Source organism: Chenopodium album, chromosome 3 (assembly GCF_948465745.1).
Source record: "Chenopodium album chromosome 3, dcCheAlbu1.1, whole genome shotgun sequence".
Classification (NCBI taxonomy): Eukaryota; Viridiplantae; Streptophyta; class Magnoliopsida; order Caryophyllales; family Amaranthaceae; genus Chenopodium; species Chenopodium album.
In genome coordinates this window covers 82,482,239-82,623,153 of record NC_137836.1, presented here as the reverse complement: position 1 = coordinate 82,623,153, position 140,915 = coordinate 82,482,239, and the positions used below count along the sequence as shown (strand labels likewise).

General features: G+C 35.0%; 16 protein-coding genes, 2 long non-coding RNA genes, 2 other non-coding genes and 1 pseudogene across 26 annotated transcripts; 11 read left to right on the top strand and 10 right to left on the bottom strand.

Moving 5' to 3' along the window:
- Positions 1 to 578: 578 nt before the first annotated feature.
- On the top strand, positions 579 to 3,684 carry LOC145620065 (uncharacterized). The gene is made up of 3 exons (XM_081674719.1): positions 579 to 1,422; positions 1,602 to 1,769; positions 1,882 to 3,684. Exons 1-3 carry the CDS (start codon positions 868 to 870, stop codon positions 3,601 to 3,603), a joined length of 2,445 nt encoding a protein of 814 aa, XP_081530845.1. The 5' UTR covers positions 579 to 867; the 3' UTR covers positions 3,604 to 3,684.
- A 321-nt stretch (positions 3,685 to 4,005) lies between these two features.
- On the bottom strand, positions 4,006 to 4,077 carry TRNAH-GUG (transfer RNA histidin (anticodon GUG)). Its single transcript has one exon. It is a non-coding gene; the product is annotated as a tRNA-His (tRNA).
- A 1,460-nt stretch (positions 4,078 to 5,537) lies between these two features.
- LOC145624539 (UDP-glucuronic acid decarboxylase 5) lies at positions 5,538 to 11,474 on the top strand. Of its 2 annotated transcripts, none has more exons than XM_081677590.1 (13): positions 5,538 to 5,737; positions 6,366 to 6,482; positions 7,028 to 7,114; positions 7,321 to 7,408; positions 7,940 to 8,031; positions 9,088 to 9,152; positions 9,244 to 9,332; positions 9,442 to 9,519; positions 9,603 to 9,696; positions 10,037 to 10,103; positions 10,200 to 10,263; positions 10,350 to 10,390; positions 11,076 to 11,474. In XM_081677590.1, the coding sequence occupies exons 2-13, from the start codon at positions 6,402 to 6,404 to the stop codon at positions 11,256 to 11,258; spliced, it is 1,029 nt and encodes a 342-aa protein (XP_081533716.1). In that variant the 5' UTR covers positions 5,538 to 5,737; positions 6,366 to 6,401; the 3' UTR covers positions 11,259 to 11,474. The 2 variants fall into 2 exon arrangements, with proteins under 2 accessions (XP_081533716.1, XP_081533717.1); XM_081677591.1 differs by lacking the exon at positions 5,538 to 5,737 and adding an exon at positions 6,099 to 6,188.
- Positions 11,475 to 12,081: 607 nt separating this feature from the next.
- On the bottom strand, positions 12,082 to 12,677 carry LOC145620056 (histone H4). The gene has a single exon (XM_081674711.1). The coding sequence runs from the start codon at positions 12,599 to 12,601 to the stop codon at positions 12,290 to 12,292; it is 312 nt and encodes a 103-aa protein (XP_081530837.1). The 5' UTR covers positions 12,602 to 12,677; the 3' UTR covers positions 12,082 to 12,289.
- Positions 12,678 to 22,496: 9,819 nt separating this feature from the next.
- LOC145624538 (ACT domain-containing protein ACR9-like) lies at positions 22,497 to 29,745 on the top strand. Its single transcript, XM_081677589.1, has 6 exons — positions 22,497 to 22,938; positions 23,806 to 24,021; positions 24,117 to 24,222; positions 25,360 to 25,711; positions 28,746 to 29,030; positions 29,141 to 29,745. Exons 1-6 carry the CDS (start codon positions 22,785 to 22,787, stop codon positions 29,285 to 29,287), a joined length of 1,260 nt encoding a protein of 419 aa, XP_081533715.1. The 5' UTR covers positions 22,497 to 22,784; the 3' UTR covers positions 29,288 to 29,745.
- A 1,508-nt stretch (positions 29,746 to 31,253) lies between these two features.
- On the top strand, positions 31,254 to 45,495 carry LOC145620039 (uncharacterized). Of its 2 annotated transcripts, none has more exons than XM_081674704.1 (11): positions 31,254 to 31,944; positions 32,290 to 32,374; positions 33,743 to 33,939; positions 42,606 to 42,688; positions 42,868 to 42,913; positions 43,030 to 43,074; positions 43,206 to 43,260; positions 43,340 to 43,440; positions 43,527 to 43,590; positions 43,704 to 43,837; positions 45,150 to 45,495. In XM_081674704.1, the coding sequence occupies exons 1-11, from the start codon at positions 31,867 to 31,869 to the stop codon at positions 45,333 to 45,335; spliced, it is 1,074 nt and encodes a 357-aa protein (XP_081530830.1). In that variant the 5' UTR covers positions 31,254 to 31,866; the 3' UTR covers positions 45,336 to 45,495. The 2 variants fall into 2 exon arrangements, with proteins under 2 accessions (XP_081530830.1, XP_081530823.1); XM_081674697.1 differs by having other exon boundaries at positions 31,255 to 31,944; positions 43,018 to 43,074.
- Positions 45,496 to 57,947: 12,452 nt separating this feature from the next.
- Positions 57,948 to 61,936, bottom strand: LOC145624537 (THO complex subunit 4B-like). 2 transcript variants are annotated; one of them, XM_081677587.1, is made up of 5 exons: positions 61,580 to 61,936; positions 61,303 to 61,431; positions 60,419 to 60,487; positions 60,151 to 60,332; positions 57,948 to 58,481 (listed from the first exon to the last, which is right to left on the bottom strand). In XM_081677587.1, exons 1-5 carry the CDS (start codon positions 61,781 to 61,783, stop codon positions 58,307 to 58,309), a joined length of 759 nt encoding a protein of 252 aa, XP_081533713.1. In that variant the 5' UTR covers positions 61,784 to 61,936; the 3' UTR covers positions 57,948 to 58,306. The 2 variants fall into 2 exon arrangements, with proteins under 2 accessions (XP_081533713.1, XP_081533712.1); XM_081677586.1 differs by having other exon boundaries at positions 61,303 to 61,452; positions 61,580 to 61,932.
- Positions 61,937 to 62,049: 113 nt separating this feature from the next.
- On the top strand, positions 62,050 to 62,123 carry TRNAV-AAC (transfer RNA valine (anticodon AAC)). The gene has a single exon. It is a non-coding gene; the product is annotated as a tRNA-Val (tRNA).
- Positions 62,124 to 62,772: 649 nt separating this feature from the next.
- On the bottom strand, positions 62,773 to 66,758 carry LOC145620035 (uncharacterized). Its single transcript, XR_014108180.1, has 4 exons — positions 65,944 to 66,758; positions 64,258 to 64,391; positions 63,900 to 64,115; positions 62,773 to 63,211 (listed from the first exon to the last, which is right to left on the bottom strand). It is a non-coding gene; the product is annotated as an uncharacterized LOC145620035 (long non-coding RNA).
- Positions 66,759 to 67,291: 533 nt separating this feature from the next.
- On the bottom strand, positions 67,292 to 69,224 carry LOC145624536 (uncharacterized). The gene is made up of 4 exons (XM_081677585.1): positions 68,833 to 69,224; positions 68,590 to 68,733; positions 67,968 to 68,173; positions 67,292 to 67,746 (listed from the first exon to the last, which is right to left on the bottom strand). Exons 1-4 carry the CDS (start codon positions 69,072 to 69,074, stop codon positions 67,583 to 67,585), a joined length of 756 nt encoding a protein of 251 aa, XP_081533711.1. The 5' UTR covers positions 69,075 to 69,224; the 3' UTR covers positions 67,292 to 67,582.
- A 3,096-nt stretch (positions 69,225 to 72,320) lies between these two features.
- On the bottom strand, positions 72,321 to 73,025 carry LOC145624535 (histone H2B). The gene has a single exon (XM_081677584.1). The coding sequence runs from the start codon at positions 72,937 to 72,939 to the stop codon at positions 72,493 to 72,495; it is 447 nt and encodes a 148-aa protein (XP_081533710.1). The 5' UTR covers positions 72,940 to 73,025; the 3' UTR covers positions 72,321 to 72,492.
- Positions 73,026 to 76,758: 3,733 nt separating this feature from the next.
- Positions 76,759 to 79,590, bottom strand: LOC145624533 (actin-depolymerizing factor 2-like). The gene is made up of 3 exons (XM_081677583.1): positions 79,351 to 79,590; positions 77,206 to 77,471; positions 76,759 to 77,123 (listed from the first exon to the last, which is right to left on the bottom strand). Exons 1-3 carry the CDS (start codon positions 79,351 to 79,353, stop codon positions 76,973 to 76,975), a joined length of 420 nt encoding a protein of 139 aa, XP_081533709.1. The 5' UTR covers positions 79,354 to 79,590; the 3' UTR covers positions 76,759 to 76,972.
- A 3,703-nt stretch (positions 79,591 to 83,293) lies between these two features.
- On the top strand, positions 83,294 to 84,386 carry LOC145620025 (glycine-rich RNA-binding protein 2, mitochondrial-like). The gene is made up of 4 exons (XM_081674686.1): positions 83,294 to 83,432; positions 83,660 to 83,728; positions 83,834 to 83,940; positions 84,020 to 84,386. Exons 1-4 carry the CDS (start codon positions 83,339 to 83,341, stop codon positions 84,065 to 84,067), a joined length of 318 nt encoding a protein of 105 aa, XP_081530812.1. The 5' UTR covers positions 83,294 to 83,338; the 3' UTR covers positions 84,068 to 84,386.
- Positions 84,387 to 87,738: 3,352 nt separating this feature from the next.
- Positions 87,739 to 88,627, top strand: LOC145620015 (histone H2A-like). The gene is made up of 2 exons (XM_081674678.1): positions 87,739 to 88,028; positions 88,158 to 88,627. Exons 1-2 carry the CDS (start codon positions 87,813 to 87,815, stop codon positions 88,398 to 88,400), a joined length of 459 nt encoding a protein of 152 aa, XP_081530804.1. The 5' UTR covers positions 87,739 to 87,812; the 3' UTR covers positions 88,401 to 88,627.
- A 790-nt stretch (positions 88,628 to 89,417) lies between these two features.
- Positions 89,418 to 97,908, bottom strand: LOC145620006 (uncharacterized). Of its 2 annotated transcripts, XR_014108178.1 has the most exons (5): positions 97,773 to 97,908; positions 97,224 to 97,292; positions 93,929 to 94,026; positions 93,506 to 93,593; positions 89,418 to 89,943 (listed from the first exon to the last, which is right to left on the bottom strand). It is a non-coding gene; the product is annotated as an uncharacterized LOC145620006 (long non-coding RNA). The 2 variants fall into 2 exon arrangements; XR_014108177.1 differs by lacking the exon at positions 93,929 to 94,026.
- Positions 97,909 to 98,204: 296 nt separating this feature from the next.
- On the bottom strand, positions 98,205 to 102,373 carry LOC145624532 (putative histone H2B.1). Its single transcript, XM_081677582.1, has 2 exons — positions 101,853 to 102,373; positions 98,205 to 98,861 (listed from the first exon to the last, which is right to left on the bottom strand). The coding sequence occupies exons 1-2, from the start codon at positions 102,289 to 102,291 to the stop codon at positions 98,428 to 98,430; spliced, it is 873 nt and encodes a 290-aa protein (XP_081533708.1). The 5' UTR covers positions 102,292 to 102,373; the 3' UTR covers positions 98,205 to 98,427.
- A 9,359-nt stretch (positions 102,374 to 111,732) lies between these two features.
- LOC145625524 (uncharacterized) lies at positions 111,733 to 112,548 on the bottom strand. The gene has a single exon (XM_081678543.1). The coding sequence runs from the start codon at positions 112,546 to 112,548 to the stop codon at positions 111,733 to 111,735; it is 816 nt and encodes a 271-aa protein (XP_081534669.1).
- Positions 112,549 to 114,158: 1,610 nt separating this feature from the next.
- On the top strand, positions 114,159 to 116,150 carry LOC145624531 (small ribosomal subunit protein uS8z/uS8w-like). Its single transcript, XM_081677581.1, has 4 exons — positions 114,159 to 114,316; positions 115,220 to 115,370; positions 115,502 to 115,662; positions 115,866 to 116,150. The coding sequence occupies exons 2-4, from the start codon at positions 115,238 to 115,240 to the stop codon at positions 115,962 to 115,964; spliced, it is 393 nt and encodes a 130-aa protein (XP_081533707.1). The 5' UTR covers positions 114,159 to 114,316; positions 115,220 to 115,237; the 3' UTR covers positions 115,965 to 116,150.
- A 6,758-nt stretch (positions 116,151 to 122,908) lies between these two features.
- On the top strand, positions 122,909 to 125,940 carry LOC145624530 (U11/U12 small nuclear ribonucleoprotein 31 kDa protein pseudogene; annotated as a pseudogene). The gene is made up of 3 exons (XR_014110442.1): positions 122,909 to 123,155; positions 123,350 to 123,470; positions 125,052 to 125,940. The product of XR_014110442.1 is annotated as a U11/U12 small nuclear ribonucleoprotein 31 kDa protein pseudogene (transcript).
- Positions 125,941 to 131,525: 5,585 nt separating this feature from the next.
- LOC145624529 (ras-related protein RAB1BV) lies at positions 131,526 to 135,052 on the top strand. Its single transcript, XM_081677580.1, has 9 exons — positions 131,526 to 131,738; positions 131,933 to 132,055; positions 133,037 to 133,109; positions 133,212 to 133,312; positions 133,821 to 133,886; positions 134,107 to 134,204; positions 134,333 to 134,395; positions 134,486 to 134,578; positions 134,664 to 135,052. Exons 2-9 carry the CDS (start codon positions 131,983 to 131,985, stop codon positions 134,742 to 134,744), a joined length of 648 nt encoding a protein of 215 aa, XP_081533706.1. The 5' UTR covers positions 131,526 to 131,738; positions 131,933 to 131,982; the 3' UTR covers positions 134,745 to 135,052.
- Positions 135,053 to 135,917: 865 nt separating this feature from the next.
- On the top strand, positions 135,918 to 138,685 carry LOC145619988 (pentatricopeptide repeat-containing protein At5g66520-like). 2 transcript variants are annotated; one of them, XM_081674661.1, is made up of 2 exons: positions 135,918 to 137,890; positions 138,028 to 138,685. In XM_081674661.1, exons 1-2 carry the CDS (start codon positions 136,023 to 136,025, stop codon positions 138,128 to 138,130), a joined length of 1,971 nt encoding a protein of 656 aa, XP_081530787.1. In that variant the 5' UTR covers positions 135,918 to 136,022; the 3' UTR covers positions 138,131 to 138,685. The 2 variants fall into 2 exon arrangements, with proteins under 2 accessions (XP_081530787.1, XP_081530793.1); XM_081674667.1 differs by having other exon boundaries at positions 135,918 to 138,684.
- The last annotated feature ends 2,230 nt before the right edge of the window (positions 138,686 to 140,915 follow it).

The window sequence follows — 140,915 nt, the reverse complement described above, 5'->3', positions numbered from 1 at the left end:
TTCAAGATCATCTAATAATATATGTTCATGTAGAATTAACCGGTTGCACTCGTATTTCCTAAGGTAGTATATTTAGTCCAACTACTGTATTGTCTATATATATCGTGCAAAAGTTTGAGTAAAAGATGTTCCAAAAGCTAGATTCTAAGGCACTTTTAAAAATCAAATGTCGAATAAGTAGACAACTTCTTTGATTTGAAGCACATAATCACATAATAGGACTAGCATAAATGGTACCAGAAAATTCCATTGATACAACATGGTGAATTATTCATGTAAATATATCAACTTTTAAGATGATGCATTAATATTATTGGAGAGTAGAGGATCCAATTCTACCGTCAATTTCAAAGGATTGGATAAAAATAAAATTAAAGAAAAATAGTAGTACAAGTATTTTATACGTGATTCGACTTATCTATCCAAGTTGATGCTAAATTAAACAGAACCTTCAGTTAGCAAATGGAAACACAATACAGCATTTTCCAAAAAAAAGCAATACTAATTATATTTTTAATTCTTTATTTATAATGGATTTTCTTTTCTTTTCTTTTCTACATATAAAAAAAAATAATAAAAAAAAGTTGTAACTGGTCTGTTGCAACAAGGTGGGTCCCACAAAAGAAATGTCACTATAGATTGTTTACCACTAAAACAACTAACATGTTATATATTCCTACAAATACCCCCTCTGTAATTCATTCCTCTCAAGCTAAGTTCATTCCAAGGCCAAAGCCTCCTCTCTTCATTTAATTTGTTTCTCTAGCTAGATCACTTTATTTGAATAATCTTCAACCAATAACAAAATCGTTTATACTTTGTGATCTAGCTAATTTAATCAAGAGCAAGATTAATTAACATCGATTGATGCTAGCTATGTTTAGCACCGTGCAATCTAAGAGAGCATGCGAGTTTTGGAAATCAGGCCTAGTCGCGGCCTCAAGAACAGCCTTGGCTTGCATTATAGTAGGGTGCTTAACCCTCTATGGCCCTGCCTCTTTCAAGAGGGAAGTAACATTCCCTGCATTTTCATATGTCGCGATGATTCTTATTATAACCAATGCTACCCTAGGAGACACAATCCGAGGTCTTTGGCTTGCATTTTATGCTACTCTTCAAACTGTTTGCCCTGCTATTTTGTGCCTCTGGCTCATAGGAGGACCTTCTAGCCTTACCGAGGCATCTACCTCTTTGGTCGTTGCTATTGCTGCTTTCTTTATCGCGTTGCCTCAATCAACCCATGTCGTAGCCAAGAGGATTGCTTTGGGCCAACTTATCATCATCTATGTTGTTGGTTACATCAATGCTCATCAATTTGATGCTGTCATGCATCCTGTCCATGTTGCTGCTAGCACCGCCGTTGGTGCTGTCGCTTGTTTCTTAGCTCTATTGCTTCCTTACCCTCACCTTGCTACCTCCCAGGTAAATTTTACTCATTCATGATTAAGTCTTACTTATTTTACAGATGAAATTCGTGATACTTGTTGCTAATTAATTATACTAACAATAGTAGTAGCAATTTATTAATCCTTTTTTCCTAGTAATATTATTGTGCATATATGGTAAATATATTAAGAAAAGTGTTTATGTATGTAATACAGGTGACCAAAAATAGCAAATTATTTGTAGAGAACGCGACAGATAGGCTAAAGCTGTTTGTCAAGGCATTTTGTGCTCAAGATGATGTAACTTCTCAAGCATTAATCTCTCAAACAAGGTGTTTAGCTGGTAAAGCCAAGAAATTTATCCAGTGCATTAAATCCAAACAGGTAACATAACCTTTTCATACTATGAAATTATCAAATGAGTAAAAAAAGTTATAAAATGATCAACAACACTAATATTTTTTTTATTTTTTTCATTATATTTTTGTTTGAGCAGGAAAGCATGCAGTGGGAGAGATTTCCCTTGAAATTTATCAGACCTTATTGTACGAACCCAGGGGACCGGTTCCAGGAACTAGAGACGCCACTAAGAGGGATGGATATCGCGCTAAGTAACACAAAAGTACCTATTTCGATTGTTGATGAACAATTGAAAGACGGTATGGACTTAATAGAAGGTGAAATAAGCCAAAATTTACACCAACTTAAGAGCCATACACCTAGTGAAACAATAACTGTCCCAGAATCCACTGAAGGACAAGTCATGGGCTTCCTTCAAAAACTCGAAACACCGCCATCAAACGAGAAAGACTTACCCTCTTATTTCTTCTTCTTCTGTATGAAACTCTTACACTCTCAGTCAAGGGCCATGACCATTCCTCCAAACCAACAAAAAACTGACCAAAACACCCCTCAAAAAAAGAACCAACAACAACACCTAAACAAAAACAATGAAAACCAAAATGGGTTTTCTTTGAAAAGTATTTGGGCCAACAACTGGCCCACTGCTAAAGAAAGGCTTACCATAGCAATAAATTGCTCACTATCGTTGGGCTTTGCCGTGTTATTTGGGCTTTATTACAGTAAGCCCAATGGATATTGGTCTGGGCTTCCTGTAGCTGTGAGTTTTGCAGCAGCTAGAGAAGCCACATTTAAAGTTGCCAATGTTAAGTTCCAAGGGACAGTCATTGGCAATGTATATGGAGTATTAGGTTGTTTTATTTTCGAAAGATTTGTACAAATTAGGTTCATATCACTTCTTCCTTGGTTTATTTTCACCAGCTTTCTTCAACAGAGCAAAATGTATGGGCAAGCAGGTGCTGTTTCTGCAGTTATAGGTGCAATTCTGATTTTGGGCCGAAGAAATTTCGGCCCACCATCTGATTTTGCTATAGCTAGAATAGTGGAAACCTTTATTGGTTTGTCCTGTTCTATTGTTATTGATTTGTTGTTACACCCTACTAGAGGAGCCACCCTAGCCAAAGTTCAACTTACCAAGACTCTAGGGACACTCGAGGATTCGATCTCTTCTATTGATCTCGTTACTTCTTCCAAGGTCGAGTTACTTGAGAAGGCGAAAAGCATCAAAGCTCAAGTTAATGAGCTAGATAAATATGTTGGTGAGGCTGAGGCAGAGCCCAATTTTTGGTATTTGCCATTCCATACTTCTTGTTATAGGAAATTGATGGGTCCTTTCGCGAAAATGGGTGATCTCTTGATATTCACAGCTCATGCTATTGGGTTCCTAGAAGAGCATATCCAAAGCATTGAATTGGAGAGGATGAACGATGATCTAAGGCATGTAGTAAAAATGGTAGCTACTTCGATGAAATCCTTCCAAGAAGTTGCTTCTATCAAGTCATTGATAGTTCTTGAAAATGACCTTGCCAAAAGTGGTAAAACATGTGATCTTGAGGTGGGAAAATCGGCCAACTTTCCATTAATGAACTTGGGTGAGAAAGATATGGAGAAATTCATAAGCTCGTACCTTGATCATTCCAAGGAAGTATTCGAGGAAATCGAGTTCCCTGAGGGAGATGAAGAGATCAAGAGTCAAACTATCATGAGTTTAAGTGCACTTGGATTTTGCTTAAGCTGTTTGATGAGGGAAACAAAAGAGGTTGAGAAAGGAATTAAGGAACTTGTTCAGTGGGAAAATCCTACTAGTCAAATAAATCTACATGAGATGTCATGTAAAATTCATGCATTATACGATTGATATGAATTTACTAAATTTAAAAAAACTTTATCTTGTCTTTGCAAAATAATGAAGTTTTGTTATAAATGTACGTAAAGTACATTAAACTGTATCTTCTAACAATAGAGTATATTCTCTATCAATTTCCTTTAATTTCATAGAAAGTGGTAGCTAGAAAACCATTGCATTGTTGGATCATAACACCATATATTTTGGTGTAAAATCTTGACAATGTTTTGCTAGCTCAAATAATAACATACAGTTTTGATTTTTTTTTTTTTCAATGGTCATACAGTTTTGATTATTGTGTCTTATTATTTTGTAATTTTTTTTTTTTTTTTGAGGGATTAAGGAAAAAATATATGGACTAACTTAAAGGTTTAAGGAGGAAAGATAAATTTATAATTCCAAAAAAAAAAAAAATGTGGCTGCTGGGATTCGAGCCCAGGTCTCCACGGCCACAACGTGGAATTCTAACCACTAAACTACAGCCACTTTAGTGTTAGTCTTGTAATTGTTATCTTACTTATCTTTCAACTTTTTGGTTATTATTATTGTCCACTCCAATATAATATTTCCCTTTTCCATTTAAATATAATCATCAATCTATGTGCAACATGAAACTTTGTTTCTAATTTTCAAATTTGAAAAGGCAACATGACAAATTTGATGATAGTATGAGTATTTTTTTTTTCCAGATATATATAATGCATGGACATACGAAGAAAAAAAATTATACGTACTAAACTCAAAGATTTAAGAAGGAAAGATAAATTAAATTTTAACAATCAAAGTTATAATCGTGATCTAAGTAAACAATACTTGACAAACAATAGAGGGATAATGTATAATTTAAATAACACAACTCATGATTGTGGTACGGTAAAACATAAAAGGTATTTCATGTCATAGGAAACTTTGATTTTAGGAGGTTAAATAATAATTTTTTACAAGAAAAAGCTACAAATATACAGCTTAATGTAGTATGTGTTGGATACTTTGAAAATAGATCTATAAGAAATGAAAAGTACAGTCACCAAACTAACATAAGTGCTTAACAAGTAATTTTCCAATAATGCTTTAGTTATCAGCTTAATTAGGTTGTATGGGAAGAATTCACATCTACTCTAACAACTTTTATGAGCATGCTAGACAAAGACGGCCTAATAAATCATGCACGAGGACCTCATGCTTTTCCTATCCTACTTTGATAGTTTTACCACATGAAAAAGATCGATCATACAAACATAGAACAGAATTTGACTACATAATAGGGATAAATTAAGCTTTGTTATTATCATAAGATTCATGACTTTTTATCTTTTGATAAGTTTAGATAAATTCAAATGAGATGAGATATGGACTAACAATTTCAATGAAACATAAAAGATATCTACACAGTTTTTTAAATATTTGCTCCATTTTTCTTGGGTACGTATGTCAATGTTAATCTTTGATCAATTACATCTTTAATTATTAATAAGTATAAATTATAACAATTAAAAATTAAAAATCTATTCATTGAGATGATTCCAATAAATACCCACAAAATATATATTTTTTCTTATATAATATATATTTTTTCTTATATATAAATCACAAACATTAGTCGACAATTGAATAGTGCGAAATATAGAAATGAAGTCAGTATTTAAAAACAAAGAGTGTAATAATTAACTAGTTTATGTATAATACTTTTTTTTACGAAACTACTCTATATAATACTAAAATCCGTTAAAATTAGAGTCGGTACTCCATAATTAATTAGATAAGTATAAATTAGTTGAAGAAAATACGATTTTGTAAATAGATTTATCTATTTCGAATCTTTTTGCCAAAATATTTGGCAATTTTCTAAGATAGGATAAACTCACTTTTTTTTAATCCCAGAAATATTTTTTAAAAATAAATACAGTAAATCTGTTTTTCCTAATTTTCCAATAGGAATCTGAAAGAAGCCAGACTCACATCAAAACGGATCAGTCAAGAGTCAAGACTCAACAGTTTTGGTATCGCATTGTTTTAGGATTCCTTAAGCATATTTCCTCACGTTTTCATATCTTCCATCACAATTCCTTATAATTTATGTCAATTTCTCATCTTTTCTCTCAATAATTTCTCCCCTTTTTCCTGAATTTCACACTGCCAAAATCTGGTAAGAAACCTCTGAATTTTAATCTTAAAAAATGGATCTTTATTTAATAATTATAATTATTATTATGATGAACAAGTAGTTGTCACTCTAAGTTAGGCGTAATTTCAATGTCTTCTAATTGTTAGCATAACAATCATAATCATGATTTTGATTGGTGTTCCCGACATTTTCTTGAATTTGAAGCTAACTATGAAAAAAGCCCTCAATTTTAAATCTTTTTTGCTTGTTCAATTTTGGGATTTTAATTTAAATTAATCAAATTGCGTAAAAATCGCGCTTTCTCTCTCCTCTGGCATGTGAGTTTGGCGACGTTTGGTAAGGGAAGTTTCTGAATTGTGGATCATACTATTTATTTTTGTTTATCACACTATATATACTCCATTCTTTGATCTTCTTTTTTTCATCAATCGCAAATTACAAGTTAGGGTTTCGTTCTTGCTTTCAGTCCAAAGTACTTTTCTTGCTCCCCCTCTTTAATGTTTTTTTATTTTTATTAGAAATTCCCGATTTCCCCCTTTTATAATTTCTATTTTTTTATTTATAAATGTATAAATTTTGCTTAGGTGGTTTTTTCTGGACCCCATTAAATTAATTGTCATCATAAATTTTCTGTTCTTTTGTGTTGTAGGTCTTCATTAAATTGATTGAGTGGGAGATCTGAGAAATGGCATCCAACGGAGAGAAGCAATCAGGAACCAAGCCACCTCCACCCCCTTCTCCATTGAGAAATTCTAAATTTTTTCAGGTAATTTTTATTGATTTTATAGAGATTTTTTATTTATTTTTAATACTTGGTTGATATTTGCAATTTGAGTTAAATGTTATGATTGGTATCTTTGATTTGGATGAAAAAAGAGTGGATCTTGTAGTGGGTTGATCTCCAATTTGTTAAACAGGATGTGGGTAGTATTGCAACAATGTTGTCCACTAGGGAAAATATTGGCTGTACTTTGATGTGCTATGTTGATTGTATCCATTAGGAGAGGGGTAATGTGAATGGTTTGTTATGTTTTTGTTTTTACTGATTGATGATCAATCAATTATTGTTGTGATTGTAAGTCGGTAGTGCTCTCGCTTCGTCATTGTATAGTATGATGATGACTGATGAGCTTGATTTTTGTTGTGCAATGCTGATGATGAAGCAATGTACCATACTTTGTAGAGTTTCAATTTGATCATGAATGAGGGACTGTGATGGTTGTTGAGCTGTGGTAGAAGAGAGGGTATTGGCTTATTTTTTTTCTTCGCATTTTTACTAAATGCTTTACCTTTTTTGTCTTGTGATGGCAGTCAAACATGAGAATTTTGATCACTGGAGGAGCAGGATTTATTGGCTCCCATCTGGTGGATAGATTGATGGAAAATGAAAAGAATGAGGTGAGCATGTTTTCCCAACTTGCTTCTTTTCTATCAACTAATGATCAATGAAGAGAAAAGATACGGCAATCTTAGTGCGCAATGCATGTTTCCTCTTTTCCTTGCTCTTGTTCTTGTTCCTTTGAGGGAATTGGAGGTGGGCAGACAGGAAAGTGCTCATCTTGTCTCACACGTTTAATATAATTTGATTTTTGATATTTTAACAGGTGATTGTTGTTGATAACTACTTTACTGGTTCAAAGGACAACCTTAGGAAATGGATTGGACACCCGAGGTTTGAGCTGATCCGTCATGGTACTAATCCTGTTTATCTATTTTTGATCGTCACTTATGTTGTATAATTAACTTTAATTTGCCTTAAATCTAAGAACCTTATGTTGTATGGATAATTCGGAGAGTAATTCTGTGTTTGATTGTTTTAAGATAGAGCAGTAGGGCTTTTTTTTTTTCAGCTGGTTGACATTGTGGAAATTTAGCAAAGTTGCTCCTTTACTCTTTCATTTTCATAAACATAGTGCAGCCCTCTAATCGTGTTGGCTGCCTTCTGTGTCTGATGTTTCTCTTTCTGCGGTGTTTAATATGCCTCCGGAAATTATTTAGCATTTAAAATAATCTTCTTATGTTACTTTTATTTTAATAATAAGTCAGCAAGCCGAATGAAAATAGCGTATATATCGACATTTTTACATCTTCACTTCACTCGGAGAGTTCATTATTGTACTGCATCTTGCGCATGTTCAGTTGGAACTTGAAGTGTTGTAATATTTTCGCTAGTTATGTTTTTTTAAGTTTCATAATTGTTTTTTTTTTTTTTTTGGCCTGCAGATGTTACAGAGCCATTACTAATTGAGGTTGATCAGATATATCACCTTGCATGCCCTGCATCGCCGATATTTTACAAGCACAACCCTGTTAAAGTAAGTACAGGTTTAATCTAATTTTCTGATTTGTAGTTGGACCTCTTAAATGTGCAATTAGCTTGAACTTCTGCTTCCACTATTTGAGAAGCATATGTTTTAATCATGTTGATTTTTGTGTCCAATTTGGACTTAATATTCTGGAAGTTCACTGTGCTGTCTATAAAATGCATGTGTGCTGATTTATCGTCAGAAATGCATCGGCATCTGAATGTGTCTGATCTATCCTCAGAATAGTCAGAAATGCCTCCGCCTTGTTGAATTCATTTTATCACCCACACTAATGAAATGGTATTTTAGGGCAGACTTGTTACAAATTTTTTTCCACCCATACTTATGACGTGTTAGTGTAGGATGGACTTGTTACAATTTTAACATTCTTAAGTCACAATATCATTAGTTTCCCTCAAACCTCAAAACGCAGCCTTCTCTGAACTCTGAGGCTTGTGTGGTGTTCTGTGCTCACTTGGGACATAACAGCTTATTGTACTATATTTTGAAGATGGTCTAAACTCTAAATATTTTCAATTTCCTGCCAAGCCCAATTTCAGTCCCCTCTGAACCAAGACTTTTTCTCGTTGCACTGTGCTGCTCATGGATATTGGTAGGTGGCAGACTGGCAGCTACACATGATATGACCTATTAAACCATTTCATAAAGAATTATAGCTTTTTCTTTCAGTACTCAATTGTCAATAAGCTCAGTGAGTTTTACGAGCCAGAATGCTTACAGCAAGACGGTTACTCTAGCTCACGGTCTCACACGTATTAAAGTTCCTGTATTAGGGCAGTTAATTGACAATTTATGATCACATGTAAGCAAAGGGTAGCTTAGTAAGACTTGTGGAGTATGATACAGTACATTCTAACTATGTTATGTGAATTCTGAAGATTGCTTGTGACGCTCGATACTAAACAGCTTAAAATTGCTGATGTTTAAAAAAAACTAATGCTTTGATGGCCACAATAAGATTTTATTGTGTGAATTAGTGAGGTTTTTTCTCCCTTTCATTTGGCATTATACAGTTATTAAATCTGAACATTTTATATCTGACAGACAATCAAGACAAATGTGATGGGTACTTTGAACATGCTAGGACTTGCCAAGCGTGTTGGAGCCAGGTTTGTGGGGTTTATTTTTCTACATCATTGTGGGTATATGTAACATGCAATAAATTTTACCATCTCTCTTTTGCTTCTGTACTCTCTGCAGGATTTTGCTTACTTCAACATCAGAGGTATATGGTGATCCCCTTGTCCATCCTCAACCTGAAACTTATTGGGGAAATGTTAACCCAATTGGTATGCACTTACAGTGTTTAAATATTTGCTGAAATATTCTTTGGGTGCAGGACATTTTAACAATATAATCTGTTTGAGAACTAAATTTGTTTATTATTTTGTCCAACAGGAGTTAGGAGCTGTTATGACGAGGGAAAACGTGTAGCTGAAACCTTGATGTTTGATTATCACAGGCAACACGGGATTGGTATGCTTGTTTCCTTTCTTGAGTTAACTCTACTTAGAAAGATCTAGATTTTGAGCTGTTTTTTCCATTGCATTGTGAAACAGAAATTCGTGTAGCCCGAATTTTCAATACTTATGGGCCTCGGATGAACATCGACGATGGCCGTGTTGTCAGCAACTTCATTGCTCAAGCACTTAGGTAAGCTAATATCCTGTTATTGGTTGACAGTCTTACACCTTTCTAGAAGTTCGACAACTTTTGATGTAATTCTTATGTTGAAGTCTCGTAGATTCTGAAAAGGGCCTGAATTTAACTTTAAGCCCGTGTTTAGAAATCTGATTGGTCATCTAAGTATTTAGGATATATCTGAGTTGAAACTTGAGGGGAGAAGGAAAATAATAATGTTTTAATTAGATGTTGAATTGCTAGTTGTGTGTGATTCTCTTTTCATGTTACTGCATCATCTATTGGATGTCACTTATGAGATCAAATTGGCCAGTTTTTTTATGCTTTAGTACCGTTATATTTCCTTGTGCAGGGATGAGCCACTGACAGTTCAGGCTCCTGGAACTCAGACTCGTAGTTTCTGTTTCGTGTCTGACATGGTGCGTGATTGTTTTTTGTGTTTGAGTATTATATGTATTTATATTTTTGTAGAGCAACAAGTAATTGTTTCTTGAACACAATCAATTGTACTACAGGTTGATGGTCTGATCAGACTGATGGAAGGAGAGCACACTGGGCCAATCAACATTGGCAACCCTGGTAATGATGCTCTACTATATTTTCTTTGTTTTTGTTTGGCTCTCTAAAAAAAAAAATTCATTGCTAACTCCTTTGCTGGTATTTAGGTGAATTCACCATGCTTGAACTTGCTGAGACTGTGAAAGAGGTACGTTGAAAAATTATGTTGTTGCTCTTACCTACGCCCTTGAGTGTATTGCACTTCAAGTGAATCCTCATATAAGCATTCAATCTTGCCAAAGAACAATTTCTCATATAAGCGTTAAATCTTGCAAAAGAACAATTATGTTACTCCGTATACATCAACCTTAATCTAGATGAGTGTCATTTGCGGTGGCTGGGCCCATAATTGCAATTTCATTGATTGATTATTCTTAACATTTCTGCTTACAGATCAACCTAAATTGATTAAGCTTGTCACTCACTTGTTGAAGCATTCAATGCAAATATTGTATTTCACTTTATACTCCATACTCTCTAGCTTATGAGCGTGGGAAAATAAGAAAATTGCAACCTGTTTGTATTTGCGTGCTGTTAGTGTATTAGATAATGGACCTCCAGTACTGTTAGTGTATTTCACTTTAACTCCATACTCTCTAGCTTATGAGTGTTTCTAAAGAAGGGGTTTTATGTCTGGCTGGCAATATTGTTCGAGCTTTATATGGTGTGTTGATTGTACAAGTTTTGAAAGAATGTTGATGTCCTTCAGTGTTCATCTTGTGTGTTGAGTATACAATTGAGTTTCTGAATATGCATGTGGTCCTTTGCCTGCTCAGCTTCGTTTTTTGTCGATGGATGGAATATTTATGTCGTGTTCTGGCTATATTTTGCAGCTGATCAATCCAGATGTGAAGATAATCTCAGTGGAGAACACCCCTGATGACCCAAGACAGAGGAAGCCAGATATCACATCAGCCAAGGAATTGCTTGGTTGGGAGCCAAAGGTGAAATTAAGGGAAGGACTCCCGCTTATGGAAGAAGACTTCCGCCTGAGGCTCGGAGTTCCCAAGAAATGAATAAGGCAACTTTGAGTCTTATAAGAGGGGTGAAAAGGGGCGGAATCTGTAAAAGAAAAGTTCGCGAAGTGAGCGTTTTTGTGAGTGTTTTTCAAAAGTAGAGGATTGCTTTGTTCTTACCATTTTGCTTTATCCTTTGTGTCAAAAATAATTTAAGGGGACTGTTCCCCTATTTTTTCATTTTCGATATCAATATATGAAGTTTTTCATACCAAATTTTCATTGACATTATTGATAACTTTCGTTCATTGTTGTCGTCCGTTTCAACTTTCTGGTAATTGAGATTTACAATTTTGCTAACGATTTTCAGTAGCTCCAATAACTTGTTATCACAATCCGTAAAAAAAAATTATGAACCTATAATGTCATGGCATTAATCTGCTTTTATCTGTCAACTTAAAACCCAGAACCTTATCCAACAATCAACATAAGAAATTCAGCAATCTGCACTAACGTATTCTTTCGACACATATGCACCTAATTTGAGACACTCAATTTTATTGTATATTTGTGATAAGCAAATCAAACAATCACAAATGATAAACCCTAATTCACATTATTTATCCCAAATCATCACATAAAAATCAAGAACTGTGTAAATATAGCTCAAATTAAAATTTCAAGAATAGATGTTAAACTCTAACAATCAATCTGCCCTAAAAATTGACGTCCAATTGATCGATAACAGTGTCCATATACAGTAGCCATTAGGTCATCGCAACACCAATAATTATTAAAGTTCGCAGAAAAATTCAAAAAACGTAAAAAATTAGTGCGAAATTAAGAATGAAAAACAACAAATTTAATGGCTGAATACAAATAATAGATTGAACGAGATATTCATTTCATTAAATCATAACCAACAATTACAAGCATAACACCACCACTACATACCTAATAATAGCCATCAAAACACAAATGATCTACAAATTCTAAACCCTAATTTCACCAAACCCAGAAACTACTTCTTATCAACCACATTTCCCCCAATTCATCACCCCCAAACCCTAGAACCCCAAATTAGACTCAACCTAACCACCGAAACCATAAAGAGTCCTTCCTTGCCTCTTGAGAGCATACACAACATCCATGGCAGTCACCGTCTTCCTCCTCGCATGCTCAGTGTAAGTCACAGCATCACGAATCACATTCTCCAAGAAGATCTTGAGGACGCCACGTGTCTCTTCATAGATCAGACCGCTGATACGCTTAACACCGCCTCTTCGAGCAAGACGACGAATAGCAGGCTTAGTGATACCTTGGATGTTATCACGAAGAACTTTCCTGTGACGCTTTGCTCCTCCCTTTCCCAAACCCTTGCCTCCCTTTCCTCTTCCTGACATTTTTGGTTCTAGAGAGAGAAAGTTGAATAACTGGAAATTGTGGTTTTAGAGAGAGAATGTGAAAATGAAAATGTGTGGATGTTGATGTGGGTTAAAAAGGGTATTTATAACTGCCGGGTTTTTGGGTGGTGAGATGATTTGGTGTTGAGGATTGGTTTAAATCGAACGGTTGTAGGAGGTTATCCGTGTGAGTTGGTGAGGGTTGTTTTGGGTCGTTGATTGGATTTAATCTACGGTCAGGAGTGTGTGAGGTGGAGTTGTGCGGATTGCGATGTGGAAGTTGTGTTTTTTTAAGTTTTGAAGTGGCGGGGTTGTGGGAAAACACAGGGGGAGACGAAATTTTTGAATTGTTTTTGAAATATTTCAAGTTTTTCCAAAAACAAAATTTGGGAAAAGCTTTGAACATTCTATACTTCTATTTCAAGGTGTAATATGCATTTTTGGGCGTTTTATTTCACAAATCTTCAAGGTGTAACTTGTAAACTTGTTGTAAGTTGTAATGGTTAATTAGCTAATATTGGTCAAATAATTAAATAATTATGAAGATGTTTAAATTTGATTATTTGACTGGTATTATTTGATTAAACTTTTAAATTACCATAAGTTAATTGGGGTAAGCTGTAAGCTAGCTCAAAACTTCAAATAGCTTATTCCACCGGATAAACTCGTTTTCGATAAGTTATTTGAAGGAGTTTATTCGTTAATTTATTGGAGTATTTTTTTAAGGTCGTGTTTAGGGAAAAGCTGGAAGCTAATAGCCGTGTCTGATTATATTAGCTGATTTTAACTAACTGCTTATATTAACTTATTTGACTAACTTAGTTTATTAGCTGATTGCTTAAAGCTAATTGATTATGTGAAATGACCAATAAGCTTATTGTGGGGTAGGTGGTTTATAAAGGATTTTAAATTAAATGGGGGTATAATTGTCATTTCACCATAAAAATAAAATAAACTAACTGAAAGAGTTTATTAGGGCTGTCAAACGTGTCGTATCATGTCGGGTTTGTGTTCGCGTCGATGTTAAACGGGTTGAAAAACCCTTGACCCAAACCTAACCCGTTTATATAGTTGGGTCGAGACAAACGCGACACAAAATTAAATGGGTTAGGTTTGGGTTGAAATTTTCAATTCAAAACCGACACGCATAACCCGATTTTTCGACACGCTTAATCTATTAATTAAGTAGCAAAAAAATATATATTATTAATTAAGGTGTAACTTGTAAACTTGTTGTAAGTTGTAATGGTTAATTAGCTGATATTGGTCAAATAATCAAATAATTATGAAGATGTTTAAATTAGATTATTTGACCAGTATTATTTGATTAAACTTTCAAATTACAATAAATTAATTGGAGTAAGCTAGCTCAAAACTTCAAATAGCTTATTCCACCGTATAATCTCGTTCTCAATAAGTTATTTGAAGGAGCTTATTTATTAGCTTATTAGAGTTTTTTTTTTTTAAGGTTGTGTTTGGGGAAAAGTTGAAAGCTAATAGTCGAATCTGATTGTGTTAGCTGATTGCATTGGCTGATTTGACTAACTTATTTGATTAGCTTACTGCTTAAAGCTAATTGATTATGTGAAATGACCCATGAGCTAATTGTGGCTTTAATTTGTTGGGTAGGTGGTTCATATAGGATTTAAATGAACTGGAGATACAAGTGTCATTTCACCATAAGAATTAAATAAACCAATTAAAAGAGTTTAATATGGCTGACAAACTCGACATGCTTAATCTATTAATTAAATAGCAAAATAATAATAATTTAAGTATTCAAAACTTGTAATTTTGTAATCCTAAAAAAAAAAAAAATTTAAAAAGCTTGTAATTTTGTAAATACCTTGACACCATTTATACATTTTGGTAACTTTTTGATGGTTAATTTAGCTGCAAAATAATAATTTGGAAAAATTTTAAATTACCACCCTAAAATGTATCCATTTTCTGTATAACCACCCGTTTAATTTTTTATTTTATTTTACCACCCCTTAAATTAAAAAACTGCTCAGATTACCATCCATTTTAAAATTCCGGTGGATTTTTCTTATGTGGGCCCCACCTAATGACTCTTAGTGGTGACAGGAAGAAGATGATCAGTAGTAGTGGCAATTCAGACAACAAGCTCTTGGTTTTTTTAGTTGTTTTCTTTTGGTTTAAGGTTGTCTTGTACTCAATAAATTGGTTTAAGGTTGTCTTGTACTCAATAAACTGGTTTAAGTGGGAGGTGGAGTGATGACGTGGCTGATTGTAATGCTTAGACATAGCCGTTACTAGCCATTGGGTGGGTCCTCATAACCGAAATCCATCGGAATTTTGAAATGGGTGGTAATCTGAGTAGTTTTTTAATTTAAGGGGTGGTAAAATAAAAAATAAAAAAATTAAACGGATGGTTATTTTGAAAATGGATACATTTTTGGGTGGTAATATAAAAAATTTCCTAATAATTTTCATCTTTTGTAAATTAAAATTTAATTTAGCGGTTAATTTGAGATAATTCTTATGTATGGTTGTATTTAGGGATGGCAACGGGTCGGACTCGGAGCGGATTATGCTAAATCCGACTCCGACCCGACAGGAAGTCGGAGGTTAAATCCGACATCCGACTCTGACTCCGACATCCGACTCCGACTCCGACTTCAATATCCGACCTCCGACTCCGACTCCGAGTTTTTTTTTTTTCATTATTCAATATACTTTGAGATGTTGGGCTATTTGGGCCTTTACAACCCACACCCAATGCCACCATGACCCACACAAAAATCCACTATCTAGTGGAGTCGGAGTCGGATAATCCGTTAAAGTCGGACATTTGTCGGAGTCGGATTTTTTTCTCGGATTTTTTGTAGGATCCGAATCCGACCCTCACCCTCGGGGCGGAGTAGGGTCGGATCCGGACTAGATTGCCATCCCTAGTTGTATTGTTAAAATCACTAGCTTTAAATCCTTGTGGTATCTTTTTGCTAAAACTACTACATTTAAACCGTTGTGGTATCTCATCAAACTCCTTGAATTAGCTTATTCAAGAAGTTAATGTTGGTCAAATAAGCTACTTTTGCTCTAATAAGCTAGTTACCAAACACAACCTAAGTAAAATGACAATTAACTAATTTGACCTTGGACTAGTCAAATGACAATTTTGTAACTGATTTGAGCTTATTTATTAGCTACTCTGATTAGTAGTTTATTGGACTTGTGTACATTTTAATGCTCTTGAAAACCGAGAAAATATGAGTTTCTCACCTTGATGTACCAAGTGGTTGTTTTGTGTTTTATGCGTAGATGAACAAGCACGGTTAATAAAGATACCTTGGCTTCAATTATTTGGGATTAATCATGCCCTTTATTTATCCATTTGTTCTTAAGGTTTTCGTTTATTTTAGTGACGAAACAGTATAAAGGGTGATGATCACTACTACAAAAAAACCATATGGAGTCGCATGTAAATGACCTAACGAGTCGTCTCAAAGACAACTCCACAATCATCAACACAATAGCTACCGACTACTTGATCTCTAGTTCTTTGTTTGGAAGGTTGATGTACTTGCCATTATGTCAAAGTTACTTTTTATATTTATACGAGATTGTAACTATTTTAAATAAATTATAACAATTAACCTATAGTGTCATGTCTTACACATTAGGCGACTAATTATGTATTGGTCATATGATAAAGCACCTAACAAGTTAGTCTTTTAGAGTCACTTGTATATAAGGTGCTATTTATAAATCTATGGAGTCGCCTCATACAGTCATACTTATTAGGTGACTTGTTAAGCTGGGGTTATAATTAACAAAGCACCTAAAGAAGTACAGAGTCACCTAATATACACGAGGTTGTTTGACAGGTTTACAAGTTGCGTGCATATATGCATGTGACTTTATAACCCGACTTATTTGGTGGCTTAAATTGGATTTTCAAAGTCACCTATATATAGAGTGCGACTCATTAATCTACCGAGTCGCCTTAAATTAGGTGACTTGTATACGTAGTATTTCATATTTTCATGTGTTGGTACTTGGTATCATGCCATACCCGTATTCGTACCCATACCCATACCATATTCCCAAACACAAAACCCAAATAATTTGTGTCTAAACGAACCCAATTCACAAAATGGGCTCAGCCATATCCTAATAAACTCTAAACTCTACAAACATCATATATTAGCACCACTTAACCAAAACCAGAGTAAGCGAAGGCGACTTTGAGACTCTGAGATAGAAAGAGTAAATCGACGAAGAGAGAGAAACAGAAAAGAGATGGCAATTTGGAGGAAGTTCGATCCATGGCCAGTTTTCTTCAAGAGAGAATGGAATCGTAACTGGCCTTTTCTAGTCGGTTTCGCCGTCACCGGTACCATCATCACCAAATTATCTCTTGGTCTTACTGGTATTCCCATTTTCTTATCTCGTTCTTCCCTAATTCGCCAATTTTACTGTATTGATGATCGATTTTGATTTTATTATCATCTTATTGATTTTGATTTGTTGTTTTTGCAGAGGAGCAAGCGAAGAACTCGCCATTTGTTCAGAGGCACAAAAAGTAGGCAATCGTCAAACCCTAGATCTATAATTTATGCATTATTGGTTTAATTTAATTTAATTTGTTGTTTTGTTTGATTAGGGTTAGGTTTAATGTTTGATTGTGTTTTAGCTGAGATATTTACTGGATTTGATTTCTTGCTGATACTATAGTTTTTAATTTATGTCGGATTGAGCAGATTGTTTTTCGATAAAATGTTGTTCATTTGGATTATGAATACTGTCATTTTGGATTTGCATAATAGTTATCGCTAGAATGTTATGATTACTGGTTATTGCCGTGTTGAATTAAGGTGACTTTATTTTATTTTTTATTTTTATTTTGTTGAAATCTGTTGTCTATATTTTGTTCATTACACATAGTAATTAGGTTATAACGAGTTTAATTGCTTGCAGCTAGAATGGGTTGGTTTGGGATTCAACACCGTTTTTGGCTACATCAACATTTTAGAGGAGGGGGGGGGGGGGGGGGGGGGGTTGGTCAGAGAGAGCCTAAGGAAGCAGTGTTTCATGTTAATTTAAATTGCACGGCTTATGTTGTCATGGATAGTTTTTAATTCTCAATTAGCATTTGATGTATTACTTGTTTACCGAGGGAATTAATTGCAGCTGAGAAATTACTGACAAGGGGAGAGTCTGAGAGAACCCTAGGCAGCAGCCTTTTGCGTCATTTCTATTCCATGGTTTATATCGTAATGGATAGGAGATTCACTCATCCCCTCCACCACCTGCACTTGACGTATACTTGTTTATTGCTGCACAGAAACTATTGGCTGCCTCTTTTTATGGTTGCCCGAGGACAAACCATCATCTCCTCCATGTCATTGATAATTTTGGGTCATTTTGTTTTGTCTCATACTAGAAAGGAGATAAATTTGGTGGTAGGGAAGAGGGGGCTAAGGTTGCAGTTTCATGACCTTTTGTGTGTCAGTAAAGTTATTGGTGGTGTGATTTTAACTTTTAAATGTTTAGTTGATGGGTTTACGAGTTATAGGTGTAATGCTATCTTCTTAATTTCTTATTACAAACAGTAAAATATCAAGTAAAAGTGAAGGGTGAAGGTGGTGTATATCTCTGATTTTCAAAAAATTACATTTTAGAGGTGTACTGCTATCTTCTTATTATACAGAGTCAAACGTCAAGTAAGAGTGAACCCTGGGTGTCCATGTAACTTTGAAGCTGGTCATTTGTGATTAGACTTTTTTTTTTTTAGCAGTGTCCAGTAAGCCATTAAGAAAGTCTTCTGTGCTATGTATCCTTAGTTTTAAAAAGCGCACCTAGGCGCACTTGAGGCGCGAGGCAAAGCGAGGCGGGCTGCAAAGCGCCTCACTGTGTAAAAGCGTGGCGAAGTCAAGGAGGCGCGCGCCTCAGCGCTTTAGCCTTGGCGTGAGGCGCTGTGAGGCGACGCCTTGTAGATGTAAGGCTTTTAAATGCACGTGCAACTACAATTTATTAAAAAAAAACAAAACCCAGGCTTTATTTAAAGAAATAGAAGAGAGAGAAAACAAATCTATTTGAAAAGTAAAACCCTAGCTTCCAGAAACCAGGCAATTCACGTTGGGTCTCAACCAATTCTCGCCGGAAACCTGCCAAATCTCGCCGAAACTTGCTGATTCTCGCCGGAAACCTGCCGATTCTCGCAGGAAACGACCCAAGCAGTGGTGGATCTCGCCGAAAACCAGGTGCGCCTCGTATCCAAGAGGCGCGCGCCTAGGCTCTGGGGACCCTTTGCGCCTCGGTGCGCCTCTCGCTTTTTAAAACCAAGTATGTATCAAACAGTTAATTAATTAATCACCTATAGACAGATCATGTGGAACAAAAATCAACTTACAAAGAGGATTTTGTCAGTAAATTTTTTTTCTCACCTCCAATACTGGCTGCTTAATATACTTTGGAGTAAGGGTGTACATTATTTTGACATTTGAGGAGAGCATACTAAGAGGGAAATTCTATTTATGAACTTTAGTTCCTTAGATCGTCTTTTTTCCCTAGGTTTTTAGCATTGTCTGATTGTCTCGTATTCCTCACCTTTTGTATCATTTATTACGACCACCAATATTGGCAACTTAATATAATTTAGCGTAATTGTGCACATTTTTATGACATTGGAGGGAGGAGCATGCTCAACGTTAAGTGGGAAAAACAAAATTTGAACTTTAGTTCCATTTTCTTCTATCTGAACCCTCACCTTTTGTATAATGATGATCTAAATAAAAAGGGTTGATTAAACTGCGAAGACTTCATATCTTTTTCTTGAAGTAGTAGATGGTCATTGTTTGCGTAGTTTGAGGTCAATTAGAAGACGATAACATTGTGTACCTCCATCTCACTTGACACCATCAAGATGAGAGTCTCTTTAGAGGCATTGGGGTTATGTCGTGGACGTTTTTTTCTCTGTTATATTGGGGTGGCTTGTATCATGCATGTCTCTCTATCTTATATACTTGTGCAGTTCTCATCACTTTGATGTTTTTTCCTTTCCTTTTTATTTCTGAAACAAAATTGTCAATTGGACTATGTTTGATTGCTTCTTGTATTTTTCAGGCACTAGATATGGCTGATGTATTGTTGTGCTTCGTTGGAAGCCTTTTTCTGGCTGGTGAATAACAAAAGCGCTGATGCTTAAGATTTTCTTCTGAACTTTTATTGAAGATTATGTTGCTGGATGTTTTTTTGTTGATAATGAAACCATGAGGAAATTTTTTTCATGAATTTTAGAAGCCCTTTAATTATGATATATACAGGTTTTTTTAGTCAAGTTAATTGACACTTTAAGTGGTGCATTGATGGTCATTGACCTGATTATCTGTATGTTGGGGTTGTGTAATGCTTTTGTTTAAATGCCTTACATTTATGAGAGTTAATAATGCATTATGAAGCTGATGTAATTGTTCAGCCGAACACTTGTATCAAAGAGTAGGGTGCTGTTTGCTTTCCAGGCTTCCTTATGGTCCTGACACTTACAGCTTTGCTAATGCCCACATTAGACCTGGTTTAGGTACTTAGACTGACCCTGCCAACTCTTAGATTCGGACTAACAAGCAACTTGCGGCATTTGAGCTTCGCCTTTTGTTACTTTAGGCCTTCAAACTGTCCTTCATTGGCTCATTGTCTCCTTTGCTAGTCGCCTGACCATCATTAAATAACCCCTAGAACTTCAGCACTCTCGGTTAAAAGACTTGTAACCCTCGGGCCTCTACTCTGGAAAAATAGGCAAGATAATTTGCTGTTTATGGTTAATCGAGTTTTAGGTATAGCCATTACTTAGTTAACCAGCTGAAAAGATTTTAAGTCCTCAGGTTATGTTAGGATCATGCTTTCCTTGGTACAGAATGGTGTTTCTATGTTATTTCAAGGTTGAGTACAATCTATTGGCAAACTGTTTTCTTTCAAGATGGAGTATGACCTGTTGGCAAAATGTTATTGGGGGTATCAGTTTGTGTGATCAACTATGTATGGCAAACAGTTGGGCCGCCAGTTGGTGTTGATTGATACCTTTCAGCAAGTAGTTGTCCCGAAGATTGGTGGCTGGTATTGTGGTTTGGGAAGATTGGTGGCTGGTAAAGAGGTTTGGGAAGATTGGTGGCTGTTATAGTGGTTTGGGCTAGAGCTGTACTATTTGTCATTTGTCACTTATGTCTGGACTCCAAAACCTTTCAGCAGTTAGTCGTCCTGATGTTTGGAGGCTGGTATAGTGGTGTGTCCGTGTGGGATAGAGTTTTGTCATTTATGCTACTTACGTTTGGACTCCAAAACCTTTGGTTAGTTGACCAACGAAAAAAGTTCCTGAAATATCAGCTTCTGAGGATTATATCATCTCTGTTTTGTGGCCCTCAAATTTCCATTTTCGTGGCTTGTCAAGTAGCTTGTGCTCGTCCTTTTCACGTCACTATTATCTGAAGGAATCAAATAAAAATCTTGCTAATGAACTCTTAACTAGGAAATTCCACACCATATATGCTTTGATTGCATTTCCCTGTTCTGCTTGTCAATTCTTCTACCAGGTTTTGGTGCAGCCGTGCAGATTGTCCACTTGAATTACTTAAGTTTTATGCTTTTAAAATTGCACTTGGACTACTTTTTTGAATGTGTTGGTTTCACTTAAACATCAGACAATGTTAGTTTTATGTTTCTTTACAAATTACAATGTTCTTATGAAAGAAAAATAACACTTAATTGATATTACATTCAAATCCCCCCTCTCTATTGTTTAGAGGTTTCTTCGCTGCATTTTATACTAAAGTATTTCTTTTGTGGAACTGTCACCTACCTTTTGATGTGTGTATAAATTAAGAAAAATGGTGGTTGCACCAGATGTTAACCTATTTTTGTTTTTAAGCAATATTAAATTTAAGAAAATGGAGTTTATGATAGGGTTTCGCATCATACTGATGATAAATGTTGGTGTGATCTTTTATTGAAATTTTGCTTTTTCTTTATACTCCTGTTTTATATGAATGCATCACTTTAATTAGCTTACACATCAATTGTTTCTTAGACCATTAATATGTTTTATTGTCTATTATTCTGTAATATAAAAGTATAAAAAAAATTAATAGGAGTAATATTGATTTATGACCATATTTTAGTTAGAGATTCTATAGAGCTTTAAGTAATTGAATTAAAATTAATGTCAATTTCGTGATGACTCGATGATAAGGATTGAATATTTGTCATTATCATTATTGGACTGAATCTTATTTCGTATTTTTACTTCAATGAAAGAGCAGATATATTTCATGGACATTTCTTATATAGAGTAGTTATTTATTACTTGTATGATTCCTTTTCAATACTCTTTATATGTTAAAAAAAAAATAATACTCCGTCTTTTTTTTTTTTTTTTTTTTTTTTTTTTTTTTGACAAATTACTCCATACTCTTTATATGTTTCTTATTGTTTTCTCTATTTATGATAGTTATTTATTTATTTTGTATATTTTCTTTTATAGACTATGATGTAAGTATCAAAAAGAAATTGTCTAGTAGACTAGTACAATGAGATTTTGTAGAGAATGTTTCAAATATTTTTCCACTGTACAATTACTAGTAATATCTTGAAGAAAAATATCACAGTATCCAATAATTTCGCACTCAAGCTCTAGAATGAAACAAAAGTCACTTTCATGATTAATCAGAAACACGTATTTCCATCATTTTAATTTTTTTTTCAATATACATGTTTCTTTTTCCACTTTTGTAGTACTGTATTGTCTTCTTCTTCCCTTTCTAATTCGCGCGAATTCTCCAGTGACGCAATTTACTAGTCTGTTACAAACTTACAACCATACAACTTGCACTACATTCTACTAACAATTCAACCTACAAAAAAAAAAAAAAAAAAAAAAAAAAAAAACAAAATAATAAAATCGGAATATACTAAACCAACACCCTACTGCCACGTGGTTAAACGATTGCTTACGTGGCTTCCATGTACCCCTTTTTTTTAATTAAAAAACCTCACTCACTTTCTGCCGCCTCAAATTTCTCTGTCTATAACCTTGCACTAAAAAAGTAAAATAGAACATACTTGAATATCCGGTAAGCTCGAAACTCTGTGAGCAGGTGGCGGCGGCGGCGCGGAGGATCTGGACATCAAAACGCCGTCAATCTCAACGTTAGGTTTCCGTCCTTCAATGGGGATTCCTAACGACGACACCGTTTCGATTGAGAGAGGGAAAAAGTCCGGTGATCCTTGGGTTATCACCGTTAATTGCCCTGATAAATCTGGCCTTGGTTTGGATATTTGTCGCACCATTCTTGATTTCGGCCTTTTCATTTCCAAAGGAGGTACTTTTTTTATAAATTTATTTTTTTCCATGTTTTCTGCCATTTATCTTGAACTCAATTTTTGCATTTTTTTTTTTTTTTTTATATTTAATAGATGTTGGAATGTGGGGAAGGGAATTTTCTTGAATTAATAATTGGCTAAATTCATGTTGAAAAAGTTATGGGTTTGATGATAAAGTTGTTAAATTAACTAAATGAAATTGATTATATGGGAATCAGATTAGGGGTTAATAATAATTATGATTTGTGGTTAAAGTTTGCATTATTTTCTCAATGTGTTGGACAGTTGATTTTGTTTGTCATGGATAATTTGTTGTTTTTGCGCTGAAAATATGGATATGCTGTATACGTATGATTATGAATAAGTATAAACACCTAACATGGTGGGTGGCTAACTTATGAAAAAAGAGAATATTTCTTCAAAAAAAAAAAAAAAAAAAAAAAAAAGGAGAATATACTCTTATGAGCTAATGTGTGGTCGCCTGGTCGAGAATGATGTTAATAGTCTAGCTTTCGACTTTTGATGTGTTTACGAGACAAATGATTATGTTTATAGGGGTGAGGTTGTGTATAGTGTACTGATAACTGTATCCTGGCTCGGGACCATAATTTAATTATTGATGTCCGACCTTGTTTATCTTGCCATTGATATAGCTTTTTTAAGGGTATTGTTTGCATTAGGATAAGATGATGTTGATACATAAGTGGTCCAATTCCATTGTAGCATTTTTGTTATGTACCTAGTTTATGAATATAATAAACAGATATTCCTGTTTTGTGCTGCAAAAACATGATCAACTGATTGTAAATAAAGTAGCTAGGTGTATTATGTCTGATATTGCACTTGCCTTTTTTTTTTTTGGTTAGATGTTTCAACGGATGGAAAGTGGTGCTACGTTGTTTTGTGGGTGGTTCCTCATTCTAGCACTTATGCAGTTCGATGGGAAAATCTAAAAGAACGGCTTGTTTCATTTTGTCCGTCATGCTCTTTGTCATTTTATTATACTCCACCGCCACCATCCAAGTCCTCTGCTGTTTACTTGTTAAAGTTTTGTTGCCTTGATCGTAGAGGGTTATTATATGGTAATATTCTATGTGATACTTACTCTTTTTTTACTGAGAGGTTTGTGTATTTCTTCTATTGATCATTTCAATGTGGTTCTTGCATCTCTTTTTAGATGTTACCCATGTTCTCTGTGAGCTTGAGCTCAATATTGAGAGGGTGAAAGTGACGACGACTCCGGATGACAGAGTCCTGGACCTCTTCTTTATCACTGATAACCTGTGAGTTATTTGTTAATTATGATTTATATAATTGTTTGACATTCTTCAAGATTACCATAAATCCTTTTTATTGTTTTGTGCAATCATTTTGTTCTCTCTGTTGTCAAGCTTTAAATTGCAACACCATGAGACTGAATTTGCATACAAAAAGAAATCTTTAAAATATACAAGTACATATTTTTTTAATTTTTGGGAAGAAATGATGCTGTTTCTGATGAGCATACTTTCTGTTTAGGTTTTATGTCGGTTATAAGTCTGTAACTCATATCTAGAATGATGATCTAGATTAGAGTAGACTTAGAAAACAATTACAACGCAATCTACAACCATTAATTAGTAGGGATTCTACCGTGCGCAGGGTAGAATTATAGAAAGCTACAGATATGCAATCTTACTTCTAGTCTTCTAGTTAGTTTAACTCAGTACAAGGCTGTTTCCAACCGCATATTTTCTTTCCTCCCTAAATTTATGAAGTGAAAACACAACTTGTCTGTTATCTTGTATTCTTGTTTCCTTTTACATTGTGTTATTAAATATTAATACTCTTAAGGGATTATTCTTAATCGGAAGTGGTGTCAGAAGTAATATTTCGTATCAATAGAGTTCAAAATCTAGTAGCACAATGACAACCTTATTATGTGAATAGTAATAAAAGCTGTGATCTAGGTTTAAATGCATTATTGTCATTTTAATGTACTTTCCAACCAAATACACCTACTGAGGAACTATACCAAATCCACCTATCCAACAATGTGAACTAAATTGCATTAAATTTCACTGGAGGTGTTATCTCCCTGGACATAATTAGGTCAGATGTCTAATTTGTACAAGGTAGAGCGAACATGTTACGTGATGTCAACGTTAGATGGTTAGATTTTATGTGTATCGTTGCTAGATATTCTGCTTTCAATGTCATTAGTTATAGTTGGTTATATATCTGTATATTTTCTAGCTGGGTATATTAGTTATATGTTAAATTTTGCCTTTTCTTGATATTTAATTATCTCATCATGTGCCTAATCAAAACAAGCAAGATAAGCAACAATGCCATTTAGAGGGTTAAGGGCTGCGTAGCCTACATTCAGGCATGACAATGTTGTCTGACAGTTATTTATGATCTGCTTAATGTCATTTCAGGGAGCTTCTTCACACAAAGGAGAGACAAGGAGAAGCATACGAACGACTGCGTTGTGTTTTAGGTGAATCTTGTATTAGCTGTGAACTTCAGCTAGCAGACTCACATCATGAGGCCCGTAAACGTACCTCATCCATCTCCCCTGCTGTTGCTGAAGAGCTCTTTGCATCTGAGTACTCTAAGAAGGAGTGCCATATGCAAGCTCTTAGCGCAGATTTGACACTATTGAAAAAGGCTGCTGTAAATGTGGATAACTCTTTGAGTCCGAGTCATACCCTATTTCAGATACATTGTGTTGACCACAAAGGTCTTATTTATGATATCATGAGAACTCTGAAAGATCATGATGTAAAGGTATGAGCTTCTTATCTGTTATGTTGCGTAAATCTACCTTCTCAATGGAGCTATACAACTTATTAAATGTTTTAGTTATGTAGACTGATTGTGCAACAATGTCTTTCACACTTCTTTCCCATGCATTCAAGAAGTTCTGTTGACCCTAAATCCGAGGACCATACTATTTCATTTGAACCTGTTTCAAGGGGATGGGTATATTAGGCCATTTACTTTGATTCTATAATAATTGTAGGTTGTTTACTCTTTACTCCTTAGAGAAACTAGGTACCATGTATCTCTCTTCCCAAAATTCCTCCCTCAGCCTCAAACTGCTGAAGAATGCCTCTTCCATGCAAGAATCACCCTTCTCCCAGCCTGTCACCAACTCATCACCACCCTACCCTTCCCACCTTGATAACATCACCATGTCCACTTCTAAACAAGCCTTATAATAATTTCAGAATGGGAACATACGAATTTGCCTTAAAATTTCTCACTTCTCTACTGGTGGTTGACATTGCTCATGGTTTTTGTTGATTGATTGTTTTTTGGTGGCCCAAGTAGAGCATAAAAGGTGAGGCTGTGCTGATGGCGAGTTAGAAATGGAGATAGGGCCTAATTTTGAGGCTGTGTTGACGGCAAGTTAGAAAGGGAGATAGCAAACTGGCAAGGGTGGTATAAATAAAAGAGACCAGGAGGGGCAGTGGTGGTGTCATGGTGGGTGATGGTTGGTGGGGGTGTGATAGTTGGAAGTGATAAAGAAAGCGGAGTGGTGTTAGTGGTGGAGTGTTGTGGGAATTCAGCAGGTTTATTTATTTATTTATTTATTTTTATAAGGGTTTTAGGATTTTAGTTGGAGTTTTACCAAGGAATAAGTATGATTCTTCATTACAAGACAGATTAGGAAGTTACTTTCTGTTCTTTCCATGACTCCTTTCTTTTTGATCCCTTTGAACCAAAGTACCAAACTGCCCCTTTGGGCCTATATTGTGATTGATTTTGGCTGTGCCTATATGTATCCTGTTTTCCTGTCCTCTCATGATGGATCCTTGAACAAAGTTATAATCTTGGAATCTGATCTCCTCTTTCTTTCTTTTTTCCCCATCCTTATGTCTCTATGGCCTTCAAGAAATTGTGTTCTGGAGGTTGTTTTTAACTGTGCACAGTTGTGGTTTTAATAACATTCTATTAATGGGTCTCAATATACTTAGTATTTTTTTTTGGAAAATTTAGAAATATTAATCCTAACTTTGCTCCGTTTTGTTTAAATAATCCCAACTTTGGATTATTCTACAATAATCCCAACTTTGGGGGGTGTTTACATTCTTCAATCCCAAACCGGTCAACAAAAGTCAATGACCTTCTATCACAAGTTAAGTGACACGTGTCACATTGTGATTGGTCCAAAAAGGAAAAAAGAAAAAAAAAAATTAAAAAAAAATTTTGAAACCCCCACCCAGCGTCCCAGCCCATCCACCATCACCGTCCACCCTATTCCCAAACCGTAGCCGCCCCTATCCCCTTTAACCCACCGGAAATCTTACCCAACCCTGTTTAACCCACCGGCGAACCCAACCCAACCCTCCCGTCGGCCATCCGCCACCTCCTATCTTCCCGTAAACCCCCCCTCTCTCCTCAAAACAACCATTAAAACCTCCCTCCACTCCCTAGCCGCCCAGCCTGTCGCCGCTCTCATCAGTACGTTGCGCCTCCCACAGCCCATACCACCGCCCGTTTCGCTTCCCCTTCCTTTCTAGATCTTGATGCCTTCATCTATGGCGGAAGCGGTAGCAGTAGCAGATCGAAGAAGCAGGAACGGAGAAAACGGCGACGTTGGGTAAGGAGACGAAATTGGTGGTTCAAGGAGGAAGGGGATTGGCGTCTGGATGGTGCGGAGGAGGGGCGCTTGCCGGCGGGAGGAAGGTTGTGGGTTTCCGGTGCGAAAGGGGATTGGGATGGTTGTTGTTCTGGTGGGCGGTGGGGCTGTGGTGGTCAGGGAAGGGGTGGGGGTCGTGGGGTTGGTTTTTCTGAAAATTTTATTTTTTTAAATTTTTTTTTCAAATATTTTGGCTAATTACCTCTTGACACGTGGCATTTATTTAAAAAAAAAGAAATTAACCTATTTCACAGGTAACCGGTAATTGGGATTGAAGAAAGTAAACATCTCTCAAAGTTGGGATTATTCTAGAATAATCAAAAGTTGGGATTAATAAAAGAAAATGGAGCAAAGTTGGGATTATTATTTCTAAATTTTCCCTTTTTTTTTGGAAATTTGTTTCTTTGATTGAGTGATCAAGTGACCTTGTCATCAAGTTGAATACATTGTTAGGTTCCCCTTATGTTTGTGTTTATAAGTACAAATGCATTTGTCTTGTCTTGAATGGGTTTCAATATTGCACTTCAGGACAAAGGGCCATCCGGCCATGTCACATGGAGTTTAAACATTGTCAAGCTGAGATCAATTTTGGCTTATAAAACTTGTCAAGTTGCAAATCATAGCCTGTAGGTCTTAGTTTAAGAGGGTTTTGGAAGCACCAAGAATTGTGAACAACTCATAACTCGTACTCTCGTAGCCTTACAGGATTCTGGAAGTACTGAGAATTGTGATCAGTCATGGCATTTTTTTTCTGGCTATAGTGAATTGAATGCTAGTCTGGCGCCAATAATTGTAGACTTACAGGGATAGTTTTGGATAGTTCTTGTGTTTGTAGGTTGAGGTTTCCATTTATTGGGGCCATGGGGGCATGGGCAGTTGAGTACCGTGGGTTGTATCTCATAGTCTATTGGTTGGGGTTGCCTCTTGTATTCTCCTACCATCAGAAAGTGGTTGGAACTAGAAACTAAGGAAGAGGACTCAGATATATATTTGAACAGCCTATGCTGAAGTGCGAGGACAACTTGTCAGTGCCCAAATAGTTTAGCTATACAGTATGTGTTGTGACTTGTGAGTCATTTGCCTGCTCATCACTCGGAGGTCATTGTTGTTTGCATTCAGCTAATTTCATGATTATGAAGGATTACATATCTCATGCAATTGCTATATTCTCCCCAGATTTCATATGGTAGAATCCCAGAAGTTACAAAAGGACATCGTGACATAGACCTATTCCTCCAGCAGAAGGATGGAAAAAAGATTTTGGATCCTGAACGAGAATATTTCATATGTTCCTGTCTTAAGATGGAAATGCTTCACCCATTGCGAGTGCTTATAGTGAATCGTGGGCCTGACACTGAATTATTGGTTGCTAATCCAGTTGAGTCATCTGGACGGGGAAGACCTCGAGTTTTCCATGATGCCACTCTTGCTCTTAAAAAGCTTGGCATCTGCATTTTCTCGGTAAGAATATTCATATCATTTTTGTGTAACAGCTCTTTGAATGTCTTTCAGTGATAAACAAATTTTGTTTTCTAGATGCTAAGTCAATTCTATAATTTGTTCAATTCCAGGCTGAAATAGGCAGGTATTCTGCCTCAGATCGGGAATGGGAAGTGTATCGTTTTCTTTTAGATGAGAATTGTGAATATCAACTGACGACAACAAGTGCTAGGAATCAGATTGTAGACAGAGTCAGAAGATTGCTGATGGGCTGGTGAATGGGTTGATGAGCCAATGCACTTGCTGCTGTCACATTTCGGTTTTCAACTCTTTTACCAGTGTGCTGCATTGTATCAGCTTCTTGAGCTTATTTTGATGTACAGCGTTTTATATTCCTATTAGCTTAAGAATGTTTGGATAGCAATAGTGGTAGGAAAGGAAGGAAAGAGAGGGAGGGGATGGAAGGGAAGAAGTGGGTTTTTTTTTAACTTTGGAAGGATTTGGTTTATGAAAAGGGAGAAGAAATTGGATTCCTCCATTCGCTTTCCCTCCTTCCTCCTAATTCATATCCAATTGAAGGAATATAAATCCATAGCTCTCCCTCTCCCCCTTCCTCTCTTTTCTCTGTAGTTATTCTCCTCCAATGACATTGTAAGTGATCCATATATTTTCGGTTTTGGAGTAGAGAATTAGAATGTACTTGCACCGTAAGCTATAATACCGCTTGATTTTGATACTCAGTTTGTGCAATGGCTTGCTTGATATGCTTGTGTTTCTTTGTTTGGCCATCGAACCTTAGATCTTTTTAATCTTTTGTATCCAGAATTTGTTCAGCAACTCAGGACTATGGGAGGGAAATTATCAATTTGGTAGCTAATAAAATCTGATGGATATTTGAACAAACATGAAGAAAGCCAAACCAAAGATGCCTAAAGATATGATTATGAGGAGCCCAAAGTTATGGCCAAGACACATGAATTAGATGCTTATGGGGCAACGAGCCCTTAGAGATCCTGATTTTTTAATTTTTTTTTTTCGAGTTCATAATTCTTCTATGAAGTCTTAACTCTGAAGGCTATTTTTCCATTTCAAAAGTAAAAGCTATAATATACTCCGTATAAACTAGGCAAAGTTAGGAGATTTTGGACTTACAATTGAAAACTCAAATTGTGGTGGAGGACATCCTATAATCATAACAAAATTGGAACTATATAGTATATATACACCTATTAATTGGTCTCATAAAGGTTGCTTTGGTCTCAGGTCAATGACGGGAGGTGAGTTCGTAACTGGTTATTTTGATTGTTAAAAGACAAAATGGATGGTTGTAATCATTCAGGTGACATTTTGAGCTATAGTGGGGTGTATGAAAATCATCTCAACCCATTTCCTTTTCGGATTTGGAAAAGCTGAAATTTCTCCAAAATTCAAGATTATAATCCACAAAATTGGGCCATAATAGGAAATTTTGGGACTCGGTAATAAAAAAATCAAGTGATGGCACTATATGCATATCAATGTTATAATACATTATTTAAAATTGTATACGCCCACTAGTCACTCACATAATGACCCGATATGTCATAAGGTCAATGAGAAAGGTGTGATAGGAATAACGTTAATTTTGTAGTTAAGAAGGAAAGCAAGCTTTTCCATCCACCTCAAAGGCTTTTCGGAGCCTTGTAGGATTTTTGAAAAAATATCTCGTTTTATTTTCTTCTAAAGTTATGTATCGATAATAGTGAAAATTAAATTGTTTCAACTAACAAGTAAAATGGAATGAAGTTCTAAACTTTAAATTCAAACAGCATGAAACATGTTTTTCAAATTCTCAACCATATTTTAATCTTTAAATATCTCTAGTGCACCTTCTCAATCAATCACACCTATGATTCCACCCTCACCTCTCAAAGCAACAATGATCAACAAAATCAAATCAATTTACATTTTTACAATAGCGACACCTCCTATGCATATGGTCAAGTCAACCACTATAGTTATGTTAAGGTAGTGTAATTTTTTTTTTTTTTTTTTTTTTTTTGAAATATGTTAAGGTAGTGTAATTAATTTCTACTTATGTCGTGGTATCTTTAATAAGTTCACATGTATCACTTCTTAACTCCACAAATAAATCCTTCTGGCCCACTTAATAAAACTCAGTTGGCCCAATTTTTCTACCACCATTTTCTATCCTACGTAAGAGTTATAGTTTAGTAATCATAGAGAAGAGTCAATTCGGATATCTAAATCAGATTCAATGAGATCAATTGAATTTATGTTAAATTTAAGTCATGTCAAATTATTGTGGGTATATAAATCGAAATTTGAATATGATTTTTTTGGGTCCGCTTCAAGTCAGATCAATTGATCGGTTTTTACACCTACTCATACGGTCATACCACATTCTGTTCATGTTATTCTATCCTTAAAAACAAAAAAACTTCCACGTATTCATATTTTCCATTTTTCCGCGTCTTCGTGTCATCTCTTTCTCTCTCTCTCCTCTTCTCCCTGTCACTGTTCTGCATCATCATTCATCATCCACTTTCCAGAAAACCAAACTTTCAGTTTATCTTCTTCGTTACGCTTTTGAATTCGTATACTTTCTTCAATCTTCAAATTAAATGCATATTCAGTTTTAGATTTTCAACTTTCATTTTCTCTCTTATACAAATTTATTGCAAGTCAAAAATACATTCTCACTCTTTATTTGATTCCGTTTTAGATCGTTAATTTCAGCTTATCGCATTTTATCGGCAGAAGTTCGAATCTCATTATCGTCGAAAATTGAGAGATTTGAAGAATTTGATTTATTTTTTTGGTGTGGTTTGGATCCGAATGCTTTAATTACCAGAAAATGCAGCAGAATTCGGAGACTCGAAGCCGCGCTTATCTCACCGCTCTTTCTCAAGAAATCCAGAAGAAGCTTCAACGAGTGAGCTTACTTTTTCCTAATTTTTTATTTTATTTTATTTTATTTTGAATTTTTTTGTAATGTTTTTGGTTAATCTGACTTGATAAACTACGAAATACTTTAGTAGATTTTAAGTTTAGTATATATTGATTTGTATACTTGTTTAAATTTTACTTTGTGAAATTTACGTAATTTATTGAGTATGTGATTGATGTTTTCACTTGATATAGGTTCTGCTTAAATCTTATTTGACCTATTACTCGTTGCATGTACTATTTCCGATTAATTCGAAGTTCCTTTGATTGAACTAGTTCATTTGTTTCATGTAATTTTCGATACTTGTTGATTTATTGGATTGATTGATAGGCAGAAGCGAGTCCTTCGCAGCGGCGAAATGTGCTGCAAGAGTTATTTGCTGATATAGCGTTGGAAGTTGATGACCGTGCTAAAGGTTTATCACTTATTACATATCTATTGGTTATGTTTTCAATCTGTTTTGGATGTTTGCAAGAACTAAATTGATTCGTAAATTATGTTTTGCTTAAGTAGAATCTGGTTGGCATTGTGGTGAAATTGTATAGCTTGTGATGGCTTGAAAGAAATTGAATTAAATATTTCACAACTGTTTTGCTGTTGTTTGGCTGCGTGTTAGCCTATTGAAACTAGTGATGCCACTGTATTGAAATGAAGCTAATGTTATGTGTGTATCAAACCTATTTGTTTGTAAATTGATTTTGCAACTACACCAAAAATGATTGGCTTTGAGCCTTCGATGATGAAATTGGATAACAAAAGTTCTTGGCTTGGTTAATGTGAGGTTTAGCGGAAGTTTATGATCTTGCAGTGTTTTAGTGATTGGTTGACAAAACCGATAAAGATACAAAAGACGTGAGTCGTTTAACTTGATCTTGATGGTTGTTTTGACATGAGTTGAGTGTGCTGCTATAAAAGCAGTTTCCACAAATTGTGAGACCAAGTTGCCCTTGCATTTCTGCAAAATTGACTAAGTTTTTTTTGTTTTTTGTTTTTATGAAATCACTTATTACATCTGGGGACCTGTTCAACTTTCTCTCATTTGTAAATTACGGGAAAAAAGCTAAAATTAAATACTTCGTATAATATGGATTTGTTTTTAAGTGAGCACTCCCTTTTTATGAGCACTCCATCCAATTGTTGTGAATCTTGCAATGATGCAAACCCAAAGAGATGTGATATTATTGAAGGAAGACATTGAAATAAGCTGTAGACATGTGTCTTGGCCAGCAATAAGTCAGTAACTTATAGGTTATATGTCGAAACCCAAGGTTAATAATTTGTAGGAAGCAATTCTGGTTACTAAAGCAGGTTTTCCACAGCTCCAACAGTATTTCTTAGGGGTCTCCAATCATACATTTCAGCTTATTTCGGCATTGGCGATGAATGGTTTTTGTCCGTGTTTACATGATGAAATGCTATATCTTCTTGAAGTACAATTTCCTTGTGATTTGTGGGTGCTTTTTTACACATGTATGTTGTCAGTTAAGCCTGTGACTTTTAAATTAGCTATTAACTCTCTTTCTTCTCAAGTGTTTGGCCACTTGTTTCATTGTTTGTGCTGGTTCCATTTAAAATGTGATCAGTTCTTCCGTACTGCTGTCAGTTGCTATGAAGTGATTATTCAGTGTATGCTGTGTTGCTTGACTTTGTGGTCTGTATGTTTTGGAGATCATATTTATTGCCAACCTATATTATCTTATTGAATTCTGTCATATACTTTCTCTAGGAGTTGTCTACCTTCCTAGTCTTATAATCTAATTTTCTGCATTGGGACTGAAAACAGATATAATTCTCAGCAGGGGTGCAGAAATAATAGTTCCTGCAGAAGAGGGCATAGAAGATCACTTATGTTTTTACGATGTGCTTTCTGGCCATTTTATCCGGGTGCCAGAGGACGGACAGCCTATTCTTGACTTGATTGTGAAACTATGGAGCCAGTCATTTGCATCCCATATATTTGCTCTGTTATTTCACAAATGGGTATGTGAATTTTGTGGCACTTAATCAAATTTGTTAATATGCTGTTGTTTTAATGGGCAATGGGCACCATTGTGGATTTGTGGGTAAGGCATAGGGCTTTTTCTATTAGTTTAGCCTAACCGATTATCAAGGGCATTTTTAAGGAAGAAAATTCAACCTTTTGAGGGAGCCAAAGGATAGAAACCAGCCAAAAAGAGAGTTTGATTTACTTAAGATTTATTCTATTACCTCCCTGTTTTGTTTTTATAGTTTGGATTTTATGCCCTTTATGGAACAAGTGGTAAATTTGTGCAATCTATATTCATTTTTTTTTGAACTTATTGTTGGGCCACCATGGGCCTTTATGTGATCTGCTAGTGATCATATCTGGTTCCAAAAAACATTATATGACTTTGGGATGCATCTCCTACCATCCCATGAGCTTTCAACATTGAGCCCCAAAACCTTTGAAATTGGTCCAAAAGCGTGGATTATATCCTTCAATTTTGGGCAATTTTTGACTTTTTTGGATCCAGAAAAAAAGAGCCCGAGGCTCATCCCATGAACTCCATGACACCTTAAGAGAACATTTAGGTGCTTAGAACCATTCGAGTAGCCTTTAAATTCCCGGTTTAACCGTTTACGTACAAGTTTCCCCTATTTAACTTAAGGTCACCAAGAGCCTTAATGTGATCGGCTTGTGTTCATTTATGGTTCAAAGCAACATTATATGACCCCATAAGGCATCCTAAACCATCTCCGAGTGTTTTCGACACTTTACCCTAAATCCTCTAAAATAGGTCCAAAAGCGCGTGGATGCCTTCATTTTTAGACGATCCCTAAAAGAGGTTGGGGATCATCCCATAAACTCCATGCCACCTCAAGATAACATTTGTGTGCTTGGAAGCATTCGATTAGCCTTTAAATTGCTCATTTAACCGTTTACGTACAATCCTCCCTTATTTAACTTAAGGTGACCACGTGCCTTAATGTGACAAGAGTTGTGTTCATTTATGGTTCCAAGCAATATTATATGACCTCAAAATGCATCCCAAACCTTCTTAAGTGTTTTCGACACCTTGCCCTATATCCTCGAAAATTGGTCCAAAAGCGTAGACTATAGCCTTCAATTTTGGACAATTTTGGACTTTTTCGGACATGGAAAGAAAAGAGGCTGGGGCTCATCCCATGAACTCCATGACACATCAAGAGAACATTTGGGTGCTTGGAGCCATTCGACGAGCCTTTAAATTGCCAATTTAACCGTTTACGTACAAGTCACTCCTATTAAACTTAAGGTTACCACAAGCCTTTATGTGACCGACTTGTGTTCATTTATGATTCCAAACATTATATGACCTCATAATGCTTCCTAAACCATCTCGAGTGTTTTCGACACTTTTTCCTAAATCCTCTAATATAGGTAAAAAAACATGTATTATAACCTTCATTTTTTTTTTACAATTTTTTACTTTTTCGGACCCAAAAAGAAAAGAGGCCGAGGCTCATCCCATGAAGTCCTTAACATCTCAAGAGAACATATGGATGGTAAGAGCCATTCAATTAGCTTTTAAATTGCCAATTTAACTATTATGTACAAGCCTGCTCTATTTAACTTAAGGTAACCACAGGCCTTTATGTGACCGACTTGTGTACATTTATGGTTCCAAGCGACATTATATGACCTAAGAATGCATCCCATACCATCTCTAGTGTTTTCGACACCTTGCCCTAAATCCTCTAACATTGGTCCATAATCATGGATGCCTTCATTTATGGACAATTTTTAACTTTTTTGGACCGGAAAGAAAAGAGGTTGGGGATCATCCCATGAGCTCTATGCCACCTCAAGATAACATTGGGGTGCTTGGAACCATTTGATTAGCCTTTAAATTGCCAATTTAACCGTTTACGTACAAGCCTCCCCTTTTTAACTTAAGGTGAACACGTGCCTTTATGTGACCAATTTTTGTTCATTTATGGTTCCAAGCAACATTATATTACTGAAAATGCAAACCTTCTCGAGTGTTTTCGACACCTTGCCCTAAATACTCTAAAATTGGTCTAAAAGCGTGGATTATAACCTTCATTTTTGGACAATTTTTTACTTTTTCAGACATGGAAAAAAAAGAGGCTAGAGCAAATCCCATGAATTCCATGACACATCAAGAGAACATTTGGGTGCTTGGAGCCATTCGATTATGCTTTACATTTTCATTTTAACCTTTTACTTACAAGCCTCCCCTATTTAATTTAGGGTCACCACGAGCCTTTATGTGACAGACTTGTGTTCATTTATAATTCCAAACAACATTATATGACCTCATAATGCATCCCATACCGTCTTAAATTTTGACACCTTGCCCTAAATCCTCCAAAATTGGTCCAAAAGCGTGGATTATATAGTTTTCATTATTGGACAATTTTTGACTTTTTCGGACATGGAAAGAAAAGAAGCTAGGGCTCATCCCATGAACTCCAGGACTCATCAAGAGAATATTAGGGTTCTTGGAGACATTCGATTAGCCTTTAAATTGCCAATTTAACCATTTACATGCAAGACTCTTATTTAACTTAAAGTCATCACAAGCCTTTATGTGACCGACTTGTGTTCAATTATGATATCAAACAACATTATATGACCTTAGAATGCATCTCATACCATCTCAAATGTCGACATCTTGTCCTAAATCCTCTAAAATTGGTCCAAAAGTGTGGATTATAGCCTTCATTTTTAAACAATTTTTGACATTTTTCGGACCGGGAGAGAAAAAAGTGGTTGAGGCTCATCTCATGAACTCCTTGACTACTTAAGAGAATATTTGGGTTCTTGGTGCCATTCAATTAGCCTTTAAAATGCTAATTTAACCGTTTACGTACAAGCCTCCTCTATTTAACTTAAGGTCACTACCAGCCTTGTGTTCATTTATGGTTCAAACAATATTATATGACCTCAGAATGCATCTTATACCATCTCAAGTGTTTTCAACACCTTGCTCAAAATCCTTTAAAATTAGTCCAAAATCGTGGATGTCTTCATTTTTGATCAATTTTTAATTTTTCGGTCTAGAAAGATAAAGAGTGTTGAGATCATCCCATGAACTCCATGCCACCTCAAGATAACATTTGGGTGCCTGGAACCATTTGATTAGCCTTGATATTGCCAATCTAACAGTTTATGTACAAGCCTCTCCTATTTAATATGACCGACTTGTGTTCATTTATGGTTACAAGCCACATTATATCCCAAACCTTCTCGAGTGTTTTCGACACCTTGCTGTAAATCCTCTAAAGTTAGTCCAAAAACGTAGATTATAGCCTTTATTTTTGGACTATTTCTTACTTTTTTGGACATGGAATAAAAGAGGCTAGGGCTCATCCCATGAAACCCAAGACACTTCAAGAGATTATTTGGGTGCTTAGAGCCTTTCGATTAGCCTTTAAATTACCAATTTAACTGTTTATGTACAAGCCTCCCCTATTTAACTTAGGTTACCTCGAACCTTTATGTGATCGACTTGAGTTCATTCATGATTCCAAAAATCCAAATAACATTATATGCCCTCGGAATGCATCCCATAACATCTCAATTGTTTTCGACAACTTGCTCTAAATCCTCTAAAATTGGTCTAAAAGAGTGGATTATAGCCTTCATTTTTAGACAATTTTTTTACTTTTTCGGACATGAAAAGGAAAGAGGCCGGGGCATACCCATGAACTCCATGACACATTAATAGAACATTTGGGTGCATCAAGCCATTAGATTAGCCTTTAAATTGACAATTTAACCATTTACGTACTAGACTCCCCTATCTAAATTAGGGTCACCACGAGCCTTTATGAGATCGACTTGTGTTCATTTATGATTCCAAACAAAATTATATGTCCTTAGAATGCATCCCATACTATCTTAAATGTCTTCGACACCTAGCCCTAAATCCTCTAAATTTGGCGCAAAAACGTGGATTATAGCCTTCATTTTTAGACAATTTTTTACCTTTTTAGACCTGGAAAGAAAAGAGGCCGAGGCTTACCCAATGAACTCCATGACACCTCAAGAGAACGTTTGGGTGCCTGGTGCAATTCAATTAGCCTTTAAATTGCCAATTTAATCGTTTACATATAAGCCTCCTCTATTTAACTTAAGATCACCACGGGCTTAACGTGACCGAATTGTTCTCATTTATGGTTCCAAGTGACATTATATAACCTCTCAATGCATCTCATACCTTCTCAAGTGTTTTTGACACCTTGCTCTAAATCCTCTGAAAGTGTTCCAAAATTGAGGATACCTTCATTTTTGGACAATTTTTACCTTTTTCGGACAGGAGGTTGGGGATCACATAAACTCCATGCCCCCTTAGGATAACATTTGAGTGCTTAGAACCATTCGATTATCCTTTAAATTGCCAATTTAACAGTTTACGTACAAGCCTCTCCCATTTAACTTAAGGTGACCACATGTCTTAACGTGATCGACTTGTGTGCATTTATGGTTCAAAGCAACATTATTCGACCTCAAAATGCGTCCTAAACCTTCTCGAGTGGTTTCGACGCCTTGCCCTAAATCCTCTAAAATTGGTCCAAAAGTGTGGATTATAGCCTTCATTTTTGGACAATTTTTTACTTTTTCTGACATGGACAAAAAAGAAGCTAGGGCTCATCTCATGAACTCCATGACACATCAAGAGAACATTTGGGTGCTTGGAGCCATTCGATTAGCCTTTAAATTTCCAATTTAACCGTCTACATACGAGCCTCACCTATTTAATTTAGGTCACCACGAGCCTTTGTGTGACAGACGTGTGTTTATTTATGATTCTAAACAATATTATATGACCTCAAAATGCATCTCATACCATCTAAAATGTTTTCGACACCTTGCTCTTAATCCTCTGAAATTGGTCCAAAAGCGTGGATTATAGCCTTTATTTTTGGACAATTTTTTACTTTATCGGACATGGAAAGAAAAGAGGCCAGGGCTTATCCTATTAACTCCATGACATCTTAAGAAAACATTTGTGTGCTTGGAGCCATTTGATTAGCTTTTAAATTGCCAATTTAACCGTTTATGAACAAGCCGCCTCAATTTAACTTAAGATTACCACGAACCTTTATGTGACCAATTTGTGTTTATTTATGATTCCAAACAACATTACATGACCTCAGAATGCATCCCATACCATCTCAAATGTTTTCGACACCTTTCCCTAAATCCTCTAAAATTGGTCCAAAAGCGTTGATTATAACCTTCATTTTTGGATAATTTTTTACTTTTTCGGACATGGAAAGAAAAGTGGTCGAGGCTCATCCCATGAACTCCATCACATCTCAAGAGAACATTTGGGTACTTGGTGCCATTCGATTATCCTTTAAATTGCCAATTTAACCGTTTATGTACAAGCCCTATCTATTTAACTTAAGGTCACCACGGGCCTTAATGAGATCGACTTGTGTTTATTTATGGTTCTAAGCAACATTATAAGATCTTAGAATGCATCCCAGACCATCTCAAGTGTTTTCTACACCTTTCCCTTAATCCTCTAAAATTGGTCCAAAAGCGTGGATTATAGCCTTCATTTTTGAAATTAGTTTGAATTTTTCGAACATGGAAAAGAAAGAGGTAGGGGTTCATCCCATGAACTCCATGACATCTCAAGAGAACATTTGGGTACTTGGAGCCATTCGATTATCCTTTAAATTGCCAATTTAACCGTTTATGTACAAGCCTCCTCTATTTAACTTAAGGTCACCACGGGCCTTAATGGGATCATCTTGTGTTTATTTATGGTTCTAAGCAACATTATAAGATCTTAGAATGCATCCTAGACCATCTCAAGTGTTTTCTACACCTTTCCTTTAATCTTCTAAAATTGGTCCAAAAGCGTGGATTACAACCTTCATTTTTGAATTTTTTTTGAATTTTTCGGACATGGAAAAGAAAGAGGTATGGGTTCATCTCGAGAACTCCATGACACGTCAAGAGAACATATGGGTTCTTGGAGCCATTCGATTAGGCCTTTAAATTGCTAATTTAACGGTGTACATACAAGCCTCCCCTATTTAACTTAAGGTTACCACGAACCTTTATGTGACCAATTTGTGTTTATTTATGATTCCAAACAACATTACATGACCTCAGAATGCATCCCATACCATCTCAAATGTATTCGACACCTTTCCCTAAATCCTCTAAAATTGGTCCAAAAGCGTTGATTATAGCCTTCGTTTTTGGATAATTTTTTACTTTTTTGGACATGGAAAGAAAAGTGGTCGGGGCTCATCCCATGAAATCCATGATATCTCAAGAGAACATTTGGGTGCTTGGAGCCATTCGATTATCCTTTAAATTGCCAATTTAACCGTTTATGTACAAGCCTCAAGTGTCAACTTCTATTCATTTATTGTGCTACCATACCATACTATACCATTTCAAGTGTTAAGGTCAACTTGTGTTCATTTATGGTTCCAAGCAACGTTATATGACCACATAATGCATCCCATACTATCTCAAAATTTTCGACACCTTGCCCTAAATCCTCTAAAATTGGTCCAAAATCGTGGATTGTAGCCTTCTTTTTTGAACGACTTTAACTTTTTAAGACGAAAGAAAATAGGTCAGGGTTAGAATCATCAACTTTGCCTTTAAATCGCCAATTTAACCGTTTATACACATGCTTCCCCTAAATAACTTAAGGTCACCATAGATTTTTATGTGATAGACTAGGTTATATTTGGTTCCAAACAATATTAGATGACTTCAAGATGCATTCTCTACCATCTCTAGAGATTTTTATACTAGAAGTGGATTGTAGCCTTTTGTTTTGGACAATTTTTTACTTTTTGGAACCCGAATAGGATACAATTTGGGTGCTTCCCATGGACCATACTACAACCCGGGAGGCTATTTAGGTAGTTGGTACGGTCCGCTTTGCCTTTAAACCGTCAATTATACCATTTATGTTCGTGCTTCCTTTCATTGAATCGAGGTTGTCACGGTCTGTGACCAACTAATGGCCATATGGTTTTAAACAACAATATAATACCCCATAATGCATCCTCTACAATCCCGAGGTTGTAAAAAAATGTCCCAAAGCCTCCAAAAGTGGTCCTATGTCATGTATTATAGCCTTCAAATTTGGTTTCTAAAGAATAACACTTGGTTTCATGAATGCGTTGAGGTTATTGCGGGTGTCCCAAACCTCCAAAATTGGTCGGATTTCGTGTATTATAGGTTTTATAGCCTTCAAATTTGGCTTCTAGTGAACACTTTTGGACTTGATTTCGTTGTGCATGAATGTTATTCCCGGGGTTCCAATAGGGCCCTACTTGGGGTTCTGAACCATCTAATTGCCATGGCCCACCCTACGTTACATGTCTTATGATACATTCAAGTGCCTTTTGATGCCATGGATTGCCCTTGCGTTGCGTTGCCTTGTTAAGCCTTGCGTTGCCTGGACAAACAGACTGGTTGGATACTTGTGATTTTAGGTATCTTACTACGTTAGGGACCACATCTTCAAGTTATAGTTTAGGATAACATTTTTTAATTCTCACTTTTTTATCAGCCAAGACTTAAGGATAAAGTAATACACATTTTGAAGTTAAAGTTTAGGGTTTTGATTTTTTTCAGTGGTTCAGATAGTTTTTTTTTTCCCTCTATTTACTAGTGTGCCCTTAGGACCCTTGAATTAGGATTGTGGATTATGCAATCCATATAACAAGTCTATTGCCTCTCTTATATTCTTTTGGACCTGTGAAGTAAGGTTGTGCATACTAGGATACTAGGTGGTGGTTTTTGTATCAAACAGTTCCTTGTTAGTTGGGAGGTACACTGAGGGAGCTTTCCACGAGAGCTAGCTTCAGGCTGGAAACTGAGCTTAAGGCCTAGCATAACCACTTCAGTATACCCTATTATCCCAACAATGAGGCTGTTGGTTCTCAAGAATCTCAATTACTGATGTCTTTGAAATTTAATTATACAATTGTTTAGAGATATCAAGTGTGGTTCCAAACTCCAAAGTCCTGGGTTTAGTTTTGGTGGATGGGGGGTCAGATGAATGGTTTTAACTTTTAAGCAGGATTATAATTACTGTATAAGCCACTTGTTAAGAATAAGATGAATGTAATTGGACGGCATCTTATTGAAATTAGAGATCAGTCCGTCTTGATTTGCACACTATTCTAGTTCTGATTTCTGGAAGTACAGTAGCTTCAAAGGCATTCATATCAGTTAATGTTGTTGACCCAACCAATGAGAATGACAGATTTGGCTGTGGCTGTGGCTGTGGCTGTGGCTGTGGCAGTACTTTGCTCAGCCTTTGGCAATAATAGTGTATTGTATCTGGTAAATCAGGTTTGTTTATTTGTAATTATAGTTGTAGCCCTTGTAGTTTAGTAGAAGTAAGCCTGGTTATTAGGTGGGTTGGTGCAGGTCGGTTGCAGGTCAGGTCACAAAAGGGTCGCCTTATGATGGGCCAAAAGCGGGTTCCATTTGGTTATCTATCCAATAACCATCTCTAAGTAGGCGGTTTCTAGGAAGAGATTGGATAACCTGATTAGCTAATACCATAATTTTATTCTTAACCTTGTGTAAAACAGGAGAGCAAATGTTTGATTTGGCCAGTAGAACCTATTTCTGTGTTCAATGTCTGTTGCTGAGCATATTTTTTATTTCTATTTTTCAGTTCTTTGAAGTTGAAATTAAGGACTCAGAGAAACTTCTTCGTTATTCATCTGCTCTTGTACAGGGTTCTGCAAATGTTTTCTGGTATGTGATCTTCCATTATGTTATACGCTCCTATTTCGATTTTGATGATTTAATGGATTAATCCCTAATCTTTAAGTGACTGATCCATCCATTGTGTGCTGAGATTTTGTGCTTAATTGGTGCTTAACTGATTTTATGTTGGCTTCTGCTTACTTAGAGAATTCATATTATTTTTCTAGGATGGACATCCAGACCAACACTAGACGTTTCCAGTCCCTCTTTCATGTAAGTTTTCAAACGTACATGATTTGATTATTTTTATTATTGTTTCTTAGATTTTGGTAGCCTGTGCTGCCTGATCAGATTTTTGACTCTGCTGCCACATTCAGTATCTTCTTCAGGATGTCACATTGGATCAGTCACGGCTAACCAAGCTTGTACTGCAGGTCAGACTATGGCCTTGAATTACACATTTTGATCCTCACCTTTGAGCATGGGTTGACCAAATTGTTCTGGTTCTGTGGATGATCTCTATTGTCTGGCATCTCTTGATCATGCTTTTTCTAACATTTGTCAGGCTCAGCGAGATCTGGTTCTTCTATTGTCAAGATTTATTTTCTTCTACAACGCGGGTGGGTCTTTTAATTGATATTGTTGTGTTTATTGACTCACATTATTTTTTCATTAATGTTTAGCATTTCCTTCCTGCAGTTGATAAGCTTGGTGACTTTCTGAATAACTTTCCTACTTTTCCAAATTCATTCTTAATTGGTGGTCCAGCAGACATGTTTGTCATTGAGCTCACAGATCAGGTAAGTGATGAATGTGTGACTAAATATTATATCCCTTGGAACTTGGTACTAATTTTAGTCACATTGCCACTTAATATACTGCACAGCTTCTGAAGTTGAAGGTGGAGCCTGTTTTGCTGCATTACTTATCTCAAATTAAGGTTCTTCAAGGTGATACCACCTATATGTGATATCAGTGCTCAATCTTTGTTTCTTACACTTCTGGGTGTGCTACATCTTTGTCTTATATCTTTGGCTTGTCTGACAATTAACAAATGCTCTAGGTTTGGAGCTTAGGATGACTACTAGTACACGGCTGAAGACTTGCTTGTACAGTTTTACTTCTCCTGGAGGTCCAATGTATCCAACGAGAGCTGTTCGCCATTCAGCTTGGGATGCTTTGGATGCCCTTTTTCCTGTGAGTACTAATGTCTTGGAGTTTATAAGCATATTTTCGTGTTAGATTGTTTGAACTTGTGTTTTTGAAACTTTGAAGTATCCAAATGAATTAGATCCTGTGGTTTTCAGCTTTACCTCTCGATTAGGTGTTGAACTATTTAGGGGTATGGCTGTGTTATGTACCTCTCCAGATCCATTCTAGATGGGAATTGATGCTGGATATTGTTTAACTTATAGCTGGGTAGATTGCTGAAATTTAGAGAGCCTGTGTATTACTACCTGGAACTTATTTTTGGCTCTAGCTTGCCTTTCTCACTTGGTTGGATGCTAATAATTTCTGACTGAAGCCTTCAATTGGCAGTAAACTTCAATTTTGAGTGAATATTTGCACTGAAGAAGGGGTTATTGTAATATGATTGTTGCCTTGTGAGTGCCACACTGCAACGTCACTGTGATTGTTGATAGCTTTAGGAACCCACGCTTGAAGGATTGGCTAGATGAAGTGAAAATGAGGACACTGCACTCTATTTAAACATAGTGATGGTTGCCTGTAACTTGCATCCTTCTTCCATTCTCTTACTACCCAAAATGCCAATTACCTGATAAAATGTAAATGGTGGAGAAATGAATATATGGACATGCTTCAGGGCTGACACTTGTTGAATTTAATCTTAAAAAGGCTTTTTCCCCATGTCAAGTGTAGAATCTAATTTCCTGAGCCCTGAGGTTAAGTAATAGTAGTACTTGTCAGGCTTAGGATAGGATGATGCCAGGACCAAGATATGTCGAGAGATCTATGGCTGTAATTGTTAAACTTTGGGCTAACACCAAAATTCCTTACCCATGTTTACCCAAATATCATGTAGCAGTTGCACAATTGATGCCAGGCTCAGGATAGGATGATGCCAGGACCAAGATATGTCGAGAGATCTATGGCTGTAATTGTTAAGCTTTGGGCTGCAACACCAAATTCCTTACCCATGTTTACCCAAATATCATGTAGCAGTTGCACAATTGGGTGGATGACCTGGACACTTAGCATGTCTGTAGGCGATGTTGTCAGTGGGACTTGTTCACCAGGGAAGTTAAAATTAATAATTCTGAAAGTTGAGTGGGCAGTTATTAAATTAAAGTAACTAGCCAGCTAGGTGTACTGGTATGTATCAGTGTATGCATGTGGGGGGCCTATCTAGTGCCTTAAGAAGAAAGGGGTTGTTTTGGTGAGAAAGCATGCAAGTTATTTGTTCTATGATTGTCTATGTGCTCATTGTCTTGGTATTGCTCTGTGGGAGTGGTTGGCTCTGAAATGATACATTCATCTGCATGTACAGGTTGGGCAATATCCTCGGCATCTCATCAGTCTGTTCTTCCGACTATTGTATCCTTGGTACTGGCCATCTTCCTGTTGGCATTTTGTAATCTCTTGCATAAAAGCTCTGTTTTATTCTTTGATAGGTTTGATTGTCTCAAGCTGGGATGTGTTTAGGGGACGTAAGATGTCTAAGAGAGACATGTAATTCCATTTCCAAAAGACTGGAATGAAACTTTTTGAGCACTCTTTTCACCCTCTCTTGATTGATTTTCCACATGTACCGAGTACATGTATCTTTGTAAAGTCTCGTGTGTGTAATGGAGATGTTAGATACATTGTTGTGGTTGAATTAATAAAATAAGAAATACGAGTAGTTAAAGTGCAGATCTAATCACACGTGAAATGGAGATAAATTCGTTTGTTATGTCTCTTTAAGCTTGGCATTGGTAATGTTGCTAAACCCTAACTATAGCAATTGGGGAAGATTTACAGTGCCAAGGAGACAGCTGTCGATAGATGGGGTTGTCCAGTTTCATGCTCGAATTTAAGGTGTTTGCACAGATGGCAACTAAAGTTTTAAAGTACTAAGCACATAAATTTGTTTTTATTCAGTTGTAACAATGTCTTTCATGCTTGCCAATGAAAACCTTCAATCGTTTATATCATTAATCACGCATTGTCAAAAAATTAAAATGAAATTATCATAAAGTATTCAGTGAGCTTCGTCAAAGAAGGTACTCATTGAGATTTGAGACTAATTTAATAGTAATTCATGACAATGATTTTCTTTGATTATAATTCACATTATGTAATTGAAGATGAGTAATGTATTAACTTGCAAGTAATTCATATGACACCGCTTTTAATCAAATCACAATGATTTTACATAATACTCCCTCCGTCCCTTAATATAAAGCATTTTTTTCTTTATTATGTGAGTAACAAATGCTAAAGAAAGACTTTGTATTAAGGGACGGAGGGAGCAATATTATTCTCAGCCCAAATCTTTCATACTCAAATTATTGCAATAATTGCATAAGATTTACCCACCCAGATGACATTCAATTCACGAGAAATTGTTATATACACCTAGAGCTGTCAATTCGGGTTTGGGTCGGGTAAACCGGGTCGGGTCAATTCCATAACCTATGTGGGTCGGGTTTGGGTTGGGGTCATGCTTGAGTTAGGTCACATCGGGTCATACTTCTTATCAGGTTTAGGTCGGGATACATTCAGGTCGGGTAAACAATAGATCGGGTTTAATTCGGGTTTACGGGTTAAAATGGTTAGGGTAATTCACGGGTTCTAGTCAGGTTCGGTTCAAGTCAATAATTTGCGGGTTAGAATCAGGTCGGGTCATTCTCGGGTTTGAGTCGGGTTCAGTTCAAGTCAATAATTTGCAGATTATAATCAGGTTGGGTCATTTTCAAGTCGGGTCATTCTCGGGTTCAAGTCGGGTTCGGTTCAAGTCAATAATTTGCGGGTTATAATCAGGTTGGATCATTTCCAAGTCAAGTCTTTCTCGGATTCAAGTTGGGTTATGTTCAAGTCAATAATTTGCAATCAGGTCGGGTCATTTCCAAGTCAGGTCATATTCGGGTTCAACTAACTATAAATAGATAATTATCATTTTTATCAAGCTAATTATTTCCTTTAACTACAATATATATGGCAATATACTAGGGAACTATAGTCTATAATTTAGGAAAATAATTATCTCCTTTAACTATACAACAAATATATACTATATTTAACTCTTAAATTTGAGGATGATGCTCCTTTCTTTTGCTGGACTGGACCGACTTGGTCTCCCTAGACAAAATGCTTTGATCAACAATAATAAGGTGGTCTAAATTGCATTTAAGGTGATTTGAAATCAACTCAGGAATAATTTAGGTTGAATTTAGGTCGGGTCAATAACAAGTCGTGTTAATTTCGAGTCGAGTTAATAACATATCGGGTTGAATTTTTGGGTCAGGTAAATAATAGGTATGGTAAAATTCAGGACGGGTCAATAACAAGTCGGGTTTAATTTGGTTCAGGTCAATAACAAGTCAGATTGATTTCGGGCCGGGTTTGTAACAAGTTGGGTTAAATTCAGGTTGGGTAAAAAACGGGTCGGTTGAATTCAGGTCAGGTTAGTAACAAGTGGGGTAAATTTCGGATTTTTACGGGTTAAAACGGGTTCGGGTCAATTTCGGTTCAAGTCGGCTTCGGTGCAAGTTAATTAAATTGGCCGTTGTAAACCGGGAAATCGGTGCAAGTTAAAAAAAAATAAAAAAAAAATAAAAAAAAAAAAAAAAAACTGGTAATTGGTCGTTTAAAGGCAAATTGGATGGTTCCACCCACCTAGTTGGACTCCCGGAGGATATTAGGGACCATGATAAACATTTCGGCAATTTTTATTCCGAAAGAAAAAAAGTCAAAAATTACCAAAATTGAAAGCTAATGTCCACGCTTTTTGAGAAATTTTGAAGGTTTCAAGCCCGGTGTCGCAAAGTCTTGAGATTTTAGGGAATACATCTGGGGGTCATATAATGTCGTTTGGAACCTTATGTGATCATTAAATGTTGTCATAGATGTTCGTAATATGTTTGAGTTAATGAAATCGGTGCAAGTTGTAAACCGGTAAATAAGTCGTTTAAAGGAAAATTAGATGGTTCCACCCACCCAATTGGACTCCCAGAGGTTATTAGGGACCATGGTAAACATTTCGGCAATTTTTATTTTCAGGCGATAAAAAGTTAAAAAATTCCAAAATTAAAGGCTAAGATTCACGTTTTTTGTGAAATTTTGGAGGTTTCGAGGCCCGGTGTCGAAAAGACTTGAAATTTTAGGGAATATATCTCGGGGTCATATAATGCCGCTTGGAACCATTTATGATCATTATACGTTGTCATAAATGTTCATGGTAGGCTTGATTTAATGAAATCGGTGCAAGTTGTAAATCGGTAAATTGACCGTTTAAAGGCAAATTGGATGGATACACCCACCCAATTGGAACCATTTATAATGCCGTTTGGAACCATTTATAATCATTACAGTTGTCATAAATTTTCGTGGTAGGCTTGAGTAAATGAAAACAGTGCAAGTTGTAAACAAGTAAATTTGGCCGTTTAAAGGCAAATTGGATTACTCAACCCACCCAATAGGACTCCCAGAGGGTACTAGGGACCATAGTAAATATTTCGGCAATTTTTATTTCCGGGCAAAAATAAGTCTAAAAATTCCAAAATGGTTAATATCCACGCCTTTTGAGAAATTTAGAAGGTGTCGGGGCCCGGTGTCGAAAAGTCTCGAGATTTTAGGAGATACATCTCGTGGTCATATAATGTCGTTTGGAACCATTTATGATCATTACATGTTGTCATAAATGTTCGTGGTAGGTTTGAATTAATGAAATCGATGCATGTTGTAAACTGGTAAATTAGCCATTTACAGACGGATTGGATGGTTCCACCCACCCAATTGGACTCCTGTAGGATATTAGGGACCATGATAAACATTTCGGCAATTTTTATTTCTGGACGAAAAAAATCAAAAAATTCCAAAATTGAAAGCTATTATCCACGTTTTTTGAGAAATTTTGAAAGTTTCAAGGCCAGGTGTCAAAAAGGCTTGAAATTTTAGGGGATAAATCTCGGGGGTCATATAATGTCGTTTGGAAGCATATATGATCATTATTTGTTGTCATAAATGTTCGTGGTAGGCTTGAATTAATGAAATCGGTGCAAGTTGTAAATCGGTAAATTGGCCGTTTAAAGGCAAATTGGATGGTTCCACCCACCCAATTGGAATCTCAGAGGGCATAAGGGACCATGGTAAGCATTTCAACAAATTTTTTTTTTCGGGCGAAAAAAGGCGAAAAATTCCAAAACTGAAGGCTAATATCCACGCAAAAAATTCCACACTTTTTGAGAAATTTTGGAAGTTTCGGGGCCTGGTGTCGAAAAGTCTTGAAATTTTAGAGGATATATCTCGGGGTCATATAATGTCGTTTGGAACCATATATGATCATTATATGTTGTCATAAATGTTCGTGGTAGGCATGAGTTTATGAAATCGATGTGAGTTGTAAACCGGTAAATTGGCCGTTTAAAGGCATATTGGATGATTTCACCTACCCAATTGGACTCCCTGAGGATATTAGGGACCATGGTAAACATTTCGAAAATTTTTATTTACGGGCGAAAAAAGTCAAAAAATTCCAAAATTGAAGGCTAATATCCACGCTTTTTGAGACATTTCAAATGTTTCGGGGCCTGGTGTCGAAAAGCAATGAGATTTTAGGGGATACATCTCAGGTCATATAATGCCTTTTAGATTCATATATTATCATTATATGTTGTCGTAAATGTTAGAGGTAGACTTGAATTAATGAAATCAGTGCAAGTTGTAAATCGATAAATTGGCCGTTTAAAGGCAAATTGGATAGTTCCACCCACCCAATTTTACTCCCAAAGGATATTAGGGACCATGGTAAACATTTCGGCAATTTTTTTTTCGGGCGAAAATAAGTCTATAAATTCCAAAATTTATGGTTAGTATCCACGAATATTTAGAAATTATGGATGTTTCGAGGCCCGGTGTCGAAAAGACTTGAGATTTTAAGAGAGGCATCTCGAGGTTATATAATGTCGTTTGGAACCATATATGATCTTTATATGTTGTCATAAATGTTCGTGGTAGGTTTGAGTTAATAAAATCGGTGCAAGTTGTAAATCGATAAATTGGCCGTTTAGAACGAATTGGATGGTTCCACCCATCCAATTTGACATCCAGAGGGTATAAGGGACCATGGTAAATATTTCGGCAATTTTTATTTTCGGGCGAAAAAAAGTTAAAATTTTCAAACTGAAAGCTAATATCCACTTATTTTTTTTAGACATTTCGAATGTTTCGGGGCCTGGTGTCGAAAAGCAATGAGATTTTAGGGGATCTATCTCAGGGTCATATAATGTCGTTTAGATTCATATATTATCATTATATGTTATCATAAGTGTTCGTGGTAGGCTTGAGTTAATGAAATCGGTACAAGTAGTAAACCAGTAAATTGACCTTTTAAAGGCAAATTGGATGGTTCCACCCTCCCAATTGGACTCCCGGAAGGTATTAGAGACCATAATAAACATTTCGGCAATTTTAATTTCCGTGCGAAAAAAAAGTCAAGAAATTCAAAAATGGAACACTAGAATCCTCCTTTTTGAGAAATTTTTGAGTCTTCGGTTCCCAGTCTCTAAAAGTTTCGAAATAATAGGGAATACAACTAGGAGTCATATATTGTCATTTAAAGTTAATGAAATCGGTGAAAATTGTAAACCGGTAAATTGGTCGTTTAAAGGCAAACTGGATGGTTCCACCCACCCAATTGGACTGCCAGAGGGTATTAAGGATCATGGTAAAGATTTCGGCAATTCTTATTTCCGGGCGAAAAAAAGTCAAAAAATTCCAAAATTAAAGACGAATTTCCACGTTTTTTGAGAAAATTCGAAGGTTTTGAGGCCCAGTGAGGAAAAAAAGAAAGAGATTTCAGAGGATACATCTCGGGGTCATATAATGTCGTTTGGAACCATATATGATCATTATATGTTGTCATAAATGTTTGTGGTAGGCTTGAATTAATGAAATCGGTGCAAGTTGTAAATCGGTAAATAGGCCGTTTAAAGGCAAATTGGATGGTTCCACCCACCCAATTGGACTTTCTGAGGGTATTACGGATCATGGTAAACATTTCGGCAATTTTTTTTTCGGGCGAAAAAAGGCAAAAAATTCCAAAATTGAAGTCTAATATCCACGCTTTTTGAGAAATTTTGGAAGTTTCGGGGCCTGGTGTCGAAAAGTCTTGAAATTCTAGAGAATATATCTCGGGGTCATATAATGTCGTTAAAACCATATATGATCATTATATGTTGTCATAAATGTTCGTGGTAGGCATGAGTTTATGAAATCGATGTGAGTTGTAAACCGGTAAATTGGCCGTTTAAAGGCATATTGGATGATTTCACCTACCCAATTGGAATCCATGAGGATATTAGGGACCATGGTAAACATTTTGAAAATTTTTATTTACGGTCGAAAAAAGTCAAAAAATTCCAAAATTGAAGGCTAATATCCACGCTTTTTGAGAAATTTTGAGGGTTTCGGGGCCCGGTGTCGAAAAGACTTGAGATTTTAAGGGATACATCTCGGGGTCATATAATGTCATTTGGAACCATATAAGATCATTATATGTTGTTATAAATGTTCGTGGTAAGCTTGAATTAATGAAATCGGTGCAAGTTGTAAATCGGTAATTAAATTGGTCGTTTAAAGGCAAACTGGATAGTTCTACCCACCCAGATGGACTCTCATAGGGTATTAGTGACCATGGTAAACATTTGGCAATTTTTTTTAAAGGCGAAAAAAGGCAAAAAATTCCAAAATTAAAGGCTAATATCCACAATTTTTGAGAAATTTTGGAGGTTTCTGGGCCTGGTGTCGAAAAGTCTTGAAATTTTAAGGAATATATCTCGGGGTCATATAATACCGTTAAGAACCATATATGTTCATTATATGTTGTCATATATTTTCGTGGTAGACTTGAGTTTATGAAATCGTTGTGAATTGTAAACCGGTAAATTGGCCGTTTAAAGGCATATTGGATGATTCCACCTACCCAATTGGACTCCCGAAGGATATTAGGGACCATGATAAACAATTCGGCAATTTTTATTTCTGGACGAAAAATTCAAAAAATTCCAAAATTAAAAGCTATTGTCCACGTTTTTTGATAAATTTTTAAAGTTTCAAGGCCCGGTGTCAAAAAGGCTTGAAATTTAGGGGATCCAACTCGGGGTCATATAATGTCGTTTAGAACCATATGTGATCATTATATGTTGTCATAAATGTTCGTGGTAGTCTTGAATTAATGAAATCGGTGCAAGTTGTAAATCGGTAAAGTGGTCGTTTAAAAGCAAATTGGATGGTTCCACCCACCCAATTGGACACTCAGAGGGTCTTAGGGACCATGGTAAACATTTCGGCAATTTTATTTTCGGGCGAAAAAAAGGCAAAAAATTTCAAAATTAAAGGCTAATATCCACACTTTTTGAGAAATTTTGGAGGTTTCGAGGTCTGGTGTCGAAAAGTCTTGAAATTCTAGGGGATATATCTCGGGGTCATATAATGCCGTTTAGAACCATATATGATCATTATATGTTGTCATAAATGTTCGTGGTACGCTTGAGTTTATGAAATCACTGTGAGTTGTAAACCGATAAATTGGCCGTTTAAAGGCATATTTATAATTCCACCTAACCAATTGGACTCCCGGAGGATATTAGGGACCATGGTAAACATTTCAGCAATTTTTATTTCCGGCCGAAAAAAGTCAAAAAATTCCAAAATTAAAGACTAATATCCACGTTTTTTGAGAATTTTTGGAAGTTTCAAGTCCCGGTATCGAAAAGACTTGAGATTTTAGGGGATACATCTCGGGGTCATATAATGTCTTTTGGAACCATATATGATCATTATATGTTGTCATAAATGTTCGTGGTAGACTTTAATTAATGAAATCGGTGCAAGTTGTAAAGCGGTAAATTAGTCGTTTAAAGGCAAATTAGATGGTTCTACCCACCCAGTTGGACTCTTAGAGGGTATTAGGGACCATGGTAAACATTTCGGCAAATTTTTTTTCGGGCGAAAAAAAGGCAAAATAATTCCAAAATTAAAGGCTAATATCCACACTTTTTGAGAAATTTTGGAGGTTTTGGGGCCTGGTGTCGAAAAGTCTTGAAATTTTAAGGAATATATTTCGGGGTCATATAATGTCGTTTAGAACCATATATGATCATTATATGTTGTCATAAATATTCGCGGTAGGCTTGAGTTTATGAATTCGTTGTGAGTTGTAAACTAGTAAATTGGTCGATTAAAGACATATTGGATGATTCCACCTACCCAATTGGACTCCCGGAGGATATTAAGGACCATGATAAACATTTCGGCAATTTTTATTTCCGGGTGAAAAAAGTCAAAAAATTCCAAAATTTAAAGCTATCATCCACGTTTATAGAGAAATTTTTATAGTTTCAAGGCCCGGTGTCGAAAAGGCTTGAAATTTTAGGGGATAATTCTCGGGGTCATATAATGTCGTTTGGAACCATATATGATCATTATATGTTGTCATAAATATTCGTGGAAGGCTTTAATTAATGTAATCGGTGCAAGTTATAAATCGGTAAATTGGTCGTTTAAAGGTAAATTAGATGGTTCCACTCGCCCAATTGGAGTCTTAGAGAGTATTATGGACCATGGTAAACATTTCTGCATTTTTTTTTACCGGCGAAAAAAAGGCAAAAAATTCCAAAATTGAAGGCTAATATCCACACTTTTTGAGGAATTTTGGACGTTTCGGGGCCTGGTGTCGAAAATTCTTGAAATTTTAGGGGATATATCTCGGGGTCATATAATGCTGTTTAGAACCATATATGATCATTCTATGTTGTCATAAATGTTCGTGGTAGGCTTTAGTTTATGAAATCGTTGTGAGTTGTTAACCGGTAAATTGGTCGTTTAAAGGCATATTGGATGATTTCACCTACCCAACTGGACTCCCGGATGATATTAGGGATCATGGTAAACATTTCGGCAATTTTAATTTCCGGGCGAAAAAGTCAAAAAATTCCAAAATTGAAGGATAACACACTTTTTGAGAAATTTTGGAAGTTTCAAGGCTTGGTGTCGAAAGGATTGAAATTTTTGGTGATAAATCTCGGGGTCATATAATGTCGTTTGGAACCATATATGATCATTATATGTTGTCATAAATGTTTGTGGTAGGCTTGAATTAATGAAATTGGTGCAAGTTGTAAATCGTTTAATTGGACGTTTAAAGGAAAATTGGATGGTTCCAACCACCCAATTTTACTCTCAGAGGGTATTACCATGGTAAATATTTCGGCAAATTTTTTTTCGGGCGAAAAAAAGGCAAAAAATTCCAAAATTGTAGGCTTAATATCCACACTTTTTGATAAATTTTGGAGATTTTGGGGCCTGGTGTCGAAAAGTCTTGAAATTTTAGGGGATATATCTCGGGGTCATATAATGCCGTTTAGAACCATATATGATCGTTATATGCTGTCATAAATGTTCGTGGTAGGATTGAATTAATGAAATCGGTGCAAGTTGTAAACCGGTTAATTTGTCGTTTAAAGGCAAATTTGATGGTTTCATCCAGTCAATTGGACTCCCGGAGCGTATTAGGGACAATGGTAAGCGTCACGGCAATTTTTATTTCTGGGCGAAAAAAAGTAAAAATTATTTGAAAATTCAAGGTTATTCATGCTTTTTGAGAAATTTCAAATGTTTCGAGGCCTGATGTCGAAAAGAATGAAGATTTTAGGGGATACATCTCGGGGTCCTATAATACCGTTTGGGACCATATATGATCATTATATATTGTCATAAATGTTCGTGGTTGGCTTGAGTTAATGAAATCAGTGCAAGTTGTAAACCGATAAATTGGCCGTTTAAATGCAAATTAGATGGTTCCACTCAGACAGTTGGACTCCCAGCGGGTATTAGGGACTATGGTAAACATTTTGACAATTTTTATTTTCGGGTGCAAAAAGTCAAAAAAATTCCATAATTGAAGGCTAATATCCACGCTTTTTTAAAAAAAAATTGGAGGTTTCGTGTAAAACTGTCAATTCGGGTAAACGGGTCAGGTTTGGGACGGTAAGAGTGGGTCGGATCAGCTTAGGTCAGGTCATTTCTGATTAATTCCATAACCTATGCGGGTCGGGTTTGAGTTGGGTTATGCTTGAGCTGGGTCACGTCGGGTCATACTTCTTATCGGATTAATTCCAATTGGGTCGGGTTACATTCGGGTCAGGTGAACAATAGGTCGGGTTTAATTCGGGTTTTCACGGGTTAAATAGGGTTACGGTAATTCTCGGGTTCAGTTCAAGTAAATAATTTGCGGGTTAGAATCAGGTCGGGTCATTCTCGGGTTTGAGTTAGGTACGACTCAAGTCAATAATTTGCGGGTTATAATTAGGTCGGGTCATTTTCAATTCGGGTCATTCTCGAGTTCAAGTCGGGTTCGGTTCATGTCAATAATTTGCGGGTTATAATCAGGTTGGGTCATTTCCAAGTCAGATCATTCTCGGATTCAATTCGGGTTATGTTCAAGTCAATAATTTGCAGGTTACAATCAGGTCGGTTTATTTCCAAGTCAAGTTATATTCAGGTTCAAGTAACTATAAATAGATAATTATCATTTTTATCAAGCTAATTATTTCTTCGACAATAATATATATGGCAAAATTGGCAATAAACTAGGGAACTACAGTGGCAGATGCAAGGCTATTTGATGGGGTTCCTCGACACCACTTGTATATGAAAAAATAAAATTTTTTTTTCCCTATAAAGTTGCTTATATTTTTAATAAAATGACCCCATTAAAAATTATCAAATGTGTTTTGATCCCGTTTAATTTTTTTCCTGGATCTGCCATTGGGGAACTATCGTCTATAATTTAGGAAGATAATTATCTCATTTGACCATACAACAAATATATAATTTATTTAACTCTTAAATTTGAGGATGATGCTCCTTTCTTTTGCTGGCATGGACCGACTTTGTCTCCCTAGACAAAATGCTTTGATCAACAATAATCATGTGGTCTAACTTACATTTAAGGTGATTTGAAATCGGGTCAAGAACAATTCGGGTTGAATTTAGGTAGAGTCAATAACAAGTCGTTTTAATTTCGAGTCGGGTTAGTAACAGATCGGGTTGAATTTTTGGGTCGGGAAAGTAATATGTATGGTAAAATTCGGGTCGGGTCAATTTCAGGTCGGGTTTGTAACAAGTTGGGTCAAATTCGGGTCGGGTTAGGAACAGGTCAGGCTGAATTCAGGTCAAGTTAGTAACAAGTCGGATTAAATTCGGGTTTTGACGGATTAAAACAGGTTAGAGTCAATTTCGGTTCAGGTTAATAATTTATGGATTACATTCGGGTCAGGTCATCTCTAGGTCAGTTCATGTTTGGGTTCGAGTCTTACATACTCGGGTCAACTCGGGTCTAGGGTTGGTTTCTGGTCAGGTTTGGGTCACCATTTTTTCGGGTTCAGATAGTTCGTTTAAAAATCGAATTTGAATCGGTATTTCGAGTCTGATGTATGCTATGTACAATGTACTAATGAATATTTTTTCTCATTTTAATGATTGTTATTCATTTAAATTTTCAAGGTTTGCTGCGTTTTGAAAGAATTATTGTGTTTGGTAAAACCTCCAGCTCCTAACTTAAGCCCAATCACCATAGAAGGGCTTCAAAGCAATTTTCATTTTTGAAAGTAACTATGGAGAAATGTATAATATAGTCCCCAGAACTAGAAATCTGAAACACCTAAAAGCTAAAGTCAATCAAATATTTCCCTCTTCCCTTAACAAAATGGAATTGAAGGGGGTATCAAATGTTAGGGTACTAAAAGAATAACTAAACACGCGTGATCTTAACTGCAATTCCTCCTATTCTAAATCAGTAAATTGCCTCATATTATAAAATTATTTATAAAAAATTATTTAAAAAATGACTGCTCAAATGTGAAGGAAAGACAGGAAAGCAGCTATAATACTGATGCAATCATGCAAATACTATTCCAAATCACTTGATTAAGAGCAAACTCTAATACTCAGTACTTGGAACGGTTTACACCCCACAACTTCCAATATGTAAAATCAAACACACTTCTATCAACAGAAACACAAAATATATCTCAAGGTTAAGAGTGTACCCATCATAATCTAGTTATTAATTATTAACATAATCAAATTTCTTTTTTGTTAATAGCAGTTACTAAACTCTACATGATTGTTCTATATGTTAATCAACCGAATGCGTACACTTCATCTGTCAATTAAAGAGCAAACTTAGAGATGAACTTCCATCAAGTCGATCTCATTAGTAACACACTTAACGTAAAGACCCAGTTATCCAAACCCATTTTTGTAAGGGGGGCCAAAATAGTCTTATAAAGCACAGTAGACTTTCACTGTCCTTTGTTTACCAAGAAACATTTGCTAAGTTGCTATAAGAGGAACCAAATCTCGTCTACAGATCTCTGGCTTCTTCAACTGCAAGAGACTACGACTCCACACCACACCCTTTGAGGATTTCAAACATAAAAAATCGAGAGAAATCCAAATTACCTTGTTACAAATAACAACCCCGTCACAACAGCCAGAATTGAGAGTAATATCATCAAGCAGCTATGCAAACAAGATCTATTACACACAATCCATGCACAGCTAATCAAGTCATCTGGCCACGTCAATCAGATACCATATGTCATTTAGGCAGATTATCAACTGGTTTTAGCATGTTGATATCACCAAACTTAGATTTGGAGCTTAACCACAGCTCCATCTCTATTCATAAGCAACAAGAATCAGCTGATATAAGATTCATAATTCGACTCTTCAAACTTCACTTTCCTGAAGACTTAAAGCCCAATGGCAGATTTCAAACATCTAAAAAACCTGGCATTTTTCAAGATCCTCCAGGGAAGATCTGGTATTTAATCTGAATAAGAACCCTTTTTACTGCCATGACAACAGGTCAGGCAAATAAGAAATTGATTTCCACAATAAGGTAACTAACATAACAATAGAAGACTTGTTAAAAAGTCAATTGCATAATCACTAGCTTAAGCACCAAAAGACAATTAAAAATAGCCAAATGAGCAAACAGAGACCCTACCTCATATCCAAGCTCAAATGCCAAGATAAAAAAACCAGAACTTCATCAACCGCATACTGACACTCTGAATGAGAAAAATTCAAACTTCCATGATCTTGAGGGCCTGTCTATCCACATTGTATTCGAACAGCCAAAAAGATCCCACTTCGTTGCAAGGTATATGAAACAGTGAAAGTGCAAATAATCTATATCTGAATAATGACATACTAATAGCTGTTCATTAATTGGTATTTAACCCCCAACCATATGAAGTCTGGTACAAAGCCCAAGCTTTTGATACCAAGATCCAACTACTGCCCTCTATCTGCTTGCCTAAAATAAGATGTCGGTAGAATTAAACAAAACAGTTGAAACAGCCATCAAGGACACAGTGTTGCAAGAGTATAGGTTTAAGACCCAAGAGAAGACAAAGAAAACCCATATTTTGCTTAGTTAGTCTGCATTGCTTCTGAGTGATACTTGTCCAAGTCGGCATCCAGGTCATCTACAGATACCGATGCCTTTTCATCACGGCCTCTTCCCCTGCCACGTCCTCTGCCAGAACCGGAACCAGAACCACGGCCACCACGAATGCGTCCCATTGCACCACCTCTTCCTTGTCCACTGTGAGAATTTCAAAATTATTTTTTAAAAAAAAATTGAATTATGACAACGTTATCCAAGAACAGGTAACTGACATATTAGTCTATCAGATACCAGTAAAATCCTATTAGAATAAGAAACAGCTCACAATATATTCAGGCTATAACAGATTTATCAACTTCTTCGAAAGTTGTGACATCATCTCGATGATTGTTGAGTAGCAATATCATGTAGTATGTTGATGAGATGATATCTACTCCCTCTGTCAATTTTAAATCTTTACAATTGGAATTATATAGTGAGAGAAAAATGGTTAAAGCATAAAAATTAAAAGTGACGGAGGGAGTAACTTTTTAGGGCAATTCATGGTAATTAATTCATTTTGCTAGCAAAACTAGGGCTTGTTTGGTTTACATTCCTAGGAATTTTATCTTGTTTGTTCTAAATCAAAGGAACTTGAAGTTCCCATAACCAACAGGGGACCTGGAAATTTGTTTGCCATGATGCAAGTTCTAATTCCCATGATTTTCTACTACCTCCATTTTCAATTTATTGTTAACCAAAATTATAATCACACTATTGCAAATAAACTTCCAAATCAAGTTTTTAATTGCTGCTGTCCATCTCTTATTAATATTGATAATAAGCATGTAAAGCAGATATATGAATATGATTATATGGAATTCAAAATGACATCATATAGCCCACTCATTAAAAACATGAACGAATTATCAATACCTAGATTTTTTTCGTTTAACGTTTAGTGGAAAGGTGATATCAATACCAAGACTCTTATTCATTACAAGCCAACTCATTAGTTCATTGCCAATTTTAAAATGAACGTATTTTAAAAATAAATAAAAAAATAAAACAAAGATTTGACTGAGGTTTCTATCTATAATAACATTTGGACAAGAAAAACCCACAGGACACTACATTTATTATGAATAGCGCTATGCAAATTATCCAGTTATACCATAGTTAACTTTTCTCACAAATAAAAATTAAAAAAATATCACCAACACTTACTATACATGTATATGCATAGTTGCAAACAGCTTGGTATTCAATGACCATGACAGTCTCTACTAGTCTACTAGACTTAATTATTCCACTTCAATCTTCTTCCACAATATCAAGAGTAATAAGCCTCAAGTCTCAATTTAAAACAAATATCAGAATGGAAATAACAGCATTTACAGAGCATCCAGTCAGTCAATTAACCAACTTGATATTTTAGTCCTAGGGACACCACGCAATTCACTGAAACCATGAAATTGTAGATACAGATTCATTGTCAGCTTAATTATTATACACGATTATAATAGTTGCAGATGACATAAGTATATCAGGATTAAACAAGATAAATAGCTCAATTATTGGACATTATCCCCCCCCCCCAACAACCCTGTTCAAAAGAAAAAGGGTCAGAACAAGATACAATTTGTAAAAGTCCCAGCAACCTAGGTAGAGTACATTCCAAGAAGTCATTATGGTACACTTATTATTCAGACTGGTAGCAAGGAAGAGCAAAGAGTTACAAAGTACGAAGTATATAGACCAACAAAAATAACACAATGCATTGCTACACCACATATCAAATTAAGTGCATGATCTGACAAGAAAAAGGAAAAATATCTTCAACTGTTCAGATACCAAAAATAGGAACAAAGTATAAGAAAAAAAATACCTTCTAGGACCAGGTGGATTCCTAACAACGCCATTAAAAACTGGAGGTAAAGCTCCCATAGCCGCAACATTTGTCCCCACAATCTCGATTTTCATTGGTTTACCATCAAGTTCTACGTTATTATACCTCTTGACAGCAGCCAGACCATCTCCTCTTCGTGAAAATACAACTTCAGCAGTTCCCTGATAAATAAAACCCAGTCTAAACATCCACAGTACAAAACCGCACAAGATTCCTGGAAAAGAGGAGAAACAGAAAGCCTCAATACCTTCGATCTCCCACTCCTATCGTAATGAACAGCGTAACGTTTCAGGTCACCAACCTCAGAAAAGAGCTCCTGTTATCATTTATTCCAGAAAACATTAGGTTTGACACCATCCATTTCTTCAATCTATGATCAAAACATCTACGTATGATGGAATACAAACAACTAGGAAAAACCCAGTGGCAACCATGTTTTGTTTTAGATAGCAAAGAAGAAGAGGGGAAAGGAGGAAGGAAGGGGGAGAACGGTGAGCTCCATTTTCATATTTCGCTCTCCTCCCCCTCCCCCTACTTCCCCCAATCCTTTATCCAAACAAAGGAGATTGATCCTCCACTTTTCTCATCCCCCCCCCCCCCTCCCTCTTTCCCTCCATTTCCTCTAATCCAAACAAAGTGCAAAACTTGTATCCTAACCAAATATTGTAAATGAATTCTCCAGATATATAGGAATAACAAAGTGCCGGAAAAGTACGTACCAGTTCAAAATATATTAAAAAACACACTTATATATATATATATATATATATATATATATATATATATATGATTTTTTTTAATTAGTTTATTAAACCCCACTATTTGAGAATTCAAATCATTGCAAAACACTGGCAATTGGATAAATATAATTTTTAAAAACAGCCCTCCCCCAAACCAAAAACAGTTCACACAAACAACCACCTTATTCAATAAGTACTTTTTTTTTTTTTGACAGGCTTAATTAGCTCTAATATATGATAAATAAACAAATTTCCAAGCTAACCATAAATTTAACACTTAACGAACATCGAAACGGCCTAAAATTCCAATAGAAACAATATAGGGAGGAAATTGAAAACCCTAAGTTTAGAATAAAAATTATTTTCAAAAAAAAAAACGAAAATTTAATACCTTGATGTCGTCATTAGAAACACCGTAATCCAAATTAGAGATATAAAGCTTAGTTCCAGTCTCAATTGAAGACGCTCCACCACCACCACCAACAACACCAATACCACCTTGATTACCAAACATATCATGCTGCCAAAAAGAATCAGGTGCCTGAGATAAATAAAACCAAATTACAAATTACTCAATCAAAAATTCAAAAAAATAAACAAACAAAAAAATTGTGAGGATTTAAACGGAAAATAACAAGAAAACCCTAGGAGAGAGAAAAGATGAAAACCTTGGACATAGGCATAGAATAAGGGGTAGAACGATTGGCAACGCGATTATTAAATCTTCGAGAAGGTCCGGCGCCGGAATGACCTCTGCCACCGCCTCCACCTCTGCCTCTACCGCCGCCGCCGCCGCCGCCACGGCCGGAAGATGATTTGTTGATCTTGATGAGATCGTCGAGAGACATGTTTAACCGATTTTCCATAGCCATTGAAAGATGTGAAGATTAGCAGAAGAAGAGGAGAGAGAAAATTGGAGGAGGAAAAAAAATTGGGGAAAATACAGAGATCTAGGGTTGGCTCAAAAGGAGGATGAGAGAGATTAGGAGGATGATGGAGAAAAAAAGAAAAGGTAAAAATAACACTGTGTTTGTATGACTCGGAAAGTCGGAATAGGAATATACAGTAGATATTTTTTTGATTTGATAAAGATAAAATCGTTAACCAACTTGAAATTTGTGAAAAATTGTGCAAAAATGGTGTCGTGGTGTAGTTGGTTATCACGTCAGTCTAACACACTGAAGGTCTCCGGTTCGAGTCCGGGCGACGCCATTTTGTTATTTTTGTATTAGCACTAATACATCGGATCCTATCAGAACTTTGCAGTTAAGCTTGCTTGAGCGAGAGTAGTACTAGGATGTGTGACTCCTTGGAATAACTCGTTTGGAATTTCTTTTTTTTTTTTAATGATGGAAGTAGAGGAAACCGTTTGAGTAATTAAGCAATTATAGGAAACCGTTTTGAGTAATTAAGCAAAGTCAACTCAAATATTACCTGAATCCAAGTTGTCAAATAGAAAGAAAAAAAAAAAAGTACACTGTATAATCACACATCTAAAACCAGACGGTTAAGGCCTTACAAGTATAATACATCGTGTAGTATATAAATCTCTATCTCTAAATGATCCTATCTGATTGTTGGTTGTAAGACAAGCCGAAGGATTTTAGAACAAAACCAGAACAAACCACAACAATGGGAGCAAATATGATTGGGATGAAAGCATCCAAGGAAGACCCCTTGTTATTTTTGTATTAGCACTAATACATCGGATCCTATCAGAACTTTGCAGTTAAGCTTGCTTGAGCGAGAGTAGTACTAGGATGTGTGACTCCTTGGAATAACTCGTTTGGAATTTCTTTTTTTTTTTTAATGATGGAAGTAGAGGAAACCGTTTGAGTAATTAAGCAATTATAGGAAACCGTTTTGAGTAATTAAGCAAAGTCAACTCAAATATTACCTGAATCCAAGTTGTCAAATAGAAAGAAAAAAAAAAAAGTACACTGTATAATCACACATCTAAAACCAGACGGTTAAGGCCTTACAAGTATAATACATCGTGTAGTATATAAATCTCTATCTCTAAATGATCCTATCTGATTGTTGGTTGTAAGACAAGCCGAAGGATTTTAGAACAAAACCAGAACAAACCACAACAATGGGAGCAAATATGATTGGGATGAAAGCATCCAAGGAAGACCCCTTGACCATATGGGAAGGCAAGCACATACTCTTTCCAGGCAAATCCAGAGGAATCTTCACGTAGCCATGAACCTCGCATCCACGGGATTGCCATAAGAAGGCAAGCTCAGGGAAGAACGCAGCCACCGCTGCCACCATGACCAACACACTCGTCCACATCCCTGCACGGTAGAGCGTTCGACTGTCAGTAGCTAATCGATGATAAAATGAGCTCAAGGCTAATGAGAGGGACATCTTGATTGATGATAACAAATGTAAGATGAATTCAAGGATTCTACTTATCAGTTTGTTAAGGGGAAGAACGAGAAAGTTGTAAAATTATTAATCAATAGAGAAGAGGAGGGCACACCATTACATTTCTAACATTGACTATTTCTTTTTAGAAATGGAAACCTCACCTCAAGCATTATAGGGAATTAATTATATTAAATAGAGATTGTACAAGAGATTAAGATAGAGATTGAAATATTCAACTGTCGGGTGGTTACCCAACTAGTATGTCAGAATAAGAGTATGATCTAATCATCTACTCCAGTACAACATTCAGTTTATCATAAAAAGAATTACACTTTGTTTGGATAGGAAGAAATGGATGGAAAAGAAGAGAAGAGAAATGGAGGGGGGCAAAATCTCTTGTTTGGATAAAAGATTGGCGGAAGGAAGGGGAAGGAGAGGGAGGGATCCATTTTTCCTCTCTCTATAATAACCATAATCTCTCCAAAATTGGAGAGATTTGGAGGGAAAATGAAGCTCACCTCCCCCTCCCTTTCTTTTCCCTTCCCTTCCTCCATTTTCCCTCCCCTTCTTTTCCTTCCTTCTTTGCTATCCAAACAATGCATCAAGTCTTACCTGGGAATAAGAAGAATCAAGAAATGTATGCAGAACTTCTTGCCCGGTATCCAGGACTGAATTGACCCAGCTTTTGAGGCCTCAATATACCCCATTGGTACCATTGCATCCGACGTTCCATTCTCAAAGAGCTTCAAATCATTTTACCATTGCATCGCAGCAATACAAATGTTCTACGCCTCATACAATATTTGGGTTCACAAACTATTGTTACACCTGCCAAAAGATAATCAAAGACCATGAGTATTTTTTGTCAAATCTCGCAGAATTTGCTTAAGATATGACGGCTGATAAATGAGTCATGATTTAATAGAGGGGATACATATATTTGATGGTGTATCTAACATAATCTAAAAACCTTTTGGAGGCAGCTTCATACGGCAAGTTTATTTCCGTGCTGCACTTCATTAGTCTGCATGATCACAAAAGAGCAACGAGAGTCCCTCACCATTTTCCACATTGTCTCGCCTTCAAATCTTCAATAACCAATCCCTATAGTCCATGATCAATCAATTCATGCATCAAATCATCAAAGCACAACTTAAAACTCCAACAACAGACCTACTCACACTAACACATTAAGTTTCACCATTTTTACTCATCAATTGCTGCAAACATAAACCTTGTTCCGAAGTATGTGCCATGGTCATAAAGCTACACTTTCTTGTCAAAGGGGATCCTTCAGCAATCAGTGATTAGACAATCCACAAGATAAAGCCAGGAATGGAGCCTATAACACATAGCCAGCCTCATTTAAGCTAGACAAGGTAATTCGTATTACTTGCTCACCCCCCCCCCCCCCCCTCTTCCCCCTCCACTCCCTTAGTACATTTTATTGCATTAAGATAAGATTATTTTGGTGAAACAAATGAACAATTTAAAAGAAGTATTTATCCATCTCTTAGTCAGAATACATCAACACATTGAAAACACTGTTCAGGGCAACGATAGATGTGCCCGAAATTAATATGTAAAACGATGTTTGAAATCTCCCCCCCCCCCCCCCCAAAAAAAAAAAAAAAAAAAAAAAAACTCACACACACAAAAACATCCCTTTTGATCATTGTTGTCACCCACATATATAACATGACAAATCCAAACAAGGCCTGTAGTTACATGTAGGACAAGCCACATGATGAAAGCACCAAACCAGAACAAGCCACAATGACGGGAGCCAATATGACAGGGATATAGACATGATAAGAAGGCCCTCTGACCACATGAGTAGGCAAGCACAAAATTGTTCCAGGCAAATCCAGTGGGACCCTCATATAGCCATGAACCCCACATCTATGGGACGCCCATAAAAAGGCAAACTCAGGGGAGAATATAGCCACAGCTGCCAGCAGAACCAACAATCCTGACCATAGTCCAAGACGGCAGAGTGATCGACCATAAATTGCTAATTGATGATAAAACAAGCATATGAACAATGAAAATGACATCGAGAAATCAGGAATTCTGCTAATCAGTATGTTTAAAAGGGAGGATGAGAATATGAGGCTTTTGCATCAGCACTGGGGGGTGGAGAAAGAACACCCAAGGGGTCCTAAGAACTCCTCTTACATTGACTAATTTTGTGTAGTTACTGATATATGGTAATGGATAACCTCACCTCAAGCCTCACAAAACATTGACTTATTTTTTTATGAAACATGTGAGGTTAGAGGGAGAAAGTGGAGAAAATCATCTGTTGACTTGGCAACTTGCCAACAACTAATATTGCAATTTGGAGATATGAAAAGTACTATTATTGGATCCAATATGCTTAAAAGGGTATGAAAAAAAATCTATAATACATCATTCAGCTTATTTATTTTATATTTTTTTGATCATAAATCTGCTTCAGAAAAAGTCATCAAATACACTAAAAAAAATAGAGGACAGCTACTATAAATGTTTGGCAAATAAGTAGCAGTATCTTTAATAGTCTGCCATTTACGGCAAAAGTCATTCCAGAAAAGTTAAGCAAAAATCTTAAGAGTGTAGCAGGCAAGCTAGCAGTTACAACAAAACATTGAGAATCCAAAACGCAACAACATACCTGGTGACAATGATTAAACACTGCAAAGGCAGGCAGTAGACCAAAATGTCTTTCATTTCTGGTTTTCAGCTGCTGCCTGCAGACATCAACATCAATACCAGTCAGCCATTTACATGAGCAAAAGCCAACCCCATCTCAAAGCTATAAATGAATAACAGCTGAGGAGTAAACAAAGTATCTTACCTTAACGTGAATCAATGCATGAGAACATACCCATACAATAGGCAAGTATACTACGAGCATACGATGTCATCATCTTAAAGGACCAATCAAACTCAAAAATAACTAAGATTTTCAATGTAATGGACTGTTAATTCACCACATCAGAGACTTAAAGGGTACATTTCATTGAATCCGTTCTCCAACTCAACACAAGATTCCATGTCATCTCTTGATACCATCTATCAGTCTTCATAATTCATGGATGTTCCACAACTTAACTCTAATTCCACACCAGCAGAATTGACATTCATATAACAAGCCTTATTTCCAGCACGTTTAAAATCCAAATGACATTAATGCCCCTTCTTGACTTCAACATTCCAGGGGTTTCATCAGTCGTTATCCATTTCAGTACTCGAGCCAAATTGAGAAATCAGTCAGACTGAAAATTAATGAATAGTCCATTAACCCAAAATCTTAGAACCCAGGGAAGGGGGAAGATTTCAAGAAGATTGCAATTTGAACCTTTTAAAGAGTATTATAGAAATGGCAATATCATCTTATATTGAAAATATCAACAACAACAACAAGTCAACAACAGGAACATAAGTTACACAATTTCAATAATTCAGACAGCTAAACCAAGTTATGACTCGCATATATTAACCAATGAACCTATGTTGATACGTCTGATTTCAAAGTGACTACTCTGATTAGGAGATATAGGATACAAAATATCATTAATTTTAATCTTCAGGCGATGGAAGCTCTTACCTTTAAAGTGTACCCCTGCCAAGTCCTCCAATCTCTGTATACATTTTGTAATAAAACTTTAGATGATTAACCCTGCAGTGACATGTCCATAACAATTGGCCTATTTACACTTTACAGCATGTAACCTAAGGAGCAGCAGCTTCTTCCAATAGAACTTTAACTTCATCAAATGCGGCTCAAACTCACAAATCACAGTAACAGATAAGACTAGGAGACATGTATAGAAGCAAATTGAAGAAAAGGAAATCAAAGATTAACAAGGGGAGGGCATAAAGGGTATATTGTGATCAAACTTAGCCCAAGATATAATTTATGTAACACCTCGGATAAAACATATAGAAGAGGAGAAGGGAGAAACATAATTCAACAAGATAAACAAACACCAAAAAGTTTATAAAAGTACTATAAGAGATAAGGAGAACAGTGCATTTTTTTTAAGAAACATACAGCACGAAACAATCTACATAAGTGGGCTGGATTACAATACGTAAGTAAACTGATGTTAAGCTGCACTATAATCTAACACATAAAGCTTTTTTCACACAATATTCAATATTGGGAATCTGCTTAGAGTGCTATAACTCAAATAAAGTAATTCATTCCCATAATCAAAATACCCTCAGTCCAAAAAATTAAAGGGAAAAAAAACTTGAAAAGAAGAGTCCAATTCCAAAAACTCCCGCTAATTCAGACCCTAGACCAGTTAATCACTTGAAGCACCATCATCCTCTGCATTTTCGCGCTCTGCAACAAACTTTTCAATGAGCCTCTTACTCTCCCCATCGAGAACAGATCTCCTGGTTGAATCACTGCTAGTCTGACCATCGTTAAGCACAGGATCCGAATGACAGAGAACAAGTGCGACACCTAAAGTACAAAAATAGAAATCAGTCATAAACAATAAAAACAGAAATCTGCCTTTCACTAACATAGTAACATATACCACTTGCCATTTAATTGTTTTTACTCATAAGTTGTTAGAAAATAACCAAGCAATCACTATTTCTACTGCCACCTTTCAAAAACTAACAACATAGTGCCATTATAGCAAAAACATCAACAAAAAGAATTCAGAAAGAAGATTATACCTTCAGGTGTGCATCGCCTTCCAAAATTGCTCAATCCCACATAGTTTGCTTTGACAGCACCATTATTGTATACCAACAGTGTGGGTAAATTACAATCAGGATAGTTAGGAATACAATCCGTAGATATTATCTTGACAAACTTCGTTGCTGGATATCTCCTAGCTAGCTCTTCCAAACATCCCATTAACATCTCACATGCTGCAAAGCTGCCAGTGTATTGAAATTTGAAACTTAAGTATATGACATAAAACCAAAGTCATAGCAACCAGCTATTAAACAAATATAACACGACATGCTACTGATGTCTGATAAAACTATGCATTAGCCCACGATCCAGCATTGTTAGTAAATTATGTCCAGAACAGCACCAAAAACGAGCTTTTCTTTGCAAATGGCACCGTCAATTTGGATACATCAATCATGACTTCATTAGTCAGGCAAAACAGTGACTTAATGATATACAGGATATACATATAGGTCCTAAGGTATCATTCAATCAATTAATTAATCATTCAAAATGCTATCAAAGGATATATTATATGAACATCACTTCAAATTGCACAATTGAATCATGAAGCAAAATTACACAGCAGAAAAGCAATTCCTTTTTTTGAAAACTCACCCTTCTTTGTAGAGAATAACAACAACCCAAATTTCCGGGGAAGCTTGAGACACCTCACGGATAAAATCCGACCCAGAAATTCGAATAATCGATCCGAATTTCGCAACTTTAGCAGCTTCCCTGATCTCAGATAACCTTTTCTTCCTGCAATTGAAATTTCCCACCATCATATTAACAATCAACAGAAATAAATCAAAGCAAAACCCTAAAAATGAAATCGAAATTGAAAGTAAAGTATGATACCTGTATTCTTCGAGGAATCGGTCATCATCAAGATCATCCTCGAGATCTTCAAGCTCATCATGGGTTTTTGAATCGATCCATGATTTGTCTTTGGGTTTGGAATCCTCGTCTTCGGCCGGAACAAATGGGGGCGGTTTGAACGCCGGCGGTTTTTCAGGGAGGTTTCCGAGCTTCCGTTGGATGTCGTCCCACTGTGTAGAAGTTCCTTCAACGTCCTTGTAAACGAAATGGTAATCCGCCATTGTTACTGTGTCACCGACCTTAACTCAGATCCCTTGATCTCTTATCCTTGAGTCTGCTTCAGAAATGTAATGGGATGGTTTATTCTTGAGTCACTTCTCTCTTTTTCTGTGTCTTAGTTTTGTTTTGTGGGATGTGTGTGAAAATTAGATTAAAATTAGATTAAAGCTTAAAGGGGTTTTGTGAGCATTATAAATAAATTTTTGTGAGCATTATAAATGAATTTTAATTTATGTACAGAGTAAATTGAATTACTCATCAAAATATTAAAAAAAAAAGTAGATTAAATTAGATAGAAAACGCTCTTTTTAATTGATCTAATGAGCTTTGAGAGTCATAGTCTTATTAAAAGTATGTATTTGTTACCTTTTGGTGTATGTTTCAATAAATCATCAATAACCCTAGAAGATAAATCCGAATTGATATCAGTACCCCAAGAGCACGCTCAACCTTGGTGACGTGGCCGAACAAGAAGAGAAAATTAGAAAATAAATAAATAAACATACATTTTTTCGGGTCCAAACATAAGAAAGGTTATCCAAACACCAATACACAACATCTTTCTCCATGACGCATACTTCTAAACATCATTCACCTTTGTTGTTTAGCCAACAAGCCAAATCGGATATAGTTTATCATCCACCTCACTGCCAGAGTTTTTTTGTATCATGACTCCTTAATCAGACTAAAACATGAATACACTTAACCATTCAAATCTACGACTCCAATTAATATCATTAATTTACATCCATGATTAGCCTACCACCAATTACAACTGCTTAACACCATTCTCATGAAATTTAAGGCCTACTATAGAATTGCCAAATTGGCAATACTTTTGAGACAGCACAACATTCTCATGAAATTCAACAAGCAGCAAATGTGCATCAATGCATCATGTTTTGCAACACTTCACAGACATGGATGGAGTGGTGAATGGTGTTTATATACACCATATCCCAGTATATCATGTCGTACTCCTTACTACATTCAAAACTTCCACCGAAAAAAGGTTTTCCAAACTCCTTTGTCTTCAGACCAACAAATGAAACCATATCAGAAGCAAACCTCTGCCATTATAAACTCTTATGCAGAATAAGAAAAAGAAAAATAACTTAGTACTTGAAGTTTCTTTCTTCAAGTTCTTTGAATTCATCCCATCACTCAAATAAGCATCAACAACTCTACCCATAATAAATCCTAGCAGCTCTTCCATTACTGAATTTGTTAGAAAAGCAAAGTTCACTTCCCTCCTTGTAACTATCTTGCTCTAGCCTATTTCGGTTATTGTTAGCTGGTCCATGTTCCTGCTCTGACATTATCAGCTTCTTGTTCTATTTATATTCATCAAGACCATTGTCAAAACTCAGGACTCGCCAAAATGTTGTAAGCTCTAACTTTTCTAGTTTTCTACATAACCAAAGTGGAACTTTGGCTTTTTCCCAGGTTTCCAGCCTTCATTCTCCCTTAAACAATTACAACAGCAACTCTACCATTAAAAGCTGATGTCTATAATTCACACGCCCTATAAAATATAGTATCAGAATCAAGCAACCAGTTGGTGGAATTCCTCACACAAGCACATTACCGGTGCATGTTTGAACAAGCATCACCGGAGCACCCATACCCTTCACAATAATAGCTTCAAGGTTAAAAATGAATGGTGTTAAAGCTTTGTAAATTCTTGAAATGAGAAGGCACTTCAGAACCCCAAAAGGCCAAAACTAATTCATGAACTTTCAGACTTACGCGCATAATCACAAAATCCTACCAGAAAGCCCCTATGAAGGAAAATGTACTCCTTGGTCCTGGAAAATGATCTTTCCGCTCACACTGTAAATGTCCATCATACATCTATTCCCAAAGTTTTCAAGATAAAGAACTTGTAAAATGCACATCAATCATCCTACTAAACACTGATGGTAGGCTAGTAGCTAAGCATCCATCTACTGAGTAGATGACTACTGCACTCCCACTATCCCACTTACATCATAACTACGAAATTTAAATTAACCTCAAGCAAGCATTTTCTCACTTGCAACCTTTACAATCCCAAAATAATCATCCAATCCAACCGACATCATTTCTCCAAGGACAATTCTCATTTATTTTTTCTTCCTCAAGTAAATACTCTTCATCCCTTGCCTGTATTCCCATTATTCATATAAAAGTGGTTTGGTCAGAATTACAGAACACCTATAATGGTTCTACTGTTACTATCCATTGTTTCTTCCTGCATGATACTCGATGATATATCCCCTAAGGTCTCACCTTATTCCCAACGCTTGTTTTTGGCTTATTCCCTTGTCACAGTGTTCACCCGTTAAAGTTGGATATACCAATTCATCATAACCCAACAATTAAGCTAAGGTTGAGGAAGGGTTGAAGTCTAGCTTTCTTTTTCCCATGACAACATCAATGCCTATATCAGAATCCTAAATTTATCATTTGAGTGCATCAGTCACGAACTTAAACTGGCTCCTCATATCCCATTAAAGATTGAAAGGAATACTTCATAATATACAATGAAGATCACGAGGTCAATATACCAAGAAATCAAAGTTTAAACCTCAATCTAAACAATGACAAAAACCAGCTAGCGACTCTAATTGCCTACTAAACCTCACTGTTGAGTACAGTCCGCCTTAGTTTTACTAGCAGTGAATGCATTCACATAACACATCCTTGTACACAGTAACAAATAGCAAGAGAAACCGAACAATAAGATTAGCTAAAGGGCTAGAATCAGCCACAGAGCATCATCACGAACTTTCAGAGTGCAACGAAGCACAAATAAAACAATAAGCTGAATAACTAGGTCCTAAGCATTCACCATATACAGACAACAATCTCATTCAAGAGAAGATTTCCCAACCATCAAAACATTACACTAAGCTTAAAATACAGGGGATAACACACAAATAATATTGACATAAACTTCAAAAACAATCAGAATTTCAAACAGTTTTTAAATATTTGCGCATTTAAGCAGTTCCATATACATTCTAAAAACTGCAGAAATTAATTTGAATTTCAATTAACTCAAAACATATAACATGGTTACCAACTCATAGTATATAACACTTAAACTTGGATTCACAAATAATTTATCATCAGAAATATTCACCAATTTAACAGAAATTGAATTAAAAATAATCTCAAACTGATTTCGACAATTCGAATAAAAAGTACAGAGTAATTCTTGAAATTGAAAGACCAACAAAAAAAAAAATCAAAGAACACAGAGATTTCACAAAAGGATTTCCATTAATTTGTAAGAGTAGATACATCATAACCAAGTCTATTCAAAATACATAATACCACCATAATTCAGTTCCACATTTACCCAAATTTCAACAACCAAACCCTAATTCCTACCCTACCAACCCACAATCAACAAAAACAACATTAAAACCTAATTTAAGAGCTAGTAAACTTGGTAACAGCCTTAGTACCCTCAGAAACAGCATGCTTAGCCAATTCACCAGGAAGAACAAGTCTCACAGCAGTCTGAATCTCCCGAGAAGTAATCGTCGGCTTCTTGTTGTAACGAGCGAGTCTAGCAGATTCCTGAGCAAGCTTCTCGAAGATATCGTTGATGAAGCTGTTCATGATGCTCATCGCCTTGCTGGAAATTCCGATGTCAGGGTGAACCTGCTTCAGAACCTTGAAGATGTAGATCTTGTAGGTTTCGACGCTCTTCTTGTGACGCTTCTTCTTCTTGTCTCCGGCGGCTGCTCCGGCCTCCTTTGGAAGCTTCTTGCCGGCCTTTGGCTTCTTCTCTGCCGGAGCTTTCTCGGCGGCGGCGGCCTTCTTCTCCTCTGCGGGCTTCTTCTCGGCGGGCTTCTTCTCAGCTTTGGGCGCCATTGATGAGATGAGAGAGAAAACTTGAGAGTTTTTTTGGGGGTATGAAGTTTTGATTTGTGAGTTAGAGAGAGAAAGAGAGATATTTGCGGTGAGATGAAGAAATGGTTTGAGATATGTATTTATAGGGAATAAAGGTTTGATGTTATTGGAGGATGAGGGAAGGCACGGATTGCTGATGTGGCTTTTGTAAATGCGTTGATTTTGTTTTGTTATGAATATTGATCTAACGGGTGAAATTAAAAGGAAGTTAAGAAGAAGATGCTGTCCGTGTTCAGAAGTTTTGAATACGTGGCGATGTTTGATTTGTTTATTAGCATTCCTTTGGATTGATGACATGGCTGTAAGATAGATTTGGGCTCTTAATTTTTACTCCGTATTTGCTTGAAAGTTAAGCGGGAAGGATGTGGCGCCCCATTTTTAATTGTTTTTGCCTTATAATTTTGAACTTTAACCCCCAAAAATCAAAATAAATTTGCACCATAGCCACCATTCTTAATGAATACTATCCTTCAAAAAATTTTAAAAAAAAAAAATTGAATAATGAACACTCCATCAATATTTGGGCTAGTAACATATGTTCATATCTCTGACATTAATCAAATGTTCAAATATATGAAGTACTAAAATACAGTCAATTTAAAATTGTTTATAACAAAATACATAAGTAACATACAAACTAAAACATTGATTAAGGCCTTGTTCTCATCAAATTAATTTCAGTTCAGCTACTAATTTGCTTCTCTCGTAAAATATTCATTTCAGTTCAATTCAACTCAGCTTTAATAAGTTTATTTCAGCTCATTTCAATCAATGAGAACAGACCCTAAAATTAACTTGATCAAAACATCATAATTTTGAGTTAGCTACACGCCTACACCAGCTATATGAAAAGGCCAAATACGAATCTAGCATATCGACTAGAAGAAAATCAAAATAATGTGAAAGCAATATATTTAGAAACTTATCCTCTAACCTAACCATGAGGATTTAAATGGCATATTCCCAAGGGAGCATGACCTTCTCTTTCTTCCCATTCAACTTTACCTCATTGGAGCCACCATCTACAACCTAACTTTGTTTTCCATTAACAAATCTTCAAATCGAACGTTGAAGAAAAAGAAATTTAAATTTGAATTCTAGAAATTTTAAATAGAAAAGGAGGAAATTAAAAGTGGAAGAAAAAAGTTTATGTTGGGTAGTGAAGGATAATTGAGGTATGAAGGTGTAATGTTTCAGGAAATTTGAATAATCAAGTTGAAGGAGATGGAAGGGAAAAAACCAAATTACTATAAAACGATGTAATTCTAAAGGGATCAACTTAAAGTAGATGAACCTTATAATCATACTTATACAAAATTGATATTGAAGCCCTAATTTTCTTCCACTTCCTTTTTTAGGTGATAGATAGATTTTGACTTTTTAACATTATTTACCTGCTAATATCCATTAATAATTTTGTTTTTTTGCTTACTTATTGATGAATAGATATATTTATCGCTTAAATCCATAAATAATTTTGTTTTTTTGCTTACTTATTGATGAATAGATATATTTATCGCTTAAATTAAGCGTGAAAAAAAAAATGAATATATATACTATTTTTTTAACAAGAACAAATAAATATTATTTCGTAATGAATTGGCAATAGTTTATTTAATTAAGTGAATTAATAATACGGAGTAGAAAATTAGAATAGTTTCAATTAATATTTTATGAACCAGTTGCAACATGTTCCAATCTTGATTTTGTGAAAAAAGTTGCAACATGTTCCAATCTTGATTTTGTGAAAAAAGTTGTAACATGTGTGTTGATTTCAACTTTGAAACTTTTGATAGGGTATTATGCGATGCTTATTTTCCTTAAGCTTTTTAACTAAAATATTGCTTCATGTGAGTAGCTTTTATCATAGGTGTATGCAAAATATCAATCAATATTCAATATACTAAAGGCGAAATAAAAAATGACACTTGTCATGACCTGGTTTAAAATTTTCCCTCCAAAAGGGTGTTTTTTTTTTTTTTTTGCCAAAGCTACTTAATCAGAGAAGTATTTAATACTTACTTTACAATAATATTTTTTTCTATTTGGCAAGTATATTCATTTTTACACATTCAACAAAGATTTATTTATTAATTTATTTTATGACTGGAACAAAGTCATATAATACAATAATGTAATCTTATCTATAACTTTGTAATGTAATCCATAGTTATTTTTATTAGTCATACATGCATTTCTTCCTCTGTTTTCTTTAATGATTTAAAAAAATCGTAATTACATAACTTTCATCCTATTTTGCAATTTGATATTATTTTATATAGTAAAATAATTGTATTAAACTAATGATAAATATTGAAATTACCGTGCATGGCACGGGATCTAACATAGTTTAAACTAACAAGAGACAATATTAAAATAAAATTGTACTATGTATCATTACAATTTTACATTCTTATATTGTACCTGTATGAGTTTTTGGTAACAAGGAAAAATGGAATAATTGTTGTTATAACAAAACCTATCACAAGATAGGTCAACACTTAGCTTGAAAATAGGGTTCATAACAAAAATACCCACTCTCATGCACAAGTAGATGATCAACCCCGTTTATATGCACCTAAGGTTAGTTTTTTTTTAGTCAGATGAACAGAAAATATTCTTTGATGTATATGAATTATTTTAGTAGGCGGCAATTCCATCTCGATACTTTTTTTCCTCCTTATATCGATAATTACAATAACTTGATACTCAAACAACATGCATATGTTGAATAATTAATTCATTATCGATATAAATTAGACGATAGAGGTTGTTTGCGCAAATTCCATCTCACCAACGAGAAAGCAAGCAAACATTAGAGTTTTAGAAAGAAAAAAAAAATACAATTTTTTCGTAATGATATCAATTACGCAGTAATCACTTATCTAATGACATTTTTGTAAATAAATCAATTACTTTTATTAAATGTAGGTTTCACAAATTTTGATTTATTTGCAAAAATGTCATGTTGATTGAAATATTTTGTTGATTTATTTATAAAAATATCATTAGATTAGATTAACAATTTTTATTTATCATGATGATAAATCACGACTTCATGGAGTTTTAGATTGGAAAAGGAAAGAGAGAGAAAAAAGAGAGGAAGAGTCTGTTCTCATTGACTGAACTCAGCTGAAATGAATATTAGAGCTGAGCTGAACTAAACTGAATTTCAACGTATGAGAACAGGCCCGAAGGCATAAAACGGTGACGTTTACATGGACTAGGCTAGGCGGCTAGCAAGCATTGATCACATATCCAGTTTTGACCCATGGAACTATGGAAGTACCAATAATCTGGATTATTTACTTAACCCATAACACTTGAAAACCCTCTAACTTTGACCATTTTGACAGAGTAAATGCTTAGCTTGATCCCACCAGGAAAAATAATACATACACATTCAAATGTTCGTGGAGTAGCTACATTTGGAGAAATCTGAGGAGTCTTGCAAAGTCACAAGGACTAAAACTCGAGATATGACTATAATAATCATTCACCCAGATAAACATCAGTTACACACTTACACAACTGCTCGGCATCACTTCCCCCACCTCTCCTAAGAATCTATGGAGATTGAGAAAGGAAATAAATTGCAGTTTGGCATAATAGACAGATGAGTATCCAAAGTGACATGAGATCAAAGCTATTCGTACATTGAAGAACAACCATGAAGCCAAGAACTAGAGCCAAATTCAGCAACCTTCATTTCAATTGACAGCGCAAAATGTGCTGTACAACCCCACAAATTATACATACTAAGCATATTGAATCACACTATACCAGAAATCATTTGACAAATTGAATTATCACCAACAATATAAATGTGAATGTCACCTATATAGGCACAAGATCTCAAGGTCAAACTTGGGACAACTTAATATATAACATCCAGCATCCACCATCAACAAACTATTAACGTCACTTTCTTTTAAGTTAAAAAGAGTGCGCATGGAAAAAAAAAAAAAGCATCTTCATAACTAGCCTGTTGAACTTAACGAGCTCGGCTATTGAAAACATCAAGGCCCATCTCAGTGGGATCAGTTGCCTGCAGCTCCACCTGAATGCCATCCAACTCTCTCTTGAATCTATCCTTTGAACTTGCATATATCATCTTGCTCCTCACCCTTGCTGTGTCAGGAGACCTGCATTGGACACAGAGAAGTGTCAAAATATGTTTGCCAAGCCTAAGGTAAAATAGAAAACAGATTATAGCAGCTATATTACCATGCAATAAAAAAGATCTTGCTTTTCTGGCAATTCTCCTCTGTTACGAAATCAAAATCATACACAGCATAACGGCATTCATCAGCAGGAAGAGCCGCACTAAATTCTTCATAGCTTTCAGTTGTTTCTCCCACCTTCTCAACAATTACTTCCTTTTGCTTCTCCTCAATCTTAAAAACAATGAACCGGTGACTGCGCTTTGCTTTCAGTTCCAAAAACCTCAGCTTGCAATCATCGTGCACAGCCATTCCAGAAGCTGCATTGGCCTGTCAGTTGTGCAAAGTTCAATAATTATGAATTTCAGCTTAACTGCCCTTTAAGACATGTGTAGATGTCCGTACACACACAGATAGCTGCTAACATGAGCCATACAATGTCATGTAGATAATCCAATGGGGTAATGCTCAACACCATAGACAGTCACATATTAATTCACTGTCCTTACATTAGTTCCTTAAACTCTCAGGTCCTAATAACTCCTAAAATGTACACAGCCAAATCCTACAGAGAATAAAAACAGTTGGCAGCAGTAACATCAACTAAAACATCATAGACAAACATATGTTCCTTATCTTGTCCATAGTCCATACCATCATTCCTGCAATCTAAGTGTTCCCATACCTCCCGTGTATACAAATTATAAATTCATAATGTTGATTCCATGATACCAAATTAGATACGTCATCTGAAGTGTACAGTGATTAAGGGTATAGATCATCAGCTTCAGTCTTTCAGGCTAATTTTTAAATGTGGGGCACAGACATCTACCAGTGAACCACTAGGCAATTACAACAAGACATAGTTCGACTTTTTCTTTAGATCAATACTAGGAACTATATTAATTGCTAAGCACATACCCTGGCCAAGTAATGTCTTAACTCTTAACTACTTTCTCCATTCCCCATTCCCTATACCCCCTACCTCTGTCAGATATCGGCACACAAAGGCCTTTCTCTCTCTGCCTAGATCCCGATGTCTCCTCTTGCCTGCCCCTCTAATTATACCATCCATCTCACAGCCTACCATAATGGAAGAACCTAACCAAATTCCCAATCCAACAATAAGTCCCCCCACCCCACCCCACCCCACCCCCCCTCTCTACAAAAAACTTGGTCCTACACTCCTAACCATACCCTAAATAAGAATTAAGCCAATTTGGCCACATGGATCAGATTTGGCCACATGTAGGACCCTGATCTTGGAATGGCCCTGTTTGTCTTCAAATTGGCTATGGTTGTCGTAGGACCAGCGGAGTTGGGAAAAAGGAGTGTGAGCTGCAGGTGCACTTATGTTGTGCTGTGATATACTGTGATTTGAAGATGGTGGGATCACATAAGTATTTAAAAATAAACATTAATAAAGCATCTCTACTTTTTAAAATGTTTGAATCATATTCATCCCCCCTGTGTAACATGCACGCAGCGAAATAGGGGAAGCACCAAATCGAAGGAGTTAATTAGAAGGTGAAAATGGAATGAAGAAAGAATAACTTCCAAAACGAATATATACAATTGTGATCAAAGTATCCAATGCCTAATTTCGATTCTTCGTTACACCACTAACAGAACCAAACCAGCTCCTTAGACTCAACTCAAACCCTAATTGATCAACTCCAACTCTCACACACACCCAATTTGATCTTAAATCGGCGAAAAAACAATCAGCTTCATAAATTAGTCTAATCTTAAGCAACAACTACAGCAGCATGCGACAACTTTATGCTAAATCATTAAAATCAAGCGAGATAAATAAAGCAACATGCATAAACTACAAGCTAAATCATTAAAATTAGGCAACATCATAAATCATTTTTCAATCAATTAACAAGGCAATAATTACACGATCCACCAAGCTCAAACAAACCAAATCGAAAAAATAAAATACGAGAATTGCATGAATAATCCAGCTTCAAAATATACTTCAATAACACAAAATCAAATACCAGAAAACAAATCCATCACACAAACAGCAAGAATTCCAATACATCATAAGCTTAATTGAAGAAAACAAAACCAAAAGCAGATCCAAAAGCAAAAAAAAAAAACTCAAAAATGGATGCAAAATTAAGCTCAGAAATTCAATTACAGATCAAAAACAAAACCTAAAAACACGAAATTAACAAAGGAAGATGATTGATGAAGTTACCATGGTGATGATTGGATGAAGAACTGAAGAAGATAAAGAGGAGAGAGAAAAATGAGGGAGAAGAAGACTGCGTAGAAGTGAAGTCGGAGACGAAGAGAAGGAAGATAGTCTTTTCTCTTTTTATAATTTTTATTTATTTTTTTATTTATTTGGGTTGGAATATATTTTGATGGGGTCGGAAAATAAAGGAGGTTTTTATGGAGGTTAAGCGAAGGAATCGGTGACCCTCTTTGGGCTTGTGGAGTTGTGAAGGGTGGCAGAAATATCAATGATGATTTCATATGCGTGACAACGGTGAGATTGGGGAAAAGTCGGTTCTTCAAATTAGGTGTTGCCACGTATGTATTTTTTTGTGTTTAAAGTCATTTTTGCCCTTTTGCTTTTGAGGTTTTAAAGTTCATCTTTAACTTTGATTTTGAATTCAATTGGAAATGGAATTGGGAATGTCCTTGATATGGATTTTAAATTGATTTGGAAGTTGGATCAATGAATAGAATTTTATGAATGGTGTGAGGGTGTACTTGAGTAAAAGTGTTTTATATTCTGTTTGTTTAAGAATAATCGCAATAATTTGATTGATATGTTTGTTTATGTACAATTTTAATTATTCAATCTATAAAAGTAATGTCTTTGTTAATATAAATGAGTGGTAACTTTGACTCAAATATCGAGTGCAAATCCCAAGCTTTGTGTTTTTGTCCACTAATCTCCTTTAATCAATTAGGAAAAAAATTTACAATAGTCACATAGGCAATAAACATGTCAATTTATGCTACTAAATCCTCAAGTCCAATATAAGAATTATCATGTTTCAAATCACAAGCATTTTAAGTTACATGAATATGACATGTCAGTGACATTACCATCGTTCTTTTTGTGGTACATGTAACATGTGTGGTCGGTTAAATTTATTTAAGTCATTATATGTGATACACGTCTTGAAGACATAATTGACTCTAACAGAAGAAAGTTAAATGACACGTTGAAAAGCGTGATGACTAAAATGCGAAGTTCACATTAGTAAACAAAGCAATCAAAATTGCACTAAATATCTTTATCTTTGTATTTATGTTAAATAATAAAGTATCAAAGATCGATGTGTATTATTAACGCCTATAACAGATCTAAGCATGATGGGAGATGAAAGTTTGAAGTATTTGAGGGTTTCAAGTACTAGTGTTAGTAGTGTACATTTTAGTTAGATTAGTTGAAACTTGAAAATAAATGTAGATGGAGCATGAAGGGTTTGTTCACTTTAGCTTAATTTCAATTCAGTTCAGTTTAGCTTCAATCAGTTCACTTCAACTCAATTTAGTAAATGTGAACATACCTGAATTTACAATAAAGCAACAAAATCAATTAAGGTTTGCATAATCAATCTACGGAATTGTTAACACTTGTTCACACCAACGACCAGCAAGATTAAAAATAATATTGGTAGATAAAAATCCTCATTTGTTTTCCAGTTATCGTTCTTATATCTTACAGCCGTAACATTTAGTATTGCCTAGAATGTCATTGTCCAACTCGCCAATAATAATCTAATAATTTGCCATGATAATAATGCGCTTGAGTACTTGACATATGACATGACAATATAACACAATATCAAAACAAACATACACGTACACACACACATTTGAAAGAAATATGAAGAAATAGCTATAATTTTTTTACAAGATAAATACGATTACATCTTTTAAACAAGTAAATGACATAATAAAATACCAATCTATTCATGACTTGAATTAATTTTCTTTTAGTGTTTCACTATAGCGATATTAATTAAGATCCAATTCCATTTAGATTAGCCCTTATTCGGATTTATGACCTACGAACAACCTTATTAGTAAAATCATATTTTTTAATTGAAAATTAGAGTTGATCATATTAGGGCAGCCTGGCTTTGGGTATAATTTTTCAACCCGCATAATATTTTTCTTTAATTTTTAGGTAAATGATAAACATAGCTCTATAAGAAGCTAAAAAAGGAAATATTTAGTATAAAGTAACATTAATTACACTGATTTACGCGTAATTTTGTCCTAAATTCGCAATTTAATTTCATTTTAGTAAGTATATTTAATTCTTATATTATTTTTCAACGGGTTTTGGACGTGCAATTCTAATTTTTAAATTACTTTGGATATTTTTTGGATTGGCCTGAAAATATTAGGCCCAATCAAATTTTGCAGGTTTCGAGCAACAACTATTTTTGGCGATCATTTTTTTTTCCTAAAAAAGAAACAAGAGGAGAAGAACAAAGAACAGAGTAGTTATTTGTAGAGAGGTTTTATTTTTACTTAAAAGCTCCTGTAATCATCTCATCTCCATCGACTCGCCCTTTTTTTCTTCTGGCAATTCAGGTAACTTATTGCTCAATTTGTTGGATTGAATGTGCTCAACACTGCCCTACCGTAATTAGATGCACGTACACAAATTTGTTATTTACTCCATAAACTAACCTAGATTGAAAGCTTTATTTATTGTATTCAAGCAGAATTTGGTTAGTGAACCCTAAATTCTGATTTGATTTGTGGGTAGTGGATACATAGGTTTGATGCGTTCATATTTGTAAGTTGGATAATGCTTGCCACATGTTCGATGAAATGTCTAGCAGAAATAGTTATGTTATTGTTATTCTTATTCCATTCCTGCTATAATTAATCATGTTCTAATGTTCTTAAAATTGATTGAAATAAGTGAATCTGTTGATCATGAAAATGTTATTGTTTATTTTCTATTGGGTATTTGAAAGCATCATAAATTAGGTGATATCTATTAATTTTTGTCAAGCAATTTGAATATTCATTCTGCATGACTATGTCCTTTAACATGTTGATTCAAGCAGTCATCTTGTTAGTGTTGTTAGAATGTGGATGGTAAGGATATATTAATATGGATGGAATTGGAAGGGAAACAAAGCTACCACTGAGGTTCTTGCTTTCCTCTGCACGTGCTAGTGAGATGAGGCTAATTTATACTTGGCATTTTGGTTCAATGCTCAAAGCTCGAGACTTCCATCACCTTTCTACCGGAATACTTCATATCAACCAATACGTAACAGTGGTAATACTAGTCTCTTTCCCATATCCTCCCTTAGGATCCTTTCAAAGTCTAGTTTTCTACCTTTTGAGGATATAGGAAGTTTTATAGAACAGATTCTGCTAGTAGTATCGATATGTCCCAAGACAGTGATCATAGGATACATTTGTAGGCCTAGAGACTGCACGAGAGAGGTCTGTAAGTCAGTAATTTGGATTGGTAAAAATCCATTCTAGGTTTCTTATTAGTGAGACCTACCTCATTAAAAATTAAAAAAATGCAACTTACAAGGGTACCCCCCCCCCCCCCCCCCCTCTTCTGATTTTGCTTGTCTCTAAAATTTGAAAAGTTTGCTACATGGCTTTGCGCTTTCAATTTCAGTCGGTCTGTTGAAACTCTGTTTAATTATATCATGATATCAGATTGCTTATAAGTTATGTTGTCCGTCTAAGATTGAATCAACATTTCAACTTCTGAGTTCTGTAATCATTCTTGTAATTGCAGTAGGAGCTTGAATACTTTGCTGTCCCTAGGCTCTGGGCTTTACTTCATTTAGTTCTATACTGCCCTTGACAATCATATACTTTGTGTGTTGGGGCTGATGATTTATATCTTGACCAATAGTTTCATGAGATTTACCTACCCTCTCTAAATGTTAAAGATTGGTAACTACTGATTGAAAACTAGGTGGAAGTGAAATTTGAAGAAAATAGAGCTACTTGGTGATTGATCTGCATTTGCATGGACATTAAAATTGCACATTCTATGTAATATCAAAAAAGTGCTACTTTCGCTCTGAACTCTTATAGAATAGATCTGCATTTCGTGCTCCACTGTTTCATTTTGTGTTTAATTTGCAAGGCAATAATGTTTTTTTTTTCAATTCATTTGGCAGTGAATTGAAGCACACAACTCTAATTCTCTCCACTATCTAAGCAGAATAATGTTGACCAGAATGCCGTGTTGTGAGCGTATAGCCTACCCTTCTGCAATGCTTCAGCTGGTTCGTAATGCCTGTACAAATTTGTTTGTTGGAGGTGATTCTTCCCCTTATGCTTCTTCATCTATCGGTCCTTCCCAATTCCCACCTCTCCAATTTGAATGCAAGCCAATCCTTTATGTGAATTGTTGTTGCCTGCGTGTATGGCTCCAGAAGCACGCATATCATGCTTAGGTTGCGTTTAGTTCATGTACACTTTTTTATTCTCATGGAAAATTGTTGTTGACTTATCAGGTTTCAATCATGTTCTTCCTCTGTGATTAGGGCTTTCTTATGATACGAATGAAACTGTATTACGAGATGCTTTCATGCAGTATGGGGAAATTATTGAAGGTAATATTATAGTACTAAATACTACTGTTGAAGTTTATAGTATTGAACTATTTTTTTTTCTCTACTTGTTATGTTATTGCTGATTGATGATTATGTGTTTTCTAGTAAGAGTTATTTGTCACCATGTCACTGGAAAATCAAGAGGATTTGGATTTGTGAAGTTTACTTCTGAAGATGGTGCTGCATCAGCTCTTAAGGAAATGGATGGTCAGGTTAGTGTCCAATGGCTCACTTCATTTTGCATATCTAGCAACTGAAGATCGTGAACCTGTCATTCCTGCTGCCAAACAGGTATTGGACGGGAGGAATATCCGTGTTCATCAGGCCCACAAGCAATGATCATGATTTTCTTCTATATATGGAGCTGAATCACTTTTGCATGTGCAAATGAGTTTATATTGAGCTCTATCGATGAAATCTTCCATGGAAATATCAGAAACTTTGGGAGCAGCCTTGTGAGTCCATTCGTTGATCACACCCTTGAAAAAGCAAGATAATGCAGATAATATAGCTGTAGCAAGTACTTTTTTGGTCAATCTCCTTTTCCCAGGAATAAAATTGTGAAAGGCTGAAACATGTAGAACTTTGCATTTGATCATTATGATAATGATTTTCCTAAAGTTGTAATTTTCTTAATTTCTTGTTCATGGATAAATGCTGTAGCTATCAATACTTGATACGTTGACATTCTCTGATTACATCTTAACATCTATTTGTGTATGTTTATCAATGGAGCAGGCAGATGCACCTATTCTACTCCTTTCATGCTTTCATGGCTGAAATGCTTGGTTTACTTGACATCTCCGTAATTAACAACTTAACATTGTGAGAGTGAGGGATAGCTTCAAGTGGTTAGTGTTTCTCTTCTGGTTTAAGGAGATTTTGGGATTGATTTTCACCTCCGCCCTTTGTGGCTCTTTAAACAACAAGGAAAAAGAAAAGAAAAAAAATAAAAATAAAAATAAAAAAACATTAACATTGTGATATACTTCTACTTAGGGGTTAGGGCTACCATAGGCAGATTTTCTGCTCATCTGGGTCTTGCTATATCTTCATTTTAAAGCACAATGACTCTAGACTAGGAATCTATTAACAAATTTTGAAATGAATAAAAAAGTTTTGGTGTATAGAAAGTTTAAAAAAAATAGTTGTAAACGAGATTTGATCTCATGTTTTTGATATCATCTTTTAAAACTTTAATTAACTAGATTAGTTAATGTTACTAAAATGAATAAAAAAAAACATATATGATACGTGTATAAATTGATAATTATTATGGAATTATCACACCTATGGTTAGAACTTGATTTGAGTTGATTTATGCCTAATAGCCTTTTGCTTCATCCACTAAATTGATGGAAAATAGGTTGATCCATAGCTTTGACTTTAATTAATACTGAGCTTTTAGATACTAGTAATTATTATTCTATCCACAAAAAATCTTCTTGTTTGTTTGCATGTTCCCGGTCTCTATTCAAAGCTTTGTCACTAGATCACATGATGGTACGTATTGTAAAAGTTCATGGTTTGAATTCACACATTTGAATGATTCATCGAGATCCACTTTATGTTTTCTTAACCCAGTTATTGATGCTTATATATTCTTTTTTTTAGTATTAGCTATATACACTTGTAATTTTCTAACTAAGATTTTTGGTACATGGTGTGGTAGACTTGGGGGAAAATCAGACAAGAGACAATTATATTGGAATCCATCTGCTAATACAAGCATCTAGTTAGAGGATGTAATAACAACGGGGGCATTATCTTAATCACAAATCTACTGAAATAATTTGAACTTGTTGAACATGAAACCACATGTGACATGAATTCATGGTTAGTTCTCTCTAAGACAACTTTTCAAATCATAGGTCCACTATATTATAAAAAAAATAATAATTAAAAAAAAAAAACGCTGGTGTGAATACTGGAATGAGTGTAACGTGTTAGCATTTGCAACACAAGATCTTAACAATGATTTAAGTTTGTAGCGTTTTTTCCTTTTTTTCATTCAAGTGGTTTGCCCTTCTCTTTCACCAAGGAAGAGCAAAACCAAAATATATGATTGGAGCATACAATTGGATGAGAATTGATCTTACTATGGTGTGTTATGTTCACTTTATTTGATGTTAACTTATGTGACCTTAACTTACTAGACCTGAATAGTCTTTATTTGAACTTATTGAATCTAGATATACCTAGTTTGTACTTGTTAAACAAAACTAAAATTGATTAGACCTAATTACAAGAGTGTGGATTTGAGAGAATAAACTTCTTAGACCTCAACATAACCTAATGGATAGGATTTTATTATAAAAAAACTTTTCAATATACCCTAAAACTTATATTTGTAATATGCAAAGAACACAACCTTAGCTTAGATCTTGTAAAACCTAGGGTGTGTTTTTATTCACCTGATTTAAACTTATATATCTGAACTAAACCGAAATTATCTGAACTTATTAAACCTTGGTTTAGTTGTAATTTGAAATTGAATAACCCTTATTATAATTTATTTTTTCTGAATTGAATTCACCTGGACTGGATTTATTAGACCTAAATAAATGAAAATAAGGTAAATACAACAGACCCCTAATTGAAACATATATATAATTTTGGGTGAAAATATACTACAATGCTTGATTGCGTGCATTGGGATTGGTTCTTAGCCGGTATACTTATTAGCTGCAAAAAGCTTAAGGGTAAGACATTGTTCTACTTACCATCCCTTAATTATATTTAAAGAAGAGCAAGTTTTGATAAATTCACATAAAAGTTGTTAATTCAAATTTTATATAACTTTAGGAGTTAATAATTAATTCAAATAAGTTATGACAAAGGTTAATAAAACTGAATCGCCTAAGTAATAGGACATTATGAGTCTAGGTAAGTTGTTGAGGTTTAGATAAGTTCACATAATAATTGATAATTCAAGTAAGATAACAAGTAAGATAACTTTAGGAGTATATATGATTGAAATAAATTATGATAAATAATTAAAGATTAATAAAAGCGAGTTGCCTAAGTAATAAGGCACACTAGGTTTAGGTAAGTTGAGTTAAAATAAGACAAACATAAATTCAGATAATATAAGTAAAACCAGATGAATTGAATGCATCATACGGAGTATGTATATAACTTTTATTATTTAAAACACACAAACTAGTACATAATAGTCTTACTAGGCATTCACCTGAACTCCTGTTCAGTACTCGTAAAATTTATTTAATTTAGTAAATTTAATCTTTTAAAAAAAGAGCTTACTTAATTGAAATAAATTTTAGTTTATTTATCAATAAAAATTAGTAACTCTAAAAAATATATATTAGAAAATTAGTTAAATAAGTTCTAATCAATAAAAACTATTTTAATTCAGCAAATTAAATATAAGAAAAAAAGAATGAGGTTTAGTATAGTTTATTAACACATAGTGTACATGTATACTAAATATACATTGAATAATGATCTTTTTATAATTATATCACTCATATAAATTTGTAATCATTTGTAATAATAATACTCGTAACAAAAATAATACTCCGTAATATTAGTACTCTGTAATAGATAATTAATAAAAATAAGTTTTAATCAGTAAAAATAAGGTAAAAAGAACAAGATAAAATATTAAAATATACGGTATATGAATATATAAAATTATTATACGTACTCCGTATTAATAATTTTAATTATTTCGCTCATTTAGTAATAAAAAAAAAAATTACTTTCACAAAATTTTGTACGGAGAAACAAAGAGGGAAACAAAAATAATGTTGAAAATTTTAGAAGAAATGTGGCGGGATTCCAATTCTGAAACCAAAATTTCAAAAAAAATGATACTCGCTTCCCATTGGTCCATTCAAAAGCACACGGATCGCTATCAAAAACAGATCCTAATCCGTAAATCCAATCAAATCCAACGGTTCAAAACCCACAATCCAATCTCCCCCCAAAATCCCATTTCTCACAACTCCACTATATAAACCCACAACTCCCTCCACCCAAATTCACCATCAAACTCATTCATTTTCTCTCTCTACTTTCTCACTCTAAAAATCCCCATTTTAATATCTGCAAATTCCTATCAATGGATTCAACCACAGGAGGAAAGGCGAAGAAGGGAGCCGCCGGAAGGAAGGGCGGAGGCCCCAAGAAGAAGTCGGTGACTCGCTCAGTGAAAGCTGGATTGCAATTTCCCGTTGGTAGAATTGGCCGTTACTTGAAGAAAGGTCGTTACGCTCAGCGTGTTGGTAGTGGCGCCCCTGTTTACTTAGCCGCTGTTCTTGAGTACCTTGCTGCTGAGGTATTTTATCAATAATATCTAATCATATCTTTGATTTCATTTCTCCAAAAATGTGTTTTCAGATCTAAAGTTTTGATTTCGTTTTGATTTTGATCTGGATTTTGATGATTGATTTATGTTGAAATGAAGGTTCTGGAATTGGCTGGAAACGCTGCAAGAGACAACAAGAAGAACAGGATTATCCCAAGGCATGTTCTTCTTGCAGTAAGGAACGATGATGAGCTTGGAAAATTGCTCTCAGGAGTGACAATTGCGCATGGAGGAGTTCTACCAAACATAAACCCAGTTTTATTGCCAAAGAAGACAGGAGATAAGGCTGCAAAGGATGTGAAGCCATCTCCCAAGGGTGTTAAATCTCCTAAGAAAGCTTAGATGATGATGATAGCGAGGGCGGTTTCGGGTTAGATTGAAGGATATGTTTGAAGTTGGTTTTGTGTTATTGCATTTTGTAACTATGGTAGTATAAGTTTAATTAGGGTTTTAAAGGGTTAGTCAGGGGTTGTATGTTAAAGGGGATTGAGTCAATAGCTGATTGATTCAGTTTCTGCAATCATATGCTTATTAATGAAAAACAATATTTATTCTCCCTTATATCTTTATTCTCTAATTTGCAATTTTGAGCAATTTAATTTTTATTTTCAATTTTATTGTTATGGTGGTTCAATTCAATTTGTTGGTAAAAGTATCTTGAAACTCTAATTCTATTAAGTATTAGTATAAAATTTGGAGATTTTTAACCTAATTAAAGAGTTGATTGCTGTAATTGTATAGTATATGGATTAAAATTTGGAGATTCTTAACCTACTTAAAGATTTGAGATATTTCAAGTCAGTTGATTCATTGTTTATTCCATAATAAATTTTAAGTTTTTATTTGTGCCGTTCTAAGTCTTCTGTCAAGTTTTCCGAAAAAAAAAGTCATCTGTCAAGAGTGAATGTTTTGAGGTAAGTTAGGTGTTTCATGAAAGCTGAAAGTTATTGGTTAAGGTGTTGGGTGAGTTAATTTGAACCAGATTAGTTGAGTGAGTAGATATAGTATTAACAAATTCCTAGTGTGAGCACAAATAAGGAATTTATAAATGTTAAGTAAAATTTCTTGGATTTTGTTTATTTTAGTTGTATCTGAGTGCAAGAAGTATGCTACTGGGAATTTAAAACTGTGAAATCAGAAATGATGTTTTGAGGTAAGTTCAAACAATGATACTATGGAGTGCTCCATAACAAGACTGTATATTGTTAGCATGAAATCTGACGCTGACAAAATGACTATTGCAGGTTTGATCTATTTTACCATATACTGTGATGCTTGGAATTGGCAATTGGGCAGTACTGATATACAGGAAAATTGCAGATTTAACAAAACTTGGAAATTTGAAACTACAAAATAAGGAACTACGTTGTCAAACTGAACTCATATTTCACTTCATCAAATAAAATAACATTGTACAACTTCCACTAGTACATGAAGGCTCTGGTATGGCACTATGGCCCCCATGTGACGGGGGTTCGAAACTTCGAGCCTCATTTCCCCCCTATACCTTACCTTGGAAAAAAAAATAAATAATACTATAATAAAAAAAATGAAGGCTCTGGATTTGACATGAAATATTGAATTACAGAATATTCAATAAATTCTGGTTCATACTTCATAGACTGAAACTTGAAAAAGGATTAGTTGCAAATTGAAACATGAAGAGTCTCTCTCCTTTGCGAGTGTTGGCACCGGAACTCAATCATAAGCAACCGCCCCTGAGCTTCCTGAGTCCACGAAAAGGTGCAAGTCAGGAAACGTAAAACAACAGACCTGAATCACATGAATCTTACAATGCCAAACAACTCCTGATCCCAATCTTAAGCCACTGCCCCAATTAAAATGTTCCATAGTGATGCAGCAGGCACAGCAAACTCCTGATCACCTGCATGAAGCAAAGAATACACCATTAAAACAATCTTTAGATAAAGAAATGTAGACATGATATAAGTTAGAGTTGACACTAGGGCATTTGTAGGCTAAGATGGTGGTTATTCAACTTATCCTACTCTAGAAGTTAATTGCATTTCATTAATGCATTGTTCAATTTTCGAGTCTATTTCCTTTTTTCCTTGACAAAATATTCAGATTCAGAATAAAAAGCTCAACGGTGGTTGTTTTTTAAGCAGCACATTACTTATTCCATGGGTAATCAGCAGAATCAGCACGACATCATAATCGGTTTCTAGCATATAAGTACCTGAAAAATCACTAATATTTTCATGTTAACACCATGCAGAAATTACTAACATTGGAATTGCAAATTTCAAGCTGTGGCACTTTGCAATACCATAAAAGTAAGGAATTGTGCAGACTGCACTACTACTTATGCCCACCAGCCTTAGCAACAACTTCATTCAACTACTTGCCCAGTTTATGGATACAAAAGCTTATTAGGAATCAGCTAGAGAAAACCAGATTCTACAGAGTGCAAGCCGGCTGACTTGTTAGAAAAAAGCTTGGTTCAAACTAAACTACTATGAAGAAAACTCAGATTAAAACCATCCACCAATTAAGAAAACCTCAGGATGATCTTCACTATTTATTTACCCACCGAATCATATCATCATTTTGAACAATAAAGAGGAAAGTACAATAATGCCCAAGAATAACATTGCAGCTGGCATCAGATGTGTGTTACTAGATTCATGATAACATAACAGATTAACAGATAAGGGACCTCATAAGAGTAATAACTACTCATGTAATCAACGAAAAGTTCTTCATTTTTCAGAAAATTCAGCAGATAATCCAAAAGTTCCAAATTAAGTATAGGTCCAGGTTAAAGAAAGTTGGAGAAGAATGTAGAGGAAACCGACATGCATGTCACTAACTGTCTACCAAATTATGATTGCAGCATTCTGATACAGAACCTTCTGCGTAAATAATCCAAAGAAGCATAGCAGAGAAGATTTTCAAAATACGTACCCAGAAGTCAACTTAAATGTTGTTAATTGTTCTATACATTTCTTCAACACTGTTCACAATCCAGTTTTTATCCTCTCATTTCGTGAGACTTATGATTCAGTAGGTCCTAGCTATAGTTTTCCCTGAACTAAATATAAGGTTTCGACTCATGCTAGACATGGTTGCTTGATCCTCAATGAAGACAAGAGAAGTCTTACAAAAGACATGTTGTTTTCTCTGGAATATACAGAATATACACCTACAGCCACCAACTTAGAGTTCACTTACACTCCCTAGCAAAATATATTCAATTAAAAAAAAAATAGCAATGCCAAGCTGTGTGAACAATCAAGTAAGAAATAGCGTCAATTGACACCAAAACTTCCAATTTCCTGTTTACTGACGCAGAGGTTAACTACTGTAGAAATAAGACCATGACAAAATGCTGGCAGCATTGTTGCTTACTAAGTTACTAGTAATAAACAAGTCAACAATCTGAGTGAATACCTGCCTTCTTTACAACACTATGGAACACATACCATCATTCAACCAGTAAACTCTGATCATTCAAAGGTTGGAACTTGCATCAGATATTACTAGTGGCTCAGATACTACAAATCTAATTGATGCTTCTAAATCTCAACTGTCGAGGACCTCATAACCCCCACAACCCTTAAGGAAACTGCAATTCACCTATTTTCTGATAGGGATAATCCAAAGCGCATATTCAAGTTTCAAAATAGCAAAATGATGTTGGATAGTTACACGAGAATATGGACATGCCTTTGTATGACTGATAGGAAAAATCACTTGTCAAGATAACTCACAAGATATAGAATCTTATATTGATCATTTGACAGAGATAGATCCAGAAAGATAAAAGAAAAACCGGGGAAGAAACATTTGTTTGATTTAAGTCTTCAAAAACTCAAGGTTTTATGAGAAGAAATTTCATATTTCTTATTTTATCCTTCCCCTTCGTTCAGCGACTATTTATCCTTCGTATTTTATTTATCCCCAATCCTAACAATAACATGATTCCACCCCCATTAACCAAAAGACCAAGGCATCCATTATCATATTAAAAGAAACTACCGATATTTCTGTAATTCTGTGATCCCAAAATGTATGTCCTAAACAATTTCAGTATTTGTAGTTGGTAGACAACGAAAAACAAGATTTCCGTATTGGTCACAATACTCTTATGAAGTATGTATACGTGAAACAATAGCAAGAGTATAGGAAAACGGAACGGACGTGTTGAGAACCTCCCATATTATCTGAATTCCATATCGGTCACAAAATCATAAATAATAACAAATCCAAAAGCAGTCCCATGAAACTATAGATCACACCACAAGATCTTTCTAAGCCAATATTAATATGAAAGAAATTGAAGAGATTTTGAGGTCAGAAAACAGAATTTAGGGACCATAGATAAATTAGGATCCTAAATAAGTGTCAACATTAATGATCTCTACGGCTCTATCTAAGCAGTATAATTCATGCTCATCATAAAGATCACTCCACAAATCACCCCTATCTAAGAATATGATGTAGGAAATATTTCTTAATAGGGAAGTTCCAATGCCTGTGAATTTTTAATACCTAGGCAATCCCAAGATTATTTTGGTAGATATAGGAGTTATTACAGTTCCTGTGTTACCGTCAACCAAACATTTATAGTTAATCAATTTGAACTAACTAGGAAAGTCAAATTTTCATGTAGTTACAACTTACAAGCCAATAAAAACAATCACTTAGACTTTCTTCCTTACCGGAATGATACTTGACTAAGTAGATAAAGAGGGGGCTGGTTAAACTTCAATCACAGGGGTTTCTCTAGTAGCCTAGTCTTTGAAGATAAGTCACTACTGGAAGCCTCTTTAAAGACAGGTGACAACTTAAAACTTTAAAAGGCAACCTGCACTATCTATAGATTAAGTACAAAGGCCCAACCCTGGTTCTTGACATCCAGACAGAGTATTCAAGTTATGAAATTTTAATCACCGTTACTCAGTTCTCTGGACCATCAAAAGGCTAAGGACTCAATCTCTGCATATCATCCTGCTCAAGTTCCTTTAACTTGGTGAAATTGATGCTTATTTTCTATAAGTTGTATTTTCTCTGAGTTGTTTTAATTTATACAGCACCGCACAGTTATAGACTCAGCTTGGCTCAAATACCTTCTCCATATTCAGTTATCCATGGCTCCATGCCAATTAAATCAAGTTGCAAAAAATCACCAAATTCTCTTCTTCCAATTATAAACAGATTGCTTGATAAATGAACTAAAAATCCCTAAACAACATACAATTTCTCCACTAATACACAAGCAGTCAGTACTACTTATTTGCTACACTGAACTATTATCACAAAATATACAGCTTACCCAACTCTTACAAAGCTCATAGTCGCATACATGCAGGAACCAGCAAAAAAGGCATTATGGAAAACCATAATGAACAAACTATAAACAGTTCAAAACATAAAAACTCAGTCATAGCCTGAAAGCTACAGAGAGTTGTTAAGCAACTTACCTTGTCCAGTGAACAGCAAGAGAAAACAAAGACAGCTTAGAATGACATATAGGTTCTTTTTCAGCCTCATCCTAATAATCCATTCCTCCTACAAATCCAATAGACAAAAGGTTATACGTTCAATTCAAAATGGTTGATATCAACGGAAGTAGAGACAATCAGACAATTGGTAGTGTTAGGGCCTGTTCTCTTCAGATTATTTTCAGTTCCGTTCCAAGAAGTGAAGTTCAGTTCTTATTTTCATTCTCTCATAAAATATTTAGTTCAACTCCAATAAGTTAAGTTCAGTTCTGATTGACTAAACTGAGCTGAATTGAACTGAACTGAACTAAAAATAATCCGAAGAGAACAAGCCCTCAGTCAGAACGGGCCCTTAGTCAAAACAAAAGGATATCCACTTTGGAACAAAGAAAGCAACATTACCCAGATGCTTTAACAACATCTCCTGTCGCCTCCCACCACATTTACCAAGGCAGTGTAGATGAAGCAATCTTATTGATAATATGCATTACCATCTGAATCTAAAGATAAACCTTCAAATCAGTAGGCTTTGGCATTCAATGAATTAGACTTCTAAATGAATTTAATTTGAAATTAATAACAAATAGCTTGTAACTACCTAAAGTACCTATCATATTCATCCACATATCATTCATTGAAAATTCAAATGCTGACGAAATTCAACATTTTCATCAGTTTACATTTAAATTGAAACCCAAGTAGACAAACACTTTCGCAAACAACAAAGTTAACAATACCGAAATTTAGTGCCGTATACAAAGAACAGTCATTTAATATTTCATAACTGCATCCAGCTAGCACAGATTCATAACATAAGCATAAAACCTAATGATCTAATAGATAGAAGCAATCACAAAACTTAACAATCTATAACACTAACCGTAAACCCTAAAGGTTGGCTAAAATTAAAACCTCAAAAGGGATCCATCATGAAGAGGTTTGCATTTATGATTAATACAAAATAAGAAAAGTTGAGTAACTTTAAGTAACTTACAGCATATCTTAATTAATTAGTCCATGCAGAGGAACCAAGGTTAACATAGCAACACGCCAACACCCTTAAAAGTTTTTGCATATTTTGCTTCATTCACTATCAAAAATCAAGCAAAAAAAAAGCAGGATAGATACCGAGGTACGACTATACAATGAATCAAAGATTTTAGAAGCTGAGAATGTGAGGAAAAGGAAAGTATTTAAGAAGAAAAGGAGTTATACACTTAAACATATTAAAATCATATCAAGTATTAAAGCAAACAGAGGTACCACCAGTAGACGGAACAAGCGAGTAAAAATATGAAATAATTAAATACATAAAATAAGCTTAAATATAGAATTCACAATAAAGTCCACTTATTGAAAGACCCAGTTACTTATATTGAGGAGCCAAGCATAAACATCTTAGCTTTTTTTTTTAAAAAAAGAAATAATATTTTGACCCGATTTTTCAGGAAGGGTGAAATAAAATTTAATGTTTGCCTCATATTAAGAGATGCTGTCTATGATTTCCTTCTAAGAACTACAACATATGCTTGGAATTTAATAGATTCCAACTTGCCAACAAAAACGAAGGAAAACAAAAATATGGATATACCGATGGGATTATAGAAACATTATAAATGTTAAAACTTAATGCATAGATTCAGTATTTGACAGAAAAAGACGGTTTAAGCAAGAAAAAGTTGAGAAGGCAGAAGGGGAAACCTTGGGAGAAAAGTCGGAGGTGGAAGCTCCATGAAGAATAGAGCATTAGAAGCTCTACACAGAGACCTAAACAATCCAATGGTAACCAACAGAGGTAGATTTAATTTTTGTTCTCTTGTTGCACTAAATCTAAGTATACATTATCCAAATCTTTGAAGAAGTTATAATCCCTGTTAAAAGGTCTTCAACTCTATCAAAAGGCTTAGCCATGCCACCACTGATTTGGCAGCAAATAACCCTATAGGTCACTACCCAACCATCTACTATACGTACTATAAATAACTTATTCTCTACAAAATTGCAGCAATTAGATATCACACTTATAAGTACGAAACAGGCCAAAGTATCAGAAAGCTATGTAATGCACAGATATAGCAGGTAGAATCAAGAATAATCGGCTGAAAATTACAGATGATAGCTTACTAAAAAAGAATCGAACATAGAGGAACAGAAACATACTTCAACATCTCCTTAATCCTTCAAGTTTTCAGTAATGTGATCGACTAATTATAAGACCCAAGGAAAGATTTTATTGTAAGCGATATCCCATGACGTTACTCAATGCACATGCAGATTTATTAAAGTTCTCATGTAATACCAGCGGACCAGATCCCAGATATCTAGCCCCGCTCCCTTTTCATAAATAGCCAAAAGTTTATAAAAGTGACTATCTATCCAAAAATACCGAAGTACCTAAGCATGTAAGCATACAAACAACATAAATATCACAGAACAAAACTGATTTGGACAATAAAGATACAGGAACTGATGAAACATTTTATTTTTTTTCCCCCTTTTTACTGAGGAAGATGAAGCATTTAGTGGCCTAATTCATTTTCTTGAGGTTAGAAAATCTATTCATTGTAGCATACACACTCAGAACATAGAACCTGATCACAAATTTCAGATAAAGCAATGCAGGGGGTGAAGGAGCAAGGAAAGGAACAAACAACGCCCAAGTCCCAGCCTCCAATAGATGTACTCGGGTACTCAAGAAACTGTGTTGGATGGTGGTTAAGGATATGTAAATACAGAGCGTTGTAAGCAAGCCAAAGATGTCAAAAGCACAAATAAATCCTTCTCTGGGGAGAAAAGGGGTGGGGGATAAGAGCATACAACTCAAATTGAACTTGTATTGAACTGCTCAGCTAGAAAATACTGCTTCAGCAAAATATACGGTGTACAGATGCTGATAGCAACCAAACTTTGCATGGAAATAATGGTATGCTATGCTGATTCAACAATAAACCAGTTTGACACTGTAACCCTGGCATTGACATCAGAAAGCCCTTAAATCTTTGTATAAATAAGTACTACCAAACCAATATCTACTGCAAGATTTCATCTAGCTATACAAGATTGATAATTGATCTACTAAGGAACAGGGACATCAACGACATGGATCTCTTACAACTGGCTTCAAAAGTCTGCTATCTTCCACATTCAGCAACCAGTAAAAAATAATATCTGAGGCACTTTAATACAAGAATTAGTTAGTGAAGCCAAAATTATTTTCGAATTCTTAACTAAACCCTGAAAACCCTAGGTTGTTTCAACTCCAGACAAGGACCACTCCACCTATGGAAAACTCTTCTCTGAGTTGTTTTTCTACACACCATAATATCATCAAGTTTTCATCACACAAATATTAACAGATTGCATGATGTTTAACTAAATAGCACTGACCAACTTATAATTTTCTCCAGTATACACAAGCAGAAATCATCAAAAACTACAATTAACCAGCAACTATCCATGCCTTTTAGCTTTTACACATTGAAGTTCAGAAAAACCAGCCAATTTTACCTACTTGTTTCACTGAACAACCGTGAAATCTTGAATATCCCGAAGTATAAAGATGAACATACCCTACACTTACTCAGCTTAGACACAAAGCAACGAACAAAAATGATATCATGGAAAATAAAAAATACTAACCATAATTAGCTCAAGTTATGAAAATTTGAAGGCAAAAAAAGGTTGCAAGACAGCGTACCTTCTCAAGGGATCACCAGGAGAAATACCAGGTTGAACGTCAAATTGATTCATCCTTAATTCAATGCTCCTGAAACTCATATTACGAATAGCTTATATCATCAATTCAAAACAAGTAAAAGCATTTGTAAGTAAACATGGCTCGCATACTTCCTCTATATTTAGTAATCCAAGCCAAATCACTCAAGCTACCGTCAACTTCTCATCCTCAAAACAAACAGATTGCTTAACGATTAATGAACTACGGAGTATAAAGCACTAACCAACATATAATTTTCTAAACACAAGCAGACAACATCAAAAGGTCCAATCACCTAGCAACTATCCATGCTCTTCAACATAAGTTCAGTACTTGGTATTAAACAAGGATCCTGTACCTATTTGCTTCACTGAACAAACTTCAATATTGAAAAATATACAGTAATCTACCCTACGCCTACTTATCTAAAGGAACGATAAAAATAAAGAGGCACATGGTAAACGATAATGAACATACGACATGAAAACTCTACCATATCTGAAAGCTATGAGGTGTTTCGAGACAATGTACCTCAGCTTAGAACGTCAAATAAGTTCTTTGTTCAGTTTCATCCTTACCTCAGCTCTAATGCTCCTGCAAATTCAAATGACAAATGGTTATATGATCAGTTAAAACGGAGGTTCAAATGTATTGGTTACGATGACAGCTCCATTACCTTGATGCAATTGAAGTAGATCCCACATTTGGCAGTCAGCGAGAAAAGGAATTAGGGATAACACAATCAATGAACTCAAATTGCTAACAATGAAACACAAACATTTTAATTGTTCAATTGTGCAAACACCATTAGAATCTACAGATTAACCTTCAAATTGCATAAGTCAATAAATGACATAAGGAATTGAATTTCAACGATTTATACTACTGATGAAATTATATTTAACAATTAACCATTAAACATTATTAACAATTATAAAAATCGCAAATTAGCAATCCAGAAGATAAAAATTAAGTACCATATAATTATAATAGGCATTTAATATATCATAACTGCATCAAGCTAATACATAAACAGAAACATAATGATAAAATCTAAAGACCTAATAATAATAGACATAATCATAAAAACTTAATCTAAAACCCTAACCCTAATTTCATAACCACCAAACCGATAAATACAACCATAACCACCACAAACTCCACAAATCCAACCTCAAACCCTAATTTAAGAGCTAGTAAACTTGGTAACAGCCTTAGTACCCTCAGAAACAGCATGCTTAGCCAATTCACCAGGAAGAACAAGTCTCACAGCAGTCTGAATCTCCCGAGAAGTAATCGTCGGCTTCTTGTTGTAACGAGCGAGTCTAGCAGATTCCTGAGCAAGCTTCTCGAAGATATCGTTGATGAAGCTGTTCATGATGCTCATCGCCTTACTGGAAATTCCGATGTCAGGGTGAACCTGCTTCAGAACCTTGAAGATGTAGATCTTGTAGGTTTCGACGCTCTTCTTGTGACGCTTCTTCTTCTTGTCTCCGGCGGCTGCTCCGGCCTCCTTTGGAAGCTTCTTGCCGGCTTTTGGCTTCTTCTCTGCCGGAGCCTTCTCAGCGGCGGCGGCCTTCTTCTCCTCTGCTGGCTTCTTCTCGGCGGGCTTCTTCTCTCCCTTAGGCGGCATTTTTGAGGTTTTTTTTTAGAGAGAAAAAAGTGAGAAATTGGGGGAGATGATGAGAGAGAACTGAAAATGAATTAAGATGAGAATGAGGGTTAAAAGAATGGAAGAAGTGTTTATATAGATGGGAGAGGTTGGTTCTGATTGGTTGATGGGAGTATACACGGATCGATGACGTGGGTGGTTTAGGATAGTGAAAGTTTTGGAATTTTTGGATTTTCCGCCTTTTTTATTTTGGGAGATTTCGTCATTTTCGCGCCTGGTAATTTGGAAGTACCGGCTTTGGTTCTTACTGGATTGGGCTTTTTCTATGATTGGGCTTTATAAAGTAATTTGCACTTGTCATGGAAAATTGGAAACTATTTCATTGTAATCTTCCATAGTTCCATGGCAAGATGTAGTACTAAAATTAATGGAAGAAATTGGGACTCATGAAGAATAGTGGACATCTTATAGTTTCTCACTTTCTCCCTAACTTCTCTTCAAACCCTAAACGAAATGTTATTATAATGAGTATTGAAATTGTTTTATACATTCGGGTGTTCGGTGTACCTAAGAGTATTTTTTGCTCAATTTGATGATTATTGTTCATTTTATCATTGAATGAACAAACAAATATTCTTAGGGTGTGTTTTATTCGCCTGATTTTTACTTATCTGAACTTAACTGAACTTATCAGCCTTTATCTGAACTTATCTGAACTTATTACACCTTATTAACACTTATTTTCACTTATTAAACCTTATTAACACTTATAAGACTTTATTAGACATTATTTGTCATTCTTGAAACATATTGTGTAACATATTGGTGATATGAGTATATATATAACAATATATTAAAATTAAAGCAATAAAATATGAAAATATTAGCATTTTTTAATATATTAAACTTGTTGATTTGCTTAACTTTTATATAAGCAAAATTTATCTAGTCTTACCATAACTTATGAGTATAACGTTACTTTAATTTTATTTTTTATGCAAATGTTACTTTATTCTTATATGAAATCATGATAATAAAACACATAAGATTTTACAAAAAAAAAAAAAAAAAAAAAAAAGTGAAAAGCAATCTTGATTAGTAATAACTCTATATAAATATAATAAGTGGAAATAAGGTGAGGAGAACGTTAATTTAGAACTTATTAACCCTAAACTTATCTGAACTTATTAACCCTTATCTGAACTTATTAAACCTGAAATAAGTTAAAATAAGGTGAACAGAACAGACCCTTAGTTGTACCATATATCCGGGTGTATATTACAATCTCTCTAATGAGTCCTTTCACCATTTTGAACAATTCTTATTTTATGTTTGTCAATTTATTACAATGAATTAATTTTCCTATCATCAATAAATAAAAATAATAAAAACATGATATAATTAAAGAACAAACAAAGTTAACTTTAACAAGATCTCGTATAATAATAGTTTTTTTATTTAAATTATAACTCATATATAGCATATGCAAGTAGCTTGATAAACAAAGTTTTTCAAGTAAAAAAAATAAAGAAGTAACAAAATTTTAGGAATTTAAGGATTAAAGGGTAATATTTAATAGCTACCTTGCACACGGAGTATTTACAGGCAAAGGCTAAACTTCCACGAGACTATGGCCTTCACCCTATTCTAAGGATATATGACCCTATCAGGTGGTGAAGTTGACCTTGAAATTTTTATATAATTCGACATTGTACTTGGAACACAAGCTTTGCCACAAGCTTTGCCACAATCTAGCCGGAATTATAAGTTAAATACACATTTGAAGTTATAAAAATTTAATAAACAACTCATCTTCAAAATGTCATAATTTTCTCGTCGTTTGTCAATATTTGGCGCATGACCTATCACTACAAGTATAGTTTACAACCCAATGGAAATCACTCCATTATCATTTATGGATTAAAAGTCATAAAAAAAATAGTTGGCAATAGTCAGTTTCATCATTGATTCATTTCTTTTGATATGGTTATGCTTTTCCTATGCTTTATTTTAAGTTGAAATTATCCATTAATTTAGCTACCTTCTATATCAAAGCTCACTATACACAACTTAGCCAATCATAGTCCATCCCTTGGAGTCCATCAAAACACACAAATGAAGAGTAATAAAGCACAATTTGAGCAAATAACACATATTTGCATCTAACCCCTAACTTAAAATAGTACTCTGTAGTGTGTATAGATAAGGACTTATTCCTTTGCATTTGGCATTCATAAAAAAGTTAATGAATTGTTTGTGGATCTTTGTTTTTGAGTAATGATATTTGTTAATGAATGACAAATCAAAATTTGAATCAATTTTCAACAATTATATCTCAATAATGAAAACAAGTCAATAATGTTAACTTCAAATGTCTATTGATGTATAACAAGGGGTCAATTTTCTTAGTATAAAAAATAAATCGGGACTCTAGTATGCAAATGGCATAATGAATTATCGAGTGTTCATGTTTGTATAATAATTTCTTCTCTTAAAAGGTCTTAGTTGCAACAATCCTTAATTGAGAGGTTCAGAAGCCTAAATTGAAACGATTAATGTCCAAAAACCAGTCTATTTAAAAATGAGAACAGTTAAAATTAAGCACCATTAACATCTTCGTCAATTAGGTCATATACTAAATTTCAATCAACAGTTTAAACACTTAATCACATATCTTCAAAATGCTGAGATTCTCCGACGAATAATTTGCTAATACCTTAACACAAACAGAAAATCTTTCTCAGAATCCAACCAAAATATTGAACATCAAACAGAGCAGATCGAATTAACACAATCGGCAATTGGAATGTAAAATTGAGAAATTATTCAACAATCTATTGAAAACAAAACATTTAGATCCTTTAACATTCCATATATCTGCAATTTTACAAAAGCAAACCCTAATCAAACAACCAAACTGCAGAAACTAGAAACCCTAATTAGAACAACCTAAATACACAAACAACTCTGTAAATTCATCCCTAAATCAATTTAAGAGCTAGTAAACTTAGTAACAGCCTTAGTCCCCTCAGAAACGGCATGCTTAGCGAGTTCTCCAGGAAGAACAAGCCTCACAGCAGTCTGGATCTCCCGAGAAGTAATCGTCGGCTTCTTGTTGTAACGAGCGAGCTTCGCAGATTCCTGCGCAAGCTTCTCGAAGATATCATTGATGAAACTGTTCATGATGCTCATCGCCTTGCTGGAGATTCCGATGTCAGGGTGAACCTGCTTGAGAACCTTGAAGATGTAGATCTTGTAGGTTTCGACGTTCTTCTTGTGACGCTTCTTCTTCTTGTCTCCGGCGGCGGCGCCGGCTTCTTTGGGAAGCTTTTTGCCGGCTTTTGGCTTCTTCTCCGCCGGAGCTTTCTCGGCGGCGGCGGCTTTCTTCTCCTCTGCGGGCTTTTTCTCGGCGGGTTTCTTCTCTCCTTTGGGAGGCATTTTGGGGATTTTTAGAGAGAGAGAGAGTGGTGATTTGGGATAAGAGAGAGAAAGTGTGGTGATAAACGACAGCGAGATGTGAATGATAAGATTTTAAGGAAATGGGGAAGTTTATTTATAGGAAAAGGAGGATGTTTCTGATTGGATGTTGAGAGTTTACACGGATCGCTGACGTGAATGATTCATGACGTTTTGGTGATTATTCGTTTTCCGCCTTTTTTGTATTGGGAGATTTTTGTAATTTCGCGCCGCTTCATTCAGTTGGCTTGCTAAATAGGATTTGGCCCTTTAACAATCCAATTCAGAATATCAATTTCATGGCTTCATAAAAATAAAAATTCAATTTCAATCCAATTGGATGTTATTTCGGGTATCAAGCGATAACCGTACCTCAAGGCTCAAGTACTGTAATACATCTCATAAAAGAGGTTGTACAGAGTTTGGTCTGGATCATAACCAAATCAGACCAAATCGCATTTTAGCGGTTTGGTTTGGTTTACGATTTGGTTTCGATTTTTTGGGAAATGCGGTTTGGTTTGGTTTTTCAAAAATTATAAACCAAACCAAACCGTAAACCAGTAAACTGCATTTTAATATTTATATAATATTTATAAAAATTAAAATAGTTATTAGTTATTTTAAAAAAAAAAAAAAAAAAAAAACATGAAAAATCATTACAAGACGGTCAGTAATTCAGTATAATACTATACTCCAAGATCAGTTTAGCTCCGGCAATCATTGATATCGCATAATGCAGCCCCTGATGTTGTCAAGTTGCTGCCAATTATTAAAAACTATAATGTAGTATGAATTATTATTTTTTTTTGGACAAATGTATTATGTTTTTTTCCACTGTTAAATTGTTATGTATTATTTTTATTATGTGTTATTGTGTTAGCACTTGATTAGTTGGTTGTTATTTTTATTAAAACTTTGTAGTATAATTTAATCCGTTTGGGCTAATTATTTGAACTTTATTATAAATTTATTAATATTTGACAATTTTTAGGAAAAAATGTCGTCTCATCATAAACCGCATTATTACGGATTGGTTTGGTTTGGTTTCAATATTAATATGGTTTGGTTTGGTTTGGAAAATTGACCAAACCGCACCAAACCAGACCATGTTCATCCCTACTCATAATTGCTTTAAAATGATTTGATATATTATTCATATCAACAAGATGCATCTTCCTTTTAGGGAGCTCACATGATAAAATGCTCCATAATTAAGCGTGTTTGGCTGAGAGTAGTCTTAGAATGGGTGAGGACAAAATGCGCCGAAAACACTCATGTTGGTCTGTGAGGACAATTATTGGCCCTTGATGCACATTTCGTGACAATAGGCCCCTCCTTAATTTGTTTGGGGTCGGGGTGTTACAAATAGTCAAGTCCTAAGGGCCTGTTCTATTTAGCTTATTTTCAAAGTTCGGTTCTTAATTTTCTTCTCTCGTAAAATGTTCATTTCAGTTCTTAATTTACTTATTTCATAAAATATTAAATTCAGTTCAGTTAATCAAAACAGGCCCTACGACCTAAGCAATGAACATTGATGTAATTCTTGATTAGGAATATAAAACTTAGGGTTGATACCTTAATTGATGCTTAACCTACACATAAAAGTTGTTAAACTAAGCTAATTGCCTGCATACTAATATATTGTCATACTGGGTATTGCAATCTTCTTTCAAAATTATAAGCAAATACATGAATTGAACACACTATAAATAACTAGAAAACTTTAAAAGATATGTTTTAAAAATAAATGAATTAAATGTACTTTGAATTACTAATCTACTATGTACGGAGTACTATTTATAATAGTCGTAAATGTCTTGCCTATTGGGTTAACAGTCTTAAGACCTTTGAACTATGTAACTCGTAAGCCCTTCGTTATGCAGGTCAATCTAATTTCCTCAAGGATAAAATTATGAGAGATGTAGAACTTCCCATTTTATCACTTTCATAAAGTTGTACTAAACTTTGTAATTTATTGTGTCATGGGTAAATGTTGTAGTTATTAATACTTGATATGTGTGACATTCTTTGATTACATCTATGTGTGAATGTTGATCAATTTAAGAGGCAGATGTATCCTTTATACTCCAGTTACTCATTTCATTGTTGAAATGCTTGGTTTACAATTGACTACTTTGTAGTTAACAACTTATCATTGTTATACTAGTATAATATTACTTAGGTTTAGGGGTACTATTTTGCTCATTTGAGCCATGCATGTTCAAATCTGATGGAGATTTGTTTATAAATAAATAAAAAATAAATAAAAAAAAATACAAGTGCATGACATGCAATGAGAAGCAAATGGAATGGGGGCCATGTGGCATAAAGAGAAGTTGAGTGGGTGTTTCGTGACACATATACGTTATTAGGAACACTTTTTAATTAATAGATTATTTATTAAATGCTACATCATTGTTTGAATTCCTTAACATATACTAAGTATTATTTTGCTCAAAATAAGACAATAATTACAAAGATAAACACGGTGTTGATATAGTGAGTAGATGTGGATAGCGGTGAATAAAGCAGAAGTAAGTATAAAGGAGCCTTGACTGAGTCGATCACAAAAAAAGGTGAATTGTTTGTAGTTTGCAATGTTGGGCGTAAACTATAATACTTGCCGGCAATTGAATACAATTCAATTATGGTCTGTTTGGTATCAAGGATTTCATTTGAAATTCTGATTTGGGCCAAATGAGTTGTTTGGGTAATACAAAAATTTGAAATTCTGATTTGGGTCAAATCCAAGCCATGAATTAATTATATCCAAATCAATGAATTGCAAATTCTATCTCATAAGATGTCGTTTCAAATTCTCACAGGTTAAAAATATTACCCCAATTTCTCTCTCCTAGGTCTTTTTAGGTTTCCCCAATTTTTTTTCTCTCTCCTCCATTGAAGCAACTTCTTAGCTCTCTCTCCTCCGTCGATGTACTCTGTATTACTGAAGACTCTATCCTCCATTAAAGCAGCTTGTTTGCGTTCTCCTCGATCGAAAAGTTACTAAGGGTTTTTTTTTTAAAAAAAAAAAAACAAACAATTTTCAGACCACCGACCACCATTGATATGTTACTTTGAATCACAATTTGGGTTGATTGATGTCATAATCTAAATAATGACTGTAGATTTTGGTTGATTGATGCCGATTTCTCATCTAATTGAGTCAACAATTTGGGGATTTGGATGAACATGAGGAGGAATGAGATTTGGATGAACAAGTTGGGGGATTTGAATGTCAGGGAGAGTAAGCAAGGAAGAGAGAATTTTGATAAATTTGAAATTCTAAGTTTTTTCCAAACAGAGAATTTGGAATTGAATGTCATTAATTCAAATTCCAAATTTGAAATTCTAGATTTCAAATGAAATGATTGAATCCAAACACAACCTTAGCGTAATTGCTAACGTACTAATTAAAGTTATGTTAAATTGCAATTTTCTAGCAATAGTTTTCTAACTTGCTAAAATTTTAATATGTTGATTCCAACATTGTGAACCAAACATTAGGTAAGGAGATGATACTCATCTTAGAAATGAACAAGGTACTAAGAATCAAGTTTTAACCCCATACCATACCACTCTTGTTTCATTATTGATTTCAAAGTTTCAAACTCATACCAGGTTGGGAACCAAACGCCTCCTTAGCACAATACCATACTTCATCCATTTGCCTTTTGTTTTTTTAGAGGAGAAATGTTAGCAGAAATTTTATTTCATGTCAAGTTCCGCTAAGTCTAAAAGACCTTGCGGGAAAGAGCTATACAAGTTCCGAATAATTAGGCGTGTCCCATCTCGCAACAAGATGAGCAAGCGTATTTCATGCTCTACAAACATGAGAAAACTTAAAAGCATGAAACGTTTTAGCTAAATTACAGACATCATAAAAAATCAACCATAGTTGATAGTAATCAAGATCAGCCTTGTTTACTATGCAAGTGACATTTGTAACATCGCTTTCAACCCAAATCTGCTCGTGCCCCATCCTCATAGCCATTTTATAGCCAAAACGTACTACAACAAACTCTGCAATCTCAACAGGAAAGTGCGTAGGGGTCCTTTTTGTATCAGCCCACACAACATCCCCATCTTCATTTCTTGCAATCGCACGTAGGCCTCCAGCACTACCAACCCCGATATGGGCATCAACATTGATTTTAATGTACCTAGGTTGAGGGCAGTACCACTTGGAGACAGTAGCAGGTTCCGGGAAGCTCACATGGTTGAAAACCTTGCTCGCATAAGAACAATAATCTTGCACCATTCTCATAAATCCGTCAGCAATCATACACACATCAAGGCGATTGTTGTCATGCACCCTTTGATTTTTGCAGAACTAAACAACCCAAGCAATGGTCATTACCTTTCTAAGCACATTTATGTCAACCTTCTTGTCCATACAAAGCAACCATTCAACAAAGTTTGTTTGCATCGGAGAGTCTGCAATTAGCATTGCTAGGTCATATTTCACCCAAGCTTGCTGCACTTCCGGGCAATCAAAGAGGGAGTGAGAAATTGTTTAAAATTGTTACATTGGCCTTTTATTGTCTATTTGGCATGTTTTCAAATAAAAATATTTTTTTTTTTTTTGACGGGAAACGCAAGCAATATTATTAACCTTCAACTAGGCACGAATCGGCCACAACCAGATGAGTTACATCATGAGGATAATCCTCCAACCAAACTCTAAAGTCAATATAAGAATTACATAATTTGGCTAAGCTATGAGCCACCTTATTGCCTGAACGCTTCACAAAAGAAAAGGAGCACATATGACATGATCGAGCAAGCAAGAGGATGTCATTGACGATCCTCCCAAAGGCATTTGTTGTGACAGTAGCCTTCAATAAATGATAAAAAAGCTTTAAGCAATCCGTCTCTAGACAAATCCTCAAGAAACATGCTTCCATCGTAACTTGTAAGGCATGCCTCATAGCCATTGCTTCCATAACATCCACTTCATAACACCCCTCCATTCTCATACACATAGCTGCAACTACATCCCCAACATGATCACGCATCACCCCTCCAAAACCAACAACTAAAGGAGACAAAATTGCTGCATCTGAATTTACTTTGATGACCCCAACTGGATGGGGTTTCCACTCGGTTTCAAGGGTCACAGCAGGGGGGCGTATAGTGCTGACTTCCATAGCTACCTCATACTCTCCAAGTAAGCTCACAGCCTTACGAATAACTTCGGTTCCCTCGATCTTCTTCTTCTGGAACGCCCAACCATTCCTACGCAACCATATACCCCAAGCTACACACCAAAACAAACTCCACCATTTCATATCCTTACAAACCTTATGAATCGAGAGACACCACTCTCTAAAAGTCTCACCATTATAGTTCTCAATATTCAGCCTTAATGGAGAAGTATACCAAATCAAACTTACCCCTTCACATTTCACAAGCATATGAAGCATACCCTCTTTTTCACTACCACACATTGGGCACCAAGTATCTATCTCCATTCCTCTTCTTGCAAGGTTGTCACGAGTTGCCAGGGCATTCTTAATGGATCGCCAAGCAAACATTTTAATTTTCTGAGGAACATCCATTTTCCATATCATCTTCCAATCAAAAGAGAGTCTATCATTCGAAGTCGATGTCGTATCCTGATTCTGCCCAACAGTGAGCATATTATATGCGCTTTTAACCGTGAAACATCCATCCTTCGAATAGTGCCACATCCAAAAATCTTTACTATCGAACATAGAAATAGGGATATTTCGAATAGCACTCACCTCCATTTCAGAGAAGTTGGCTTTAAATTGATCAACATCCCAGCATTTATTACAATCCCACAATTGGCGCACATACACAGGACAGTAGCCAGACTCGGGCTGGCTTGAAGCTACAGTAAATCCCCTAAGGGTCGGTATCCATGGATCACTCCAGATATGAGTCGAAGATCCATCTCCAACATTTCTTCTAACCCCCCTCATTAACACATCTCTAGCACCAAGGATGGATTTCCAAGTGTAACTCAAGCTCGGTTGAACTTTTGCATCTTTGAAAGTCGAGTGAGGGAAGTATTTACCTTTTAACACCTTAGCCATGAGGGAGTCCTCATTTGAGAGGATACGCCAAGCTTGCTTAGCTAAAAGGGCCTTGTTAAAATTTTTCATATTTCTAAAGCCGAGACCCCCTTGACTCTGTGGAACATACATTTTCTCCCAAGCAACCCAACAAATCTTATTTTCCTCTCGTTGTTGCCCCCAAAAAAATTGTCGACACAATTTTTCAACAATATTCAAGATACTAGCCGGGATCAAGAAACATTGCATAGCATATGTAGGGATTGCTTGTGCAATAGATTTAATCAAAACTTCCTTACCGACTTGAGACAAATATTTCTCCTTCCACCCTTTGAGTTTTTTCCAAATCCGATCCTGAATATTCTAGAAAACCTGTTTTTTAGACCCTCCAATGTAAGTTGGAAGGCCCAAATATTTATCATGTCCTTCGACGGCCTTAAAAGATAACTTCATCTGAAGCATATTTTTCCGTTCTTGATCTATGTTTCGGCTAAAAGACACCTCTGATTTGTCCATATTCAGTTTCTGACCCGAAGCAATCTCATAGGTAGAAAGAATACCAAGCACCTTCTCAACCTTCTCTTCCGTCGCTCTCACGAATAGGAGACTATCATCAGCAAAAAATAGGTGAGAAATTGGCTTAACATGTCGACCAATTTTCACCCCATGAATAAGACTCTTGTTCTCCGCATATCTAAGCAACGCAGATAGCCCTTCCGCACACAAAATAAACAAGAAAGGGGAAATGGGATCTCCTTGTCTAAGCCCCCGAGTGGACTTGAAAGTTCTCAACGATTGCCCATTGACAAGAACATCAAAAGAGGCAGTACTCACACATTTCATTACCAAGCTCACAAAATTATCCGGCACACCCAACTTCAACATCATATCCTGCAGAAATTTCCATTCAACTATATCATATGCCTTACTCATATCAAGCTTGAGCCCAAGGTACCCTTTTTTGCCCTTCTTCTTCTTTCTTAGATAATGGAAGCACTCATAGGCAACTAGCACATTGTCTGTTATCAATCTTCCCGGAACAAAGCCACTCTGCGACTCATGGATGATGTTAGGAAGAACTATTTTTAGCCTATTGGCTAACACTTTTGTGATAATCTTATACAACACATTACACAAACTAATAGGTCTATAATCAATAGGAGACACACATTCTTTTTTTTTTCGGAATTAATACAATGTGAGTCTGATTAATAGAACCTATATCCCCATTATTATTCAAAATATCTAACACTTTCCCCACTACATCATTCCCTACAATATCCCAAAATTTCTGAAAAAACACGGCGGACATACCATCGGGCCCGGGGGCCTTTGTAGGGTGCATTTGAAACAGGGTTGTATGTACCTCCTCTGCTGTGAATGGGGCTGCTAGGCTCGAGTGTTGTCTATCATCAACAATCCTGCTCACCTTATCAAGCACCGGCTCCACTTCAATATTGCTATTCATAGCGAACAAGTCTTCAAAAAAATTAACAAAAATTTCTGAAATTTGTTCCTCCTCCTTATAAGTGTTCCCGGCCGCATCTTGCACACATCTGATATTATTTTCCTCTTCTCTTTGCTTGGCTTTTTGGTGAAAGAAAGAATTGTTCTTGTCCCCATGCTTAAGCCAATCTTGCCTACTTCGTTGTTTCCAATACATCTCCTCTCTTCTTTCCAGTTCATCCATGCGATCATCAAGGGCTCTCATTTGTGCTATCACCTCTACTGTTTGAGCTTCACCCATAAGGACCTTCATTTGAGCCTTACACGCCTTCAATTCTTCAATAAAATCCCCAAACTTATCCCTACTCCAAGCACTCAGTCTCGTAGAAGTGAAAGCAATTTTAGAGCACAAATCTCCACCATAATCCCAAGCCTCAGCTATAATATTTGCACAATTCTCATCCCGAAGCCACATTTCCTCACTACTAGAAAACAGCTAAATAACGACGGAAATTTTCCGTCGGAAACACCCTGTTTTCCGTCGGAAAACTCGTTTCCGACAGAATTCCGTCGTAACTAGTTGTCGGAAAACTATTCGTAGGAAAATGGGCTTTTTCCGACGGAATTTCCGTCGGAAACACTATTCTGACGGAATTTCCGACGGAATTCAGTCCGCCGGAAAATATTTTCAGGCCCGAGAAAGTCCGTCGCAAGTTTCCGACGGACTGAGTTCTGTCGGTATGTTGCGACGGAAATTCCGTCGGAAAATTATTTTAAAAAAACAAAAAAAAACGCCTCGCACCACCCCACCACCAGCCCACATCACCAGCAACCACCCTGCACCACCAGACGGCCAGACCCCACTGCACACCCTTTTCCCACCTTCAAACATCACCACCAACACCCACAGCAACCGTTTTCCCACCTTCAAACACCACCACCGACACCCAAACCAGCCACCAATCCACCTTCAAACACCGCCACCGACACCCACCCTAGCCCCTTCCCACCTTCAAACACCACCACTCCAAAAATAAACCCCAAAAAACACAAAATTTAGCAAAAAAAAACCGAAAATAACCCATAATCGAAAATCAACCCAAAAATACGAAAATTGAGACAATAAAATCGAAAAACACCACACAAATAAATCAAAACCAATAGATCTACAAATTTAGCAAGAATTTCATAAAGAAAATTAAAAAAAAAAACGATAATTAACCACAAAAATTATCCCGAACCACAAAAATTATCCCGAACCACAAAAATTATCCCGAACCACAAAAATTATCCCGAACCAAATCTCCATAAAATTTTTAAAACAAATCTCAGAAACCAAAAATACGTAAGAAAAAATTAACATACCTTGAATTTTACCAACAAATCCCCAAAATAGGCTCGAATTTGGGTTTTAAAGGTCAAATTCGACCATGAAAACTCTAGATCTAGAGTTTTCATGGTCGAATTTGACATGAAAAACCACTAATTTCTAGAAATCGGCGAGAAATCGACTTGAACACCACTATACACACTGCCCATTGTCTTGAACACCACCACGAAGAACTAAAGAGAGAAAGAGAAGAGGAAAGAGAGAAAGAAGATGAGGCGCAACGAACAGCCAGCAGGGAGAAGAGGAAGGAGAGAGAAGAAGAGGATAGAGAAGAAGAGAAGAGGAGAGAGAAGAAGAGAAGAGGCGCATGCAACAGGAGAAGAGGGAGGAGAGAGAAGGAGGAGAAAAGGAGAGGAGAAAAGAGAATGGAAACGGCTGAAGGAGAGAGAGGAGGAAATAAAGGTTTTAGGGTTTCTTCAAAGGGGTTTTTTTTTTAAAAAAAAAAATATACATTCCGACGGAATTTCCGTCGGTAATTTCCGACGGATTTAAATTCCGTCGGAAATGGTACTGTACGACGGAAAAATCCGTCGGAAATTTCGACTTTTACGACGAAATTTTGGGTCCGTCGCTATTTGCCTGTTTTCTAGTAGTGTCCTCAAACCGATACAATTTTTTCTTCTTTTTCTTCTTTTGCTTTGAGACGAGTTCTTGGACACAAAGGAGAATAGGAAGGTGATCAGATTTTCTCTTTGTGAGGTGAGTAACGAAAGAACCCTGAAAAGCATCTCTCCAAGTTCGGTTTGCAAGAAATCTATCAAGCCTCTCTTGAATGTTCTCTTCCCCACCTCTATTATTCGACCAAGTAAAGTCATGACCTATAAAACCGAGGTCCTCCAGCTCGCAAACACCAACAGCATCACGCAAGATTTCCGCTTCCTCCATATCAAACACCCTCCCGCCTTGCTTTTCACCCGAGTGAAGCATTAAATTCAAGTCTCCACCACATAGCCAAGGAGTATCGGTTCCCCCCTTTAAAGAAATTAGGAGCTGCCCGGTTTTATATTTATTTTCTTCATCTGGGTGGCCATATATGCCAGAAAACCGCCACTCATCTTGGGTGATTGATCTTACCCTTGCATAAATATGATTCAAAGAGAAAGACCGAATATTGACATCAATACTGTTATTCCATAAAAGCGCCAAACCGCCTCTTCTTCTCCTACCTTCCCCTTCGCAATCCACAATAAAGCAAGAGCTGAATTTTATTTTATATTTTATTTTTTCCATTTCGAACGCTTTCAACTTAGTTTCCATAAGGAACACCATGTGGGGGATTTCAAGAAAAACAATGCGTTTCAACGCATTAATTGCATCGGTACTCCCCAAACCTCTGCAATTCCACGACAAAATATAACTCATTTATCACCAAGAGCCCTATTGGTGGGGCTCGCCACTCTCACAGCATTAGGCACTTGAACTCGCCTCCTTTTTTCTTTCTCAATCGAAACAGTCATCACAGCCTCACTCTCCTCCATAGAATTATCAAGACTCCTTTTTTCTCCTAACACCACTACTCCAGTGCTCATGCTATGATCCATATCCCGTGACACTCTCTTCCACCCTTTCCCTGCCTTCCCATCCCCTTTCATCGCTTCCTCTGTACCACTACTTACCTCCCTGTTCACTGCCTTTCCCGCCCCACTTTCATAGTCAAGCACCTCAGTACTCACTCCCTTTGAACTCTCCTCCATCAGCCCCTTATCACCTATATTAATATCATTGTCGAGGCCAACAACATTGAGCTTATCAGCCATATCAAGAACCCGAGCAATATCATCAGAGCTAGGTGGTTTCTTCTTCGGTTTTGTAACAAATAGGACCTTAGCCCCTGCCATTCGATCAGACCCACCCCCCTCATCGCTCACACTTGAAGTATACTTCCAAGGTGAGGCTTTCATCCACGCCCCATAAGAAGTAACTGGATTTTCAGCATCCCTGTACTCCTCGCAATCTTTCATTCCATGTCCCATTAAACCACAACAAAAACAAAATAAAGGAGGCTTTTCATATTTAACTTCAAACAATTCTTCTATCCCCCCTCTTAATTTTAATTTAACATGCTTAGCCAAAGGCTTTCTCACATCCACAAGTACTCTAATACGGATAGACCTATCAATGCCTACTTTCGCAGCATTGTCCAGTTTAACAAAAACCCCCAACTTATTACCAATTTTCTCCACATTACTCACATTTAACCTTCCCTTGAGGGGAAGATCATACACCCTTACCCACATAGATAAATGGAAAAGTTGAGTGTCAGAGGGTTTTACCGAATCAGACGCCTCGCCAAGGATAAGAGCATGCCTGTCGAAGTGCCAAGGTTGGTCATCCAGGACCCTACTTTTGTCGCGCCAAGTTCTTATCAATGCTAGTGATGTCTACTCCATGCTTAGGCTGCCAAACTCCTTTCATCGTATTAATGAAGGCGTTGACATTAACAGTCCTATTGGTCCAAATCTTCCCAACTAGGGCAAGTTCGACCCTCGCATCATCATCGTCTTCGCCTTCAACATCCCAGTCAATAACATCGTTTACATCATCAAAGGGTTCTTTATTAAGATTAATTTTGACAACTCCTTCAGAGTTATCAATAATCGGGCTAGAATTAGTCTCCACGCCAGAAATTGTGATCGATTTATTTGTGTCTCTATGATTGAGGAGACCAAACAAGACAAAATTATGAAAAAACAAGCACCAATAGAGAAACTCGACCCAAAAATCGAGAAGACACCTTGAAAATTCAGGAAACCCTAGTCAAGGAGACTAGAACCAAACCCTCCCAAGGAAAACCATGAGGCAATAGTTCAAGAACAAAAGAGTACCAAAAAAAAAAAACTTAAAATGTTCAATTAAAGGCCATTTCATCTACAGTAAACCAACACCAATACCAAGTAGAGTCCACCAAATTATAAAAGTTCAACCCATTAACCGAAGCTTAAGAGAATTCGGCCCATTACATTGGTCCAACACTTTTTACTCACTCACACACTGACTTCGCCTCATTCGTAAAGAGTGAAAGCTGCTTAACAAAAACAAAGCGCAACACTTTTGAGCTACCAAAACCCTAATTCTTCTTGAGTTTGCCTCCCTGTGTTCTTCGCGCAGAAACCTCGCTTTTTTCGTCCAGGTATAATCTCTCTCTTCCTCGTACTTCTTCTGCTACTAATTTAATCTGGTTTTATTTTAATCAAGCTATTATTGTTTAGATCCTCTTGATTTTTTTGTTAATTCAGTTTTCTGTGGTTATTTTTTTCATCAAATAATGGATAGTATGTTGTTGTTCATTTATAATTATTATCTAAGTGATTGGAATTTCAATTTGTTTTCTTTACCAGCTTGTATTTTTGATTGTTGTGTTGAATTTACTGAGGATGATGTATATATATATATATTGGTGATACTTTGATTGTATGATTTCAGTAGAAAGGGTGTTAATGGTTTTGATCTGGGAAATTCGTTGAATTTATGTTGTACTTGTCCCCTTAAAACTGCTGATTATTATTTATTTTTTAAAATGTATTTTTCTTTCTGTTATAGGGTTATAAATGATGGTGATTTATCGAAATATCGTTTGATTTTACATCCTTAATTTCCTCTAAATTGCAAATGAATGAGAGTAGCTGCAAATGTAATAAATTATTTATAAACCGTTGAGAATATACTGTTTCGACATGGGTTTTCCCCTGTATCTTTAAGCTAAAGATTGAAGTCAGGTTTAAAATTGTCCAATAGAATTAGAGGCATATAATGGGATTATGTTGAGTTTCCTATTGAATATACATTTGAACTGGTTAAATGTTTATGATTAATGGAGGCTGTGGTTCTCGCGAAGATTATTATATAAGGCTAATTTTATTGACTTTTCGACACTTAGCTGAGTTTTAAAAGTACCTGGATGTGTGAGCATTGACAGTGATAAGCATTTGTTTTTATTTCATTTTTTAAAATTAATCCTGAGTGTTTCATAATTGGCATTGTAATGGGTTCTAATCTTTTGTACATAACTTAATTGTTTCACATCATGTATCAGTAATTTAAGCTTGCAAGGATGGTGAGGACAAGTGTTTTGAACGATGCTCTCAAAACTATGTACAATGCTGAAAAGAGAGGCAAGAGGCAGGTGCTCATTAGGCCTTCCTCAAAAGTGATTATCAAGTTTCTCATTGTCATGCAAAAGCACGGTATAATCTCTTCATACACTTGTCATTAATAGTTTGGTTTTCTCTAGGGGATAATGGGATATACATTAATTAGGCTGTCTGTCCTTACATTTTTGCATTATGTAATATGTATCGTTGATTGCTTTCTACAGGTTACATTGGAGAATTTGAGTATGTTGATGACCACAGATCTGGAAAGATTGTGATTGAACTGAATGGAAGATTAAACAAGTGTGGTGTTATCAGCCCTCGTTTTGATGTCGGAGTCAAAGAGATTGAGTCCTGGACAGCAAGGTTGCTTCCCTCCAGACAGGTTAGATGTAGTAACTTTATCATTAGTCGCTTAAATTGTTTCAGCTATTACTGTTTGAGTTGTTTAACAATAAAATTGTATGTTCTAGCTTTTTTTGTTTATGCCCTCAGAATAAGGCTACGATTTTGTTCTCATGGCTTTTATTTGAGTTACTTTCTTGTCATTTTGAGGCACTTAATCATTATCTGTTCATTTTTCTTCAGTTTGGATATATTGTCCTAACAACTTCGGCTGGCATCATGGACCACGAAGAGGCTAGAAGAAAGAATGTTGGAGGCAAGGTGCTTGGCTTCTTTTACTGATGAGAAGGTTCCATGGATTGACTTCAAATTTTGGATCAGTACTACAACTTTGAATATTTTTGCCTACTCCTATTTTCTTCATGTTTTGAATGTAGTGCCCCGTTTTAATATATCTAGTTTTTCTTGTGTGTACTCTGGTGTGCTTTTTCCTATCAAATTTAATGAGAATTGAGAACTAAAATTTTACTTGCGAGTTGATGAACTTCATGCATCTCTCAATGAAGTGTTCCACATTTTGTTACTATCTCTCAGTGCTGTTATGCGCAGTGAGGAACCAATTTCAAATTCTGGGTGTCATATGTTTTTAATAAAGTATCCAGCAGGCTCACGTTACTGCTGGATCTATTTTAGTTCTGGAATTGGCATTATGTGACATCAGTAACCCTGCCCTGTATGTGATCTTACGTATGTGTAATCTGTGTCTACTTTTGTAGGTTGTAACCCCTGTTCTCTGGAGTAGCTTGTGATAATATATACTATCTCCGATTTTTATTAGTTGCAACTTTGGGGTATTATTTGTGAGATATAAAATATTCTAAAGTTGCAACTAAAAAATATCTGAGGTAGTGTTTGGCTAATGTGGTATTAATAGTCTTTAATACAATGTAGTTATGTAGGTGATAGGAGGGAGTGTAGCCTATATAAGCTGGCTACATAACATACTGACGGTGGGATATCAACTATTTCTTCTAAGGAAATCGAGTTAAGCTAGATTATACCCTGTGTCTGACTCAATGCTGGTCATTCACACTGGATTAGGTTCTTGCAATTGATGAGTCTTGGAGTATATGAGTTCATGGCCCTCAACTCTCACTGTCACTTGGACTGTCTTTTCCGTAGTCTGTAGTAGATGCTTTCAGAATAAGAAATGTCTTTGCCATGTTCATTGACCTCTAGTTTGTATTTGGATAGCTTGATGCTATAATGATGCCCCCTTCTAGCAGAAGTGAAATCTGATGTATGAACAGTAAACATCTCTATATCCAAATCTCAGTCATTGAAGTATTACAATTTTAATGTTGCAGATTTTGAGATATTTATTCACTCTTCAGTGTAGATAAAGAGAGAGACAACTTTCATCTATTTTGTATTCTTTGTAACTGTCAGCAACTACACATCACAGCTTGATCCACTTTCAACCCTGGTAATAGACTAGCAGTGTGTGATGTTACTGTATTGTTTATGACATGATTTTGTGTGATTCTTGGCCTATTGGACTAGCCTATAACATAATCTAGGCAGTTGTACCTTTTTCAGTCTTTCTATTTTTTGTTAAAGCCCGTTTTAGGCAATCGATTGTGGACTCTGGAGGCCGTATGTATGCCAAACTAGGTTATTTTTAGAATTTTAGTACAAAAATATGAGTTAAGGTAGATTATGTGACATCTACTAGGCTTGAAAGTTGATACCAGTCATTGCTGAAAAAAATTGCTCCGAAGTATAGACCTGTGATGAAATGTTGAATAGTTAGATCTGTAGCAGCAGAAATGGAATTGTGGGAATAATGGGAATTAGATGAAAAATTCTTATAGTCTAAGAGCTGGATTGCAGGACTTGCTTTAAAGTTGTTTGCTGGCTGCTATTGCAGTAAATAGTTTAGTTACCCAGTTGAATAATGAATAGGGTTATGTAACATTGTACCCCTATTAGTTGTTTTACCCTATTCAGAAGTTACAGTAAGGTTATGGTGTGCAGATACTCAAGAGTCAAGACAGTAATCTGTGTGATAGCGTTTCTTAGCACTAGTTCATAAACACTTTGGAGTTACTCCGTATCACTTATGAATTTACATGTGTAGGTGTTAAGACTACAGATAAACGCCTTATCCTGGATAGTACAAAATTGATAACATGGACTTTGTATCACATTGATTGCCAAGAGAAGTTCCCAATGGGGCACCATTCATGCAGACAGTGGTCAAGTTACGCTAGGTTACAACACGATTAAAGTTGTACAATGGTGTGCTAATGTTGATGAGAGGGAATAACAATGGCGTAGTATCAGATAGGGCGTCAGGGAAGCCCAGGACTCTTTGAGTAGGTGTAAATTGATTGAGGACCTTAATTAATTTTAGAGTAAAGTATGTTTACCTTGCTAAATGGCCTTCAAGATTATAGTTGGCAGTGTACCTAAAATTGATTAGTCTTAGCAAATGTTGATTGTTTAGCTTGTGGGGAAAACTCACAAGAGTAAAATACTGACTTGTATGTGCCTACTTGACTCCTTACTTTGTTCATTTTGCTCTAGGTTATATTGATTCAGCAAATCGATGATTGGTTAGTACGAGCTTCCTCCGTTTCTTATTATGTGCAACAAAGGGGTATTAATTAATACCCCTTTGTTGCACATAATCAGAAACGGAGGTAGTAATGGAAATCTTTTCAAGTTACTCATGGTCTAATTCATCATTGAGAAATGGCTATAGATTCAGACTTAAATTTCAACCATTTTCGGCTGCCCAAAACATCCTTCACCAGAAAATCACCAATTAAAACGTGCAAATATAGTGTCATCATACAACATTAGTGGTCAATGTTAAGCTTAATTGCTTAAAATACTTTAAAATGAAAAAAGGCCTTTTACTGTAAAAGAAGAAAGGAGTTCATGAGTACATCATAAGCAATATTTGTACTGTTGTACAAGCTGTAAAGGGTTAAAGAGCACTTGCTTTCTCTTCACCTGCAAATCTGAACGCCGCATCACAACCACCTGACTCCGCCGGTAGTGTGATTAGCTATAAACTTGTCCTATGGCTTGAGCTCGTGTGCCATTGTTTAGAATTAATCTTTTTTCCTTCGAAAAATCGCGATAAAACATAGAATGTTTCACTAGCTGATACAACAATTAGGTCTTACGATCAAAGTTTGTTTATACGCTTAAAAAAAGAGTAAATTCATACTGATGAACAAATGCAAGTAAGGAAAGCTATAAAAAACATAAGCTCGAAGTAATTTGATTTATTATTCTTTCGTTACAAAAGGAGAATAAGAGGAATCTAAACTTCTTCTTTACTCCTTTAATTTAACACAGGATGATTAGGAGTATTACCTAATATCATAACCTCTTCTCCCATTCTAAACTCAACCAAAAAAAATAAAATAAAAATATAGAACTTTGCCAAAGGATAGACAGTTGCCCCATCTTTGATAACCCCAACCATAGTCTCAATGATCTTGATGATCATCAACCGAAATCTTCGATCTTTCGGTATTCATCCTCACCATTGCTCCAAATCCTACGCAGGCCTTCTACTTCCATCGAATTCGATCATATTCATGGCTTTGGAGATTGGAGGGATACATAATGAGAATGATAAAATGGATGGGTTTAAGAGGGTTAAGAAATTGTAGAATGGTAATCAATGCTTGAATTTAAAGGAGATGAATGAATGAAATAAAGGATTGTAATGTTTGGTAAAAGGATCAAAGCAAGAGGTATCTACTTAAGCATATTCTTCAAACTTTAAGTTACTATGCTTTCTTTTTTGATGATATAATTTCATTTCATAATTTATGCCACGTCAGTTATTTGATATTATGTGGAAATTGGAATCTACCTAAAGTTTTTCTCCACTCAAGAGGGGAAGGAAGGAGGGGGTAATGGGGGTATGGAGTATACAACTATGCATGCATGTATAAAGTGTCTTTTACCAATTTGTGGCATGTTCAATAGGATTGTGCCTATCAGTTGCCCTTGCTACTTTGTCCAACATCCTAGAGACAAAATTATGATTTAATTAGTACAACTAGTAGTCTTCGTTTTAAGTCATCCGGATTAATAATGCATGCTAAGAGCGTTAATACCTAATTGAGAATCGATCCCAGGATCTCCTGGAATCGGGAGGGAAACTCTAACCACTTGAGCTATACGCCTATACCTCATATTTGTAATTATTTTTAAACGTTGTTTTATTCAAATATGTTCATTTTAGACGTGTAATTCGATTTCCATTCATAAAATTTTCAGCTCTACTTTTGTGACTTTTAGCCCTTGTGTCTTTACTTGAGAACTAGCGTGGTAGAACATTTTTTATAAGGAATTTTATATGGAGTATTTATTTACAGTGACAATACACTCATACACAATAAATTCAAGTAGCTTTAGCCTTATGACTGTTAGGCTCTGTTTGATTCACCTTAATTTTGCTGAACTGAAATTATTTTTACTGAACTGAACTTATTTTTACTGAACTGTGAACTTAATTTTACTGAACTGAAATTATTCTTACTGAACTTAAATTATTTTTACTGAACTGAAATTATTTTTTACTGATTTTCTATTATAATTCTTCTTTAAGAAAACTGAAATTTACTAAACTGAACTTATTTCAAAAACTTTTGTATACATTCGGTTTACACTAATATTAGTGTACATCGAGCAGTATAAGGGTAACTTTTAGCTAATTTTAGGGTAACTTTTTGCCTGTTTTTGGGTAACTTTAAACATAATACAATTTTTATATAAAAAAACAACAAGAAAAGTTTTATAAAGGTAATTTAATTACATTCAATCATTAATAATTGATTTTTAGTCATTTAAAATGTGATTCTTTACGAATAAAGTGTAGATAATTTTTATTTGAATTGGGTTACTTTTATGCATATAGGGGTAACTTTTATTCATTTCAGAGGTAACTTTTAATCACTTTAAGCTATCTTTATAATGGATGTACAATAATTATTGTACACCCGATTTTTTTAAAAGTTTATGAACTCATTTTTATTGAACTGAAATTATTTTTACTGAACTGAAATTAAATTAATTTTACTGAACTGAATTATTTTTACTGAACCGAAATTATTTTTACTTAATATTATTTTTTTAAGGTGAAGAGAACAGGGCTTTAATACATGATTAGTAATACATCATTAATAAGATTTTTTTTTTTGAGGACAATCATTAATAAGAATTTGTGAAACACGTTTCCTAAAAAAAAAAATAAAAAAACCTAAAACAAATTACGGGCATGCTAATGTTGTAATTTTCCTAATTCCGTTCCTGTGAACTTCGGTTTTTTTCTGTCTCCTTTATTTCGCTCCGAAGCAAATCGCGAATTCGAAAACCCAGGGTAGTTCAAGTTTTGGTCATCTTCCGAAAATTTTAAGCTCATTTTCAATTGGTAATTCATCAATGACTAATTAAATATTTGCAGATGACCCCGTCTAATTTTTTTTTTTTTTTTTTTACAGATTATGAAATGTCAACAATAGTTTTTCTCTTTAGTCCAATACTAGGTTAAATCCCGTGCCATGCACGGTCATAATTAAACTTTACAACAAAATTTATAAAGAATGGTGTTAATTCAACAAATTTATCCAAAAAAAAATATTTGTAACAAACTAATAGTCTCTAATTAAAGATATTAATGATCAAAGTTGTGTCTCAACAAATGTGCAAATCCAACCATAACTTATAAAAAAACAGAGAAGTATAACATAATAAAATGATTTGTTAAGTTGTTCATATAAACGTTGTAAGATTTTGTTAAATTATAAGATTTATACAAATTATCCTACCAAAATTATTATTCCTATTTTTAATTAAAATAAATTTAAAGTCAAAGAAAAAAATTATAATAATATTATGATAATCTTGGATGATGATATATGTCAATACCTTAATTTTAAACTATGTTAGTATATTTGTAACTAAAAGATTTATAGTATATAAAATATATGTTGAAAAAGAAAAAAAAATTAATTGAGTATGATTGGATTAAATGTGTTGTCAAAATGGAAATAATTATTATGGTAGGTTATAAAATGGAAGTCATTAAAATTTGGCAAAAAAAAAAAAAAAAAAAAAAAAAAAGGAAAGACAAAAAGGCGGGAAATTTTTTTATAACATCGTGACAAGTGTCACTTTAGGTTCGCTTTTAGTATAAGTTAATTGATAATTACAAATTGCCCTAAAATGACTGTACATTAAAAAATTTTGTAATTTTATTTATAACAAAATAGTAACTCCATTTTTAATAAGTGTGCAACATATATTGTTAACATGTATTTTATGATGATTAGTAGAGGTAAATAGACAAATTTACTTGAAAATCACTAAGAGATAAAATGTAGTGTTTTTTTTTTTTTTTGACAGTAAGAACTAAGAAAGGAAAAACAAACAACTTAAAAAGACCAAAAAAGAAACTCCCGAACACGAGCCTTCCCAGCCAACCAATGCGCTGGAGATACCCATTGCCTTGGAACTTTCTGAATCTTGCAGGCCTCAACAGTAGCCAAAAGAGCCCGAATATCCTGAATTAACCAGCAGAGAGAAATGCCGTCACGTTGTTTCCGGGCCAACGTCATACAAAGAGGTTCGCAATCAGAGAAAATGAGGATTCTACGAAAACCCCTTGCGCATACATGTCTTAACCCCCAGTAACAAGCCTGTAACTCAGAATGGAGAGCTGAAGAGGAGAAAGAAGCACGGGCACCCCCTCCTCGCACTACAGGCGAATCACAATCTCGAAAAATCCAACCCGCACCAGCCGAATTGTCCAAGGACGACCAAGCCCCATCAAAAATCAAACATATATCAAATTTTGAAGCAATCTCCCCACAAAGAGTGGCCACCATATCTGAACTAGGTATCCTAGGCCGAAGATCCCTCGATTCATTTACGAGTACCTTATCTATTTTCGTTCTCAAAATACATGTTAACCCCTGTTCTTTTGAGCTGCCATGGTTTGATCTGCTCTACTTTGCTCGGTTCTATTGGCTCAAATGTTAGAAAAAAAAAAAAAGCCTTACTAAATAATGCTCAGTATGAGTAGACAAATCATACTACAGAGTATATTGTAACTAGCAAATTGAATCACAATGTTATCCACTTGTCAACTCATAATGTTTGGAGTAATATATTATAAAAATAATTGATCTCAATAATTTTTATATTTATCCTAATTTTGATACCAAAAAAAAAAAAAAAGACACAATTACCCGAAGTGCCACCTAATCGGTTAGCAATGCTCCATTCATTGATTCAATTGAGGAGCACCAAAAAATAATCTTTCCTAATAATAAAAGAGGGCCGGTTCATCTCAACTTCCTTCTTTTCTCTCTCCTCTCTTTTATCTCCGAACCAAATCGCCGATTTCGACAAACCAGGAATTTAAGAGAGGATCATCTTCAGAAATTTTTAAGCTCATTTTTCAACTATTATTAATTCATCTAAGTTTTTTTTTTTCTTTTGGTAATTTTCTCTCTCCAAATTAACTTCTATCTTCAATCAATCACATTTTCATGGCCGATCCATGCTTTATGTCTCACATTTTCTCTCTGATCTAGTTAATTTTCTTCGATTTTTTGTTGTTTTTGTCGATTTAATTTAATTTTTTCGATTCGATTTTGATTTTGAATTTGTTGTTTTTTGGATTTCAATTGCAGGAGAATATTTGATTGAAAGTTTTTCTAGGGTTTCTGGAGGTGTTTAATTAGGCTGCTCGACCTGCGAGAGCTCGCGCTGATTATGATTATCTCATCAAACTTCTTTTAATCGGAAACAGTGGTAATGTATTTATCGTTTGATTAAAAATGCGGTTTTTTTCGATCTTTGACTGTTTGACAGTTTGTAATCGAATTGATTGACTCGTAATATTTTTGGCATTGAATCTGGTATGCGACTGTGAAAAACATATCTGAAAAAGTGTGCCAAATTATGTTGCCATAGTTGTAGTTGAAATAGGAGAAATTTCAATTAGTAGATGAATAAATTGATAAAATCATATGGCCTTAGTTGTATTTGAAGATGACTTATTATCTGTTTCGTGTATTTTGTTTGAGAAACTCGTAGTCATCTATATGTTTACCGTGTTCACTGTATAGTTTGGAAAGGATATGTGTTGTGGTTCCTATGGAAATATCTTCCATCATTTTTTGCTGTGTGCAAATTGTTGCTTTAAGAATATACGGTGAATCCTTAAAATTCTGTTCATTGCTCACTGCTTCAGTTGGTCTTTGGATCCTGCATTTCATCTATGTAGGCAACCTCCAATATGTATATTGTGGTGCTATGTTGTTTCATTGGCTCTATTAGATTGTTAGATATAGAAGAGAAAGAGAAAATTGACTGTCTTCCAAGTAGGTTTCACTCTGTTAGCAGCTATTCTAAATCTTTGCTGTGATTTGTTATATATATATTAACTCTGTGTAGCATGTTAAAAGTGAGAACTCTGGGTTCTTGGCACCTTGAGCCGTAAGGTTTACATTTTTTAAAAGCTACACTAGTAAAAATGGCATGGGTGGTCTCTGCAGCCTTTATTGTGCAATGATATGCCTTAAGTATCTATTAGTGGGTGACAGTAATCATTTTAAGAGTTACGAAGTATATGATAGTCGTATTGGCATGACTTGAAATCATTATTCTTCTCTGCCTCTGCTCGACATCATTTACTGTGAAATGCTTAAAACTCTTTGCTTTGTTATTCTGTGTTATAACTGTTGAAATGTTGTCAAATTTGTGAGGGCATTCAAATAGTTGGTGTCATAAAGGGAGCATTTCAATGGAAGTGAAGCTCCAATATATGAAATTGTGTTAGTTGGTGTCTTATTTGCAGTTTATATACTACCTCCGTTTCATATTTTTTGCAACTTTGGAATATTTTATATCTCACAAATAATAACCCAAAGTTGTAAAATACGTAGTATATGAAACTGAAGGTAGGACTATGCTACTACATCTAGTTAAGCAACTGGTGATGCTCTCTTTCCAGATTGGTTCATATTGTGGCCTGAAGAGACTAATTTATTGCGGTTTTTACTAACTCATGATTCACTTTTGTATCGTATTGTGTGTTGTGAAATCTTGCTCTGTGTATTAGGTGCTGGTGTAATCTTATTACAAGTTCTATGTAGATGGTTAAGTCTTGTGAATCATAATTCTGGCTTCCATTGCTAGAATTGTCTTTTATCATACAGCTTTGAAATCTTTATGCTGTGTTTATATGTTGTATCACAATAAGCTTATGAAATTCTTACAGTATGGCCTAAATAATTATAAATATAGTTGAAACTGAGTAGGGGATGTTGATTGGAGACTACCAAATGATATTAATTATGCTTAACTAAACTATTTCATCAAAATTTGTAGGTATTTGCTGAATTTGTTAAGAACCAGCAATTTCCAAGAACAAAGGGAATGGCTGACAGTGATGAAGACGATACCTTCTACTATCGGTACTCCACCCCAACAGCTGCTCATTCTACTGCTTCTGCTTCGACCACCACCAAGCACAGCAGCAGCAGCGGCAGCGGTGGCTTGGCTCCCTCTAAGTCAACTGTTTATGTTAGCAACATTGATTACAACCTCACTAACTCTGACCTCTTCACCATCTTCTCCACCTTTGGAAAAGTCGCTCGTGTCACCATTCTTAAGGACCAAGCCACGCGCCGTAGCCGTGGCGTTGCCTTTGTCCTCTTCGTCTCCCGTGATGACGCTGTTTCTGCTGCCCGCCAGATGAACGAAAAAATCCTCAACGGCCGAACCCTAAGAGCTTCGATTGCCTCAGACAACGGACGCGCAGCTGAATTTATACGTCGTCGTGTTTATAAGGACAAGTCTAGATGTTATGAGTGCGGGGAGGAAGGCCATCTGAGCTATGAGTGTCCCAAAAATCAGCTAGGTCCCAGAGAGCGTCCTGTTCCTAAGAAGGGAAGGAGAGAGAAGGAGCAGAGGAGGAAGGAGGATGATGAAGTGGAGGAGAGAGAAGGGGATGAGGAAGAGGTCGCGTTTGAGGAGGATAATTGGGCTTCTGTGGTTGATAGTGATGCTGATCAAAGGTTGTTAATGGGGCATGATGAACAACAGAGATTGGCGAAAGGGAAGAAGGTGAAAAAAGCTAGCTATTTCAGCGACGAAAGTGGGGAAGAGGATTGAACATATTGTATATTGTATTTAGGGTAATTGTCAAAATGATCAACCACCTTCTTTTCTTTAAATTCCCCTTCAATTATATGAAATCCAAACTATTTTCTTGTCCTGATATGTTGTCACATATCTACTTCAAGTCACACTATTAGCGTTACAATTGATTGGGAGGTGCTGAGAAGGGAGGTAAAAGGCAGTTGCTTATTAGGCCTTCCTCAAAAGTGATTATCAAGTTTCTAGTTGTCATGCAAGAAAGCATGGGCATGGTATGATCTCTTCATACAGTTGTCATTACTGGTTCGGCCTCCTTTGGGGAATTATATTTAATAGGTCATCTGTCCTTAACTTTTTTTGCTGTATGTATCATTAATTGGCTGTTGTGTGTTGCTTTCTACAGGTTACATTGGAGAATTTGAGTATGTCGATGACCACAGATCCGGAAAGATAGTGATTGAACTGAATGGAAGATTAAACAACTGTGGTGTTATCAGCCCTCGTTTTGATGTTGGTTAGTCCACACCGGTTTAGATTCTTGAGAATGAGACTGAGTCTTGACTCTTGAGGTTATGACTCCCCAGCTTTCACCCGCACTTGGACGTGCCTTTCTGCAGTATGCTAAGAAAAAGAAATGGCCTTACCCTCCTCCTTGTCCTCTTGTTTTAGATTTGAATGGTTTAATGCTAAAATGATACCCCCATTTGTGGTATGTGGGGCAATCAAAAGTGGCACATTTTGTGATCTGCAACTTCTAGAAGAAATGAAGGCTGATTTTGGTATTAATGGGATTAGATGAAAAATACTAGGAGCTATGACCTAAAGCTCACCAAATCTGGATTGTAGGACTTAATAGTTGTTTGCTGGCAGCTGTTTGGACCCAAATTTGGTTATGTAACGTTGTTCCCCCATTATTTGTTTTACCCTATTCTGAAATTACAGTAAGGAAGTTTAATCATGTAATACTTCTAGCAGGATATGTCGTGCAGATACTCAAGACAGTTTAATTGTGTGATACTGTTTCTTAGCACTCCATAAACACATTGTAATTACGCCCCAATAAGGCCCCATAAACACATCAGAATTACGCCACATCACGTAAGAATTTACATGTTTAGTTGTCCGACTATATAGATAAAAGCCTAATCCTGGAGACAAAATTGTTTACATGGACTATACTCATTCTTGCAAGAACTTGACAGTGGGACTTGCTAGACTCCTGTCTCCTGGTGCCAATTTCTCGCGTTGATTGGCGAGAGAAGTCCCCAGTGGCGCACCATTCATGCACATGCCAAGGGCAATTGATAGGCACAATCCTATTGAACAAGCCCCAAGTTGAAAACAGACACTTTATACATGCATGCATAGTTGTATACACCATACAACCATTACCATACCCCTTTCTCCACTTGGAGGTAGATTCCAATTTCCACATAATATCAAACTATTGACGTGGCATAAATTATAAAATGAAATTTAATCATCAAAAAAGAAGCATATAAGGACTTGAAAATTCATTTGTGGAAACAGTAAATATCTCGATTTAAACACCTGTCAATACTGTTATGTATTCCAATCCATTAATCTTTGTAATAATTTTACATGCTGCTTTAATTTGACATACATTCATTTTCGAATTATAATTTGATTTCGAGTCATAAAATTTTCAGGTCTACTTTTGTGATTTCTTGCCCTTGTATCTTTACTTGAGAACTAGTGGTGTTAAATTTTTTGTAAGATATTTTATTCTTTTATGGAGCAGTCATACAATCATATTACAATAATTCAAGTAGCTTGCTTTGTGACAACTAACTCACTCATCATAATAAGATAAACAACTTGATTAACTTAACAATACATGATAAAGCGATAGATGTTGAATATCTTTATTCATACATCACACTAATACCACCTTGTTTAATGTATATAGATTACCAATTGTTGTCAAAAAGGATAAAATTGCATTATTTTGACCTTTTCATGCTTTGTCATTGATGTTGTCCATGTTGCAACTTTAATGTACACCCACCGAATCGACAATGCATAGAAGAATGAATGAATGAGTGAATTTGAGTATTTTTAAATACGGCAGACGTCAACATTAGAGGCCATACCAATAGCTGTATATTGTAGCTACATGAAGTGAATTTATAGCAACTTCTTTAAGAGTTTGTACTGTATGAGTTGTATTCTCACCCTTTTAATTTCTTTCTTGATTATAAAGCACTTTGTAAAGCCGGTGCTCTCTGATCGAATCTCTTTGCATATCCTATTTGGGAAAAAAGAGGAGTGTACAAATATAGAATGCATCGAAAAATCTAGATTTTGAATGATGAGGAGGATCCAAAGATGGCTATAGGTTATTCCTTATGACGAGCCAATGTGTTTTGGGGTTAATTTGGCCACCCCACAACCCACGTACTTTGTACAGTGCCAAAATTTTTAAAAGGTCGTGCTTGCACGGCCCAAGCCCACGTGCGATCATGTTGGGTCATGTTGTGCCTGCGTGTCTAAATTCAATTTTACAGTGTTCTACTTGCGATATTATTTCATGCTGAGCTATGATGTGTCTTGCCGTCCTTCCCTTAAAATAAAGGTAGCTTATGTCTAAGTATGCATATAAACGTATAGTAATCTGTCATGCCATGTCATGCCTTGCCTTTTTTTGTGATAGGCCATATCTTCTTCTAGTCAGCCTAACCCAATGCCATTTAAGAGGATCAACCCAATTAAAGCAATTGAAAGAGTGGAAACTAAGGGCTGATGTTAGGAGGGAAGTAGGAGTGTAGGACTTTTTAGGTTTAAGAATAATTTTGTAATTTACTTGTTTTTTGGCCTTAACAAACAATGCAATTAAAAACATTATTGTTACTTTCCAACCTATAATCAACCAATCATGTTTTAGAAAAAGAGCATTAATATGTGTCAAAAACACTGGCATTATTCCACTATGACAAATGAAAAAAAAAAAAAAAAAAAAAGCAAGAAAAGACCATCAAAATTCGACCAAAAATTGTGATCTGTTTTGCATAAGCTGGACAACTTTTTGAACATCAAATAGATAGGAAGATGAGCACAAATGCAATAGCAGACAAAATAAGGGTTGATGGGGGGTTTTAGGCAATAATTGTTCTTGACATGTTTCCTCTTGAACAGGAACAACTAACATGTGCATATCTCTTGTATAATTTTCTCACATGGAAGCCTCCAATTTTGCGCCTCTAGTAATTATAGCTCCCACCATTTAATCTTGGAAACCATGTTTTAATGCTAGAATCTTTACTTAATTTAGTGCATTGAGTTTTGAGTTTGGACTATATTTTTTATTAATTTTGCAATAAGCCCAGGCATCTCTTCGTGTTTACAAATTAGGAGAACATTGAGTTGAATGTTAATGAATGAGCGACCATAAATGAAAGAAATGCGAGAGTGAGGGATAGTTCAAGTGGTTAGAGCTTTTCTGTCGGTTTCAGGAGATCCTGAGATCGATTCTCACCCCCGCCATTGTAGCTCTCTAAGCACCAAAAAAAATAAATGAAAGAAATGCTATCCCTACTTTTTCAAAAGTACCACTCAACTCTTATGAATAGTGCTAAGGCCTAATATAAAAGAGTATGTTACACGTATTTTCTAAATATAATTTGTTTGAATCTCTATCTACATTATAAATTCATAATAGGATCATTTTTTTTCCTTCACCTAGTTCATATTTTGGGCTAAGGGCTTGTTCATATTTACTGAACAGAGCTGAACTGAACTGAACTGAACTAAGCTGAAATGAATATTTTATGAGAGAGGGAAATTAAGAGCTGAACTATGAACAGGCCCTAATTCGGATTCAAATATAAGTTTTGAGTAATTTGGCTCCAGACCCCATCCATTTATTGTTGCGGGGGATTGAACACGCGATCCTCTCTACCAAATACAGTTCCAATCACCACTGCACTAACAATCAATTGGTTACACTCTAAATTTTCTCAATACTTTTTATTTTCTTATTATACTATGCCTTAAGGGTAACAATTATGTCTACATTGTCAATTACTTAATAGTCGTATCCTTAATAACGAAGAATAGTTTATTCAATTTACAAAATATTTGAACGTTGTGCATCAATTTTCAATTAGTCGTTCACCATGCATAGAATGGTTCTTCACTCTTCACCGTGTACGGAGTACCAATTGGTTGACTGGGTGGAAGCATTCGGTCTTGTGAGATAGATATGAGGGCCTGTTCATATTTACTTATTTTCAGTTCAGTTCAGTTCAGTTCAGCTCCAATCAGTTCAGTTCAGTTCAGTTCAGCTCTTAATTTCCCTCTCTCATAAAATATTCATTTCAGCTTAGTTCAGTTCAGTTCAGTTCAGCTCCAATCAGTTCAGTTCAGCTCAATTCAGTAAATATGAACAGACCCTGAATTTTACCAATGAAGATGGTATAGAGCCATAAACAATTCTCTCTGTTCTCTTTTAATTGCAAAATTATTAGACGACGCATAATTTCTTAGTATAGTGGTATGACAAATCGATATAGCACATTGGACTAAATTCATAGAATTGCATCTTACATATCCGTTTAAAACATGATAAATAGTCAACTTTAAATTAAAAAGAATTTTGTACGCTATTAGTAAAAACGAGTATAATAGCTAACAACTTATTGACGGTTAACATTTACTCCTACAGGTAATGGTCACCTCCACAGTTTTGCCGAACACGAACACATCCTTATTTTAATACGAAGTATATACCAATATATTCTCAACGATAATATATATCAACATAAGCTCAACGATAATATCAATATACATAAGTTGTCTCCTTTGTATGCCCCCAGGCCCCAACCTAATATGGTCCCTAAGGTCCAACCACTTGAATTAAAAGTTTCTATAAATGCTTCTCCATCTTTATTTTCATGATTTCACATCAAGGCCCCAAACATCATACCAGTCAGACCATAATAGGTGTTGAAAAAAAAATTCAAAACAGTACAACAATTTATTCGTCCTAAATTTGTAATTATCAATGACTAATTAAATATTTACAGTTGACCCCGTCTAAAAAAAAAAAAAAAAATTTTTTTTTACAGATTATGAAATGTCAACAATAGTTTTTCTCTTTAGTCCATATAATTACAAATTGCCCTGAAATAACTGTACATTAAAAAATTTAGTAATTTTATTTATAACAAAATAGTAACTCCATTCTTAATAAGTGTGCAACATATGTTATCAACATGTATTTTATGATGATTAGTAGAGGTAAATAGACAAATTTACTTGAAAATCACTAAGAGATAAAATGTAGTGTTGTTGATAGCTAATTATTCATTTACGAGTTTCCTATCTATTTTCGTTCTCAAAATACATGTTAAGCCCTGTTCTTTTGAGCTGCTATGGTTTGATCTGCTCTACTTTGCTCAGTTCTATTTGCTCAAAAATTCAAAAGAACAAAGCCTTATTAAATAATGCTCGGTATGAGTAGACAAATCATACTACAATATTATATTATAAGTTTATAACTAGCAAATTGAATCACAATTTTATCCACTTGTCTACTCATAATGTCATACCTTGGAGTAATATTTTTTAAAAATAATTGATCTCAATAATTTTTATATATATCCTAATTTTGATAACAAAAAAAAAAAAAAAGACACAATTACCCGAAGTGCCACCTAATCGGTTAGCAATGCTCCATTCATTGATTCAATTGAGGAGCACCAAAAAATAATCTTTCCTAATAATAAAAGAGGGCCGGTTCATCTCAACTTCCTTCTTTTCTCTCTCCTCTCTTTTATCTCCGAACCAAATCGCCGATTTCGACAAACCAGGAATTTAAGAGAGGATCATCTTCAGAAATTTTTAAGCTCATTTTTCAACTATTATTAATTCATCTAAGTTTTTTTTTTTCTTTTGGTAATTTTCTCTCTCCAAATTAACTTCTCTCTTCAATCAATCACATTTTCATGGCCGATCCATGCTTTATGTCTCACATTTTCTCTCTGATCTAGTTAATTTTCTTCGATTTTTTGTTGTTTTTGTCGATTTAATTTAATTTTTTCGATTCGATTTTAATTTTAAATTTGTTGTTTTTTGGATTTCAATTGCAGGAGAATATTTGATTGAAAGTTTTTCTAGGGTTTCTGGAGGTGTTTAATTAATGGCTGCTCCACCTGCGAGAGCTCGCGCTGATTATGATTATCTCATCAAACTCCTTTTAATCGGCGACAGTGGTAATGTATTTGTTGTTTGATTGAAAATGTGTTTTTTTTTTTTTAGATCTTTGACTGTTTCTGAGTTTGTTATCGAATTCGTTGATTCATGATAGTTGTGGCATTGTGTGTGTTTTGATGGATCTGGTGTGCGATTGTGAAAAAAATGTGTGAAAATGAGTGCCAAATTATGTTGCCATATTCTAGTAGATATTTGCATGATTTTTGATGATTGTGGAATGAATGATGATTTGAGGATTGTTGTAGTTGAAATAGGAGAAATTTCAATTAGAAGATGAATAAATTGATAAAATCAGATGGCCTTAGTTCAATTTGAAGATGACTAATTATCTGTTTCGTGTTTATTATGACGAATTCTTAATATTCAGCTCATCACTCCAGTTAGTCTTTGGATCCTGCATTTCATATGTGAAAGGAACATCCAATGACCAACATGTATACCTGTAGTGCTTTGATTCAGGCGCCATTTGATTGTGAGATATGGAAGAGAAAGAGGAAATAGACTGTCTTTCAAGTAGGATTGATGCTGATTCTAAACCTTTGCTGCGATTTGTTATATCTGCATGATTAACCTTGTGTAGCATGTTTATAATGACAACTCTGGGTTTGCAGTTGGCACCTTGAGCCAAGGTTCACATTTCTAACAGTGCCTTATAAATCAACACTAGTAGTAATGGCATGGCACCTTGATCTCTGGAGCCTTTATTGTGCGACAATATGCAATAGATTCTATTAGTGTATAGTAATTATGTTAAGAGTTCTGAAGCATATGAATATATGATAGTCTTATACTCTTATTGGCATGGCTTTGAATTCATTATTTTTCTCTGCTCTACATCATTTACAGTGAAATGCTTAGAAGTTATATTCCTTGCTTAGTTATTCTGCTTTGTAACTGTTGAAATGCTGTCAAATTTGTAATAAATGTTATACCTTTTTAGTATCGTGGATGTGTTTTCACCATGCCAATCACATATGCAGGTGTGGGTAAGAGTTGCCTCCTCTTGCGGTTCTCTGATGGTTCCTTCACAACAAGTTTTATCACAACCATTGGGTATTTTATTACTTAGGTTCATGGGGTTAATTATTGCTGATTTGACAGATAAGAATTTGTACAGACTCTTCAGTTTTCTATACTGTGCATTTCTTTGTGCAGTATTGATTTCAAGATTCGGACCATAGAGCTTGATGGCAAGCGAATCAAACTTCAGATATGGGATACTGCTGGTCAGGAGCGGTTCAGGACTATCACAACGGGTAATGGTTCAGTTTTGCATATGTGGTTAAATATTTGTTTGTATGCGTAACAAATGAATACTATTGTGTTGGCCATTTTAAGGAAATTGGTCTTCTGCGCATACATGTAAATCTAAATGTTTTCTGATAATAGTAGTATATATATACTCCCTTCGTCCCACAATATAGTTCCTCTTTGTGTTTTTTCACGGTATTTAAGACTATGAGGAGAAAGTGGATGAAGTACGTTAATAAAAGTGAAAAGTACAATTATAGACAAAAGTTAGAGAGAAAGTGGAGAAAAGTACAAGGCATGTGCAAAGTTTAAGGATAATGTAGGAAGTAATATGAATGAAGTTAAAAAAAGTGAGGGTATAATGGTATTTACATATTATCCAAAAGTAGAAATAGGAACAACATTTTGGCCTATATTATGGGAAAACATGAACTATATTATAGGACGGAGGGAGCATATCTAAAAATTACTTGTGTTTACCAGTGACTTGACCTTTGTTTTTGCCAATTTCAGCTTATTACCGTGGAGCCATGGGTATTCTGTTGGTTTATGATGTAACTGACGAGTCATCATTTAACAGTAATATATTCTCTTCTCTCTCTCTCTCTTTTTCATTTTTTTTTTTATTTTAGCAATATACCTTGGCTCTCTGAGATCATTGCATTCTGTAAGGCCTTTTCTTATGTTGTTAGAAATCTGTCCATGTTACTAGCTGGTGCTATTATTGGCTGAGTCCATGTTTATTCATTTGACTAGAGATGAACTTTTCCCTTTGAAGTTAAGCTGCTTCTTTTTTCAGATATTAGAAACTGGATACGCAACATTGAGCAGCATGCTTCTGATAATGTGAACAAGATTCTGGTAGGGAATAAGGCTGACATGGATGAGAGTAAAAGGGTAAGGAATATTTTAGGCTTTTGGAGTTCAACTTGCAAGACTTGCATTTTAGTTATGACTGCTTGGCCTACAAAACAAGCCTTTCAGGTTTCTCTGTATCAATTATATTTCCTTTTACATTTCTTCAGGCTGTGCCGACAGCCAAGGGACAGGCTTTAGCTGATGAGTATGGGATTAAGTTCTTCGAAACTGTAAGTAAATGGCTTGGGATGTGCTTTACATAGCTTTGTATCGTGGTATTATTAGTTGGTTTTTTTAAACGAGTATTAAAATCCTTGCAGAGTGCAAAGACGAATTTAAATGTGGAGGAAGTTTTCTTTTCCATAGCGAGAGACATTAAGCAAAGGCTTGCAGATTCTGATACAAGGCAAGAGGTAGGATTCTGCATCTTACAGAAATTTTCATTTTTTTTGGTTTCATTGCTGGTTGTTTTATGTACGTATGCAATGTTAATTGCAGGCTCAACCGTCAATTACGATTAAACCAGCCGACCAATCAGGCAGCCAAGCAGCTGCTAAATCAGCCTGCTGCGGTTCTTAAGGTGCCGGCAGTTGATTGGACAAGGCAACATGTTCAGTGGAATTATGTGTGCAAAACAGATGAATCTGATTGTTATGACAATGTGATGGATGCTTGTAATATTTGTTACCATCATTCTTTCCTTAAACCTGTTTTAGTGTGCCAAAGATAGTTTTTAATCAACTAGTATAGTTGTTCCTGTGAGGCTGTGACATTTTTTTTCCCCTTTTCTTTTTTTTTTTTTCATTTGCTTGTCTAATTAAATCCTGTTTTAGCCATACATTGATACAAAGCCTCTATTCAATGATAGCTTTGCAAATTACCATTCATTCTTACAATTTTTTTTTTTTTCTTTAAGATTAGCTTTGCAAATCATTAGTGTTTTGAGTTGGGGATAATGTTTCTACAGAAGGTTTTCCATATTCGAAGTTGAAATTGATTTAAGGACTAATTAGCCAAGCAATTGCCATCACAAGGTTGGAGGGATTGTTGATGCGAGAGAAAAAGTAAAAAAAAAAAAAAAAAAAAAAAAGTTGATCATACACTAGTTGAGTAGAGGGTAAGATCTGTAAATTTAATGAAAAAAATGCGTAGTATTTATTGGATTAAAATAAGCTAAAAAAAATTCTAAGAAAGGTGACACATGAAAAGTGGCGATGCAAGAGATTTTTGTTATAGTTATAGGGGTAATGAATTCTTTTCTTTGCTAGTTCTAAAATTTTGGATGTAAGAATATAAAAAAAGGTTACACAAGAAGTTTGGAGTTTAGAACTCCTTAGCTAGCTTGCCCTGACAATTTTGGTTTTCAGCCATTTATACTTTTACTTCTTCTGTTTTACTATACATTAGTATACCCATTTATTTGGATGTAGGGTATGTCTTGATTTACTAAAGTGAACTATTTGAAGCTGAACTAAACTGAATAAAGCTGAAATTAATTGTTTATGAGAGAAGAAAATTAGGAACTGAACTGATTGGCGCTAAAGTGACTGAAATTAAGTTGAAGAGAACAAACCCCATAATTATCAATGCATAACTTTAAATTAGTCAAAGTTACTTATGTAAATAGTGATAGAAGTCAAAACGTGACAACTAAAATGAAACAATAAAGTACTACGACGTACTTGAGTCTTTTATTTATTTATTTATTTATTTGGCAAAGGTTTTAGGACATACTGGTACAAGTACCAGTATTGTTTGATTATGTTATGAAACTTCACTGAATTGTTAGTTGTTACTAGCACAATTTATTAAATCTTACAATTTCAATTGTAATGCATAAATAAAGAAAATCAAGAGATGATATCTGTTGCCATATCTTCTGCACTTGTTGCTGCTGCTCCACCCAGTAACCCAAACCCAGCTAAACGCTTAGATAAATGCTCGTCCATGGCAGAATTGAAGCAACTTCACTCCCAAATCATCCGTCTTGGCCTTTCATCTGACAACGATGTAATGGGTAGAGCTATCAAGTTTTGTGCTTTGTCGAAATCTGGTGATTTGGTTTATGCCCACCAACTGTTTGATAAAATGCCCCAACCAGATGCTTTTATATACAACACCTTAATCAGGGGTTATTTGCAATGTTATTTGGCTAGGGAATGCTTGATTTTGTACTTGCGAATGTTGCAGGACTCTGTTTTTCCTAACAACTTTACATTCCCTTCTCTTGTTAGAGCTTGTTGCATTGATAATTGGGTTGTAGAAGGCAAGCAAATTCATGCCCATGTTGTCAAGTTTGGGTTTTTGAATGATGGGTTTTCACAGAACAATTTGCTTTATATGTATCTGAGTTTTGGGTTATTAGAGGAAGCTCGTCGGGTTTTTGATAAGATGCCACGAAGAGATGTTGTCTCGTGGACTACCTTGATTAGTGGGTACTCACAATTGGGTCTTGTAAATGATGCTTATGATGTGTTTAGGTCAATGCCTAATAGAAATTCAGCTACTTGGAATGCAATGATAGCTGCATATGTGCAGCATAATCGTTTCCACGAGGCGTTTGCTTTGTTCAATGAAATGAGGACCGAAAATGTAGAATTAGATAGGTATGTAATAGCTAGTATGCTGTCTGCTTGTACAAAGCTAGGAGCTCTGGAGCAAGGAGAGTGGATTCATGGATATATCAAGAAGAATGACATAAAGATGGATACAAAACTTGCAACGACAATTATCGACATGTACTGCAAGTGTGGGTGCCTGGAAAAGGCTTTTGAAGTTTTCAATGAGCTGCCTTCAAAGGGGATTTCTACATGGAACTGTATGATTGGTGGTTTTGCAATGCATGGAAGAGGAGAAGTAGCTATAGAGATTTTCAAGGCTATGGAGAGGGAAGCAGCTGCTCCTGATAACATCACTTTCTTGAACGTTCTCAGTGCTTGTGCTCATTCGGGATTGGTTGAAACAGGACGCCATTACTTCAAGCATATGACTGAAGTTCATGGACTCGAACCAAGAATGGAGCACTATGGTTGCATGGTTGATTTATTTGGTAGAGCAGGATTGCTGGAGGAGGCCAGAAAGCTTGTTGAAGAAGAGATGCCCATGGAAGCTGATGCTGGGGTGTTGGGTGCCCTTGTTGGAGCTTGTAAGATCCATGGAAACTTCGAGCTAGGAGAGAAATTTGGGAAGAGATTGATTGAACTAGATCCTAATAACAGTGGTCGATATGTTCTATTAGCCAACCTCTATGCAACTGCAGGCAAATGGGATGATGTTGCTAAGATCAGGAGGTTAATGAATGATAGGGGGGTGAAAAAGGCTCCAGGTTTTTCAGTGATCGAAATGGAAGGCATGGTCAGCGAATTTATTGCAGGGGGAAGGGCTCACCCTGAAAGCAGGGAGATATACTCTAAACTTGATGAAGTGCTTGAGAGAATAAAAAGCCTAGGTTATGTGCCTGACACGGATGGAGTATTGCAAGATATTGATGAAGAGGAAAAGGAGAACCCTTTAAATCATCATAGTGAAAAGCTTGCCATAGCATTTGGGCTACTGAAGACTAAACCAGGGCAAACCATTCGCATCACCAAGAACTTGAGAGTTTGTAGAGATTGTCACCAAGCAAGTAAACTCATTTCCAAGGCTTTTGATCGCGAAATTATTGTGAGGGATAGGAATCGTTTTCACCATTTCAAGAATGGTGAATGTTCTTGCAATGAATTCTGGTAAGATATGGCTTTTATTGTCATATAGATGCACATGGATTTTGCTTAGCTCATATATGTACATCTGTTGTTATTGGTAAGATTTGCCTTGTCTCGTGATTCTCTAAATGGTTCCCTCACCGCGAGTTCCATCACAGCTATTGGATAGGCCAAGTACTTTATATATGGAACGACTGGTCAGTGGGCAAGGAAAGCCTCAACTGCGCCAAAGAATCCTACTTCTTTCAGTCAGGCAGGTAAACTCTCATCAGAAAAGGATGTTCCCGCAGTAGCTTTTTTTCTTGAGTTTACCATCACTATTACGAGACTTGTGTAGATGTCTTATATGATTATACTAGCGTGGATTGGAGGATTGGGAACAGAAGGTGGTCTTAAGAATTCATTGTGAACATCTAATATATCTAACAGTTGTGCTGTATCGATATTAAAATTCAGAACACAGAGCTTGAGTGCTAGCAGATTAAGCTTCAGATATGTGATAATGCTGGTCAAGAATCCATCATAACAGGAGTAATTTTTCTTTATGCCTATATTCACAACTGATTAGCATGATAGTATGATACTATATTTTATAATTTTTTTGGGGATACTATATTTTTTAATTTTTTTGGGGATATCTTTAGTTTGCATTTAGAACATTATGGTACATATTTATTATAAATACGTACTGTTGTCGTATAAGATCATGTAGAACCGATAGGACACTGATGTATAATACATTTAGTACTCCGCAATATGAGTGAATAATATGAACTTGAATTCACTTTAACCCGACTAAACCCACTTCCAGCCCAACTTATTTCTACCCAATCCAATTACAACCTAGCCCATTCAAAACTTGATGTCTTATCATCCACCCTGTTCATCCTTAGGGCTAATTCGGATTTGGGAATCAGTTCTAGGTGGTTAGATTCCAGTCCTCTCCCGATTATTATTGTGGGGATCGAATATGAGTCCTCCCTACCAAGTATAGTCCTAATCACCACTACACCAACATCTAATTGGTTACGTACTATGATATATTGTAAAATTTTAGTAAGTGGTAAAAAGTAATAGGAGATTTGTGAAATTAAATTATCCAAACAAAAATTTGAAGTATAATTGAACTCCATAGTTTACACCATGGTAATGTACAAAATTTATTATATATCCACCTAATTATTATTATTATTATTATTATTATTATTATTATTATTATTATTATTATTATTATTATTATTATTATTATTATTATTATTATTATTATTATTATTATTATTATTATTATTATTATTATTATTATTATTATTATTATTATTATTATTATTATTATTATTATTATTATTATTATTATTATTATTATTATTATTATTATTATTATTATTATTATTATTATTATTATTATTATTATTATTATTATTATTATTATTATTATTATTATTATTATTATTATTATTATTATTATTATTATTATTATTATTATTATTATTATTATTATTATTATTATTATTATTATTATTATTATTATTATTATTATTATTATTATTATTATTATTATTATTATTATTATTATTATTATTATTATTATTATTATTATTATTATTATTATTATTATTATTATTATTATTATTATTATTATTATTATTATTATTATTATTATTATTATTATTATTATTATTATTATTATTATTATTATTATTATTATTATTATTATTATTATTATTATTATTATTATTATTATTATTATTATTATTATTATTATTATTATTATTATTATTATTATTATTATTATTATTATTATTATTATTATTATTATTATTATTATTATTATTATTATTATTATTATTATTATTATTATTATTATTATTATTATTATTATTATTATTATTATTATTATTATTATTATTATTATTATTATTATTATTATTATTATTATTATTATTATTATTATTATTATTATTATTATTATTATTATTATTATTATTATTATTATTATTATTATTATTATTATTATTATTATTATTATTATTATTATTATTATTATTATTATTATTATTATTATTATTATTATTATTATTATTATTATTATTATTATTATTATTATTATTATTATTATTATTATTATTATTATTATTATTATTATTATTATTATTATTATTATTATTATTATTATTATTATTATTATTATTATTATTATTATTATTATTATTATTATTATTATTATTATTATTATTATTATTATTATTATTATTATTATTATTATTATTATTATTATTATTATTATTATTATTATTATTATTATTATTATTATTATTATTATTATTATTATTATTATTATTATTATTATTATTATTATTATTATTATTATTATTATTATTATTATTATTATTATTATTATTATTATTATTATTATTATTATTATTATTATTATTATTATTATTATTATTATTATTATTATTATTATTATTATTATTATTATTATTATTATTATTATTATTATTATTATTATTATTATTATTATTATTATTATTATTATTATTATTATTATTATTATTATTATTATTATTATTATTATTATTATTATTATTATTATTATTATTATTATTATTATTATTATTATTATTATTATTATTATTATTATTATTATTATTATTATTATTATTATTATTATTATTATTATTATTATTATTATTATTATTATTATTATTATTATTATTATTATTATTATTATTATTATTATTATTATTATTATTATTATTATTATTATTATTATTATTATTATTATTATTATTATTATTATTATTATTATTATTATTATTATTATTATTATTATTATTATTATTATTATTATTATTATTATTATTATTATTATTATTATTATTATTATTATTATTATTATTATTATTATTATTATTATTATTATTATTATTATTATTATTATTATTATTATTATTATTATTATTATTATTATTATTATTATTATTATTATTATTATTATTATTATTATTATTATTATTATTATTATTATTTCCAGTAATTGACAAAC

Excerpts from the sequence above, each read along its gene's own strand:
- LOC145624537 (XM_081677586.1), bottom strand. The coding sequence starts at position 61,783 with ATGGCTATGGAAAATCGGTTAAACATGTCTCTCGACGATCTCATCAAG. Across the intron at positions 60,488-61,302 it reads TTTCTAATGACGACATCAAG|GAGCTCTTTTCTGAGGTTGG; the intron begins GTATTAAATTTT and ends AAATGATAACAG. Across the intron at positions 60,333-60,418 it reads ATAGGAGTGGGAGATCGAAG|GGAACTGCTGAAGTTGTATT; the intron begins GTATTGAGGCTT and ends TTTATTTATCAG.
- LOC145620056 (XM_081674711.1), bottom strand. The coding sequence starts at position 12,601 with ATGTCAGGAAGAGGAAAGGGAGGCAAGGGTTTGGGAAAGGGAGGAGCA.
- LOC145624535 (XM_081677584.1), bottom strand. The coding sequence starts at position 72,939 with ATGGCGCCCAAAGCTGAGAAGAAGCCCGCCGAGAAGAAGCCCGCAGAG.
- LOC145620039 (XM_081674697.1), top strand. The coding sequence starts at position 31,867 with ATGCAGCAGAATTCGGAGACTCGAAGCCGCGCTTATCTCACCGCTCTT. Across the intron at positions 32,375-33,742 it reads AGTTGATGACCGTGCTAAAG|ATATAATTCTCAGCAGGGGT; the intron begins GTTTATCACTTA and ends GACTGAAAACAG. Across the intron at positions 33,940-42,605 it reads CTCTGTTATTTCACAAATGG|TTCTTTGAAGTTGAAATTAA; the intron begins GTATGTGAATTT and ends TCTATTTTTCAG.
- LOC145624536 (XM_081677585.1), bottom strand. The coding sequence starts at position 69,074 with ATGGCGGATTACCATTTCGTTTACAAGGACGTTGAAGGAACTTCTACA. Across the intron at positions 68,734-68,832 it reads CGATTCCTCGAAGAATACAG|GAAGAAAAGGTTATCTGAGA; the intron begins GTATCATACTTT and ends TTTCAATTGCAG. Across the intron at positions 67,747-67,967 it reads AAGGCGATGCACACCTGAAG|GTGTCGCACTTGTTCTCTGT; the intron begins GTATAATCTTCT and ends TTTGTACTTTAG.
- LOC145619988 (XM_081674661.1), top strand. The coding sequence starts at position 136,023 with ATGATATCTGTTGCCATATCTTCTGCACTTGTTGCTGCTGCTCCACCC. Across the intron at positions 137,891-138,027 it reads TGTTCTTGCAATGAATTCTG|CTATTGGATAGGCCAAGTAC; the intron begins GTAAGATATGGC and ends GTTCCATCACAG.
- LOC145625524 (XM_081678543.1), bottom strand. The coding sequence starts at position 112,548 with ATGAGTTATATTTTGTCGTGGAATTGCAGAGGTTTGGGGAGTACCGAT.
- LOC145624539 (XM_081677590.1), top strand. The coding sequence starts at position 6,402 with ATGGCATCCAACGGAGAGAAGCAATCAGGAACCAAGCCACCTCCACCC. Across the intron at positions 7,115-7,320 it reads TGGAAAATGAAAAGAATGAG|GTGATTGTTGTTGATAACTA; the intron begins GTGAGCATGTTT and ends ATATTTTAACAG. Across the intron at positions 8,032-9,087 it reads ACAAGCACAACCCTGTTAAA|ACAATCAAGACAAATGTGAT; the intron begins GTAAGTACAGGT and ends TATATCTGACAG.
- LOC145624531 (XM_081677581.1), top strand. The coding sequence starts at position 115,238 with ATGGTGAGGACAAGTGTTTTGAACGATGCTCTCAAAACTATGTACAAT. Across the intron at positions 115,371-115,501 it reads CATTGTCATGCAAAAGCACG|GTTACATTGGAGAATTTGAG; the intron begins GTATAATCTCTT and ends TGCTTTCTACAG. Across the intron at positions 115,663-115,865 it reads GGTTGCTTCCCTCCAGACAG|TTTGGATATATTGTCCTAAC; the intron begins GTTAGATGTAGT and ends ATTTTTCTTCAG.
- LOC145624533 (XM_081677583.1), bottom strand. Across the intron at positions 77,124-77,205 it reads AAGATCTTTTTTATTGCATG|GTCTCCTGACACAGCAAGGG; the intron begins GTAATATAGCTG and ends TGTCCAATGCAG.
- LOC145620025 (XM_081674686.1), top strand. The coding sequence starts at position 83,339 with ATGTTGACCAGAATGCCGTGTTGTGAGCGTATAGCCTACCCTTCTGCA. Across the intron at positions 83,433-83,659 it reads TACAAATTTGTTTGTTGGAG|GGCTTTCTTATGATACGAAT; the intron begins GTGATTCTTCCC and ends CTCTGTGATTAG. Across the intron at positions 83,941-84,019 it reads TTAAGGAAATGGATGGTCAG|GTATTGGACGGGAGGAATAT; the intron begins GTTAGTGTCCAA and ends GCTGCCAAACAG.
- LOC145624532 (XM_081677582.1), bottom strand. The coding sequence starts at position 102,291 with ATGCCTCCCAAAGGAGAGAAGAAACCCGCCGAGAAAAAGCCCGCAGAG. Across the intron at positions 98,862-101,852 it reads GGCTGTTACTAAGTTTACTA|GAGAGAAGAAGCCCGCCGAG; the intron begins GCTCTTAAATTG and ends TGCCGCCTAAGG.
- LOC145624538 (XM_081677589.1), top strand. The coding sequence starts at position 22,785 with ATGGGGATTCCTAACGACGACACCGTTTCGATTGAGAGAGGGAAAAAG. Across the intron at positions 25,712-28,745 it reads TGAAAGATCATGATGTAAAG|ATTTCATATGGTAGAATCCC; the intron begins GTATGAGCTTCT and ends TATTCTCCCCAG. Across the intron at positions 29,031-29,140 it reads TTGGCATCTGCATTTTCTCG|GCTGAAATAGGCAGGTATTC; the intron begins GTAAGAATATTC and ends GTTCAATTCCAG.
- LOC145620015 (XM_081674678.1), top strand. The coding sequence starts at position 87,813 with ATGGATTCAACCACAGGAGGAAAGGCGAAGAAGGGAGCCGCCGGAAGG. Across the intron at positions 88,029-88,157 it reads TTGAGTACCTTGCTGCTGAG|GTTCTGGAATTGGCTGGAAA; the intron begins GTATTTTATCAA and ends GTTGAAATGAAG.
- LOC145620065 (XM_081674719.1), top strand. The coding sequence starts at position 868 with ATGCTAGCTATGTTTAGCACCGTGCAATCTAAGAGAGCATGCGAGTTT. Across the intron at positions 1,423-1,601 it reads CTCACCTTGCTACCTCCCAG|GTGACCAAAAATAGCAAATT; the intron begins GTAAATTTTACT and ends TATGTAATACAG. Across the intron at positions 1,770-1,881 it reads AGTGCATTAAATCCAAACAG|GAAAGCATGCAGTGGGAGAG; the intron begins GTAACATAACCT and ends TTGTTTGAGCAG.
- LOC145624529 (XM_081677580.1), top strand. The coding sequence starts at position 131,983 with ATGGCTGCTCCACCTGCGAGAGCTCGCGCTGATTATGATTATCTCATC. Across the intron at positions 132,056-133,036 it reads CCTTTTAATCGGCGACAGTG|GTGTGGGTAAGAGTTGCCTC; the intron begins GTAATGTATTTG and ends TCACATATGCAG. Across the intron at positions 133,313-133,820 it reads GTTCAGGACTATCACAACGG|CTTATTACCGTGGAGCCATG; the intron begins GTAATGGTTCAG and ends TGCCAATTTCAG.